The sequence below is a fragment of the Castanea sativa genome, chromosome 12 (assembly GCF_040712315.1).
Source record: "Castanea sativa cultivar Marrone di Chiusa Pesio chromosome 12, ASM4071231v1".
NCBI classification, from domain to species: domain Eukaryota; kingdom Viridiplantae; phylum Streptophyta; class Magnoliopsida; order Fagales; family Fagaceae; genus Castanea; species Castanea sativa.
The window spans coordinates 16334205-16474880 of record NC_134024.1 but is presented as its reverse complement, the minus strand read 5'-3'; the positions used below and the strand labels follow the sequence as shown (position 1 = coordinate 16474880).

General features: G+C 36.6%; 7 protein-coding genes across 10 annotated transcripts; 2 read left to right on the top strand and 5 right to left on the bottom strand.

The window, feature by feature from the left end:
- The first annotated feature begins 17057 nt into the window (after window positions 1-17057).
- Window positions 17058-21412, top strand: LOC142619357 (argininosuccinate lyase, chloroplastic). Its single transcript, XM_075792437.1, has 6 exons — window positions 17058-17469; window positions 18159-18539; window positions 19147-19295; window positions 19808-20099; window positions 20408-20572; window positions 20951-21412. Exons 1-6 carry the CDS (start codon window positions 17140-17142, stop codon window positions 21197-21199), a joined length of 1566 nt encoding a protein of 521 aa, XP_075648552.1. The 5' UTR covers window positions 17058-17139; the 3' UTR covers window positions 21200-21412.
- Window positions 21413-21906: 494 nt separating this feature from the next.
- Window positions 21907-28777, bottom strand: LOC142619358 (kinesin-like protein KIN-4C). 2 transcript variants are annotated; one of them, XM_075792439.1, is made up of 13 exons: window positions 28638-28777; window positions 28372-28512; window positions 27369-27488; window positions 27172-27288; window positions 27006-27086; window positions 25863-25934; window positions 25634-25727; window positions 25504-25535; window positions 24682-24764; window positions 23852-23914; window positions 23584-23728; window positions 22991-23443; window positions 21907-22587 (listed from the first exon to the last, which is right to left on the bottom strand). In XM_075792439.1, exons 2-13 carry the CDS (start codon window positions 28504-28506, stop codon window positions 22456-22458), a joined length of 1527 nt encoding a protein of 508 aa, XP_075648554.1. In that variant the 5' UTR covers window positions 28507-28512; window positions 28638-28777; the 3' UTR covers window positions 21907-22455. The 2 variants fall into 2 exon arrangements, with proteins under 2 accessions (XP_075648554.1, XP_075648555.1); XM_075792440.1 differs by having other exon boundaries at window positions 28372-28565; window positions 28638-28740.
- Window positions 28778-39860: 11083 nt separating this feature from the next.
- On the bottom strand, window positions 39861-51839 carry LOC142619958 (kinesin-like protein KIN-4C). Its single transcript, XM_075793365.1, has 28 exons — window positions 51596-51839; window positions 51188-51344; window positions 50927-51073; window positions 50637-50789; window positions 50288-50541; window positions 49853-50031; window positions 49519-49643; window positions 49085-49121; window positions 48895-48986; window positions 48691-48807; window positions 48486-48599; window positions 48301-48384; window positions 47988-48195; window positions 47578-47678; window positions 47108-47206; window positions 46905-47018; window positions 46711-46827; window positions 46543-46623; window positions 44106-44177; window positions 43932-44025; window positions 43804-43835; window positions 43541-43626; window positions 42688-42759; window positions 42323-42550; window positions 42070-42214; window positions 41468-41548; window positions 40581-41153; window positions 39861-40433 (listed from the first exon to the last, which is right to left on the bottom strand). Exons 2-28 carry the CDS (start codon window positions 51320-51322, stop codon window positions 40092-40094), a joined length of 3882 nt encoding a protein of 1293 aa, XP_075649480.1. The 5' UTR covers window positions 51323-51344; window positions 51596-51839; the 3' UTR covers window positions 39861-40091.
- Window positions 51840-77796: 25957 nt separating this feature from the next.
- LOC142620260 (uncharacterized) lies at window positions 77797-78596 on the bottom strand. Its single transcript, XM_075793659.1, has 2 exons — window positions 78467-78596; window positions 77797-78206 (listed from the first exon to the last, which is right to left on the bottom strand). The coding sequence occupies exons 1-2, from the start codon at window positions 78594-78596 to the stop codon at window positions 77797-77799; spliced, it is 540 nt and encodes a 179-aa protein (XP_075649774.1).
- A 2751-nt stretch (window positions 78597-81347) lies between these two features.
- On the top strand, window positions 81348-89621 carry LOC142619653 (mechanosensitive ion channel protein 3, chloroplastic). Of its 2 annotated transcripts, none has more exons than XM_075792859.1 (14): window positions 81348-81511; window positions 82147-82315; window positions 82426-82485; window positions 82979-83130; window positions 84099-84222; window positions 84318-84415; window positions 84515-84628; window positions 84856-84916; window positions 85309-85458; window positions 85647-85757; window positions 86029-86196; window positions 86307-86420; window positions 87983-88039; window positions 88289-89621. In XM_075792859.1, the coding sequence occupies exons 2-14, from the start codon at window positions 82235-82237 to the stop codon at window positions 89165-89167; spliced, it is 2169 nt and encodes a 722-aa protein (XP_075648974.1). In that variant the 5' UTR covers window positions 81348-81511; window positions 82147-82234; the 3' UTR covers window positions 89168-89621. The 2 variants fall into 2 exon arrangements, with proteins under 2 accessions (XP_075648974.1, XP_075648973.1); XM_075792858.1 differs by having other exon boundaries at window positions 81373-81511; window positions 82973-83130.
- Window positions 89622-91088: 1467 nt separating this feature from the next.
- Window positions 91089-96284, bottom strand: LOC142618612 (O-fucosyltransferase 31-like). The gene is made up of 10 exons (XM_075791556.1): window positions 95945-96284; window positions 95753-95815; window positions 95016-95097; window positions 94650-94717; window positions 94405-94493; window positions 94112-94315; window positions 92915-93185; window positions 92145-92372; window positions 91827-92024; window positions 91089-91479 (listed from the first exon to the last, which is right to left on the bottom strand). Exons 1-10 carry the CDS (start codon window positions 96071-96073, stop codon window positions 91270-91272), a joined length of 1542 nt encoding a protein of 513 aa, XP_075647671.1. The 5' UTR covers window positions 96074-96284; the 3' UTR covers window positions 91089-91269.
- Window positions 96285-102414: 6130 nt separating this feature from the next.
- On the bottom strand, window positions 102415-127261 carry LOC142619017 (putative ubiquitin-like-specific protease 2B). Of its 2 annotated transcripts, none has more exons than XM_075792090.1 (16): window positions 126817-127261; window positions 124676-125007; window positions 124508-124598; window positions 124360-124409; window positions 123392-123589; window positions 123225-123300; window positions 122468-122576; window positions 111215-111271; window positions 110112-110243; window positions 109537-109737; window positions 109389-109444; window positions 109222-109315; window positions 107210-107300; window positions 106114-106233; window positions 104992-105417; window positions 102415-103810 (listed from the first exon to the last, which is right to left on the bottom strand). In XM_075792090.1, the coding sequence occupies exons 1-16, from the start codon at window positions 126974-126976 to the stop codon at window positions 102620-102622; spliced, it is 3384 nt and encodes a 1127-aa protein (XP_075648205.1). In that variant the 5' UTR covers window positions 126977-127261; the 3' UTR covers window positions 102415-102619. The 2 variants fall into 2 exon arrangements, with proteins under 2 accessions (XP_075648205.1, XP_075648206.1); XM_075792091.1 differs by having other exon boundaries at window positions 124688-125007.
- Between the last annotated feature and the right edge of the window lie 13415 nt (window positions 127262-140676).

The window sequence follows — 140676 nt, the reverse complement described above, 5'->3', positions numbered from 1 at the left end:
CAGTGCATATCGGCTGCGGTACTTCGTCAATCGGAAATTGAGTCATCAACCTTGCCCATCCAGGAGTCATAGCAATTAACGGCTCCGGAGGCACCTGGAGCAATGACAGGAGACGAGGCTGTTTGTGAGGAGTTAGAGAAGTTTGTAATAACAGATGATCTAGAGAGGTTCTTCCAAATTGGCATACTTTTGCCACACCAAGAGAAGATGGAGTTGTTGAAATTTCTGAAGGATAATTTAGATGTTTTTGCGTGGGACCCCTATGAGGCTCCAGGCGTAGATCCGAACTTTATTTGTCATCGTTTAAACGTCAATCCTGCCATCGTTCCGAGAAGGCAGCCACCTCGGCGATCTTCCCGAGAACATTTTGAGGCTGTGAAGGAAGAGGTTCTTAAACTCAAAAGGGCGGGGGCTATCAAAGAAGTTTTCTACCCTGAATGGTTGGCTCATACTGTTGTTGTTAAAAAGAAGAACGGCAAGTGGAGAGTATGTGTGGACTTTACTGATCTGAACAAGGCCTGTCCTAAGGATTCGTTCCCAATGCCACAGATTGATCAACTGGTAGATGCTACTGTTGGACATCCTCGGATGAGTTTCTTGGACGTTTTCCAGGGTTACCATTAAATTCCCTTGGCGTTAGAGGATCAGGAGAAGACTGCTTTCATTACTCCAACCGAGAACTATCATTATAAGGTCATGCCATTTGGATTAAAAAATGCTGGGGCTACTTATCAAAGAATGATGACCCAAATGTTTGAACAGCAACTGGGGAAAACCATCGAAGTATACGTGGATGATATGGTGGTAAAGAGTAAGACAGTACCTTCACACATGACAGATCTGGCCGACACCTTCCAAATGCTAAGGAAGTATAAGTTGCGCCTTAACGCCTCAAAGTGTTTTTTTGGCGTGGGATCTGGAAAGTTCTTGGGATATATGATTACTCATAGGGGCATAGAGGTAAACCCAGTGCAAGTTAAGGCTATTCAGAATTTGCAGCCGCCTAGGAACCCAAAAGAGATTCAGAAATTTACTGGAATGATTGCTGCGTTGAATAGATTTATTTCTCGGTCAGCTGACCGGTGCCGTCCTTTCTTTCAGTTGTTGCATAGGTGGAAAGGGTTTCAATGGACCGAGGACTGCGAGTTAGCTTTCCAACAGCTTAAGCAATATCTTTCTCGGCCACCTATTCTATCTCGCCCTGAAGTGGACGAGATTTTATTCGCTTATCTGGCCGTGGCTATTCACGCGGTGAGCTTAGTCCTTATAAGGAATGAAAGCGGAGTACAGAGACCGATCTACTACGTTAGTAAGTCCTTGAATGAGGCCGAGGTGCGCTATCTGCCCTTGGAAAAAGCACTTCTGGCTGTAGTCCACGCCACGCGCAAACTTCCTCATTATTTCCAATCTCATACTGTGGTTGTTTTGACCCAGTTACCTCTTAAGGCTGTGTTACGTAGTGCTGATTATTCTGGCAAGGTGGCACAATGGGGAACCATTTTGGGAGCATTTGATGTTAAATACAAGCCTCGCACTTCGGTAAAGGGACAGGTCCTCGCTGATTTGGTGGCAGAGTTTACTGAACCATTGTTAGAAGAAACTTCAAAAGAAGCACACATGGGTGAAAAATTAGTTGGTGTGATCACAGACGTGTCGCCCTCGGTTTGGAGAGTTTATGTGGATGGGGCTGTTAATCAAAAAGGGTCTGGTGTTGGACTTGTTCTAATGTCCCCTGAAGGAATTGTCTTCGAAAAATCTTTGAGATTGGCCTTCTCGGCTACTAATAATGAGGCCGAGTATGAAGCAGTCTTGGTAGGCATGCAAATGGTGCATAAGATGGGTGGCAAGGAAATCCATGTGTTCTCGGACTCTCAGTTAGTGGTCGGCCAAGTCATGGGGACCATGGAGGCTAGAGACCCCCGAATGCAGGAATATTTGGCCCAGTCAAGCGTCGGCGAGGCTGAATTCGACTCCTTTGCCTTAGCTCACGTCTCTAGGAGTGGAAACACTCATGCAGATTCTTTGGCTACGTTGGCAACATCCTCGGCTCAAGGTCTACCAACGGTTATTCTCGTTGAGGATCTGGTAGAACATTTTCTTGTAACTGCTAACGCACCTCGCATCCATCTAATAAGGCCTGCTCCTAGTTGGATGGATTCGATCATATCTTTTCTTAAAAGTGACATTCTTCCCGAAGACAGGGTTGAAGCAGAAAAGGTACGTCGAAAGGCGCCGCGTTTCTGGTTGTCCGAGGATCAGAAGCTATACAAACGATCCTTTTCAGGACCGTATTTGTTGTGTGTGCACCCTGAATCAACAGAAACATTAATGGAGGAACTGCATGAGAGAATTTGTGGGAGCCACACCGGGGGAAGATCCTTAGCCCAAAGAGCCCTGACTCAGGGTTATTGGTGGCCTAATATGCAGAGGGAGGCTCAGGATTATGCCAAAAAATGTGATCAATGTCAGAGGTTCGCCCCTAATATTCACCAACCTGGAGGGGTTCTTAACCCTCTCTCCAGCCCTTGGCCTTTCGCACAGTGGGGCTTGGACATTGTAGGGCCATTTCCGAGGGCTGCTGGCAACAAGAGATGGCTGCTCGTGGGAACAGATTACTTCACTAAATGGGTTGAAGCTGAGCCCTTAGCCAATATCCGAGATGTTGATTCAAAGAAATTTATATGGAAAAATATTGTTACTAGATTTGGTATACCGCATACACTTATCTCAGATAATGGCGTTCAATTTGACAGCAACGCCTTTAGGCAATATTGTGGTCACATGGGTATCGTAAATAGATATTCTACCCCAGCTTATCCTCGAGGAAATGGGCAGGCCGAGGCCGTTAACAAGGTCATAGTCAACGGGCTCAAAAAGAGGCTGGATGATGTGAAAGGTAAATGGGTAGAAGAGCTCCTTCATGTCCTGTGGACGTATCAGACCACACCGCGCAGATCCACTGGAGAAACGCCATTCTCTATGACTTATGGAGCCGAGGCGGTGATACCATTGGAATCTGGTTTTCCTACTCTAAAGACAAGTTCTTTTAACCCAGAGAATAACCAGGGACTTCTAGAGAAAGATCTTGATTTACTTGAGGAACGGCGTGAGGCAGCTATGGTCCAAATGGCCTATTATCAGCAGAAGCTAAAATGAGGATATGATGCCCACGTGAAGCTAAGACCACTTGCGCCTGGTGATCTTGTGTTAAGGAAAGTTGTAGGCACTTCTAAGAACCCAGCTTGGGGTAAGCTCGGACCTAACTGGGAAGGCCCCTATCGCATTGTTTCAATAGCAGGCATAGGGTCGTATAGGCTAGCTGACCTAGACGAACGAATTGTACCACGTCCATGGAATGTAAATAATCTTAGAAGGTATTATTATTAATGAAAATGAGCTTTTGTCAATATATTTCAAAGTTATGAGTAGCTCTGATTCTTGAAGTTATCGTTTATAAGAATCAAACAGAAACTTGGTTAAGTGTAGTCCTCGGACCATAAACCTTGTGGAAATTGATGTCTTGTCATTTGTTAAACAGAACCTTAGTTATGCCGGGTCTTCGGACCTCCTACTTTGGGAAAATTAACATTTGAAGTTATCGTTTATAAGAATCAAACAGAAACTTGGTTAAGTGTAGTCCTCGGACCATAAACCTTGTGGAAATTGATGTCTTGTCATTTGTTAAACAGAACCTTAGTTATGCCGGGTCTTCGGACCTCCTACTTTGGGAAAATTAACATTTGAAGTTATCGTTTATAAGAATCAAATAGAAACTTGGTTAAGTGTAGTCCTCGGACCATAAACCTTGTGGAAATTGATGTCTTGTCATTTGTTAAACAGAACCTTAGTTATGCTGGGTCTTCGGACCTCCTACTTTGGGAAAATTAACATTTGAAATTATCATTTATATGAATCAAACAGAAACTTGGTTAAGTGTAGTCCTCGGACCATAAACCTTGTGGAAATTGATGTCTTGTCATTTGTTAAACAGAACCTTAGTTATGCCGGGTCTTCGGACCTCCTACTTTGGGAAAATTAACATTTGAAGTTATCGTTTATAAGAATCAAACAAAAACTTGGTTAAGTGTAGTTCTCGGACCATAAACCTTGTGGAAATTGATGTCTTGTCATTTGTTAAACAGAACCTTAGTTATGCCGGGTCTTCGGACCTCCTACTTTGGGAAAATTAACATTTGAAGTTATCATTTTTGAGAATCAAACAGAAACTTGGTTAAGTGCAGTCCTCGGACCATAAACCTTGTGGAAATTGATGTCTTGTCATTTGTTAAACAGAACATTAGTTATGCCGGGTCTTCGGACCTCCTACTTTGGGAAAATTAACATTTGAAGTTACCGTTTATAAGAATCAAACAGAAACTTGGTTAAGTGTAGTCCTCGGACCATAAACCTTGTGGAAATTGATGTCTTGTCATTTGTTAAACAGAACCTTAGTTATGCCGGGTCTTCGGACCTCCTACTTTGGGAAAATTAACATTTGAAGTTATCATTTTTAAGAATCAAACGGAAAATTGGTTAAGTCTCATTTTCGGACCACAACTTTGATCAAGGTTGTCTCCTTATTATGATTGGATGTTAATGCGTTACTGTTTATTAAATTCGTATCTTAAGTTTTATATCTTTGGTTGTTAAGCAATTTTGTGTAAGGAATGGTCCTCGGATCTTACATCCTACTAGAAACAGTGTTACGCATTATAAAGGTTTAATCGTTATATGAAGTCCTCTCTTCTTTTTAATCAAGGCATTGTTTAAATATATTAATCATGTCACCTTTTATTAAATCTTTAATAATATCAGTGTGATTATATGGAAGTTATGAATGTGCAATCCTTGGAGTTAGATTTGTGTACTTTGAGAAAATTTTGCTATGACTTAAGGGGAAACTTTTGTAATAAGTACAAAAAGAATAAAGTAAAAACAGGTATAACCCAAGTGAAAAGCAAACGAAGTTGTTCTTCATTAATCTGTTAAATATACATTACATATAGAATTCAAAAATGAAAAAAGAGAAGCCCTAAGCTAAGTCCTAAGCTTTTGGAGGAGGATCTTGCTGAGAGGTACTGGTGCCCTCGGTCTTTCTCAACTCCAGCTCAAAGGGAGTCAAGACTTGCTTTCCCTTATCCACTGTTTTCGTTGAAAGGACGTTGGGTTCCACTATCTGGCTCAAGTCCTTCTCTGCATTCTCTTCTCCTTCCTTCTCTTTGTTGGAACCAGAGGGTTCTGTAGGATTAGGAACTTGCTGTGGGACCACTGGAGGTAGAGCAGGAAGAATTGTCTCGGGGGTAGGAGTAGCAGTAGGAGCCTCTTCAATCTCTAGTATTTCTAAGGGAAGCCAAACGTTCTCGGACTTCCTCAAATCCGAAGATTGGGGAACTCCTGCTACGTTTAAAGCTTCCCCCCATACTTTTTGACAGTATTCGCGGCATAAAGCCGCGAACTCCTCTGTCAGCTGCTCCTCTGTGGTTGCTACCCTTTCATCGAAACTTGCCTGCTTGGCAGCGTGGAGAGAGAGTTGGAAGGAGCTGGCTTCTTTCTTCATCAACGCCAGTTCCTTCTTCAGATCCGAGCACTCCCTTTGAGCTTGGGAGAGTTCTTCATCTCTTTCATGAAGGAGCTTGCGCTGTCCTTCTATCTGGGTCTTCATGGTCTTCAAGTTTGACTCGACCCCATTTTTCTCTCTCCTCAGATCAGCCACCTCCGAGGTCAACTTCTCATTCTCAGCAAGGGCTGTGCCCAAGGACTTCTCAGTTTCCATCCTGATTTCGAGCTCAGTTCTGGCTACCTTCCGAGTGTCTTCTATAAACTTCTCGGCTACAAAGACCTCCTGGATAGCCTATAACAAAAGATGACGGAGTTAGGAATAGTAAAAAATAAACTTACTTATAAATATTGTTGAAAGTGGAATCTTCCTAAAAAAGGGAAAAACTTACCAGCGCTAGATCTCTTTTTAGTGACAGGAATAGTTGTGGCTGGCCCATTTTTTCCAAGGTCTCCATATCCTTGGGCAGCAGGAGGGGGCGTTCCAAAACCTCGGCCAAGTGGTGGGCATGGCCTTGTTGAACCACCCTTATGCGGGAGCGCGGGGAGATGGGTGCGCCGTCCAGTCTTAGATCGGGGGACCAGGTGGTCGGTGCTCGGCGCACTTCAGCCTCGTCCCTGTATTCCCCGATTTCGACCGAGCGGGCCCTACCCTTGCCCTTATCCACCTTCTGCTGCTGGGCCGGTGGGAGTTGTTGTCGTGGTTTCTTGGGGTCTTTATTAATCGTCCCCTCGTTATCCCCCTTCCTCTTCTTCTTTGGATCCTCGGCTGGAAGTTTTGGCTCAGCTGGAGGAGGGGGAGGTGGTAAGGATGGGGGAACTTGAGACGTCCCCCTCTTTTTCTCTGCAACCTTGGCAGCCCTATTGGTGAGGAGACCCTCCATTCTTCCCATGTCTTCCTCAAATTCGTCCTCGGGATGGGCAACCACAAACCCTGCAATTCCAGAGGCTTCGGTGGCTTCTTCCTCCTCGTCGGAAAGTACCACAAACTGGTTCCCGCGAGGTCTCTCGGTGTCTTCGAGATGGAATTGGTCTATCTCGTCGTCAAGTGTGTGTGAAGAAGACACCTGCTCTTCTGGAACGACAAGTTCTTGTGAGTGCACGGCGAGAGGGACTGCTGCTATCGGCCGGTTGTACAGAATGGTGTTAGGAGCGTCCGGGAGGTCACGGTCGTCCAAAAAGTGCGGTCGAGCTACGTTTATCCTCTTTCGTCTTCGGTCGCCCGCGATTATGGCGTTCTCTATCTCCTGGAAGTCCGAGGAAAGGGGAGTGTACCCTAGAATGAGGTGAGCAGCCCGGAGTTGTAAGTCTTCGCTAACGAACACCTCGGAGCGAAGTACTCGGTTTAAATCTGCGATGTTACAGTGGCTCAGACGAGGACGCACGTGCTGCTTATCTGCAAAAAAAGACGTCAAAGCAAACAAACCTGGTCAGATTCACACAGATATTTAACAAATTTAAGTAAGTACGAATACGCATTTCTGTGTGTGTTAGAAGAAGTTGTGTAGTGGGGAGATTAATCCTACGGCGTCGCACCTGGATCCCCCCGCGGGCGGGGCAGTGGAAGCCGTCGTGCCAGTTCCCGGACACGATCAAGTAGTCGTCCTTCATGCCTTTGTTTGATTTGGGCAGACAGGAGATTAGCCTAACGGTGCTGGACCGAGATTTAATATAATAACCTACCTTAGAAAGTTTATGGGACTCATATAGGAACATGACATCGTGCCATGTGAGGTTTAAACCCATCTGCTCATTTAGAGCATCTACACTACCTAGAACTCTAAAAACGTTTGGGAGGCATTGATCGGGACACAACCGGTGGTTGCGAAGGTACTCCCTAGTTACAGGTTTCATGGGAAGGGTCATCCCACCCTCTATAAAGGCTATCATTGGGATGATAACCTCTCTCTCTTTCCTGGAACCGGCCACGGCTTCTGCCGGGCAATATTCTAATCCTACGTCGCTGGGAATACAGTATTTGGCCCTAAAGCCTTCCATCCCAGCGGCGGTGTCTACTAGACACTTAAACTTACCCATTAGAAAAGAACGAAAGGCTAAACTCTAAGAGGGAGAATGTTTGTAGTGGTAGCCGAGGACAAATACCGAGGAGAAAGGGTTAAGAATAGAGAGAGCAAGAACTTACAAAGTTGAAGGTACGGGTTTCCACGGTTTTCTGCTGGTAAAGAATGATTGTTGGTGTTTTGATGGGATTGATCCCTGAGGAATTAAATGAAGGCACAGGTTCCCGAAGCGTCGCGACGTGCGAAAAGGCGGCCTCGAAATTATATTTGTCCCGCCTAAAATTTCGTGGAGTAACGAGGGCCGTTGGATGCCCATCTCACCGTTGAACGTGAGGGACAAAGTGTAACTGGCAGTAATAAATACGCGCGTTGTTGAAAATAAAACCGCCAAGTGGCATCTTCTGGGACGCGAAACGATTTCCACACGTGCCATCATTCACAAGGTGAGTGGAGTAGGTTCTCGTCGGATCAAAACCCTATTTTTCTCCTCGGACGTTGAAAATTAGAGTTTTGAGGGGCTATTGTGGGGGGTAAAAAGATCCTGATGGGAATGTGGGCCTTTTGGGCCGTGTTAAGGAAGGCCGACCTTCTCCTGGGTTTAGAATCTGTTAGTACTATGGGTCGGCCCATACGCCGAGGATCCGAGGATCCAGCCGAGGGTGAGCTTACCTTCGGATGAACATCGAAGAACTCGGGATTTCATGGTAAAGATTATGGGATGACACGGTTAAGGCCAATGGTTAAGAGGGGTGAACCCTAGAACGCTCCAGAAGCACCGGTGTTGAAGAAATGTCAAAGATAAAGGCTGCTGCCTCCACATTAAAGACCCTGCACCTACCACCCTGGCCGCATTTATGGGGAAGTGACACCTGAACAGTGGAAGGGAAACTTCTAGTTACTGTTCAAAGGCACTAAGAAAAGAAATATCTAGGCTAAGGGAGGAGTTGGGGCAACACGTGTACAAAGTATCAAAAAGAGGAGTATTTAAGGGGGAACCTGGAAGAGAAATGGGGACGGACTTTTTGTAATCTAAAAAAAAGAGAAACAGACAGGGAGAAAGATATAATATAAGAACAGCTCTCGGCTTACGTCCGAGGAGGCAGATTTATAATATTCCTTGTTGTTTCCAAGTGTTTGCAATCTTTAAGTCGTCATTTAATCCCCACACACTTCTAACCTGGGTTTCAAGTCCACTCTCTACAATTTCATATTGTTTAAGGCTCATTGGGCCTGAGTCCATAACTGTTCTTGGGACCAGGTGTAATTGTGCACTTACAGCTATAATAATTTAGTAATAATTTTATTATTAGTGAATTATAGTTAACTTATCTGGTAAAATTTTTTATGATTGAATTTTCGATTTGTGGTTCAATTCCTGCTTACATTTAATATTAATTAGTCAAAAATTAACACCATAAGTTAAAATTTTATGAATAAATAAATAGATAAAAATTGTATTGACATTATATTCTCAAAATATTAGAGATGTAGAATAATCCATTAATATATGCGATTCCACCTTAAAAAACAACAAGGCTCATGTGGCCAATTCTATGCATATCCTACCAATAAAAAGTTGCGGCTAATCTTGGTTAGTTCATCCACATCCAAGGCCTAAGATGGGGACAAAAACATGTTGGTACCACATTGCCAGTCCTCCACCTAACAAAGGCAGATCCACAAAGCTCTTATTTACACAACCCTATCTCACTATTGTGATTTAACAAGTTGTCCATGAATGATTCCATCAGCTTCTTTATTCAATCATTCATGGCTGACATGACAATGACAATTATTGCTTTCATCGACCAGACAATCTTGCACATGCCACGTGTCACTGCCACCATGGTCCTGTGACATATTAAGGCCATGAAAATTTCATGTTGGTGATATATCTCAACTTTATACAAATAATGATAATGCACAGCTATCCTAAAGGCCATGAAAATTTCATGTTGGTGATATATCTCAACTTTATACAAATAATGATAATGCACAAGCTATCCTAAACCAGTGTTAGGTATACAGCATTACATTGATTCGATAGATGGTGATTAGTATAATATTTTTTTGAGTGTTAAAAGCATGTAATATTCGGCCGATATGTAAGATTGTGATTAATATAATATTATTTTTATATGATAATTAAAAATAAAAGTTTTCAATGTAAATTTATTGACTATTCTGCACCATGTGACAATAGCAATAAAAATAATATCACGTGTAATAACATTATTTTTATATGATTTCATTGCAAACACATTTCTTATTATACATCAATCATGATACATATCAACTTAACAACAAAGGAGAATATTGCGATTTCTTTTAGCCCTTAATGAATTTTATATATAGCTATTTGGCAGAGGAATGATGGTAAGACACATCACACACCAAATACTGAACCTAGTAAATTTTAAAATCGATTATATATAAATTAAAACTTAAAAGATTGATTGGCCGGTTACACGTTGGTGTTGATCCTCCAGGAATTGGGGATCTGAGAGGCTGGGATTAACACTTATCAGCTTACCAAACGGTGAATAAAAAATAGTAACTAAAACTTAATACAATATCTAGGAAATTTAAATGTCATTATCTTATAAGAAGTCTAGGTCTAATAAAAATGTATTTTTAAGAAATCCCGTATTTCCAAAACCATGTTTGGGAGAGAGGTGGAAGAAAAAGTTTTTCAATCCAAAAAAAAAACTATATATATATATATATATATATATATATATAATAGCACACAGTTTATTTAAAAAGATGGGAATTATACATGAGACATGTACTTGAATTATATACGTTGGACGGTTGGAGGGAAACTAATTGAAAAAGGAAGGAGAATTAATACGCAAGCAAATGCCTAACAATTGTTTAAAGATGAATATTGATATATTGCTTCTAGTTTCTACTTTTTTTTTATTTTTTAAATCTACTCATTATCTCTTTCAAAATTCCTCCACTTCTATCAATATATGATTTTTTTTTTCACTTTTTTTTAATGATTTTAGAAGTCGCGTATCCTTTTTTTTTTTTTTTTGTATAATTGTATTTCATTAAAATTCATTTTAACTTTTCTAAAATTTTATAAATAATAATAATAAAAAAAGGTCATTTTAAATGTCTTGAGTTTCTATTTCTTCTTTAGTTAAGACTTAAGAGTCTTCAACGTTAGAGGTCGCTAAAAGTAAAATATCTTTGTAAGGCTTAGGATAGGAATAACATGTATGACTAAGTAATGGGATCAACCAATATTTCCTTGAAAACAAGAAAATCATTCGTTGATAAGTTATCCTTAACGTGGAACAAGCACCAACCTGAGTCAACACGGAGCTTTCCCTTTTCTTGAGAAATTATCATTTTCATCTTGTACCTTTTTTTCATCATTCTTCTTCTCCTTCTCTTTTTAATTAAAAACAAAAGAAGGATCGTGGAGCTACTTCCTACTTAACGGGATAATTCCTCTACATATATGACCAGAGAACCTAATTAAATATTAATAATGACTCAAATCCAAGCGCTAATGCCGAGAATGAAAGCATACAATGAGTGTCTATTTTATAGTGAAAAATTAATTTTTATCATGCATTTATTGTATTTGACAAGTGAAACAAATCAGCCTTTTTATATATATATATATATATAGAGGGCAAAACTTAGATACAGTTCTTTAGATGCAGTACCTTAGGTACCTTTCTAAAATTCAGCCACTTGTCAAGCTAAATAACTCAATTAACAGTGTTAACAGAGTCCGTTTATCTGTCTCTTTCTTTTCAATTTTGTTTTCAGTTTCCCAAGATGTTAGAGAACCCATGAGCAAAACCCAACCTCTTTAGCTTTTCAATCTCTCAGACTTCTAAATTTTTAAAGAAATCAAGATTTTAGAAGAACAAAAAGGCTGACCTTTTTTTTTTTTTTTTTTAATTTGATAAACTTCAATATATTAAGCTAAAAACAAAATACAAGATGCGCCAACTTCCATACAAACTTCAGCTAGCCAGGGAGGAAGATTGGCCGAATTAAAAAAACAAGAGCCTTTGGTAGTAAGAGCAAACTTTGCTGCAGAATGTGCAGCAGAGTTGCAAACTCTTCTTGCCCAAACAAAACAGCAAGACGAAAAGGAAAAAGCTATCCAGGCATTGCGTTGTCAACTAAAGGATTTTTGCTTCTTGTCTGCGGCTAGGGACATAGTTAGAGAAGCAGAGAACTTGAACGGACAATGAACAATTTCATGTAATCATAGATCTATGAACGACCATACCCAAAAACCCCATGTTTCAAATCCAACCAAAACCATCATGTCCTAACAACCAAAACAAACCCAACCCCCAAACCCACATAAAATCAAACGAGGAGAGGAGAAAAGATAAATTAAAGGAAAACTAAAGAACAAACAAAGAAAGAGAGGAGGAGGAGGAGGACGATCGGCGGCCACCGCATACTGGTGTGCTTCCAATGGTTGCAGAGCTCATGGGTTTCAGGCTTTTAGCCTTGGGGGCCTAGGCTAGACTTTAGCGAGAAGAGAAAACCCAAAAGAGACCATGAGAGTGGCTAACGGTGGTCTTTATACAAAATAAAAATTATACTCTAACCTAATTTAATTATATATGTTTATAAAATCTTCTCCTGAAAACTTGAACTATGGCTCTTGCCCCCCATATCCCACAAACACTTATATTTGTAGAGTGACCATTGCACGGTATGCGGTAGTAACCTTATATATATTATTCACACTATAAAAATGCATATAGTTGTACTCTAAACTATTGTGTTTTGTCCTTCTAAAAAAGAAAAACCTATTATGTTTTGAGGTTAAAATGATATTTTAGTGGTAATGATATCCTTTCTTGCTAATCTAAATATGTGGTTGGAACTTTTCATCTTTACTCCCTCATTATCTACTTATTTAAAAAGAACTATTAAGTTCCTTTTTTTTTTCTTTTGTTTAAATGAAAATGCATTAAGAACTAGAAAGAAAACAAAGTCTCGGGACAAATCCTATTCAAATACAACCCATTAAAATCAAAATCCAAAAAACTAGTGATGTCCACAGGCAGACTATCAAAGATAACAAAATCAGCGGCTTGACATCCTCCCTTACAAGCTAAAGCATCCGCACATCTATTGGCTTCACAATAACAATGCCTAAAATGAGTCCGGGGAATCTGGGGAACGAGGCACCTACAATCATCCATAAGAGAAGATACAAATAAGTTAGAATAATTCTAGTTACACAAAGCATCCACGATAGACTTAGCGTCTATCTCAACTTCTACAACTGGGAACTTGTGACTATGGCAAAGGCTCAATCCATCACGGAGGGCCCAAAGCTTGGCAAGGAAGCATGTTGTCACTCCTACTTTGCGAGCAAAACCCACTATCCAATTCCCATTTTCATCACGGATCAGTCCCCCTCCTCCTGTAAGGCCTGGATTACCAAGTGAAGAGCCATTTGTATTTAATTTTACCCAACCCAATTCTAGTCTTGTCCAACGAACAGGTCTTACAGATGGAAGCACTTATGACTGGGGTGGCGCAGAAAGTATACTCTAAAGCTCTTCGAATGATTTCTTTTGCTAGCTGGGGATTCAACCTTTGGTTCTTTAAAACAATCTGATTTCTATGCTTCCAAATTAGCCAAATAGGAAAAAGAAATGTCGTGCTCCAAGGGATATGATATTGACTGAGAACTCGATGCTTGGAGCCATTCTCTTCTAACCAATCAAGGATGTTGCTGGTATAGAATTGGTTATCTAGACCATTTATGCCCAATTGGGATCAATAAGGCTTCACCACTTCACAATCTCGGAGAGCATGTAGAATAGACTCACTATCTGAGTAGCAGAGAGGGCACCCGAGCTCAGTTATGAGCCTTCTCCTAGCCAAGCAATCCCTCACCCCGATGCTATTATGAAGACATAACAACACAAAATTTTGGATCCTAAGGAGCACCTTTGCATTCCAGATCCATATACCCCCAAAGGTGACAAGCCTTTCTTGATTTGTAGCTAACTTGTAAGCTGGCCCGAGATTAAACATACCATGCTCCGAATCCTTCCAGGCCAATTTATCTCTCCCTCGGGAAGCAACAACAAAAGGAGTGGCTTGAAGCTCAAGTTTTATAGATTCAAGGAGCTTAAAGGGGATAGCAGACCAATCCTACCCGTGTGCTGAGACAACATCCTTAACCTTTAGATCTACAGTTTCACAGCGAATAGGGCCTTGAATGACCTGCCTCAAGGGGCCAAACTTTGTCCAATTATCGTACCAAAAATTAAGACTACTCTCTCTACTGATAGTCCATCTCACCCCATTTTGAAATAGTTCTGATCCCTTCTTCATAGCTGACCAAATTCTAAAGTAAGGAAGCTTGTCTCTGTTTCTAGAGCTTACTCTTCGAGTGTTGCAGTACTTCCCCTTAAGCACTTTAACCCAAAGCGAGTCACCTTCAGTCTAAAATCTCCAATTTAGCATAGCTAGGAGAGCCAAATTTCTACCCCTTGCCGATTGAATCCCCAATCCCTCCTTCTTTGGTTAAGTATCTTTCTCCCATCCCACCTAGTGCATCTTCTTTGTCGTGTCCAATGAACCCCAAAGGAAATTCCTATTAACTCGATCAATACCCTTAATGATTTTACCCAGGAGTTGATTATACTACATGCATAGTTGGGGATGGTTGAAGAAACATGCTTGACAAGAACAGCTTTGCCAGCTAAGGACAGCAAATTTGCTTTCCAACCTAAAAGCTTTTGTTTCACTCAGTCCAAAATAAAATTGAAATCCTGTGACGATGACCCCGGGTGTTTTAAAGGAATACCAAGATATTTTTCAAGGTTGGGTGTGGAATGAAACCCCAATATATCACAAAGGGACTCCCTAGCTTTGATATCAACATTTGGAGAAAAATAGACCCTCGACTTTGCCCCAATAACTAATTGTTCGGATCTACTACAAAAGTCATGAAGCACCTCTCTAATCATCGAACAGTTTGCTTGGTCAGCTTTTGCAAAAAGAACTAGGTCATCTGCAAAAAAGAGGCGTGAGAAAGCCAAACCACTCTTGGATGATCTAACTAGTTTCCATCTCATCTTGTTACATTCCTCTTCAATAAGCTACCTTAGAAAGTCCATATAGAGGATAAAGATGTATGGAGATAGCAGGTCACCTTGCCTGATACCTTTAAAGGGATAAATAGGGTCTAAGGTCCCCCCATTCATTAGGATCGAGGTGGAAACTGATGAGATACAGCTCATAATCAACTTTATAAGACTCTGAGGGAGATTAATTCTATTAAGCATAACTCTGATGAAACTCCACTAAACCATATCATACACTTTTTCCAGATCGATTTTTATTGCCATGATAGCAACCTTCCCTTTCTTTCTACTGATCGTGTGAATGAGCTCTTGGGTAATAATAGCATTATCTGTGCCCCTTCTTCCTGGCACAAAAGCAGTTTGGAGCAACGAGATGAGATTGGCAAGGAGAGGTCTCAATTTGGAAACCAAATTTTTTGAGACTATCTTGTATATTGTATTGCACAAGCTAATCGAACGATAGTTATTAAGAGTTTTTGGTCCAAGGATCTTGGGGATAAGAGCAATGAGGGTCTTGTTCACTTCCTCAGGAACTTCTATAGTAGAAAAAATCTTCCTAACTTCCTCAATCACTGAATTACCCACGATAAGCCAAAAACTTTGAAAAAAACCTTCATGAAGCCTATCTAGACCATGGGCTTTGAAAGCTTTGAAGGACTAAAGCCCACTTTTTATCTCTTCTTCAGACACAACCTTATCAATACTATCTCGATCCCCATTAGAAAGACAAGCTTACCAGGCAGAAGCAACAAGAATCTCAAGGAAAGAACAGCTGAGAGAGGATTTATAAAGCTCAAAGAACCCATTCCTAATAACTTCCTTGACTACCATCTCATCATGCACCCATTCCCCTTCATTAGACATGATTGATTTGATGGAATTTCTCTTTCTTCTCACCAAAGTGGACACATGGTAGAATGAGGTATTTCGGTCACCAAACATCATCCAGTTCACCCTAGATTTGAGAGCCCATAACTCTTCCTCCTGACTAAGAACACAATTCAAATCTGCTTGGAGCTTCCTTTCCAACTCCACTAAAGAATCCGAAGGCCTGGTGGCTAAGGACCTTTGAATACCATCTAGTCTAGCCATTATCCTCCTCTTTTTAGCAAAAGTATTGCTAAAGTGAGACTTATTCTACTCTGAGGCATCTCGGGTAAACAACTTGATAGCTTCCTGAAGATGGGATGAATTGGTCCAAGCTTGCTGAACCACCCGAGGAAAAGAGGGATCCGATAGACAGAAGCTTTGAAACTTGAAAAGCTTATTTTGTCTAGCCTAGTCAGAGGGATTAGCTTGGAGCAGGACAGGGCAATGATTGAAATGACAGCTGGTAAGGTGGGAGATTCTGGCTTCAGGGTACAAGTTACACCATTCTGGATTCACAAAGAATCTATCAATTCTTTCTTGGACGAGAACATAAGCGTCCCTTCCAGGTAAATATTGAACCCGAGAATCCCAAATCAATCATGTTGCACTTATCCAAGCAATCTTTGAGGAAGAGGGACCTTCTGATGTTGACAACTCTACCACCTAGCTTATCAACACTAACAATAGGCTCATTAAAATCCCCTGCAATTATCCAGGGCATTCTATGCAAATCCGCAGTGTTCATCAAATTATTCCATAGAATAGACCTCCTAGCAAATCTAGGATTAGCATAAATTGCTGAAAATAACCAGGAAATTTCTTTTTTGTTATTGTTTTTTGTTGTTGTTATTGTTGTTTTAATAGCTAAAATGTACTTCTCATCTCTAAAATTAAGTGAAAATTTGATTTTTATCCATAAAAATTTATAAGTAATAATTTTGCACTAGAAACACTACGTTTGTAGATTGTAGCTAACTCAACTGGTAAAATTTCTGATAGTGAAATAAGAAATGTAGGATCCAAACTCTGCCTATATTAAAACATAACTGGTTTCTTGATCTGGTGATAATAACGAGCAATCATTATGGAGCAGACATAAAAGGTTGAAATTCTATTTTATCTATACAAAATTATAACAACACTTTGTTTGCTACACACGTAATCTATATAACAACAAACCAAAAAGATGAAATTCATATCTTATAAAAATTCAAATAATTAAAATTTGTAACTTTTTCAATGAAAACATTTTAAGAACGAAAAACTATATTCCATTTTCACCTCTTTTTTGTTTGTCCCAAACATGGCTTAGCACACATTCTCATAGACCAATCGATAACAGGCTGATTTCCCAGGCCTAATTTCCCCATAACAAATTGGACTCATCAAACCCAATCAGTTCTAAACAAAGCCCAATTTACCCACAGTTCAAACAAAAACCGGGTCACACCCATGACCCATTTACCCGACGACAAAACCCACTAAACCCTCCCTTGGCAAGTCCAAAAAAGCGAAAACGAAGCACATGCTGACACACAAGCACTCAGTTGCCACTAAAAACCCGAACCCACTGACAAATTCGCTTTTTTCATATGGAGTCTCTAACCTCTGCTTCCTCAACTTCCTTGCTATTGTCACTCCGATCCCAATTCTCAAAGCCCCGAACACCATCGGTCGGTTTAACCCATTGGGTCAAGCCCAAGCCCAAGCCCAAGTTGGAGGTCCGGTGTGTCTTGGAAGCCATGAACAACGCCAGCGCCGCCGCGGAGAATGACAAAGAGGTGAAGCTGTGGGGTGGAAGGTTCGAGGAGAGTGTGACTGACGCGGTGGAGCGGTTCACTGAGTCGATATCTTTCGATAAGGAGCTTTACAAGCAAGATATAATGGGGAGTCGAGCCCACGCTTCCATGCTCGCCAAACAGGTTTTCCTCTTTTTGCTTCTTTTTCTTTTTGGGTTTCTGTTTGTTTCCTGAGAAAATGTCTTGTGGAAATGAGGATTTATGATTTTTGGTTTAGTCTCAAAGTTGAGGTTTTTTTTATTTTATTTTTGGTTTTGGCAAGAATATTCTTCAAAGTTCTTGGAAGTATGTACAACTGTAGTGCATGTTCTATTATATGTGGAGTCTGTTTGTTTCCTAAGAAAATGTTTGATGGAAAAAAGGAAAAGAAGTGGAAATGAGGAATTGTGATTTTTGGAATGAGTGAGGTGATTTACATGTAGTACTGATACTTGGTTGAGTCTCAAAGTCAAGGTTTTTGGTTTTTGTACAAAGATAGTGCATGTTGTATTTTTGTTGTAAAAAATTTGAAATTCATAGACAATGGGTGGTGATATGTGTTATAATGTTGCATGTTCTATTATATTTGGAGTCTGTTTGTTTCCTGAGAAAATGTTTGATGGAAAAAGGGAAAAGAAGTGGAAATGAGGAATTGTGATTTTTGGAATGAGTGAGGTGATTTACATGTAGTACTGATACTTGGTTGAGTCTCAAAGTCAAGGTTTTTTATTTTATTTTATTTTTTGGGTACAAATATAGTGCATGTTCTATTTTTGTTGTAAAATTTTATAATTCATAGACAATGGGTGGTGATATGTGTTATCATGTTGTAGGGATTGATGAGTATGAGTGATAGGGATAGTATTCTTCAAGGTCTTGATGAGATTGAGAGGAGCATTGAGAATGGCGAATTTGTTTGGAGAACTGATAGGGAGGATGTGCACATGAACATTGAAGCAGCACTTACTGATAAGATTGGTGAACCTGCCAAGAAACTTCACACTGCTCGGAGCCGAAATGATCAAGCCTCGACAGACTTTCGCCTGTGGTGTCGTGATGCTATTGATAAGATTGTTGCACGCATCAGACATCTTCAGGTTTCAATGGTGATTTTGGCATTGAAGAACGAGGGACTTATCGTTCCCGGTTATACACATTTGCAGAGGGCGCAGCCTGTTTTGCTGCAACATCTTCTCTTAGCATATGTTGAGCAGGTTTAAATTTGATACATTTTTGCACTATCAAAGACAATATGGTTTACTGTTCATGTTCTAGTTGTGTTCATAGATGCTGGTTTTTCTGGACATTTTTCTAAAATTCTGTTTTTAATTAATAAGAATATAAAAGAAAAAGGTGAAAAGAATATAAGTGCACGAATGCTTGATACAAAATAATTTTGCTTAATTGGTACATAACACAATTTGGTGAATTTTGAACCCATGAACTCACCTCTTCCATGCTCTTACAAAAGGAGGAGGAGCCTTTTGAGTTAGAGTGCATTGGCATGCTTGATGCACAATTAAAGGATTCTATTCATTATGAAATAGCAAAACAGGCTGTTGGAAAAACAACCATAAGGATGGACTCTTAAGCCCCTCTAAACTTAATATTCTTTGATTGAAGCTCTTTGGTGTTTCTTATAATAATAATAATGCTAGGAACAACAATTTTCGCTACCTTTTTCATTTTGTTCTTTTAACCATGCATAAATTGCTGATAATGATATTACTGGCATAATCATGAGAGCTGAAACATTTACTAAGATGTACTTCTTCCTTATTTTTGAACTTGAAGAGACTTGGCCATAATGTTGTCTTGTAGCTTGAACGTGATGCTGGTCGGTTATTAGATTGCAGAGCTAGGCAGAATTTCTCCCCTTTAGGTGCCTGTGCATTGGCTGGCACTGGCCTTCCCATCGATCGATTCATGACTTCAGACGCTTTGGGATTCACTGCTCCCATGAGGAACAGGTATGCCCTTGATAGTTTACTCCTTAGGTGTCATAGGTGAGAATTTTGGTCCTGTGGCAACATGCAAAATGTTTTAACAGTTTGTGGTAGTATGTCTCTCACAGTCACCTGTTAATTCCAATCTCACATTATGTAATACAAATGCATATGCATGGTAATTGTTGTGTAATGATCTCAGCTTATCAATGTGGTAAACAGACTACAAGAAATTGCAGATATCTAACGTTGGATTTTGTCTTTGGAGATCTTCTTGTTTGGTTTAAAGATGAATTTCGATGCTAAAATACAAACATATACCATATGGACAAGAATTTGTTTTCAAATGGTGCCTTAGAATTTGTTTTAGAATATCTATGATCTGATTCTGCACCACATGATCAATTTGAAGAGCCTGGCAGTGATGGTCTCTTGTCCATTTGCATTCATCTGCTGGACGTTTTTGCTTTGTATGTTACTTACTTCTTGACCTCTGGCATCCACTAATAACTGGTGACATTTTATATTTTGAGTAGTATTGATGCAGTTTCAGATCGAGATTTTGTGTTGGAGTTTCTTTCTGCTAATTCCATCACAGCCGTTCATCTTTCTCGGCTTGGTGAAGAATGGGTACTGTGGGCTTCAGAGGAGTTTGGTTTTATTACACCAAGTGACTCTGTTTCTACTGGAAGTAGTATAATGCCTCAGAAGAAAAATCCAGATCCTATGGAACTTGTTCGTGGAAAATCTGCCAGAGTCATTGGAGACCTGGTTACTCTTCTCACAGTGTGCAAAGGGCTTCCTCTTGCTTACAATCGTGATTTGCAGGTAAAATGCTTTCATTTCTTCATTTGGTGAGTGAAAAGAAAAGGAGATGAGGGGGGGGGGGGGTCTATTTCAGCCTTCATGCATTGAAATTTGATAACCCACATCATGTCTACCTTACCTGCTTACTAGAATACATATGTATGCATGTAACAATGATTCATACACAAAGAATACTTGCATGCTTGTATTATGTGTTAAATCTTCTATAGAACGAAGTTTGAAAAGCTAGCTTACCTATATATAGACACTCTTCCATATTTCTTTTTTAATCCCATCAGTATTTTAAATATGTTTTTTCCTTGACACAGGAAGATAAGGAACCTGCATTTGACAGTGTAAAGACAATTTTGGGGATGCTTGAAGTGTCAGCAGAGTTTGCTCAGAACATTACCTTTAATCAGGAGAGAATACGAAAGTCTTTACCTGCTGGTCATCTTGATGCCACCACTCTTGCTGATTATCTTGTGAAAAAGGTAAGCCATATATTTTGATAAACTTTTTCACCAATGGCCATAGTTCTTTGATTTTCAAATTTCCAGCATGAATAGATATGCAGCACTGAAACTGCCATGAAAGAAGTTCCACAGTTGATCCTAGTATGTTTTTGACACCCTTGCATAAATTAGCCACCTAATTTATGCATCGTGCTGGGATGAAATATATTTCAACTTCAAGTTGGTTGACATTTTTAATATTCAAATGACCCATAAATTGCATGCAGATATTGAGAGGGGAATTGCAGTTTATACTTGCACCTCTAGATTTTTTAGATACCAAGCTTTCCTCTCTCTCTCTCTGGTTTCTCAAAAGTTGTTACTCATAGTTTATTTATTATTGTTATTTTCTTTCAGGGTGTTCCTTTCAGGACTTCTCATGACATAGTTGGAAGGTCTGTAGCCTTGTGCGTCTCAAAAGGCTGCCAGCTTCAGGACCTGCATCTAAAAGAACTGAGAACTATAAGCCCATTTTTCGACGAGGATGTATACGAGTTTCTTGGAGTGGAAAATGCAGTGAAGAAATTTAGCTCATATGGTTCCACAGGATCTGAGTGTGTTGCCAGTCAACTTGACTACTGGGTTACTAAACTTGAAATAAAATGAAGCTGACCCTGGGAGTAAGTAAGTGGTGCTAGAGATCACTTTGGGACTTAGAAATGGCGGTGCAGTGAGCATCAAAGACTTAGCAAAAGGGTTTGTGTTAGGCATCAAGATGGTGATATAAACACTATTTTTAGATCAACAATAGAGCAAACCCTTTGTTGTATGGAAAAAGTTTTTCATGAGTTATATGATAATTATTGTTTGTCTTTTAAATTAATCTACATTATCTAGTTCTGATGCTCATGCCATTTCCACCATCGTAAACGCTCATTTGGGGCAAATAAAAAACGACTGAAGTTGTCTCGCACTCTACACCTCACTGGGACAACCAAGTCTCTTCTCTGTAATATAGGGGTCCTGGAGGTCAGCAATTCAATCATATTAGCTACATCAGGGTTTCCTGATATGAAGCCCTCACAAATGGCACCAAGATCTCTATGTATGCTACAAGTTCAAAGTTTTAAGTACAAGACCTAGAGGGATGATTATACAATTCTCAATTCACATGTTTGGGGCTGTTTCAATGTCCCATGCAAACTGAATTAGTTGGTATGAAATCGTTTGACACGAATTCTATATTCAATTATGGAGGTAAATTTTGGGAAACCATCACTTTTATTTCCTTTGATGGAGTTTAAATATAAACTTTTTAACTTCATTTCATACTAGCCAATGCTGAGTTTGAGGGGCTTCTGACCAAACGATAATTTGAACTGAAATTTCTTAAGCTATAGCCATAAGCAATGGTCCACCTCAGTTACGAAGATGACTGCAGGCTGCAGAAGAAGATGAAAACCCAAATTTTCCTATAGAAAAAACGAATATTCAACAGCACTCAAGCAACCAAGGTTGAGTATCAAATTATTACACCATATCAAACACAACCCATTCTGTAAAAGATCATCAGTCTTCACTATAAAAAAATCCACTCCTTATATTAGATCCATGTACTCTCAAAATTCAAATAGAAATTTTCACTTCAAGCTGATGGCATACATTTCAAACTTCTGTATTGGTGCAAGTAATCTTACTAATGGGGGATTAAGGAATGATTGTCAAGTCAAAGGCAGCAGTTCTCTTTCTGATTCAATGCTCTAGCCTGCCGTACTAGATATTTTGAAGTAGGAACAACCAGTCACCTTACTAACAAACAAATTCATCAAGCTGATCAGAATTACTCTATATCAATGGTCTGTTATTTGAGGACTGCTTGCTGCACAGGCCCAGCTAATTTCAAAACGATATCTGCTTGCACTTCACTTTTTATCTGCTTTTCTTTGGCCTTTGATATTTTCAGGAAGTGAGGAAGGTGGGTCTACGGTTACAACTTGAATTTCTGGTTTTCGCCCTTTCTTCTTCCGGCCTGGTTTTAGATCATCTGATTCAATCTGTAGGGGTTCAAATTCTCTGTTAGCAAGCAAGGAGAAATACGAAGCACCTGATGGATCCCATCCAGTGCTAAAAGAAAAAAGAAAAACACCAGCAAGCATTAAGTTACGAATGTCAGTTGCAATAAGAGGATTGCAGCCCCTAGAGAGTTTCAAAAGTTCTTATGAGACAATGCAGATAGCCAGGTGCCAGAACATATAAGGTGAGTGTAGATATCATTTCCTAGTGTGTTTGCATGTGTTGAAAGCTAGGTAAAGTATAGTTGTAGCTAGAAAAAGTAGGACTTTAAAAAACTGTACATAGGCAAATTAGTTAAAAGGCTAAAGAAAAGGCTAGTGCCAAATAGACATGCATTTTTTAAGTACTAAATATGGGAATGGCTTGGTAAAAAACAAATCATACCAGCCTATTCCCAATGTCAGCTAATGGTTGCTTTCTTGTCCTATGATTGCCGTTCATCTCAACAGGCTTCTCGTCTAGTGCACGCTGAAGGAGCATTGCACCTTGCGAAGCAACTGTATTGGTCATCTCTGCCTCAACAATCTCTGAACAATTCAGAACGCTTTCAGCCATCTCTGATTGTGGGGTGCTACTCAACTTGACTTGAACAGCTTCTCTATTGGTGCACTTAGAAAGTGCACAGCCACATGATTTGCCACAGCCAGCACCAGTAGATCTGCATCTACATTTCGTAGTCTTGCACAAAGACTTCTTGCTGCATGAGCAGCAAATCGTGACTGCATTTTTCTCCTTTGTAGCATTAGTGTCCCCAAAATGTTCCGATTCACATGTATCCAGGCTCTGAAAGAAATCTTCGCTACTCCCAGCAGAAAAGGAGGGTTGGCCCAAATTATCCTGATCATCAGATGTTTAAATATTTAAATATCATAGTCTATTCAAATTCATACAAGTGAATTAATGTAGTATTTAATTTTGTACAATATGAATTTCTTGTACATCAAAGCTTTATATGTGTTACAGCCAAATAAACTAACCTGTGATTTATCCCTATGAACGAATTCAGCCTTTTGAATTTGTAGTTGTCTAACCAAACCACTTAGGCTGACTATTTGTTCCTTCAGATCTTTTATATCTTCATCCTGCTCTAAGCAATCAACTTCTTTCTCCTGTAATGGGCACCTTTAAAGTTCAAGAAGGAAAGGTTCATCAAAGGTTTTATAAGCATGGAATTGCCAAATAAACTGCCAGGGAAAAGAACACAGAACAATCCAGGAAGAAAAATTCAGCAACAAAGTTTCTCACCTAAGATTTTCTTGCTTCAGCAATTCTGATTCTTCCCTGAGCATTGCAACCTCCTCAGCCATCCTAGCCATCCCAGTCATGAATTGAATAAAACAGGCATACCAGAAAAATGGTTCCACATGCAGCTTGCGATTGTTAAAAATAGAAGCTTTGATTTTTTTTTTCAATTAACCTCTAGAAGTGCACTAGTACATAAAATTGCCCAGTTTTATCACCTCAGTCTCCATGATACCCTACCATAAAAATTCTGGATAGTGGTATGGGAGGGAGAAATAATACGCATATATATATACCTCAAACAAAATGCTAAAAAAAGCATATGCTGTGAGACATATTTGATACTTAGCTAGGGAAATACGTGACTAACAAAAGATGCTCAAGAGATATAACTTGTTTTCCTTCAAGGCAATCAGAAATGTGAAATACAGTATGCATCCACGCTCCTCTCTACATAGTTTCTTAATGGAAGAGTTAAATTTTCAATAATAAAACTTAGTGTCAACTACTTTTCCCTACAGTTATATAGAGCCTGTCAACATCTAGACCAAATCTAGTCATAACAACAGATTATATTACAAGAAATAGAAACTTTTTAAGTAACAAGCACATTTGGTGGGATGGCAGGTGTTGAACCCATGACTTCACTCTTTACTCTGTTCTTACAAGTTATAAGAGGTGCCAATGCGCCATTTGAGTTAGAACAAAACTAAAACTACTAAATTAGTGAAGTTCTGAGTTTATTCATACCAAGGACTGAACCTTTAACAAAGAGAACATATGAAAGCACTATATTGGTATTAGTTCAACGGGGTAAAGATACAAAGACTCACTCTTCCATTTGACGTTCATATTGAGAACATAACTCATGTAACCATGATGAGGCTTCAAACTCATGCTCAACACCCTGCAGGGCCTGCACCAACCATTTCAAGTGAGGTGAAATATAAGAACTCCCCTAAAAGAAACTAGAGACCACAAAGTCCCATGAACCAATCTAGGCTTGGATTAGACTCAAATACAGATGATCTCGTTCAGCACAGTCAGCAATTACACATGCATCCGTAGTATATAACTTTGGTCATTGTCTTTATGATTGAACTAAAAAATATGAGTTCCCAGTGTTATAAAGATACAGTTTGCACATTATTTGCAAGACTGGACTGTCCAAAATAGAAGCACCATTTCAGATTTTGGTCTTGAAATTCTCATATGAGGGGGAAAGGACTTCTTGGTCAATTGATGAAAAATGTCATGTAATCTTGAAGAATTTTAGTCTGTCAAATCAAACTAAAGACTATAGTATCAAACTCAAGTAGCCAGAAATTTTGAATAGGAGCGCATGGAAAAAAAACAGACCACATTCCAGCCATGATTTGTAATAATTTGTCTTAGGGAGTACATACCTATTTCATGGGGTTTTCTTCTAATAATATATAAAACATATTAAGGTATTAATATTCCAAATAATTTAACCAAATTAACTTGCAAGTAAACATCCATGAAATGAATCTATGCAAAAAATGTCATCCCATAAGAAGCACAGCCAAATGGCACTTTACATATATCACCAAATAATTAACTGATCAATGTAAATGCAGTGTGTAAATCAGCCACAAATTTTAAATAATCCTTCCAATTCCGTAACAAAATACCTGAACTCCATGAGTTTTGCCAACTCTGGCACCTACACATAAGATTTAACCAAGACAAAGATAAACAGATGTCAGATTGTAATATAATGGTGGAAAACAAACAAGAACAGAATGAAGCACTAGATCTAACCAGCTGATCTGCGTGACAAAGCCTTTCGAGATTCTATCAGCTCTCTTAGCCGTTTTGTGGCCGCAGATGCCTCTTCTGTCTTTCGTTGTAAGACCTGCACAAAAGGACCAAAGGTAGGAAAACAAATTTCCAGAAGGGACTCACATCCCCTCCCCCACCCCTCCACATCCCCCCCCCCTTCAAAAAAAAATAATAGGCGTATATCTTCATAAAGAAAACAAGGCTTTACCATCTTTAGTCTCTGATTCGAAGCTAATAGCTTTTGCATCTCATACGCATCCCTCCTTTTCTCCTTCCTAAGCTGTTGATGCAGATATTCCAAAGAAATCAAATATATTGACATAATGGAAATCCCAGATAAAATGCCCACAATCATCCAGAGGTTTCAACAGCAACCTTAAGAAAGCAAAGCAAGTTACTAGCATAAATCTCTGTAATGCCAAAGGTAATAAAAATTATTTGAGCGCATGTTCTCACACCATTGTAAAATTTGCTCTAGCTTCAAATTCAATGGCTGTGCATGACCAAGTTTACACTTTCTACCAAGACAACTTGAGCAATACGTATTTTGTCAACTAAGTCCAACACATGCCCCATACAAGGAAATATAATAAAAAGACCTAACTACATGGAGTGTTAGACACTACCATGACAAATCATGATATGTTGACACATACTCGAAACATGATCAAACAATGCATGCAAGCAATCTTTTTTCTATTGAGACTAAGTAGGGTTCTACTATGTAATGTCAGTTGAAAGGGACTTTGATGGAGAAGATCATTCAAATTGCGTTACAGGCACCTTGAACATATTTTCATGTATTAGATATCCAAATTCTATACAATATTATAATCAATCAACATGGTACTGCATTCAATGAATAATACTTGAAACACAAGGTCTCATAATAGATTAAAAGTTTAAAACTCAAACAATTGTGAGTAAAAAACCCAAAGGTTTGTTAGTAAAAATCAGAAAGCAAATAAATAAATAATCAAGAAATGGTGCTAGATAAAGATCAGCACATCATGCAAGGTAAAGATCATGATTAGAGCCTTTATTGGACTTCATAACAAAATATTTCCATATTTCAGTGAGGCTACATTTATAGAAAAATATATGAATAAGATGAAACCAAATATGTGCAGAAAGACTCCTGAACAACATAGACATAACAAACTAAAACATTATATCTTGGACAGTCTGAGGAGGGGAAGCCAAATTCAAAGCATAAATTTAAGACCAGTGCATAAGAATCAAACGAAGATCCCCAAAGATTTCTTTTTCAACTTAACTATGGTGCCAATCTTTGAAATTCAATTTTGAGAAAACAATTAAATGATGCTGAATCCTGTAGTGATGCATATACCTGAAGAACTTCTTTTTCCAGTGAAGCCTTGCTTACTCTAAACTGCACAGACTCTAGCTTGTTCTTACAATGTAGTTGAACCTAAATATTAAGAAAGTGTTAATGCTGTAAACCATGAAATGAACAACAGTTTATATAGACAAGCTCGTCTACAACAATACAGCACCTTCTGAGCCTTTAAACTTTGAATCTCAAACTGCAACCTTCTTGTTGCTTCGTCGCCTTTTGGCCTTTTAGTTGAGAGTTGAGACTGAACACGTTGTTTCTTCTTCAACTCTGTAACCTGCAAAAGAAAATATGGTTTCACAACATGCAATGATGTTGTTATCAAAACATGTTATCACTATGCAAATAAAAACAAACCTGTTCTTCAAGGACATTCAGCTTTTGCAGATAATCCTCTTTAAGCTTTTCAACACTACCATTAGAAGCAGGTGAAAGTGAACCATTCGCTACTTTTCCCCTTAGTTCCTCAATCTCCTTCTGCCAATTTTGATCAAAATTTCAGTAAGGAAGCAATACTGAAATACTCTTCCAAAATTTTTGTTAGAGTAACGGATAAAAATAATTTAACTCACCATTTTCTAAAGGTTTAAACTTTCAGCACATGTGGTAATTTGTCATGTTGTTAAAGTAGGCAGTCCTAAGTTCAGTCTTATACCCATTTTACCTCCCACTTAGAAAGTTAAAATATCCCGTGCGTTTGGTCCTATTTATTAAGAGGGAGTCTAGACTCACACATGGGGTAGTATTAGAATAATGGGTTCAAATTTCACCATTTCTTAACAACTTAAACTTTTAGGACAACTAGTAATTTATCAGTTTTCTCTGAAAATACAGTTGCATTGAAGGAAATTTCATCTTATCCTTCTTTATAACTTTCTCTCATCAAATAAACCCTTTTAGTTCTACACTTTAACAATAATGTAGAGCCTAAGATCCAAGTATCTGAAAAGCAGGATTTCAATCACTTCCGCTAACAATCTCAGCAACCAAAGCAATATCAGATTCAACCTAACAGAGCTTCTTTGTTAACTCAAAGTCCCTGTGAATGAAAAACTTTCAAGTGATACCTATAGCTCAATCAAGTTAAACTTCCAGATGAAAATAAAGTTCCTAGAAAAAAAAAGAGTCAAACACACTTTAGCAGCTACTCTTCGACATTTCCTACATTTTCTCATCATCCAAACAGACCCGTAACAAACACAAAACCAAAAATAGCACACGATCACATTCTCGGCAGCCAAACAGACACTACAGAACACAGCCGATGACCTTGAAAATCAGAAAATCACTCATCCAAACTAATAACAAAATATTAAAAAAGCAAAAAAAAAAAAAAACCAAATCTAAACACATAACGGACCTGAAACGCTTTGTTTTCTTGTTCGAGATGGCGAACTCTCTCCTCGTAATTCTGCTTTTGCTTATCATCAGAACCTGGCGACGATGAAGAAGCACCTGGACTCGCTTGCTTTGAGCGACGATTCGCCTTCTTCATCTCCTTCTGCAATTGAATTATGGCTAAGATTTTTCTTCAATCTCTCTCTCTCTCTCTCTCTGAAATGAAAGCTATAAGCGCAAGTGAAAATGGAAATGGAAATTTGAAAACCCTAATTAATACGGACTCACCTGTTTGTTTGAATCGGATTCGAATCCGATGGGAGGCTTTTAAAAAAGCTAAAAAAATATCGTTAATCGTAGAGAATAGAGATCCATGTTTCACTGCTCACTGCTCCTTTTAATTATTACAATGATTTTTCTCTTTCATTGTTCATTCATTCACTCCGCGACAACTCCTAGCTTGCCACGTGGGCAGTGGTATTACTACAATGGGAGCGAAAATTTTGAAATTCAAATTTGCAAACGAAAAGTTGTCGTTTTGACTTTTTTAGTTTGGGCCGAGAAACGACCCAGACTCTGTTGCTGTGGCCCATCTGGCCCATATATGGAACGTTGTCGTACGGGATCGATTTATAAAACAACGAGTCCTTTTTTTTTGTCTTCCTGATGTGAAGTGTGAACATTTTTCTTGAGATCCCATGTGCCCTTACATCCTCTTAATTTTAAAGAACACAAAGAGGGATAATTTGGGGGTGAAGATTCAGTTTTTTTATTAGCTATTGTTTGGATGAGCTTATTTTCAATGGATATTATTTTGTTTTTGGTAGAAACAGAATTGCATTAACAAAAATTAAATAGAGTTAGTGTGAAGAGGTCACAGCCTCTCATAATATAGATCAAAATTGTCATAAAATAACAGCATACATAGTTCCACAAGTGGACTTTCAAAAAGCATAAAATGTTAGCTTGAATTCAATCCCTTTTTAGTTCAAGTCAAAGCATCTGCACATTTGTTAGCTTCATGAAAGCAACGCTTAATCCTCACTTTAAAGATTTAGTTGGTAAAGGTCTTGCAATCTATAATAAGAAAAGTGTGATATAAATTACTATAAATTCTTCAATAACCCAGCCAAGCACGCTTTAGCATCAAGCTCTTTCTCGCCACAGGGTTTTTTTTTTTTTTTTTAATTTTATTTTATGAAATTAGCCAAAATGTTTAATCTAATACAAAGTATCAAACCAACCCTAAGAGCCCAAAGCTCAACATCAGCACTAGATGCCACCCCTATAGATTGAATGAACTCTTTAACACATCTCCCACTATAGACACGGATTAAACCCCCTCCACAAATAATGAGTCTTGAACCCCGTTATGTTGACATGATAATGTTGTCTATGTGGGGAGTTCAAGTTGAACTCGGTCTGGAGAGACAATTTCAATGTTGAAACTTGGAACTTGTCTATTAGACAAGTTTACAAGAAGGCTATTCCCTAAATAGCTTTAAAAACTGTTAATTTAGCAAATAATTTCTAAAAATTATTTATTTATAATAAAAAACATGTCCTGGTATACATGAACTCGCTTCTTCTTGCAGGTCATCTTAGATGGAAAACAACTTCGTACAACTTTATCATTTTGATGATTCGATAGTTATATAAGGAAGTAAGAATTTTTGAACTATGGACGTCTTTGTTGGACACACCAAGAGATGTCAATTGAGCTACAAGATTCTTGGCCACTTTGTTCAACTTTATTAAATGTCAAAATTGTGAATTTAATCCACTTCATCATAATTCCAAGGGCTATAAACTAAATATTCTGAATAACTAGCTTAACTTCAAAGGCAGTAGTAAGCATATGATGGTAGATATCACGTCTTTTGTATAAACCCACGAAAAACTTCTTCTGTGAAATCCTGATAATTGCATATATCTCGAAGTTCACTATGTTGGTACCACTTACCAAGTAGGGGCAAGGATATCAATTCAAAGGCCAGTGTTCTCTTTTCATCTGATGTTCTTTTCGGATGGAAAGGACCTGTAGGAGCAAGAATGCTTCTCCTCCATTGATTCATCCGATTGACCAACATTCTTCCCACCTCACTGAATAGATTGCTACTGTTTGATGCAGCCCACTGTCTAGGGTAACTCAATATGAATAATTCTAACCCATATTGTGAGGTATAGTTCTTCCACCTGGCCAGTCTCTTTTCATACTCTCTAGTTCCAATCTAGATATTTTAAGCCTTAAAAAAAGATCCCAATGGTAAACCCAAAAAAGTTATGGGAAAAGAGCTTACTTTACAACACAAAAACTTAGCTAATGCTTCCACATTCAGCACAATTCCTACTGGCACCATCTCACTTTTGTTTAGGTTCACTCTCAACCCCATGAATAACTCAAAAAAATACAAAATAAATTTCAAGTTTACAAGTTGCTCCCAGTCCACTTCACAGAAAATTATAGACTTATAGTATCCTTAGCAAACAACAAATAAGAAATAGTTAAAGCATCACCATTCCTTCCCTCGATTTTAAACCCCGTTGTCATTCCTTGCTTAATTGCTTTATCAATTATTGAACTGAGCACTTCCATGATAAGGATAAGCACGAGAGATGACAGTGGATCTCCTTGTCTCAGTCCTTTGGAACTTGAGAAAAAGCTTGAAGGACTACCATCAACAAATACAGAGAAACTGACAGAAGATATGCACATCTGTATCCATCTTCTCCAACTCTCTCCAAACCCATATCTCTAACAAATATAGGAGGCTCTCCCAACAAACATGGTCGTAAGCCTCAATATTAACTTTGAAAATTAGTCCTGGCAAGTTGCTCTGAACTCTACTTTCCAGGCATTCATTTGCTATTAGGACAGAATCTAAAATGTCTTCCCCTTGCGACTGCATTCTGTGGATCTGATACCAGCTTACCCAATACACTCCTCGATCTATTTGCCAAAACCTTCGTTAAGATTTTGTAAATACTTCCCACCAAACTAATTGGGCTGAAGTATTCAATATTAGTTGCACTTGGTTTCTTTGGAACATGGGCTATGAAAGAGGCATTTAAACTCTTTTCAAAGGTGCCTCCCATATGAAACTTGGGTAAGAATCTCATCACGTCTTCTTTGATCACTCCCCAACATTTTTGGAAAAAAGCTACGGTGAAACCATCGGGACCAGGAGTTTCATCCCCATTCATGGACTTCAGTGCTGAAAACAGTTCATCTTCTTCAAATACCCTCTCAACCCATTCTCTATCTTCCTCCCCAAGGGTAGAAAATTCAAAACCATCCATCCTCGGGTGTGTTTCAACAGTTTCTTTGTACGAGTTCTTATAAAAAGCAACAATCCCATCTTTAATTTCACTCTCTTCCATGAGCATTAAGCCATCCACTTCCAAACTCCCAATATACTTAGCTTGTCTATGGGAATTGGACAATCTATTAAAGGATTTTGTGTTACCATCCCCTTCCTTCAAACAATGTGTCCTGGAATTTTGTCTCCAGCTCATTTCTTCTACCTGAACAATTTTTTCTATCCCAATCTTCAATTCATCTCTACTCCTTATTTCTTCATCATTTAATCCACTCTCCTCCTTTAACTCTAGCCACGATAGCTCACACAAAGCTCTACTTTTCTGCATCCCAATCTCTCCAAAAATCTCCTTATTCCACGTTTTCAGATCACCTTTTAGCTGATTGAGTTTCATGAACAAGACAAAGCTGGATGAGCCCATAAACCTATACATTTCCCACCAACTCTGAACCTTATCCACAAACCCAGGTACTTGTAGCCACATATTTTCAAATCTGAATTCATATTTTCCTCTACTAGAAGCACCACAACCCAACAAAATGGGGTGATAGTCTGACACTAGTTGTGAAATCAACCTCTGCACTGCATCCAGAAAGTGTTTCTCCGACGCTATCACAGCCAAAAAACAATCAATGCGAGAGAGAGAAGGTTTGCCCATGTTATTATCCCATGTGAAAGGGTCACCTTTTAATGGAAAATCCAGTAACTGAAGCTCATTGATAAAGTCTGAGAAGCCATGCAAATGATGCAATGCTTGCGACAATTCCATCTTTCATTTGGAAATCTGAAATGAGGGAAAAGAGCTAAATTCTTATATTACTGCTAAAAGAAACTATTTAAGCAGGTTACACTTGCACCCAGCGGGTTTTAAATGCATGACTTTGCCCTCAACTCTGTTCTTACAAGGTAAGGAGTTGCCAATTGAACAAGATTTTACTGGCTACAACTAACAGAAACCTGAGTTGTAAAAAGCTTAAATTACTAAGGAAGTTCTGAACTGATTAAGGACAGAACCTTAGAGAGACTAGCCACGAGAACAGATGAAAGGACTATATTAGCCTTAATTCAAAAGGACACAGACCAAACAGTTACTAAAGAACACAACTGATGACCTTGAAAATTAGATCACTCGACCAAACTAATAAAAAAATATTTTAAAAATCAGAAAATCCAAATCTAAATACATAAGATGGATATAGCACAGACCTAAAACGCTTTGTTTTCTTGTTTGAGCTGACAAACTCTCTCTCCGTAATGTTGCTTTCCCTTATCATCATCATAAGCTGATGAGCCTTAAAAATAGATCCCAATGGTAAACCCAAAAAGGTTATGGGCTAATTCTTCCACATTCAGCACAATTCCTACTGGCACTATCTCACTTTTGTTTAGGTTCCCCCTCAACCCCATGACTGCCATAAAGCACATCAAAAGACATCTCAAGTTTGTAATATGCTCCAAGTCCACTCCACAGAAAATTATAGTATCACTAGTGAACAACAAATGCGAGATAGTCAAAGCGTCACCATTCTTTCCCTCCAGTTTAAACCCCGACATCATTCCTCCCATAACTGTCTAATCAATCATTTTACTGAGCACTTCCATAGAAAGGGTAATCAAGAGAAATGACAATGGATCTCCTTGTCTCAGTCCCTTTGAACTTGAAAAAAAGCTTGAAGGACCACCATAAACAAGTACAGAGAAACTGACAGAAGATATGCACATCTTAATCCATCTTCTCCATCTCTCTCCAAATTCATATCTCTCTAACAAATATAGAAGGCTATCCCAACTAACATGGTCATAAGCCTCAATGTTGACTTTGAAAATTAGTCCTGGCAGGTTGCTTACTCTACTTTCCAGGCATTCATTTGCTATTTGGACAGAATCTAAAATATGTCTTCCCCATGCAAATGCATTCTGTGAATCCGAGACCATCTTACCCACTACACTCCTCAATCTATTTGCTAAGATTTTGTAAAGACTTCCAACCACACTAATAGGACAAAAGTCTTCAATATTAGATGCACTCTGTTTCTTTGGAACAAGGGCTATGAAAGATGCATTTAAACTCTTTTCAAAGGAGCCTTCCATATGGAACTCATGTAAGAATCTCATCACATCTTCTTTGATCACTCCCCAACATTTTTGGAAAAAAGCTATGGTGAAGCCATCGGGATCAGGAGCCTTATCCCCATTCATGGAATTTATTGCTGAAAACACTTCATCTTCTTCAAACACCCTCTCAAGCCATTCTCTGTCATCCTCCCCAAGTGAAGAAAATTCCATACCATCCACTGTTGGGCGACTTAGGCCCCATTCCTCTGTTTCTTGGTACAAGCTCTCATAAAAAGCAACAATCCCATCTTTAATATCGCTCTCCTCCGTGAGCATTAAGCCATCCACTTCCAAACTCCCAATAAACCCAGCTTGTCTGTGGGAATTGGACAACCTATAAAATAATTTTTTGTTACCACTCCCTTCCTTCAAAAAATGTTTCTTGGAGTTTTGTCTCCAGCTCATTTCTTCTACCAGAGCAATCTTTTGTATCTCAGTCTCTAATACATCTCTACTCCTCATTTCTTCATCATTCAAACCACTCTCCTCCTCCTTTAATTCTAGCCACGATATCTCACACAAAGCTCTACTTTTCTGTATCCCAATATCTCCAAAGATCTCCTTATTCCAAGCTTTCAGATCATCTTTTAGCTGGTTGAGTTTCATGAACAATACAAAGCTGGATGAGCCCATAAACCTATACATTTCCCACCAACTCGGCACCTTATCCACAAACCCAGGTATTGTAGCCACGTGTTTTCAAATCTGAATTCACATTTAGTTCTACTTGAACCAGCATAATCCCACAAAATGGGGTGATGGTCTGACACTAGTCGTGAAATCAACCTCTGTACCGCATCCAGAAAGTGTTCCTCCCATTCTACCAAAGCCAAAAAGCAATCAATGTGAGACAGAGAAGGTTGATCATTGTTACTACTCCATGTGAAGGTTGAGTTCATAACTAAATTACTAAAGAAGGATGTTCTGAACTGATTCATGACAAAGACTGAACCTTTGGGAGAATACCAATGTGAACAGATGAAAGGACTACATTAGTAGTAATTCTAAAGGTAAAAAGATACAAGGATTCACTCTTCCATTCGACTTTCATATTCAGAACCTGATCCATTTAACGGTGTTGTGACTTCAAGTTCACGCTCAACAACCTGCACCAACCATTTCAAGTGAAGTGTAATATACAAGAAATATAAGAACTCACCCAAAAGAAAATATAGACCAACAAAATCCCATGAACCAATTTAGGCACAGATTAAACTCAAAGACAGAGGATTACCATCCAGCAGCCAGAAATTACACATGCACCCAGAGTATATAACTTTTGGTCCCTAGCCTTTATGATTGAACTAAAATAGTTAAGTTTAAGAAGTCCCAGTGTTCTAGATGTTCCGTGCACCCTTACTATGAAGGCTTTACTGTCCAAAATAAATATGATGGGTAAAAGACTACTTGCTTAATGGGTGTCATGCAAATCTTGAAGAATTCAAATCAAACTGTAGTACCGAAGGCAACTTGCTGCAATTTTGCAAAATTTGGCTTAAAGTGGATGGAAGAAAGTTGTCTGCAATCTAACCATGATTTTGTGGTTATTTGCACTTAATAAGCGTGCAAGTATTTCTTCTTCTTTTCTTCTTCTAAATTATGAAAACATAATAAGGTTTTAATAGCTTCAACAAATAATATAACCAAACCAAATCCCCATCCCAGACACACCAGGCAATTACAATGAGGAATCCCTAAATTCACTTGCTAGTAAATGTCCCCAAAATGAATATATAAAAAATGTCATCCTATAACAAAACAAGTACATCCAAAGTGCATTTACTACTAAATGTAGAAGCATGTGTAAATCACTGAGAGTTTAATGCTTCCAATTTAGTTATACCTGAACTCCAGGAATATTGCCAACTCTTGCACCTACATGAGATTTAACTGAAAATAAGAAAAACAAATGTCAATGTATTATAGTTGTGTTAAATAAAGACGTACTGCTTTGATGGTCAGTAGATCTCCTAACCAGTTGAACTGCACAACAAAGCCTTTCCAGAATCTAACAGAGCTCTTAGCCGTTTTGTAGCCACAGACACTTCTTCTGTCTTTCGTTGTAAAACCTGAAAAAGTCATAAAGGTAAGAAAAATAGTTGTCCAGAAGTGTCTCACTAAAAAAGAAAAGCTTCAATTAGCAGTAGGCTTATAGTGCCTTAAAGAAAACACAGATTCACCATCTTTAGTCTCTGGTTCGAAGCTAATAGCTTTTGCAACTCATACTCATTCCTCTTTCCTAAGCTGTTGATTCAGGTATTTCAAAGAAATAAATAGAAATCTAAGATTAAAAAAAAAAAACAACAACAATCATCCAGATGTATAAATAGCTATCTTAACATAGCAGAGCAAGTTACTAGCTTGTATCTCTTTACCGCTAGAGGATAACATAAAATATTTGAGCACATGTTCTATTTTACAATCCCCTCAAGCTACAAATTCAATGGCATCGAGCATGCACCACGTTACCACTTTAAACTAACATAACTTGAGCAATATATTTTTCCCTCAACTAAGTCCTATGCATACTTCAGACAAGGCAATATAATACAATGCCCCAACTGCATGAAGTGTTAGACAATACTATGAGATATCCTGACACACCAAAACATACTCAAAGCACAATCTGACAATGCATGCTAGCAACCTTTTTCTATATTAAGACTAAATAAGATTCTATTACGTAATTTTAGATAAGGGAAATTCTGATGAATAGGTTACATGTGAGTTACAGACACTTTGAACATTTTATGAAATGTTAGATATCCAAATTCTGAAGAGTATTATAATTTACCAATATGGCACCATATTCAATGAATATTAACTATACAAGATCTCATAAAAAATTGAAAATTGTATGTGTTTCAGCTTTTTGACATAAATATAAAAAAGTCAATCAAATAATGAGAACAGACCCAAGGAAAATCTAATAGAAAAAACTAAAACCTCAAGAAAAGAACTCAATCTACCCAAAGATTTGTCAATAAAAATCAGAAAACAAGAAAAAATTAAACAAGAATTGCTGCTAGAGAAAGATGGGAGCATTATAAAACACTAAGATCATCAGATTACCCCTTTTGTAATATTTTTTATGACAATAGTCACAATATAGTTCAATATTTCAAAACAGATATATTTAGATAAATAAATGAATATCTGAAGCATGCATCTCAGAGACCTCTGAGGAACCTGAACAATGATAACACAAAAAACTCAAACATGAAATCCTAGACAATTTGAAACCAATACATAAAAATCAAACAAATTGAACTCAACCCTCAAACATTTTATTTTTATTTTTCCAACTTAAACATGGGCTAATCTTTAAAATACAAGCTTATCCAAAAGATGGGATGATGTTGAATCCTGTAGTAATGCATATACCTGAAGAGATTCTTTTTCCAATGAAGCCTTGCATTCTCTAAATTGCACGGACTCTAGCTTGATCTTACATTGCAATTGAACCTAAATATTATGGAAGCATTAATGGTGTAAATGATAAATATGAACGATAATTTACATAGACATGCTCATCTTCAACAATAAGGCACCTTCTGAGCTTTCAAACATTGATTCTCAAACTGCAACCTGTTTGTTGCTTCGTCACCTTTTGGTCTTTGAGTTGATAGATGAGATTCAACATGATGTTTCTTTGTCATCTCTTTAACCTGCAAACACAGAAAAAGATTTCAGAACATGCAATAGTGTTATCAAAACATCTAGTTACAACGCAAACAATAAATTCACCTGTTCTTCAAGGACATTCAGCTTTAGCAGATAGTCTTCTCTGAACTTTTCTACACCGTCATTAGAGACAGACGAAACATTTGCAAGTTTTCCCCTTAGCTCATCAATCTCCCTCGGCCAATTTTGACAAAAACTATGATCAGTAAGCAATACCAATATCCTGGCTTTTAACTTTTAAGGTGATGTTTTATAAAACTGACTTTCAATGGGTAGGGGGGGAGGGTTCTCTCAAAAAGCAAATAATCTTTTTAAAAGTGCTTTTCTGTGCTTTCATTTTCATATCTGGATTGAGAAATAATAGCCTTACAACATCAATTCATGAAATAATTATTGGTAAGGCGGGGGCTGAAAATCCTTTCTAATTTAAATAAGCCAAATAGCTTTACAATGCCAATATATTTTAACCCATAATCTTAGCAACTAAACTGATATAAATAAATGCCCTACGGTCTTATAATGGAATTTCCATGTGTTCTTAAAGTCCCTAAAAACATTATTTTTAAAAAAAATGAGTACTTTCAAGATTCAAAAACATACGAGTTTCTAGTCTTCCTATTTTTCAACTTCCCAGGACTAGAAATTAAAAATCTTAAAGAGTCAAAATCACTTTGACACTTAGGCTTTGACTTTTACAGATTTTCTCACCAGCCAAACAGACTCGTAAACACAAAACCAAATATCTTGTATCAACTTCAAGTGGAAATCATCCTTTTCTCAAGTATCTTGGTCACTAAACTTTAGCCAATAACCCATTTTAGTCCTCAAGTTTAAAATGATCATTTTTAGTCCCTAACAAACTTAAAGCGATTACTTCTAGTCCCTAAAAAACTTAAAGCAAATTATTTCAGTTCCTAACAAAGTTAAAGTGGCCACTTCCACTTCCTAAAAAACTTAGAGCTATCAGTTTTAGTCCCTAACAAACTTAAAATGATAGTTTTTAGTCCCTAATGTGTCTAATAAAGCGATTGCTTCTAGTTCTTAAAAAACTCAAAAGCCAATAATTTTTATTTTAGTCCCTAACAAACTTAAAAGTGATCACTTCGGGTCTCTACAAAACTTAAAAGCGATCAATTTTAGTCTCTAACAAACTTAAAGTGATCGTTTTTAGTCCCTAAAGTGTCTAATATAGTGATAAATGTAGGGATAAACTTTAAGGACCAATAATTAGCACAGGATCACATTGCTTTCAATTGTTCTCCCACATTTTCTCGGCAACCACACAGATACTACTAATAGAACACAAAACAACAATGACTTGGACCTGAAACGCTTTGTTTTCTTGTTCGAGCTGACGAGCTCTCTCCTCGTAATGTTGAATTCGCTTATCATCAGAAGCTGACGATGACGAAGAAGCATCGACTGGGCTCACTTGCTTTGAACCGCGATTCTTCTTCTTCATCTTCTTCTTCTTCTTCTGCAATGCAATTAAGGCTGAGATTTTAAGCTAATAGAAACTCGAAAAAGGAATTTCGAAACCCTAAAAATCGATGAATCAACTGTGTGATTTTGTGAATAATAAAGGTCTCGACTTAATGGAGCGAAGAATTTGGAGTTCAATTCAGTGGCTTTGCCACGTCAGCACTATCCGCTACTCGTACAATGGAGCGGAAAGACGTTAAGTCTGAATTTGAATTTGAATTTGAAACGGTAAAGGAAAAGTGGTCGTTTGGATATGGGATCTCTGCCGTTTTTGGTGAGTATTTTGGGCCGAGAACAACCCGAGCTTCGGCCCATGTGTGGAACGTTGGTCTGGACCCAATACACAAAACGATCATTTCGGTCCATCGGTCTTTTTGTTTTTTTAAATAAAAATTTATAATAGTAATAAACAACAACTTAATATTCCAATTTCAATTGCTTAAAATACAGAGAAAAATCTACTTAACAAAATTGAAAACAATTCATCAGTTTTTTTGTCTTCAAAATAGACTTTCTCAGGATTATTAAGTCTAACAGCTTTTTTCAGTTTTTTTTTTTTTTTTTGAAGTCTTAACAGTTCTAATTCCATTAAGAAAGCTATGAACAACGTTGCAAAACAATCTACTTAATAGTAATAAACAACAACTTAATATTCCAATTTCAATTGCTTAAAATACAGAGAAAAATCTACTTAACAAAATTGAAAACAATTCATCAGTTTTTTTGTCTTCAAAATAGACTTTCTCAGGATTATTAAGTCTAACAGCTTTTTTCAGATTTTTTTTTTTTTTAAGCCTAACAGTTCTAATTCCATTAAGAAAGCTATGAACAACGTTGCAAAACAATCATGTACTTCATCACCCAAAACAATGGCAAACCCATTTCCCCAAACACCCAAAGATCAAAAGTAGAAAAATAAAAAATAAAAACTCATCTATTTAAAACTCGTACTACATTTCCCTACACAATTGAATATTGCACAAAGGCTTAGAGCGATAGCCACAGTAAAAAGATCAGCTGTTTGATATCATGTCTGCTCAACGAATCTGAAAAAAGCTTCATTCATGGAATCATGATAGCAAGTACATGTCACATTGTTGGTATAAATATCACCAATCAGGGACAAAGGAGAAATATTAGCTCAAAGGCCATTGTTGTTCTCTTTTTCTTCTGGCTTTTTTCTTCTATGCTGGACAGGACTTGTTGGAGGAAGAATTACAGACTCCTTATTCACAATTGATTCATCCAATTGACTAGCATTCCTATCTCTTAATGGGTTGCTACTATTGGATGCTGCCAAACGCATAGCCCTCGGTAACTTCAAAGGAATATCTGCTACTTCGTTAGCACTATTACTTTCGGGCTTCTGAGGGACGTCAGTGTTTTCTGGCTGTGAGGAAGGTGGAGGAGGATCAGAAACAAGCACAAGAGTAGATTTCCGCCATTTCTTTCTCTGAATAGGCTTTGGTGCATTTGGCTTGGCCTGTAGCAAGTTAAAAATTATGATCAACAAAACAAACAGATTTCTGTAAGTGGAATAAGCATGAGAAGTAGATCACAAGAATAATGAGATATACAAAGGAATAATACTTATAAGCTTATCAAAATTTGGCAAAGCTAGAATACATACCAATTTGTTTCCAATGTCAGCGAGAGCCTTCCTTCTAGGTCCGTTATCATCATTTTCCTCAACAGGCTTCTCAACCAATGCACTTTGTAGTAACAATGCTCCCTGAGAAGCAAGACTGTGACTCTTCTCAGTTTCCTCAGAACCTGAGCCACTCCCGTTCCCTTCAACACTCTCTGACTCTGGTGAGCCACTCAAGTCCTTCAAAACAGTTCCTTTGTTGGCACACTTACTAGGCAAACAACCACACAAAGTCCCACAACTACCTCCAGAAGCTCGGCATTGGCATTTCATAGTTTTGCAAGAAGAGAATTTACTACAAGAGCAGCAAACACCTGATACAGCAATAATTCCCTCACCTGAAGTGTCTAATTTCAAGCTTCCTGAATCTTTGGTATCTAATGTATTGGATGCTACACTTGTTCTAGAAATTCTTTTCTTAACAGGTTTTTCTTCTTCTTCTGACTCTACCGCTGAATCTACCACCCAATCATCATCATCATTATTTTTTTCAATATCCGAATGTTCTGATTCAGATGTATCCATGTCTTCCAATATCAAGGAGCTCCGGTAGCCCTAAAATCATGTATAGAATAATTCAGCCAGTAAAATACAAAAAAATAAAAAAGCAAACAATTTTTGGCTGATGGTAAAAAAAAAAAGAAAGAACAGAAATAGAAACAATTAACCAATAATATGTGACTGGAAATCATGTATAGAATAATTCAGCAAGTAAAATACACAAAAAAAAAAGCAAACTATTTTTGGCTGATTGTCAAAAAGAAGAAGAAAAGAAATAGAAACAAGTAACCAATAATATTTGATAGGAAATTTGGCAAACAGTGTTGTCTACAATTGTAATTAAGAGACCTACAAAAGGTTGCACCTACCTGCTTGCGCAAGTCATACTTATGCCCTCCATTGTTTAGGTCCCCATCCATTGCCATTCTCATTTTCTTCAATTCTGAATTCTATTGCAAAGTAAAATAGAAAGAAGGAAAAAAAATTGATAAGAATAATAACAGACAACCATGTCCAAGAAAGTCAAAAGGTTTGCATTTTTTTTATTATCAGATAGAATAGCGGGTAATGACATTTAGGCAATCTTTTAAAAATAGTGCATTTGTTTGTGCTGGATGCATAGCCAAGGAAAAAAGTTCTCTCTCAAAGTGCAAGCCAGGAATAACTCATCCATTCAATTACCAGGTAAAAATATTAAAATAAGTTTACAAATCAAAATGGCATAAAAAGCTATATAAAATTTTAGAACACCAAATGGACAGTTTAACAACGTATGATGTCACTTAAAGAGCATAGCTATATTGATCCAAATCCAATTTAATGAAATAGATGGCCCACCCAAATCCAATAGATGTTATGTATATATTTAGATTGTATCACTGTTTGTTTTTTCCCTCTCCCAAGATATATTACTCATGGCCAGATTCGAGGAACCATAAAAGGCATGGATCACACTGAGCCATGCACTTACCTGTGACTTCACTTGATGTATAAGTTCTGCTTTTTGCATCTCCAACTGCCTGACATAACTACTGAGTCTCACGATCTTTTCCTTCAAATCTCTTATTTCTGAGTCCTTTTCTCTATAGGCAACTTCTTTATCTCGTACCATGCACCTGGAGAATGGAGAAAAAAATCGGTTTAAATTGGTTAAACACGTGAAAAAGAAACCTCAAATTTTGGCAAAGTTAGCAGTACAAACTTTGACTTGAAAAAATTACTACCTGGAGGAGGATGCTAAATTGAACAAATAATTCATTATATTTTTTGCATCAGCAAGGGAACGGACTTGGTTCCAACGACCCCGGCCACTAAAACCCCGCTCACGCTCTTCTGCTTCTGACAACTGTGACGCCATTGAAACCAAGGTGCTAGATGAAGTTGCAAGCATGTTTTCAAGTGCAAATATCCTTGAATTTCTTGCACCAGGAGATATTGCTTCAGGGTAGTCACTACATCAAAAACAATTAAAGGTAAAAATAAATAAATAAATAAATAAGAGAGAACAATGTTATTTAAGCATTGGTTGCCATCTAATGATAATCTTAAGAAACCCAACAGAGAACATTCAATTAGGGAAAAAAATCACCTTAATTTTGATTGCCTGAGCAAGTCTGCTTCTTCTTTCAATCTTGCAACCTCCTTGGCCATCGTTGCCCTCCTATAATACCAACAAACATCACTTGGATCAACTCAGGCAGTAAAAGAACTGAGTAAAAGAGCCATTAAAGTCTCAACATTCCATGTGAAAATTTATAGTATACAAGCAAAAAAAAATTTCTGGAATTTCTATATCAAAGGATAATGAAATGTACTAAGCATGAAACCAACGCTAAATTAATATGGCTACGACAAAGAAATTTCAAGCATTAGAGACAACATTGAGTCAACATAAATTTAACCAAAGCTTGAAAGAGATTTATATCCAAATCTTCTCATCTAAGGAAAAATACCATCAAATTAAATAGAGTTCCATTTATAAAACATTAAAGTTGTATTTTAACCACTTACAGAATGTTGGTTTTTTATTATAAAAAAAAAAAAAAATTTCCAATGAATGGAAAAATAAAGCTTTGTGAAAATAACTTCTAAGTACTCCTTATACATTCTTCATCATTTTTCACAAATAAAATAGGCAAAAAAAAAAAAAAAAAAAACTTGTTAGAGATTAGACAGAAAATGCATGAAACTACAATACAAAACCGTTTAAAGATGCCTATCAGAATACACAAAAACCTGCAAATAGATTATATACACCCTGTAAATCTGACCAACAAATTTTTTATATAAAAAAAAAAATGAAGCCTTTTGATCAACATACCCAAGACAGTAAAAGACAAATCAAATGAAAACAGATCATCTTCAACCTTGTCAATTCCAGAAAGCACAAAGGTATCTAAGTGAATTCCTAAAGTGGAAGAATTGAAATAAGGACAACTCACTCTTCCATTTGACGCTCATACTCAGCACGTACTTCATGAACCCGCACAGTAACTTCAAGCTCGTGCTCAATTGCCTGCATCAAAGCCTTCTCAATAATAAAAATATGTTAGTAAAAGAGAGAGACATCCCAGATTCAACAAAAACATGAAATAATGAATGTCATCCCATTTATACATTTACACATCATTGTGTACACAAAGCAATCCTCCTAAGACAGTTTATTTTTTTCCTTCTTGAAGCACTCCTTATACATTATAAATACCTGAATTCCAGGACCACTGCCATTTCCAGCACCTGCACATAATAGTTTACTTGTTAACAAATTATAATCAACATGCAGCGGGGAGGGGGGAGGGGGAGTGAACTGCATGATGTAGTATATCTCCTAACCAGAAGTTTCGCGAGAGGAAGCCTTTCGAGATTCTAAAAGATCTTTTAGCCTTTTTGTAGCCATAGAAGCTTCTTCTGTTTTTCGTTGCAAAACCTGGCATGTAATAAAAAAAAGTATGAAATAAATCTCTTGAACTAGGAAAACCATATCATCCTAGGCAAACATCACCTTACCATTTTTTGTCTCTGATTCAAGGCTAATAGCTTATGCATCTCATACTCATTCCTTCTCCCCTCTTTCTTAAGCTGGCAATTGACAAAAATGAAATCCAAATGACTAGCTATCGTACGATAATAAACAATGTTAATAATAAAAGACACAATAGTCAAGCTATTCTAAGCATAGCATCTTAAAACTTAACAAATAAAAACTACATCTATTATTAAGCATCTAGCAAAAGCAGATATCTACTGTCTCATAAAAGTTCAAAAGTTCAAAATGGTTTAAGTTAAAATCTAGGATTCGAGAACAATTCTCCCACATTTAAAAATGATGTCACTTATTTTATTTTTGATAAAATGATGTCACTTATCTACACAAATTATTTTTAAAGAATGAAATTTCCAAAGACAAAGTTGAACAAGATTTTATATCAATATTTCATAATGAAGTACATCAAAAATTATTTCCTAGGCTACATGTACACAGTGAAAGCCCTACACGTAAGCACATTAAAGGTAACACACAATGATGATAAAAACAACAGCCAACTATATACACAGGCAACTTTGTTACACAAATATGTGCTTTTTTATTATATCTAATATCTTCAATTTACAATGTTTTGATTTTTTAAGTAATCAACTAGAGAGAAATTACCTGGTTTCAGTATACTGCGCTGAATGAAATAACAGCCTCAAAAAATGACTCACAAGTTGCATTCAATCATACGCTCTGTTTGTTTCAGCATCAACATTTTCTAGAAAATGGTTCATTTTTCAAAGAGCATTTTCTAGAAAACTATATCATTTTCCAGTGTTTGGTAACGACCTTGAAAATGAACTTGAGAATGTTTTTTGGTGTTTGGTATACAAATTTTTATTTTTATTTTTTATATTTCTTGTGTAATTTAAAATATGCGTATTATGTAAACTAACTAATGTAATCAATATTAAAAAAAAAAACCAAGGATGAATTTGGTTTTCATACTAAAATTTTGACAATAGATACAATAAAAATTAGTTGTCAAATTTTCATGATCTCTACCACTCATTTTATTTATATATATGGACAGAAACGTCCACACACACACACATTTATATATATTTGTCTATATACATAAAATTGACAAGAGAATACATCTTTAATAAGTACAAAATAATAATAATTTTTCATTGTCTACTCTTTTTGCTAGTACACTAATTGTCTACTATGGTCAACCAGAAGTCTTTAATATCACTCAAAATTATGTATTTATATAATGTATCTACATAATATATCATCACTACATAATATCTGCATAATATATCTATCAACAAAAAAGATTATACTATGTAAAAGTAATTTAGAGCCATATAGGCACTATGTTTAAAATTTTCGTCTTTTACTTCAATCATTCATTTTTTCTTCTTTTTTATTTTTTATATATATTTTTTAGCACTTTTATGAGCAAAAAAAAACTTATACATGGAATCCATCAAACCAAAAGTTTCTTAGAGAAAAAAATAAAATCAAGTTTGAAATTCAAAGTAAAAAATTGAGATTTTGGTAGAGAGGAATGAATAATTACCGCTGCATATATGTTCTCTTTTGCAAGTTGGTAGAGATGAATGAAATAATTACTGAGCAATGAGGGAAAAAAAATCTACTCAAAGAATTGTGTTAAGGGGAAGAGAAATATGGAGAGAGAGTGAGGGAGAGAGATCTATGGAAGAGGAGAGACCAGAGTGAGTGATAGTGAGGGTGTGAGGAAAGAAAAAGAAAAGGGTAAAGAGAAAGAGTGAGAGTGAGAGAGCGTACTATGAGATAGAGATTGTTTTCCAAAAAAAAATTTTGGAAAACAAGCTATAAAAAACAAGCCTTATTTTTTTTAGGATTTTCTATTGACTAAAGATAGTTTTCCGTTGACCAGTTTTTTTTTGTGCTACCAAACACTGAAAAATATGGAAAACTATCTTTACAGAAAGTTTTTCAGCAAAACAAACAGAGCGATAATTTCTTTTAGTTTGTAAAAAAATTTGAAATAAAGAAAAAGTTGTCATAATTTGATAAAAAGCCAATTAATACACACATAGAGAGGGAGAGAGATCGGTAGATACATAGGTTGATATATATGTATAGTTACACTCTACGATATCCATGACCAGACCCTAAGAAAGATGGGCCACAAACACAGTTCAACAGTAGATTCAACCAATAAAGTATGTTGAGCATCAAGCACTTGATTCTGAATCATGCAGATTAATTTTATATTCTTCATCCAATTGTTGTAACCTTAGTTTATATGCGTAAGAATATTTTATTTTTAAATCTTTCATAAGTGAACATTCATACCCAACTTTCATCATTAAGCTTATGCAATCTATATCCAGTATTAGCATTTAATCTCTAAAGTATTATAAAGCCATCAATTGAACATGCAAGAAAGGATCACTCTAGAATTTTGCATACCTGGAGAACTTCTTTTTCTCGCGATGCCTTCCATAACCTAAACTGCTCAGACTCTTGCTTAATCTTATGTTGCAGTTGAACCTATAAAACACAATATAATACTGATAATGAGAGAAATGATTATTTTATCTACTTATAATAAAAAATGATTATTGTATCTATTTGCACCTTTTGAGTCTTTATTCTGTGAATCTCATCTTGTAATCGTCTTGCTGCCTCATCACTCTTTTGTTTTTGTCTCAAAAGTTGAGCTTGAGCATCCTGTTTCTTCTTCAACTCTGAAACCTGCAACAAAAAGTAGATGAGTCCTGAAATTGTAAATGCCATTGAAAGGGCTAAAGTGATTCAATTTCAATATTCACCTGTGCCTCCAAGGCATTTAATTTTTGAAGATATACTTCCTTCAACTTTTGAGCACCATCATCAGAAGTAGACGAAATATTTGAAAGATTGTGTCTCAATTCCTCAATCTCTTTCTGCCAATAAACAGCATAGGTATTTTTAAAAAAGCCTTACTAACAGGACATTCAAATCACAAGCCAAGGCTTACAGAAAGAGCACTGACCTGCAACGATTTCTTCTCTTGTTCTAATTCCTGAACCTTCTTCTCATAATGATTTTTAAGAACCGAAGTATCAACACTTGCAAACCGCTTCATTTCGGCCTTCACAGAGTAAATTATGACAGATGTTAAGAGCCACAGCAACAGACAACAATGCAGATCCAAGATAGTAAGAAATGTAAATATTTAGCGCTAGATTCACAACCAAATATGTAAATGGCTGAGACTATATAGTTGTTATTTTTTGCCCTGATAAGTTAAAGATGCCCACAAATTTAAGCTAGTGATTTATTAGAAACTTTTTACAAAAGTCTGGTGATTCATGTGAAGTTTTTCAGAGGAAAACAAAAACATGACCCATTTTATGAATCAGAAAAAATCTATCAACAAAAATGCTTAAATCTCCTTAAATCAAACATACAAGTAAATCTAGATAGCCAAGATGGTGTAACTAAAAATGTGATATTTTTTACCTCTTTCTGTTCAAGTTTTTTGTCCAATTCTTTGAGCTCCATATCTAATTTTTCTTGGAGAGAGGAATGTTCTAGCTCCTTTTCTTCATCTACAGTCTCATCTGTACATCAGTTTTATATAATTAAATTTTGCTCATTGTCAAGTAGCCAACTCTTAGGATGGATAATAAAATGCAAAGATCACTACAACAAAAGGAACTGTTGAGCAAAAATGTCCTGTCAAATGCAGAATATTCCTAACTCCTGTGGTACCCTAATCACTAAATAAAAAATAAAATAAAAATGGCATGACACGGCTTTCATCCTGTGGACAACAACTAATAAGGGATTGGCATTAGTTGTAATAAAGAGCAATGTGTTCAACAAAATGAAAGACAGTAAAACAATAAAAAGAGCTTTACAAATGCTACCTGGAATATCCATGGCTTTTATGTCATAATCAGATGAAAACTCGTTAGTACATGGAAATAATACATTCTTTGAGTGTAGCCCATCATCATCTAAGTCAGCACATTCAACAAATCGACTGCGTTTTGAGTTATTCAAGTTTTTCAGATGCAATAATTCTCCTTCTAACTCTTGAATTTTTGAGGCATAATTGTTCAACACGTCAAAATCCTGAAATAGTTAATGATGTTGTGTCAGCAAAGTCTTTTCTTTCATCAAAAAATTGCAATAACTTGGAGCAACTGAAAAAAATAAAAAAAATCAATGCACTCAAACCTGATTTGAACTAGAATCAATCTCATCCCAAGATTTACCATTTCGAGCTAATTCCATTTTCATGATCAACTTGTCTTTTTCAACCTGAAGTGTTTAATGCAGGTGAGATCATATAGCTGGATTTTAAAGATTATAAGAAAATCATGACATCTTATATAACTAATAAAGAGAATTTTGAATAAAACCTGAGCATCAAGAGCACGTTTTGTTAAATGCTCAAAGGTAACTTTACGTTCTTGAAGCTCCCTGTGTAACTCTGCATTGCTTGCTTCAAGTAAAGATATTTTGTGTTTGAGAATCTGGAAAAGCCACTAAAGGTTAATAAACATCTAAAACCAGCAAATTAGGACCTCAGGAGCACAAACTGACTTTTCTTATTCAATGATATACCTGGAGTTCTTCAAATGGTGCATTCATTCCACCTTGATAAAATAGAAGCTCAGTCTGCAGTTGCTCAATTTGGCTCCGCATTCTCTGCATTTGGGCTGCCATTGGATCACGATTGATCTAAATTAAGAATGAGGGCAAGTTATCAGAAAGAGAAGCATAACATATGGAGGTGAAAAAAGATTATAATCATTAGAGAATACTTACAACTGCCTTGTTCTGAATGTTGCGAGCACGATTTGCATACTTCAATGTGTTCAGGGTTTCCTCAGCATTTGTGTCGGCAGGACTTACACAAGCTTCAATCAATACAAAACATTATAAACATTAAAAATAAAAAGGAGGAATTACAAGAAAGAAAGATCTAAGATGCTTGAATAAGTATATTGACACATACCAATCATAACCGTTTTGCTGTTTCCTCCAAGAGAATCCTACAGATTCAAATTTCAATAAACAATCATGAGAGAATTTTTTACAATAGTCAAATCTTCACTTTAAATACCAAAAAATGTTAATAGTAACCCTTATTCCATTATTTTGGTACTTATGGCAGTCTCCATATTACACCTTCTTTCTATGTGTTCTTGTGTTATGTAAAATATAATGTACTAATCCAATTTCCACAAATATTTGCATCTATCTGAGAGTAATCAAAAGCTAGGTCAATTTTCTTTATGTATACTTGTTTACTAGTAGATCATCTAGACTCAACAAACAAAAAGCATTCCCATTTAACTGACCATAGGTAAATGAAGTCCATTACTAACATGCGTCTACATAAAAAGTAAAGAGCTTTAAAAAATTTTCAATTTTCATTGGTTCACTTGCCTGTAACAAGCGTGTTAACTTGCTGTCACGATACGGAACGTGACCTCCTTCTTTCCTCTTCTTTTCATCTCCCAAGGCACTTATCACATTGCCAAGTGCCAATAAACCCTTATTGATATGAATTCCTACATCAAATAAACTGTTAAAACAAACATAAATGGGAAAAACTCCAATTTAAATGATGCAACATACTTATCATTCAATATATCACATTCACAACAAATGGCTATTTTAGAATTTAAAACTACAAAGCTATAGATGTTCATCTTGCCACTATCTTATTAACCATATTGTAACAGATTGAAACCCCAAGACCAAATCTCTACCCTACTACCTTCTTTAAAACGCATGCCATCTGCACCCGTTCGTTTTGCACGTTCAGAACCAGCGAGATCCACTAGATGCAGTTTTGCACATAAGATGTCATCACTAATGTCTTCATTAGTTACTCCGGCTACACAGTGTGCAACTTTCTTTTGCTCCATAGTAATTGTAAAGATAGCATGTGAGCGACTGGAAAACAGTACAAAAAGTTAACATGAAGTTCAACATTATAAATTATACAACTTTCAACATAATGAAGTGCATGGACACAATAAATCCTGAACCCAAGACTTCACCCTACACCTAGCACTTGCAAAGAGGGTGCCAGTTGAGATAGAGCTCATTGGCAACAGTTCAAATTATGAAATGTTCATTCAAAACTACAAAGCTATAGATGTTCATTCGCAACACTTTTCAAAAATATATATCATTATGAAACTTGCACCTTGATTGGCTATTCATATTAGTACTCCCAGTGGCACGAGAGTGGGAACCGCGAGATAGATATGTTGCCATCTCTTCTTTTGTCCTAACTTCTGCCTCGGTGACTCCAGCAAGTGTTATTCCTCCATTAACCGTTTCTCTAATTTGTATGGGAACCCTTGCAGGCCCTGCATGCTTTACTAGAGCTGCCCCTTCAACTTTAGAGAAGACGGGCGAATTTGGATCAAGCAAATCAAACACTTCTTCCTTGAATATCTGTCATCACACCATACCACATCAAGCAAACAAACATAAGTAGTGAGGCAAAGGAAAACAAAACGAAACAAGCTAACTAGAAGTATTTCTTTTACCTCAATAAATGAGACTCTAATCAAAAATTCTGTTGAATCTTTCATCACTTCGACTCTCTTGAATATGCTTTCCATCACTTTAGGTATGACTCCTACGTTACTTCCCTCCCCTGAATAGTTAGTCCCCATGGTGTACGTCTTCCCCGACCCCGTCTTATAAAGCCCAAACAGAGTAAACTCAGCAATGTATCAAAACATATATATATATATATATATATATATATATATATATATATATATATATATATATTCGAGTATTCTAATTCTATAAGATAAAATGAAAGTTATACCTGGCCATATGCAAGAACAGTGGCATTATAACCATGGAATAGTGCATCAACAAGAGGAGAAACACAATCATCGTATAATGCAGAACAGGGCGAGCCAGTACTACCATAAACATAATCAAAGGTGAAGGAATGCGAACCAATTTGCACCTAATTTTGAACACCAATATTCAACATGTTAGCAGCTCAATCATAGGCATTTCATGAAAATCCAAAATTTCAAATTCGATCAAACTAATTCAAAAAAAAAAAAAATTTAAGTACCTGAGGTTCACCATGAACCACTGAAATGCAATCTGTACAACCAAGTAGAAGCTCGGACGTAATCAAAGGCCTAACATTAACAGCAACTCGCACGCATTGTGAAGAATCTACACTCCTCACTTCCGAATTCTCCATCTCAAAACCCAAATCTCAAACCCTAAATAAACAAATCCCCCAAATCCAGAAAAACGAACAAACAAAACAATAGCAAAATTAGGGTTTACCTAACAAAAAACTCATCCATTTACCAAAAAGAAAACATCATTCAGCGATTGAAATTAGGCTTCAATGCGAAGAACAAGATTTGGAACGTAGAACATGTAAAAATGCTACAAAATCTGGATTCAAAGATTCAATAGCTTGAAGATGAGCTAATGGAAACTTGGATCTGAGAGTTTCTGAGAGTACCTGTAGGAAATGGAAGTGTTAGAAGTGAGCGAGTGATATAGAATTGGAGAGTGGAAATCGAAGAAAAAGTCTCTGAGAGAGAGAGAGAGAGAGATCGATGGGCTTTGTTTGGTTGCGTTTGTTTTGTTTGGTTTGGTTTTTTTTTTGAAACGAAACAGAGAGAGATACACAATGGGGGGTGGGGGGGCTTGACTGAGTTGTGAGAATTTGAAAGCGGACGAGAAGGGTTGAATTAAATTGAATTGGAGAAAAGGCGCTTAGGTCCGAATTCAAATATAGCATTGGTCACGTGCGCGTCATGTGCGTTGGGAAACGGTACTTATTTGCGGGCATATTTGGAATTTTATTGGAGCCGGCAGGACAGGCTGGCTGGGCCGCTTTCAATGGATGGTATATATTGGTATTGGATTGGATTGGATTAGATTATAAGGTATATTTAATAATCCAACTCAATTAGTAATTAATTTTTTAAAAAAAGAGCTACACTTAGCTAAAAAGTCCAAAAATTTTAGGTTAACCCAACTAGTTTGTACACGCATTTTCTTCTCAAAAAAAAAAAAATTGTACATACATTTCTTATCCCAAAAAATTAAAAAAAGAGGTTGTACATGTATAAATGTATTTGGATTAGTTTTTTACTTTTTTTCAATTTGTTTATCTTATTTAATTATGTACAATTTTTAAAAATCTTGATTTTTTAAATACGATTTTACCCTTTTTTTAATTGTAATAGGAAATAACATTAAATAGATTAAAAGTTTACCTATCAGGCATCAGCTATTTGCCAAGTCAAAACTTCAAAGAGACTCTCTGCATGGGTTTTCAAGTAAAACAAATTCTTTAATTTGCACGAATCCTTTCTATGCCAAGGCAATTACACACTATACTTTTGTCCAATTTTCTCGTAATTACACGTTAGTTCATTGTTAATAACGCGCAGGTGATAAGTTTAATTAATTTAAAAAATATACTATAAATTTAGAGGTTTTAAATTATATTTACCAGAATTTCAACCTCAGGGGTTTTTGACTTTTTGGGATGTCTTATGGATAGTGGAATAGTTTAGACACAACTTTTTTGTATTAGAAATAATCAAAAATAAAACCACCTTAGTTCCTTCTCAAGTGTTAAATGGTAAGTATAGAATGGTAGAGCTTGATCGTATTGGAGCTAAAGTAATCAAGTTATTTTGGTTCTTCTGAATACATTAATACATTGTAGTTTTTGCTAATTTATATTGTACACGTACACAATTTAGTTCCGTTTGTTTCATTGCAAAATGTTTTTCTAATTTAAAATGTTTTAACTCGCAAGTTATAACCAGATGAAGCCAACAACTTTTAGCAAGTTTCAAATGCGTATTTACGTGACTTTTTCTTCTTCTTTTTTCCTTCTATTCACTAAGGTATAGTCCTACGTTTTAATACCGAATTAGAAAACAGCAATGTTAACTAGTATTGCTTATCGTAAGTGTCAAAAAGTTTCTTTTTTATAACAAATTATAAATAATAATAAATAAAGTGTCAAGAGTTTTGCCCTACAGTAGCATTGCCAATTTCGTGTATTCCAATGATAAGTTCATTTAATATTTCTTATTCCAATAAAAACTTGTCAGTTTTTGACCATTTCTATAAAAAATAAAAATAAAAATAAAAATAATTGTTAGTTTTAATTGCTAATAGAAAACGACAATGTCTCTTATTATTGAATAGAAGATTTAGTCATTTAGGGTTCGATCCTTATTTACATCAAAAAATGATTGAGTGTTTTGGTCTGATGATAAATGACAATCTTCAAGGGTGGACGCCAAGAGAAAAAAGAGTAATGCTTATCTTAAGTGTAAAAGTTTTGCACTACATTCTACCGTAATATTGCCACTTTCATGTATTCCAATAATCAGTTCATAATATTTCTTATTAGAAGAAAAGTTTGTCAGTTTCAACTACTAATATAAAGAGGTATAGGAGGGGATTCAAGTTATTTATACTACACATGAAGCTCTAAAAAAATCCTCCAAGCATAATAAAGGATAAAATGTGTAAAATCTATATATTTTAAGGCTAAAATCATAGGTTGCAGAATCTCACTGGATTGGCCATGACACATAATTAGAGCAAATCCTCTTTCAAACAAAACATAAATTTACAGCAAAGCCCTTTTAAAATTTTAATCCGTCACAATTGTGATTTGTATAGAACAGGCGGGTTAGATTTTCAAATTGAACTCCTAATTGGTAATTACAACGGTAACCGACTAACCGTTAACTCTTTTCCACCTACTAGAACCTTTTTTTATTTCTTTTTGATTTAACAGCTATCATTACAAATGTGCACTAAGGAGAAGGTGAGGAAGAAAACACGTCACGTAGAGAATAGTGTCCAAAAAGGGTGAAAGGTGAAGAAGAATGAGAAAAAGCTTAAGAAAAAGGTATAGCAATGTCTACCATGATTGTCATTTTAGTTGAAAAGGTGTATTAATCATGGTGGAAGAAACTCAAAATTTGGGAATTGGTTTCATTGAATTAATTAATTAGAAAGATGTGATGTGAGAGACTATATTTACTCTGAGATTAAGTTTGTAATTAGTTCCTACACAATACTCTCATAAGTCTTTGAAATGACAATTTTAAACCATAAAAAATTTAAGAAATATATGTTCATGTGAATTGTTTAGATGAGTTTTTTTTTTTTTTTGCATTTTAATCATAATGTACAACTTTTTAAATATCATCTTTCTCACTGCACAGTTATATTTGTGCAAGACAAAAAATATAAATGAAACAAACTGATAAAAAATAACTCATTCAAACACGCAATAACTGTAAGGTGTTTGCAGCCTAGTTTATTGTTTTGTTTTGTGGAAGTAATATTGTATTTTTAATGGTTGAATAAATTTCCAATTCTTATGGGAGGTTTTTTAACCAGCAATTCACCATTGCAAAGACTTTATGAGTTAGGATAACATAATTAGAAAGCATTCATACTATAAAATGAGCTTTTCGCTATATAGTATTAATTATCTACGGGCGATGGATATACATCCATCACATTTAATATAGACAGCTAATTTAAGGGATCATGTCCCCTTTTAGAGGCTTCAACCTCTCCTCCTTCCTCCATATATACAGACTTAAGCTCTCACACATGGAAAAGTCTCTTGAAAAACATTGAGAAGAAAAAGAAATATATGTGTATTTTATATCAGTTTTAGAAATAATATTGTAAAGAGTAAAGACACGTTTTGCACCTAAGCCCAAAATAGGAAGGGGATAGGCCCAAAAAGCCTAATACAATGAATTTGTAGAGAGTGGGTTAGAAATCTAGATTCTAATGGGTTTAGATTAGATTGACAATGGGCCAAGATTATAGTATGATGAAGATGGAATAGTTTGTATAGTGAAAATTGTCCTCGAACTCAAGCCGATAGGTTAATTCCTCTATTTCCTTCTCTTAAGGTTAGATTATAGATATTTTTATGAAGTCTACAGTGTTTTTTCTTCCTTTTTTTCTCTGATCCTTTCTTTTAGGGGTTTCCTCTACCTTTTGTATCATTCTTCCTCCTCTATCTAACCTCCACGTATGGATCAATTTGTTTGTTTGGATACTTGTCTCATCAACCCCTTCCTGAAACCTTTGGAAACAGTTATAAAGCTGAGTCATGCTACTCAGACATCACTTCTTCATTAATGCGGCTAGAGACTTAGCTGTAGGGCATTTAATGCAGTGGTAGCAGATTTCCCTTCAGATATTTCATAGTTTTCTTTTGTCCTATACTCTAGTAGTGCATATCCTTACCAATAGAGTCTCATGGGATGTTGCCTCTAGACGACTGACAATCCATTCCAACCTTCGCTTAGCTGAGCCAATGAAGTATTTCTCCTCGGACCACCTTCTCGGATGATCATGATCAGACTTTACCTCCCTATATACCAACACAGACCCTTAGTAAGATATTTATTCATCATCGGACTGCTTAACATCCTCGAATTGCTTAAGCCCAATATGTATATAAATACGTACTCCTGGACCTATCTCCCCCACAAATATGTTATAATTGATAACCACTAGAAAATAAGCAATTCAAATATAATCTCATCCACATATTTCCTTTATCTTATCATTATATTTCCTTTATTTTACACCAAAAAAAAAAAAAAAAGCCATCACTTCTTGGGCTGGGAGAAGCGCAGATACCAACTAAGGTGAGTAGTGAGTACCCTAGAAACAGACTGAGAAATAGCATAGATGGTCAATGGCCCATCCCACTATAACTAAAAATAGTCCACTCTACCTAGCCCTAGGCAAAAAATTAAAAGATACATTCTCAAAGTTCCTACACAATACTTTCATATCTTCCAAAATATACACATAGACCCTTTTTGGTTTTTTAGAGTGGGGAATTAATGATTAATCACATTCAAGGAATCCAGTTCATCCTCGCCCAATCGCTTCACGCGGAACCAATTCGACCTGATATGGATATAAGAGTATACCACTTAATTCAACTTCCTTTGTGTGTAAAACTCCAATGAACCTAACACAAAATTTGGATTTTTTTTTTTGGATGAGTGTTAAGTATTCAAAATTTAGGATTATCCATTTATTTTTAATGTGAATCCGAGAGTTTTAGGCTTTTAGCTCATAAGCATATTAAATTACATATATAAATTTGGTTCGTTTTCATGTCAAATAAATTTGAACTTGTTCTTGACATATTTGATTAACTATTTTTTAATCTATATATAATAAATATCATGAACAATTTTTTTACCATTTCGCAAACATATGTTAATAATTTATAAGAAAATTATAGTTTTTTTTAGAAACAAACAAACTGCTACACACACATACACTTAATTACACTCTCTCACCAAGCTCAAACACATTACTTAGCCCAAAATACCATTACAAAATTGCCTAACTCTTATAGTAGTAGAGACATTGTATTATTTGAGTTAATTAGATGGGGTGATTTTTGTTTATGAACTTACAACAATTAAATTCACAAACATTTTATTGTTAAAAATTGTGTATCATTTCACTACAAGATAAACCACTAAGTATCAATAAACTAGAAATAATAATTTCATATATTATGAATATAATTATTAACTTATACAACATGATAAAAGTATATTTTTAGTACATAAATACATACAACATATAAAATTATATAGAGTTAAATCAAGTTTCATACTCACAATTTTATTCTCGAACACTTTATCATGTTTGAACTAAGTTCATTAATTATTAAAGTTACCTAAGTACTCAGATTTCTCATTAGCTTCAAAAATTTATCTACACACACCCTTTATAAATGACCAATAATATGTACCAAATATTTGAGGGTTCTTGTCCGACTTGATTAGTCACTTACCCTATGCAAACATTCATCTCTCCCAATACTCTCACTGTCACCCTCTCCCTTCTCTCTTATCTCTCTCACAAGCGACAAAGCTACATTCAAGGGTTCTTTAGATAAATAATTAAGATTTTTACTCTTTTGATTCCCCCCCTCCCCCAAAATATATGAATTATCTTTCAAAATAAACAAAAAAAAAGTGTTAATATTATTAACTCTTAATATTTAAGATGTTCCAACATTTAAGAAGGTAGAGGCGAATTTTTTTTTTTTTTTTGAGGAAGGCGAACTTATAAATGAGAATACAACTATAAATATTTCATAAAGACTGTATAAATGTATATTTTTATTCACTTTTAGTATAAAAGTTAAGTCTTTAAAATTATTAATTTTGTATGACGATATCTTGATGAACTTCTACAATCTTCACGGGCTCTTTGGATAAATAATTAAGATTTTTTACTCTTTTGATCCCCCCCCCCCCCTCCCAAAATATATGAATTATCTTTCAAAAAAAAAAACACGTGTTAATTTTATTAACTCTTAATATTTAAGATGTTCCAACATCTAAGAAGGTAAAGGTGAACTTATAAATGAGAATACAACTATAAATATTTCATAAAGACTATATAAATGTATATTTTTATTCACTTTTAGTATAAAAGTTAAGTCTTTAAAATTCTTAATTTTGTATGATAATATCTTGATGAACGTATACAATCTTTTTATGAAAGAGTGATATTTAATTAAAATTCAAAATTTTAAGACATTATATATATATAAATTAAGAAGTTCAAAAGAGTAATTGAATCAATAATTATGCAAGTGTTGGTTTGCTACTCTCTCATAAAAGATGAAATTTTCACTAACACTAAAACAAAACGTGTATAATATATATGCATATGTGTGTGGACATGAAAATTTGTCCTCCCTTCAAACAATAAATCATGGCTCTGGCCTTGTCTCTCACAATATCTCTCTCAAAAGTGTCAATGCCACACTTGATGAAGATGGGCATGGGTAATTTCTACCGATTCTAGGGCCAATGGTTTTGTCGTCTCTATTAAACGTACTCTATTTTGAAAAGAATACATTCACGATCTAACCTTGGTTTGCCCTACATTGATAACATCCATATTTTAGGTTATGATAAAGGTAGGTTGAGCAAAGTAGAATCTACTATGCTCAACATCAAGTAAAAACGTACTTATATAGCATCTAGCGTGGACTCATAATGCTTGATAGTTGATACACCAAACATATCCTATGTACATCATGGAAAAACATATGAAGATTTTAGACTTGTGGGCATTTACCATATAGAAATTAATGATCAATCTACTTCCACATGGAAAACACGGATTAAGCCCGTAGGACATTCATTTGGATATGCATTATAAATCATTAATGACCCTTAAAGAGAGAGTAATAACAATCTCAATAATTTTAAAAGGGAAAAGTTAATGGATGCCCTAAGGACATCAAGGGTGGCACTATGTATGATTCAAGATGGTCACAGGACCATCATGAGTTTGGAATTTTTTTTTATACCTTTAAAAAAATGAATTTTAAATTAATATGGATTGTTGACCACCCTAGAAAAAAAAAACTTGAACATCCTAAGTAAAAATTTGAGCCCATTAAAAATAAAATTTGACCTCTCCAAAATTTTAGTCTATTAAATATTGAACCAAATTTTTTTGAAAAATGTTATATTCACAACATTTTTACAACACTTTCATAACAAATTTTAAGTGGTAAGTTGTTACTGATAAAAAAAAAATAGTGATATGTAAATTAGAACCAATAACAATTGTCAACTAAAATTTGTTGTGAAAATTTTGTGGATATAGCATTTCTCAAATATTGTCCATACAAATAAATTAGACTAAAAGCCCAAATCAAATGTTCAATTGTGATATTTTAAATTATTTTTTTTTTCCAAATACATATTTTTAAATTGCTATTATATATATATATATATATATATATATATATATATATATATAAAGCATATTTTCAAATAACTAGTTGGTTAGTACTTGCTTTAGTCTTTAGCTGAACTTTTTGGATTTATATGATACATCTTGTACATACGCATATGCACTAAAATAATGTTTCAATACTTCATTAATGTTTTGACACAAGCACTGGATGGAACCTGCAGAACATCTCCTCTGTTCTATCTAATTAGATTGTGGATGGCATGAAAGCAACCTCATTCTCCTATGATCCCAATATTGAAGATTCTTTTATACGGGCATACTCCAAAAATGGTTCATTCTCTCTAAACTCAACTTACTTGCTGGCAATAGGCTTAAAGCACTCACAGTAGTGGTGCTATATTGGTATATTGGTATTTTTTTGCTCCTCCAACACCAAAAAGCATGCTCCAGCAGTGGAGCTAAATCTTTTTTTTTTTTTAGCTGATTGCTACAGTGCACATCTATAGATAGATGTGCACTGTTCATAAGAGCTAAACAAAAAAAAAATATTTTACTCCCGGCCTGACTAAAATAATAAAAATGGTGCCTCTCCCTCTGTCAGTCACTTCGTGCCTCTCTCTCTCTCAGTCCCTCCCACCGCTCTCTCTCTCAGTCCCTCCCACCTCTCTGTCTTAAAGTTTCCGACCCACGCCTTCGCCGGCCTCAACGTCACTGGCCCAAGCCGACCCAAGCCCCAAGCCGCCGGCCTCAACGTCACCGACCCAAGCCGACCCAAGCCCCAAGCCGCCGATCCATTGCTGTGGTTTTCCGCCGATCAGACCCACACCTCCGCCCAGTCCTCCATCTCAACGCTCACCCAACGCCAATCAGGCCGTTGCTTTGGTTTTCTGCCGATCAGACCCATCCACCTCAGACCCATATCTCTTCCGCTGATCAAACCCACGCCGACACTGTCCTCACCGAAGCCCAGCTCTGTGATTGGTGATTTTTTTATTTTTTTTGTGATTGGTGATTTTGTTTGGTCTAGGTTGAGGAAAAAGATTAGAGATTTCGGTTGGTTTTTTTTTTTCCTGCTGTGGACTGGTGGTGGTTGTGGCTGTGGCTGATGGTAAAGGTGGTTGTGGTTGGTGCTGTGAATATTTTTTTGGTAGAGGGATATATTATTTTATTGTAGTAGATATATTATTTTATTGTGATGTTTATATTATTTTCTTGTATTGAAAGCTAAAATAGATTCACTGCTACAACATGTTTTGTAAAGTGAGTAGGTAAAATAGATAAAGTAACTTTTTGTGGAGCTATATTGCTAAAATTTTAGCTCCACTGCTGTAGATGCTCTAAACCCTTTGAACCTAGATACTATACCTCTATCTTGGGTCTGGAAAATTGCTGCATCCCTTTGTATTCAATTCTTCCTCTGGTTGTGCATGCCTAATAGCCTACCCATTAGTGAAGTACTCGGTTCAAGAGGTTTAAACCTTAATCCAACCTATCTTTTGTGCTCAAAAGGGAATGAATCCATTGAACACTTGCTCCGGAGCTGTGAATTAGCCCAATCTTTTTAGCAGAAGCTAAACTACCCTCATTTCCTTAGGGAATCTTTTAATAAACCTCTGGGAGAATGGCTAGAAGCTAATTGCAAAACAAAAATTATATCTAATTGTATGGGAATCCCTTGGGGTATTGTCTTTCCTATAGGAGTTCAGCATTTTTGGCTACAGCAAAATACATGTGTGTTGAAGTCTGGCACTCCTGATACAAAGGATACTGAGAAATGCATTCAAAGTGCTGTAGAATTTTTTGTAGTGGGAACAAGAATCAAGTTCCAATATCTAGATTCATAAACCCAGTTGCATGGAGGAAGCCCCCTGAGGGATGGACTAAACTTAACACTGATGGCTCAGCCCTAGGTGGGATGGTTGGAGGAGTTGGACTCATTCCTCGGGTTGAATGAACTTATAGTTTACCCTTTATTCTTTTGTTAGCACTATTAACAAAATTCTTATAGGGAAATCACTTTTATAGCAAATTTTATCTTCTAAGTAAATTCATAATTACTTGAATAATTTTCTTTTAGATTCTAGGCTATGAGAAAATGTCTTACCTTTTCATCCTAATAATAAGGAGAAAATAAAATATATATATTTACGAAGATATTCTTGTCAACCTCTTAACCATGATTTCCCTAAAAAGGAAATTAGTGAAGCATTGCATTGAATACAGAATATTGGTTGGAACATGTCATAAAAAAGGACGATGCATTTTGTTTATATTGTTACTTATTTAGGCAAGATTTTGATAATTGAGTGGGAGATCAATATTTTAAAATTACTTAGTTGTGTGTATTGAAAAAGATATAACTGATAGCATTAATAGTGAAGCTATCATACAACAATTTCAAATATGAAAAAATCGTAAAAGGAAATTTTAAAACTGTATGTGTGGGTGCCCAAGGACCGAGGAAGGATAGCACAACTGTAGCCTTCAATCGTTCCTCATATAGAAGCATTTACAACCCGAGGAATGAGGTTGCTCGAGGAGAGGATGAGAAGAGACAAAATGTCTTCTAGAAGCATAAGAGGTGGGAAGGCATCTCACGGGAGAAATAAGATATTTTTGGAAAGTCCCCTATAAAGTTTCACCTACTACCTTCGCATTAAATGACTAGCAACAGCTTGATCAACCACATTGATGAGGAAGTGGCCTAAACAACAGATCCACAGCTAAGCAGCTCCTTTTACCACCTTCACCAAAAGTTTAATGAGACAAGTGTCCTAGTGAAATTTTGGAAGATTGTAGATGAAGGGCTAGGATGCAAGAAGCTTAAGAGTATATAAAGGAAAATAACTTCCAAAATAGGGGATCCGGAAAAATCAGGGGAAAAAGATTAGAGCTAAAATAGTGACTGAGAGAAAAGAGAGAGAACAGTGTATATATTTGCACCACAGTATTGTCCTCGGGCAAGCTTGTAAAGAGCTATCAATATACATAATCTTTGACTTTCGCTTATTCCTTCTTTTTCTGTATCCTCAAGCAAACCCCAACTTGTTTCATCCCACTTTCTTTACAAATATATATTGGCTGGGACTAGTTAGGTAACACCAATTTCACTATTCTAAGTCGGCTTGGGTCGCCAGATTTTGTGCTCTTACATTATGTATTTGAGATATTTTTTTATGGCAATATATTCAATTACTTTTTTTTTTTAGAATGATATATTCAATTACTTGGCAATATATTTGAAATTTTAAAATTACTTGGCAATATATTCAAGTTCTATTTTTATTAAAAAAAATTTTAATTTAAGTTTTTTAATGACCACCCCGAAAAAATTCTTAAAGCCACCACGGATGAACATTGATTTATGAAATATTTTTAAAAACTTTTTATAGAAAAAATATAAAAAATAATAATTTTGTTAACGGATTTTTATATTTCCTTTAAAATTACTATTAAATTTTTTAGTAAACTAGTTTATTAACAAATTTCTTTAAGTCATCCGCTAACTAATCGCATTTTAAAAAGGAACCAAACCAAAGGAATCAACCATTAATTCTGTTAGGACACAATTTGCACCCAAATCCAAAAGTAAGGGTGGGATAGGCCCAAAAAGCCCAATACAATAAATTTGTAGAGAGTGAGCTTGAAATCTAGGTTTTAGTGATTTTAAATAACAAAGATGATGGGCTAGACTACAATTTCATACAGATGGGATAGTTTATATAACAGAAATTCTCTTCGGATTCAAGCCGAGGAGGCTGGATCTTGTATTTCACTTCGGACTAAAACAGATTACAATTTTTTATCTTAATTTTTACAGTGTTTTCTCCTTTTTCTCTCTTTTTTTCTCCCTTCTTCTGAATGTCCCCCCTCCCTTTTATATCACATTTCTTCTTTTCCCCATCCTCCACGTATAGATCAGATTACTAGTTTAGATACTTGTCCCATCAGCCCATCCCTAAAGTCTTTAAAGGCAGCTGTAAGGCTGAACTCTGATGCCCAGGCATCACTTCCCCATTCATGCGGCCAGAGAAGTAGCTGCAGAGCATTCAATGTGGTGGTAACAACTTTATCTTAAATATTTCATAGCCCTTTTTCTTCTCCTGTACTTCCACCATGCCTACCCTTACTTATAGGATCTCCTAGAATATCGCTTTTAGACATTGGGCAACCCTTTCCTATCTCGGCCTTAACTAGCCGAGGACATACTATTCCTTGGACCACCTTTTTGGACAACCTTGATCAGACTTCGCCTCTTTATCCGTCAACATTGCCTCTTGGGTTGATATTCCCACATCCTTAGACCATTAGTGTCCTTGGATTGGGCCTCTAGCCCAACACATATTACTAGGCCCATTGACCCTACAATTGCCCCTCGAGATTCTCATTTCTGCCATCTCGGGAGGAAAAGAGGCTCTCGACATTTATCACCGTTATTTTGTATTCGCCACACATCTTCCCTGACAGTGATGGTGTCCCTTGAACTACCCAGTACACATTCTTGACGTTTCAGCATACGGGGCATTCCCTCATTAAATTCTGACAGCTTTTTGTCCCCCATGTTCGACAATGCAATGCACATCCAATGGTTGAGGATTGTATAGGAACATAGGCGGGAGTTTTCCCGCTTCCGAATTCTCATCGATATAAATATCATCAAATTAAATTATCTTTCTCACTTCAACACTCATACAACGAACCTGCAAACTCTTTCGGTCTACACATGCCCTCACAATTACCAAGAATTAGTCCAAGGTGGTTTTCCTTCTTAGCGTAAGTCTTCACCAACTTCTTGCATTCATTATCTTTTTGCATACTCTTCTTTTTTTTTTTGTCTTTTTCACCTCGGCTCACCCATCCCTTTCTCTACTCGTTAATACCTTCAATCTTTTCCTAGATATGGGTAGATTTGCATCCTTAGTTGATTCTGAGGAAAAAAATAGAACAATTTAAGGCTTTGTATAGGATTATACCGGGAGTATCCATTACATATTGTAAGGAAGGGGAGTGGCTCCTGAAAAGGCGAATGGGAGAAGTAATCTCAATGATCGCTTTTATAGAGGGAGGGATGAAAATCCCAATGAGGATGGTCACTAGAGATTACCTTAGGGCCTTTAGATTAGCTCCTACCCAGTGCACCCCAAATATGTTTAGGATTTTGGGTTTTTTAGATGCACTAAATGAAAAGATGGGTCTAGGGCTCACCCATCACGATGTTAACTGGATTTACAATCTCTACCACCTAAAGGGGCAGGGATATTACCTAAAATCTAGGTTTCCCGAGGTTAGATTGATCCAATGTCTCCCTGAATCCAACAAGGGTCTGAAAAAGTATTTCTTGATCATATCGGGGGCATGGCATGATGGCCTCCCTTATCCGACGAGAGAAGGGCAACCAGGTGAGGCTTTAGGTCTAGATGAACTACTTATAACCATCCTTTCTGGTTCTTTTTTGATTTGGGTCTTTACAAAAACTTTCTTTTGATTTGATCTTGTTTTTCTAGTCGGTTTTGTAGACAGACACGTTGCAATTCCCCATTTCGACCTTGTCAACGAGGCGAAATTAAATGAGATACTGAGGGTTGAAGTATTCATCCATACAGATAATCACCTTCGAGTAGCACATTTGATCCTCGGCTACAACCCTATCTCCCAATCTTTTCAAGCACCCAAATGCGTGATTAGAGCAAAAGACTCACGTCTACATCAGATAAGCGTTGCTGCTGAAGGCATCCTGTTACCTGAGGGCATTCCTACTCCCCAAGGCGCACTCGTCACACAACCCATACCTGACGGTATCCCTTTAATTCACATTCCATCCCAACATACAGCTGGTGAGGCAACCTCTTCTCAACCCGTCGTAAAGGAAGAAGAAGAAATTGTTGAAGTTTCAAATTCTGAGGACGAATTTGAAGTCTTCAACCAACCCCCTTCTCCGGAGAATCGAGCCGGTGACCTCGGCACGTCATTTTCAAGTCATCTGCAAGGAAAAATTAACAGCCCTGACACAATGGGAATTCAGCGTAAACCCAAGCAGAACCTCAGAGACTTAATGGAAGCCCAAGTAGGGAATCAAGAGCCTGAAAAGGCTACTCAGATTAAACATTCCCAGACCAAGGACAATGGGCTCGAGAAGTCTTCTCAGCTTAAACTCCCTCCTCCCCCACCTATTCAATCCCAACGTGTTGACTAGGCTGATCATAAGAGAAAGAAGGATCAGCCTAAGGGGAAAGACGTGACTGAGGGAGGGAAAAACCTCCTTCCCAAGGACGTGGAGCCCGAAAAGGGAGTTAAACAGGCTCGCATAACTCAAACGAGGCTAGAAAAAAGGACCGAGATCCAGGCGCCTATGTCTGCCCCAATTTCGACTCCACCAATGACCATGGATGATCACGCAGTTACCGCCGACGCCTTCATCAGGAGTTCTGATGCAGGAACAACTGCTTGTGTGGCAGAAACGTTAGAATAAGCTCTTCTACTACCTGAGGACATGATCGAGCTGAGGCAGATGAAGAGCAAGATGTCTTTATGACATTAAAAAAGGAGCTCGCTATGGTAAGAATCCCACTTAACTGTTACTCATTGCATTTTCTTTTGTACTTAGGTTTTTTGCTTTGACCATATCCCTTTTCTCCACTCTGTTATTGTGAATAGGCTGTCCAATCTGCTCATAGGGCTGAAGAAATTGTTATCAGTTCTTACAAAGCCCTTAAGGATGAGGAAATAAGGCGCAATAACGCCCAGAAGACCCTTAAGATAAAAGACAAAAAGCTACAAGAGGTCACTGCCCAATTGAACAAGACAGAAATTGATAAAATGAGCACCAAGGCGGCTTTAAAAGTAGCTGAGAGGCAGGCCGAGACCTAGCAGCTACAGCTTCGCCAAGCCAATGAGAATTATGCTGCAATGAAGAAGCTGATAGGGGACCTTCAAAAGGATCTAAGGGAATCTGAAAAGGTGAAGGAGGAGGCCAACAAAGCCAAGGAAGAAGCTACAAAAGCCAAAGAAGAAGCTGAGAAAGCAAGGGACCAAGCTGACCAAGATGGGTACGAGGTTAGGGTGGCTGAGACCGAGAAAAACCTTAGACTGCAGGTCTCCGAGGTATGTAGATGCTACTGCCTCCAAATGTGGAATGAAGATCTTACCCAGGCTGGGGTTGATGCTTCTTCTACCCTTTAGAAGACAGACAATATCTACTACCCCCAAGCCATCCGAGCCTCTGCTCCATCCATTACTAAGGCTGATGCTACCACCTAGGGAGCAGATGCTGAAAAGGACAGCTCAGCTGAGGCCTTTCCCTCTACCGGACGTGGGTCCGAGGAAGTTATGTAGTTTGAGGCCACCAAGCAACCCACTGAAACAGTAGAAGGGGCGGCCCATGATGCTACCCAACCTCCCAATGCCCCTAAGGAGTCTACAAAGGAGAAGGGAGCTACTGAGACAATGGAACTTGTCCTGGCGACCATTCCTTTCACCATTAAAGAGGATCCAAAAGGCAAAGGGTTTGCTTCTGACTCCACGACTCTAATAACGCCTTAAAATGTATACTTGTTATATATTTATGTGGGCGTTATTTCTTTATTACTATGCTTAAGTTGTATAATTAATCCATGATTTGCATTAGTCTCTATTATTTATCTTTACATAATTTCTTGAATAAGATGTCATTCATTGTGTGTAATTTTCCATTTTCAGGAAATCATGTGAGAAAGATGAGTTTACAGGAATTTGTGAGAGAATGGAGGTCAAACTAGAATTAAGTGGAGCTAAAGGACCATGCTTAAATGTCTAAGGAGGTGCAGCTAGAGTCATTGAATCGTCTACTCTGATTGGAAGCTTCAAATAAGGAAAGAAACCAAAGAGGCAGAATCTGAAAAGGAAAAATCTGATTTGAATACTGATCAGTATTTTGGGTATATCTTACTCGTTAAAAATTCAATTGATAGAAGGCTAGATGAGTTGGAACCGTGACTCAATTATCTACAATTTTCCAGTTTTGAGTTTTTCGAAATTCACAAGTTTTGAAGGCCGAAATTAACTCACAATTTACCACTGTAAACCTGAACGGAAATTAAAATAGTAAAAGTTTTATTTTCTTTGGACACTTTTATGTTAGGGCTTGGAAGGGAGGTTGGGAGAACAAATTTTGGGGCAGAGAAAACCTGTATTTTCCTTTGTCTAATGGCAGCCTAAACTCTTTTCTAGGGCTAAGGGTTATGTTTCTTCTATACGGTATGAATATTCAATGTGATTCTTTCTAAGATTTTATCAACAACATATTTGATTGTTCAATTAGATTTCTTTTGATGTATTAGTTCTTCCATACTTTCAATAAGTTCAATCATGTTTTTCTTATTGTTTAGATGAATTTCTAATAGTTTCAAATAGAAATAAGATTTTAAAGTGAATGAGTTTTTCTGAAAAACTTTTATAACCGCATTATTAATCGAGGTTATAATGCATTCTTGAATTGTCTCAATTCAACCGAATCATAAGTTTTTAATTGCATAAGAACAATCAATTATGAAATAGATATTTTCTTAGATCACAAAGAATCTCATATCGATATAGGGAAACACCCCGATGCCCTAGTATTTACATTATTGATTTGAATAAGTTTTTATTATTATTCTTGTTAACAATCACCAAGCAAAAATATATTTCTTCTTCACTAAAATTATCGTTTAATTGTATTGTCTTTGAATCTACCCTGTTCCTTGTGGTTCGACCTCGGTACTCCGAGAATTATATTGCTACGATCTCCTGCACTTGGGAGTGAGCAAGCAATTTTGGCGCCATTGCCAGGGAGCTGTTGCGTGTTCAGAGACAATTTTTTTGGGAGCAAAGCACAACCGATGGAAATTCTTCTATTGGTAACTTCGTTCCATTTTTTTTCCCTTATTTTGTTTTTATTTTTTTTTGTTTTATTGTGTATTCATTGTTGCATGAGCATTTGGGTTAGAAACAAGAGAGGCAAAATAGAAATTTTTGAAACATACTTTGTTAATCTTTTTGACACACCTTCACCTTCACATTCTTCATCAATCCTGGGTGATGAAACACGTAATAATCATGAGGAGAATAGAAGAACTATGTATGAATTGTTGCATCCCACACAAAATTTTGTTCCTTCATGCATCACGTTTCCACCTAATGCACCACATGTAGAATTGAAACAAGGTTTATTAGCAGTACTTCCTGACTTTAGGGAACAAGAAAATGAAAATCCTTATATCCATGTTAGAGCTTTTAAAGAGGTAATTAGTAGTTTCTATGCACAAAATGTTATTGAGAGTGCTAAGTTACGTTTTTTTCCTTTTTCACTTAAGGATAAGGCAAGAAGTTGGCTTTACACCTTGAAACCTAGGTCTATAGGTAGTTGGGGGAAGATGGCCAAAGAGTTTTTTAAGAAACATTTGCCTCCCCACAAAGTCCAGCAAGTAAAAAGAAGGATAGCTAGTTTTGTCCAAGGAGAGAATGAGACCTTATACCAAGCTTGGGAAAGGGACAAAGATCTTTTTAATATCTGCCCAACTCATGGGTATAAAGATTGGAGGTTGGTTGGCTATTTTTATGAAGGGCTTGCACCTAGGGATCGATAGTTTGTTCAACTCTCATGCGGAGGGGACTTTTTACAAAAAGAACCCGAAGATGCAATGGATTATCTTGATAAGATAGCTGAAAAATCTAACACATGGACTGGACCTAGCCCTATGGACTCCACTGATAGGACTATAACTAACACTACCACTTCTAGGGGAAGTGTTTTCAAGTTGAGGGAAGATGATAACATGAGTGCAAAAATCAGCATGTTAACTAAAGAAATTGAGGCACTCAAAATGAAAGGAAGTAAGAGTGTTAGTGCTACCTTTAGAGAGGACCCAATGGAGGTGTGTAAAATTTGTCATGAGATAAACTATGCTACAAATGAATGTGCATCACTTTCATCATTTTTAAACGTGACAGAAGAACAAGTACATGCAAATAATTCATATTGGCCAAGTAATTCTTCATATTCTAACAATTATAACCCAAATATGCGAAACCATCCATATTTAAGTTATAAGAGTGACAATGTGTTGAATCCTCCTGCTCCAAGGAATTTTAATTCACCACATGCATCATCATCATCTAGAACTTCCTTGGAGGATGCACTTAGTACTTTCATTCAAAAGCAAAGTGAGCAAAATCAAAAGTTTGAATCCATGCTCACTAGGCTAGATGAAGAGGTAAGAGAGACCAAGAGTCATATAACTAGGCTTACAAATTCATTGAGTGGGATAGAGAGAGGAAAGCTTCCTTCCCAAACTCAACCAAACCCCATCAATCAAAATCTAAAAATTGGCTCTAAGGATAAACATGAGGAAGTAAAAGTTGTGACCATTTTGAGGAGTGGTAAAGAGATTGATAAAAGTGCTCCTTTAATAACTAAGAAATCTAAGGAGACCCCAGTTGAAGAAGAGAATGTTGAAACTAAGTCACTTGGGCTTGATGACATTGAACAATGCCCAATCCCTCCACCATTTCCACAAGCCTTAAAATTACCTAGGAAATTGGACACTGCATTTGAGATATTAGAGCATTTGTAATAAGTCAAGATAAATTTGCCATTATTGCATGTTATCAAGCAAGTGCCTGCATATGCTAAGGTAATTAAAAACCTATGCACCATCAAGAGAAAGCATCATGTGAAGAAGACTGCATTCCTAACAGAACAGGTAAATGCAGTTATTCAACATAAGACCCCACCAAAGTATCAGGATCCAGGTTGTCCTACGATCTCTTGTACTATTGGAGATTACATCATGGAGCATGCATTGCTAGATCTTGAGGCGGATGTTAATTTGATACCTTTCAATGTATATCAAAAACTTGGACTTGGTGAGTTAAAACCTACTTCAGTGACTTTACAGTTGGCTAGTCACTCTGTAAGGGAGCCGAGAGGGATTGTTGAGGATGTGTTGGTGAAAATTGAACAATTTTATTATCCTGTTGATTTTATTGTTCTAGATTACCAACCTATTTTTACATCCTAATGTTCATACCCCTATTATTTTGGGTAGACCTTTTCTTGCCACAGCTAATGCTTTAATGAATTGCAGAAATAGAAGAATGCACCCCACTTTTGGTTCCATGACTTTGGAGCTAAACATATTTCATGTGGCTAAACAACCACATGAGAATGATGACTGTGCTTATGTGAACCTTATTGGGGTGGTGGTTCAAAAAGAGTTTAATAAGAATTGTTTTTCTGATCCTCTTGAAACTCTTCTTCATAATTCTGTTGGTTCTTATGATTTAGAATGTGATATTCATGTACTTGAAAATTTTTCTTTGTTGGATTCCTCACAGGTTTTGGAAGAACAACAGATGATGGCAATTAATAAAGGATGAAAGTCTTGCTTTGAGGAGCTACTAGAAAAAGAAAAAAAGCTCATGCATTCAAGTGAAGAGGCACCACAGCTAGAGCTTAAGCCACTACCCGGTGGTCTTAAATATGCATATTTAAGCCCAGGTAAGTTAAAACCTAGGTGGGATGGCCCTTTCATTGTAAGGGAAGTGTTTAAACATGGAGCTGTAGTAGTAGAGGACCCTAAGAATGGTAGGATTTTGAAAGTAAATGAACAAAGGTTAAAACCATACTTAGGGGACGTTATACCAGAGTAGGAGACTCTGTCACTTGAGATCCCTACCTATTGGGATGCTACGTGAAATCTGAAAGAGCCTTATCAAATTGTACCATATTTTTTTCTTTGTTTCCTCTTTCTTTTTGCCTTTTGTTTTTGTTTTTGTTTTATGTTTTTTTGTTTTGTTATTATTTTTCTTTTGTGAGCTAACATTTGCTGGTGTGAAAGAAATTTCAAAAAAAAAAAAGAAAAACAATTTAAATGCTAAAAGTAACTTCTTCCCTATATACTTAAACTTATTTTGGCTTTGATACATTGAGGACAATGCAATATTTTAGTTGGGGGGAGAGGTCTACACATTTTGCTACACCTTGCATGATTTTTTTTCTTTCTTTTTTTGTTGCAACTTTTCAATTCTAAAAAAAAAAAAAAAACCTTGAATTTGAATGCAGAAGAGTTATAAGCTTTATTTTTATATCATGTGATGAAATGAATAATGCTAAGTTGGTTATACTATTTGCTATATTAAGACTTTTTCATGAAGAGCACAATTGGAAACTTTTGAGCACAATAACCAGGTTAGTGGACGGTTGGATGTTGGATTTGCATGGATCATGAACAAGCTAGATAAAAGCTAAAACTCAACTCATATAGAGAGTTCTTGAGCCTTACTTTTCTTTGTGAGAGTATATCTTTGTTTAAACTCTTAAATTTCTTTCAAATGCTTCAATTTTTGTAAAAGATCTCTATATTTTTTTGGTTGACTACTGGAAACATTATGGGGAGATATACCATGATCCTGTTTATTTTTGTCCTTAGGCATGTTGGTTTATGTGAAATTTTAAGAGATGAGAGCCCGAGACCACCAATTTTTTTTTGTCACCAACTAAATAAATATTCAGCCTACCTTTACATTAACCATTGTCACTATCATTTAAGCCATGGGAAATACTTCTACAATACCACAAAACATTTTTATTTATGGGTATTCTCATGGGGGATCAGGTTTTGAGCAATTGATGTGTTTAAATACCACCATTGTCTCTCTTTTCTTCAAAAAAAAAAAATCAAAAAGAAGAAGAAAGAAAAAAAAAAGAGAAAAGAAAGATCAAAAAAAGAAAAAAAAGAAAGAGGAGACATACATAATCAATGAATAAATCATTGATGTCTTACACATCTTTCATGTATTTCAGAAGGGTTATATGGTTGAGTAAATGTTATTTTGATTCAAGTTGGTTGTCATCGCTATGAGTTGGGCTTGGCTTGAATTTTCTGTATTTGATTCATATACCTCATATTTCAAAGAGAGCAGTTTGCCTTCATAAGATTATACTACCACTGAGCTTAAAGTCCTACTTGATCCTAAAGGTGCATGGCTAGTATGTGTTTGGGATAAAAACTAGGGATGAGAATGATATTAACCTTATGTTTCCAGGAATTCAACATCCATTCCAAGAGATTTTTTTCCATTGTTTTAGCGGCTTTTTTTGTATACACATGTGATATTCTTAAAACTTCTTCTTTCCTTTTTGTTCACATGTGATTTGAAGAGAGAAACTATTACTTCTATGTGTGTTCTTTTAGAGTGTCGATGACTTAAGAGAGGTTTTGGAGTAGAGGCTCTAATCTAGATTATTCTTGGTCTATGCATATTTGGAAAAGCTGGTTTGATTGGATGGGCTATGCACACACACACTCCAAAAGTGAAGCTAGTGAAATCTCTTTAATATGATGAATAGTATCCCAACTCAAAAATTGAAAGTTCATTTGTATGCTATAATGATAAAGTAGACTAACATTTGTTGCAGGAATTTTTAAGAAACCTTTGACTTTTGTGGGTAGAGTCATTGCAAACCCTCACGAGAGTAAACTCGCCCACTAGGGTGACCTAGGGGTTCAAAGACTTGCTGCACATGGGAAGTGCAGTCGTGTAGCCTACGAAAGTGGCTTGTATTTTAGTTTTAATTTTTCACTTTTAGTAGACATGGGTGCTTTGTTGATTGCTAGGGACTAGCAAGATTTAAGTTGGGGGGTGTGATAACGCCTTAAAATGTATACTTGTTATATATTTATGTGGGCGTTATCTCCTTATTACTATGCTTAAGTTGTATAATTAAACCATGATTTGCGTTAGTCCCTATTATTTATCTTTACATAATTTCTTGAATAAGATGCCATTCATTGTGTGTAATTTTCTATTTTCAGGAAATCATGTGAGAAAGATGAGTTTACAGGAATTTGTGAGAGAATGGAGGCCAAATTAGAATTAAGTGGAGCTAAAGGACCATGCTTAAATGTCTAAGGAGGTGCGGCTGGAGTGCTTGAATCGTCTACTCTGATTGGAAGCTTCAAATAAGGAAAGTAACCAAAGAGGCAGAATCTGAAAAGGAAAAATCTGATTTGAATACTGATTAGTATTTTGGGCGTATCTCACTCATTAAAAATTCAATTAACACAAGGCTAGATGGGTTGGAACTGTGACTCAATTATCTACAACTTTCCAGTTTTGAGTTTTTCAAAATTCACAAGTTTTGAAGGCCACAATTAACTCACAAGTTACCGCTGTAAACCTGGACAAAAATTAGAATAGTAAAAGTTTTATTTTCTTTGGACACTTTTATGTTAGGGTTTGGAGGGGAGGCTGGGAGAACGAATTTTGGGGCAGAGAAAACCTGTATTTTTCCTTTCTCTAATGGCAGTCTAAATTCTTTTCTAGGACTAGGGGTTATGTTTCTTCTATATGGTATAAATATTCAATGTGATTCTTTCTAAGATTTTATCAACAACATATTTGATTGTTCAATTAGATTTCTTTTGATGTATTAGTTCTTCCATACTTTCAATAAGTTTAATCATGTTTTTATTTTTGTTTAGATGAATTTCTAATAGTTTCAAATAGAAATCAGATTTTAAAGTGAATGAGTTTTTCTGAAAAACTTTTCTAACCGCATTATTAATCGAGGTTATAATGTGTTCTTGAATTGTCTCAGTTCAACCGAATCATAAGTTTTTAATTGTATAAGAACAATCAATTATGAAATATATATTTTCTTAGATCACAAAGAATCTCATATCGATATAGGGAAACACCCCGATGCCCTAGTATCTACATTATTGATTTGAATCAATTTTTATTATTATTCTTGTTAACAATTACCAAGCAAAAGTATTTTTCTTCTTCACTAAAATTATTGTTTAATTGTATTGTCTTTGAATCTACCCTGTTCCTTATGGTTCGACCTCGGTACTCCGAGAATTATATTGCTACGATCTCCTGCACTTAGGAGTGAGCAAGCAGTCTCCTATCCAACCTCCAAAGAATCCTAAGGGCAATCTGACAATAAAACTGAAGCCGTGATTGATCATTGTCCATTCTTCCTTTCAGCTTTATTTTTCCTTTTACTTGATGTAATTTGATAGTCTGTAAGCCAATTGTCTTTTCAAAAGATTTTAAATCAATGAAAATATCAAGCCGTTTCTCTTATGCGTTTGACACTTATATTTTTTCTTTGTATCACCTCTACCTTACTTAAGGCTTAATTCATAAGACAATGGCATATGCCTAGATTTGTCATTTACATAAATGATAACTCTTTTCTGATGAATTCAGAGTTAGTTAGTCAACCAATTCCAGCAAAACAATCTTGTAACTGAAAAGTTTATATGCCACAACAGAACAATAATCTATATCATTTCCAATATAACTTAGTGATTCTAAGGAAACAATCAGGCACGAACCATACAATAAATATTTTTAATATACCTACAAATGCTTTAAGTGATGTTCATGAACTCTCATCTGTTCATCACTGTTTTGGGAGTTCTCAAGACAAGCGATCAGTATGGCAAAATATTGCTAAAATCAACTTTAGATATTAGCTGAGTTAAAAAAAGAAAAGAAAAAATGGATGGTCAAAGGAACCAGAGGGTTCTTCTTAGCACTTAGAAAAGAATAATTTGCAGTATTAATTTTATCCCAAATAGATGGTCCGAGAACCAGACATAACTAAGGTTATGGTCAACACTTAGTAAAAGAAATATCAATTTATACAAGGTATGTGGTCTGAGGAGCCAAGCATGACCAAGTTCCAGTTTAATATTTAGAAAAATGAACTGAAGTGTTAATTTCCCCAAAGTAGATGATCTGAGGACCAGACATAACTAAGGTTCTGTTCAACAATTAATAAAATATCAATTTATACAAGACATGTGGTCCGAGGAGCAAGGCATGACCAAGTTTCAGTTTGATATTTAGAAAAATGAACTGAAGTGTTAATTTCCCCAAAGTAGATGATCCGAAGACCAGACCTAACTAAGGTTTTGTTCAACACTTAATAAAATATCAATTTATACAAGGCATGTGGTCCGAGGAGCCAGACATGACAAAGTTTCAGTTTGTTACTTAGAAAAATGACATGAAGTGTTAATTTCCCCAAAATAGATGATGCAAGGACCCGACATAACTAAGGTTTTGTTTAATACTTAATAAAATATCAATTTATACAAGGTATGTGATCCGAGGAGCCAGGCATAACCAAGTTTCAGTTTGATACTTAGAAAAATGACCTGAAGTGTTAATTTTTTCAAGGCGTAAATGCATTTTTAGTCCCTACATTTTGACGTTTTTCCATTTTAGTCCCTACATTTTAATTTTACCACTTTTAGTTCCTAATCCAATTAATGCGTTCCATTTTGGTTCTTTCCGTCAATCAACCAAAGGAAATTACTGAGGTGGTAGCCGGAGGAATTAAAATATTATAAAAAATGCCACATCACCTTGACTCGTTAGCATATAAATTTAAAAAATTAATTTATTAATTTTAACTAAATAATAAAAATAAAAACAGAATTAAAAACTAAAATTACATTAATTAAGATTGTTCTTCATTTTACAACTTGTTCTTGGAATTCTTCCCATATCAAACCCAGCAACCAAAAACTCAAACCCATCACAAGAACACAAACCCAGCAACCCCAGAATTCAAGCCCGGATCAGTAGGACATAAATGAAAACAAGAAGAAAAAACCCAAATTCAACCCTTCAGAGATCACCAAACTCAGCATCATCAAACCCAGCACCATCAAATCTACCACAAATCAAGATCATCGAATTCTTCATGTTCTTCCCCAAATTCTAACACAATCAACACCAAATTCTCAGCAAATCAAACCCATAAACCCAGTTAACAAACCAACCCAAATTAAACCCAGATCAAGAAACCAATCACAACAAACCTAGATCAACACAACAAACCCAAATCAACACAATCAAGCCCAAACCAACACAATTAAACCCAGATCCCACCACCAATGACCGACACAATCAAGCCACCACCACCCCACCGATCAGTCAACAAACCCACGCCAAGATGGTGGTTGAGATCGGCGAGCCCCATTGTGGCCAAGACCAGGACAAAGGCTGAGACTGGCGAGCTCCATTGTTGTCTCCCCTACCAAACAAAACTCGATTATGAACGGACAGAGGCTGAGACCAGGATGGAGACTAAGATGGAGGCTGAAACCCATGCCGAGATGGAGGCTGAGACCCACGCCAAGATGGTGGCTGAGACCAGGACGGAGGCTGAGATCGAGTTCCATTCTCTCTAAACTACCGCCGGCCCCCTTCCTGTAGATCTGCTCCAAACCGCCGCCCCCTTCCTCTAGATCTACTCCAAACCTCATCTCATCTCATCTCATTCCCTCTCTCTCTCTTTCTCTCTCTCTCTCTAAACTCTTTTTTTTTTGGTAGAGCTCTCATTAGATCATAATTTTAGAGAGAGCTACCTTAAAGAAAAGTAAATACACTTTTTTGAAAGGTTTTTTTTTTCTTGAAAGGGAAAAAGTAAATACACTTAAAGCTAGGAAGTCAATACCGTACCGGAGGCTGTACCGGTTTGGCCACCGGTACGATATATTTCAGATACCGGTCAATACCGGTGTACCGTTTCGGATTTACCGCTATTTTTTATACACACACACACACACCAAAATCTCTAGAACCATGTTTATAAACATATAATATTTCACTTGTATTATAGTAAATATAAAAGTTTATTATAAAACATTACCTCAATTCAAAACAAATTATTCATAGTTTTAGACTTTAGTATCAAATAAAAGAAAAAAAAAACATAATATAAAAAATAGAAAGCTTAGTTGTTCATTGCATACTAAGAAAACAAATAATACTAAGAAGTTAATGTAAATAAGTTACCATTATGCCTTTACAAAAATTCAAAAATTACAAAACTAAAAATAAAAAATAAAAAAAAAGCCTTTTTTCTGTACCGGCCGGTATTGCCCGAAATTGGTCGGTATGGCCAATACGCGGCCGGTACGGCCGGTATTTTTTCCGGTACAATATAGAAGTGTACCGGTACCGGTGCACTGACCGGTACGGTATGTACCGGCCGGTATGGCCGGTACCGGTACGGTATCGGCCACACTGACTTAAAGTCAAAATGATCTGATGATAAATTTTTGTTTGGGTTGGTTGAGATTAGAGAACACAGTTTGAGTTTGAGATGATTTTTAAAATTTTATTTTAATTTTGTGAATTTTAGTTTTAATTCTGCTTTTATTTTTATTATTTAGTTTAAATTAATAAATTAATTTTTTAAATTTATATGTTGACGTATTAGGGTGATGTGGCATTTTTTATAATATTTTAATTCCTCCGGCGGCCATCTCAGCAATTTCCGTCAGTTGACTGACGGAAAGGACCAAAATGGAACGCATTAATTGGATTAGAGACTAAAAGTGGTAAAATTAAAATGTAAGGACTAAAATGGAAAAACTCCAAAATTTAGGGACTAAAAGTCCATTTACGCCTTTCCCCAAAGTAGATGATCCGAGAACCCGACATAACTAAGGTTCTGTTCAACACTTAATAAAATATCAATTTATACAAGGCATGTTGTCTGAGGAGCCAAGCATGACCTAGTTTTAGTTTGATACTTAGAAAAATAGTAATCAACGTAACATAGTGTCAACAGAAATAACATGGCAGAAGTGCCTTTCATTAATAATAATACCTTCGTAGGTTATTTACATTCCAGAGACGTGGTACAACATTTTCTTCTAGATCTTCAAGATAATATGCCCATATTCCAACTATCGAAGTGATGTGATAAGGTCCTTCCCAGTTAAGTCCCAATTTTCCCCATGCTAAGTTCTTCGTAATGCCTAAAACCTTCTTCAATACCAAATCGCCAAGTGCAAGTGGCCTTAGCTTTACATGGGAATCATACCCCTGTTTGAGCTTGTGCTAATAATAAGCTAGCTGAACCATGACGTTTTCTTGTCGCTCTTCAACTAAATCTAAGCTCTTTTCCAATAAACCGTCATTATTGCTAGGGATGAAAGAGCTCGTCCTTAATGTTGAAAACCCGATTTCTAGAGGGATTACAGCCTCGGCTCCATAAGTCATAGAGAATGACGTCTCTCCAGTAAACCTTCGAGGTGTAGTTTGATACGTCCATAAAACATGTGACAGTTCTTCCACCCACCTTCCCTTGGCATCATGTAGTCTTTTCTTGAGCCCATTGACTATAACCTTGTTGATAGCCTCGGCCTGCCCTTTCCCTTGCAGATAAGTTGGGATGGAATATCTATTCGTAATGCCCAGATCACAACAATATCTTCTGAAGGCCATACTATCAAATTGCAAACCATTATCTGAAATAAGAGTATGAGGAATTCCAATCTTGGTGATAATGTTTTTCCAGATAAATCTTTTTTCATCCAAATCCCTGATATTTGACAATAGTTCAGCTTCAACCCACTTAGTAAAATAATTTGTGCCAACGAGCAACCATCTCCTATTTCCCACTGCCTTTGGAAAAGGCCTTACAATATCCAAGCCCGACTGTGCAAAAGGCCAAGGGCTAGGTAGAGGATTTAGGACGCCCCCTAGTTGATGGATGTTGGGAGCAAACCTCTGACATTGGCCACACTTCCTCGCTTAATCTTGTGCTTCTCTCTGCATATTTGGCCACCAATACCCTTAAGTAAGAGCTCTATGAGATAAAGACCTTGCTCCCGTATGACTTCCATAAATTCCCTCATGTAACTCTTCCAGATGTACTTCCGTTGATTCAGGATGTACACATAACAAATATGGCCCAGAAAAAGAGCATTTGTACAATTTTTGTTTCTCGGATAGCCAAAACCGAGGTGCTTTTCTGCGTATATTATCTGCCTCAGACTTCTCCTCGGGCAAAATATCATCCTTAAGGAATAACACTATAGGATCCATCTAGCTAAGTCCGACCCTAATTTGATGAATTCAGATGGTGTCACCATTTGTCCCAGTAGGTTTACCCAGGTCTTCAATGAGGATGACCTGAGGAAGACCTTGAACCGAGGACGTTCCGAGGGTGGCTAAGGAGTCTGCATGGGTATTTTGGCTCCTAGGAATCCGTACCAAAGCAAAGGATTCAAATTTTGACTGTAAAAATCTCACTTGAGTCAGAGACTCTTGCATTCTCGGATCTCTGGACTCTAATTCTCCTTCCACTTGGCCTACCACCAATCGAGAGTCTGAGAACATTTGCACTGTTTTTCCACCCATCTTCTGAACTATAGTCATTCCAACCAGTAAAGCTTCATACTCAGCCTCATTGTTGGTGGCCGAGAATCCCAATCTTAAGGACTTCACAAAAGTAATTCCCTTAGGAGATACCAAAACTAGCCCCATTCCAGATCCTCTTTGATTCGTTGCTCCATCAACGTACACTTTCCATATCAAAGGTTCCTTGCGCGAAATCATGCTAACTGATTTTTCATCCATGTCAAACCTCTTAACATTCTCTTCTAACGAGGGCTCAGCAATTTCTGCCACCAAATCAACAAGGACTTGGCCCTTCATAGAGGTGTGAGGCATATACTTGACATCAAAAGCCCCCAAAATAGTACCCCATTTGGCAATCCTTCCCGTGTAGTCAGCACTTCGAAGTATAGACCTAAGAGGAAGTTAAATTAAAACAACAACTATATGAGATTGAAAGTAATGGGGAAACTTACGTGTAGCATGCATCACTGCTAAGATCACTTTTTCCAACGGTAAATAATGCACCTCAGCCTTATGTAGGGATTTGTTCACATAGTAAACTGGCCTCTATACACCATTGTCAACCCGTATCAGAACTAGACTAGCAACATGGTTAGCCACAGCAATGTATGCAAATAGGACTTCATCCACTTCTGGCCGAGACATAATAGGTGGTCATGAAAGGTATTCTTTAAGTTGCTGAAAGGCTAAAGCACACTCTTCAGTCCATTCAAATCCCTTTCACTTATTCAATAATTGGAAGAAAGGCCTGCATCTGTTTGCGTACTGAGAGATAAACCGGTTGAGGGCAGTAGTCATCCCTATCAACTTCTGAACATTTTTAGGATTCCGAGGTGGCTATAAACTGTTAATTGCCTTGACCTGCGCTGAATTAACTTCAATTCCACGATAGGTTACCATGTAACCTAGAAATTTATCTGATCCTACACCAAAAGAACACTTAGAAGCATTAAGGCATAACTTATATTTCCTCAGCGTCTGAAAGGTGTCATTTAAGTCTTCCACATGCATGGACACCACCTTACTCTTCACCACCATGTCGTCTACATATACTTCAATAGTCTTTCCTAATTGAGGCTCAAACATCCGGGCCATCATCCTCTGATAGGTGGCTCCTGCGTTCTTCAAACTAAAAGGCATTACCTTATAATGATGATTCCCTGTGGGAGTGATAAAGGCTGTCTTCTCCTGATCATCCACAGCCAAAGGTATCTGGTGATAGCCTTGAAAAGCATCCAAAAAACTCATCCGAGGGTACCCAACAGTAGCATCTACCAGTTGATCTATACGTGGCATGGGGAAAGAATCCTTGGGACAAGCCCTGTTCAAATCTGTAAAGTCTACACATACTCTCCACTTCCCATTCTTCTTCTTCGCTACCACCGTATGAGCTAACCATTCAGGGTAGAAAACTTTTTTTATCGCACCAGCCTTCTTGAGCTTGATTACCTCTTCCTTGATGGCTTCAGAATGCTCTCTAGATGAACACCAAGGTGGCTGTTTCCTCAGCATCGCAGTCGAATTGACGTTTAGATGATGACAAATGAAGCTCGGATCATCTACCCCAGGGGCTTTATAAGCATTCCATGCGAATACGTCAATATTTTTCCTTAAGAGCATAATCAGCTCCTCCCTTTCCAGAGGAGGCAACTGAGCTCCCACCTGAAAGAATCTTTCAAGGTCGTCATCTATAACAACTTCCTTTATCCCCTCACACGAGGGGTCTTCTACTGCTGCCATCATGGACGTGGCTAGAGTCATTGATTGTTATGAGCCCCCTCAGCAGTGTCTTTGGATTAGGCCTCTAGCTCAACACATATTCTTGGGCCCATTGACCCTACAAATTCAAATTCCATTATCCTTTAATTTTAGGTGAACCGAGGATAAAATTAAGAATTTCGAATTCAATTTAAACATAAATTTTTTATTTGATAACCCAAACCGCATGATAGCTCCACAATCAGTACACACCCAAACTAGAAACAATGAAATATCACCTACCAAACTGTCACGTTGGCGGCAGCGAAAACCATATTTTAAAAATTATATAATAAAAAAAAAAAAAAAACCGCACGCAACTCAAATAGTCTTTATCTCCAGTCGGGCGCCACATAAATTCATCACTAGTAACTATCCGGTCCCACCTAATAGGCTTAACACATCCAAACCTCGCAATTCCATTGGTACACGTGTCCTTCCTGAACTTTTACCCACCGGCGTATTTTAGCGTCACGCAAACTGTTGAATTGTATTCTCTCGGTAGTATCTAGTCTATTTTGCCTTTTGTTTCTTCGAAATTGCTCGGACTTTGTGTGTTTTTTTGTTCTTTGTGTTTGTTTCTCAGGAAAGTTTTTGGATATCTCTCGTTGCTGGAAAATTTTCTCGGTTACGTGAATTTGAAGTTAGTCTGGTATGTCTGGTATAATAATCTGATAATTTATTTATTTTTAGCTTTTGCTGTTAATTTAAGTTCAATAGTATGAAGTTTATTAACAGGACTGGGAAGTGTAAATTATTAGATTCTTTGAGATCTAGGTTTTTTGGTTTAGGTACTAAATCAATTTACTATTTTCTTTGGGAAGCTAAAAAAAAGAAAAAGAAAATTGAATATTGGTATCATATTATGGGTGTGTTTGGATAAGCGGTTTTAAAACGATATTTTGGGTTTAAAATTAGCGTTTGTAAAAAAACTGTGTACAGTTGGTGTTGTGAAAAAACACGGAGTTTTGGATTTTAAAAATGCGTTTTTAGACTCCCAAAATACCTAAACAAACCCTATACAGTAATCATTTTTTTACAAAAAATTAAAAATTAAAAAGGAAAATTATACTTAATTAAGTCATATAGTACTATTAAATGAGCTAAAAGGAACCAAACAGTACTAGTATTTAAATATTGGTACATTTAAATGAGTTAAAGAAACCAAACAGTACTACTATTTAGATGGAATTTTTTTTAAATTTTTTTTAAATTTTTTTTTGTGTTTGGGCCATTTCTTGTATTTGCTTTTCCTTGCACTGAATTTTGAATTCTTTACATTGGCAGGTGCTATATAACTTGATTTTAGAGTCTGGACTGCATAATGATATTTTGTTACTAGTGGCATTTGCACAAATTACACCTTGATCCAATAATGGCACCTGCTGCTGGTTCTATCCGATTGTCCCGTGAATTGGGGATATATGGTGGTCATAGATGTAGTAACCAACACGCAGTACGTGATTATTATCCTATTAATGTGTTTACTCGGGCTTAAGAATTTCTTTTTCCGGGACTACAATGCCAGGCTTTTGTTTTTGTTTTTTTTTTTTTTTTTGATCACAGGGTGTGACGGGAAAGGGTCGATTAAACTTACTTAGCACCAATCTTTCATCAAATGGTTTGGTATGGTTTCTGTGGATTCAGAATTTCAAGCGACTTTTTTGTTGTTTTGTGCATGACTGCAAGTTTACTTATGTTGCTTTCAACGTTGTTTCTCAAAGGACAGCATTTTCCTCCAAATTGGATTGGAAGAATATTCTTCAACCCATTACATGGCAGTTCAAAAGACCATCAATGTGTATTAAATCACATGACGGTTAAGTTGGTCATGTGACTTATTTAGTCCTTTCTCAAATGCTTGTTATTTGTCTTTGCATTCTTGTGTGTGGTTTAGTGTTGTAGTTATCTGTTCTTTATTCTGCATGCTAAGATCTCAACAGGTCCGTTCCTCCAAAAAAAAAAAGAAAAAAGAAAGATCTCAACAGGTCCATGCTTATAGTATAGTGGACGAAGCCTGCAAGTGCAAGCATGTCTTTGTGTGAGATGAAATTAAAAAGTTCTCATTTTTATAGAATCTGTACCTATGGAAAATTCTGTCTGTTGATGTCAGCGACAGGATGCCTGGAGTCTCCATCTTTTGAGCAATGTGCGAGGTCCAATATGTCCTGTATCCTCCAGATGTAATGTTTTCTTCTGCCGTTCTGTTCTAGTACCTGGTGGAGGAAATGAGATTCCTCTTCTGAAATCTGCAACTGTGGTTTTGACAAGGTATATCAATTTTTGGTGTTTTTATTTTATCAGTTTTTTTCTTTCTTTCTTTTTCATAGCTCAGGTAACATGCTAATGTAGTTCCTAATATTATTTTTACTCTCAGAATATTAGAATTACCTGCATTTTGTGATTGTCTGTTGGTGAATCTACTTTCACTGGAATCATGGAAAGGTTGTGATTTAATAGCATCTCGTGAATGTCATTGTGACTCTTTAAGTGGATCAGCATCCTATGATGTTGCTTATCATGTTGTAGCTTCATGCACTTACTTTTGGGGTATTCCTTTTGTAGCTTGTTAATTGTTTAATTAAGGAGCTCAATTAGTTTTGGGGTTCAATCTCTCTCTCTCTCCTCCTTCTAGCTCCTCCCTCCGTTTGGACTGGGTGAATGGGGATTATATAAAGGGCATTAAATACATTGTTTAAGTTCACAAAATTGTTGTCTAATATGCGAGTAAGAGCTCCATTTATGGCCTAGGTTGACATCCTACCTACACTTGCATCAGTAACATAGTGAACATATCTGAGTATGGTACTAAATGGGATCACTTCTGAGTTTTTTGTACCTTTACTTTCTATTTTGGGAGTTTTCAGGTAGCTAGGTGGGTGTGTGTGTGTTTTGATATATTTGAGAGACTGATGATTCTATTGGCCTTACATTACCGCTCAGTGGGGGAAAAAGAGGTTTTGAATTGTTTTCTCATTTCTAAACCATTTGGCTCTTCCATATAATTTGGCCTTATGGAAAGAATTCTTACTAAATATTCAGGAAAAAGATGTTTCAATCAGAAAATTTTCTTATCACTTTAAACCAATCATTATGCTATAGTCTCCCCCCCCCCAAAACTCCTTTCTCCACTTTAGAAAGGGCAATGTTCCTGTCCTGTGTTGCTAAAAATTAACCGCATTTTTTCCATGGTCTTGAACTTTTTTTTTTCCTCTACAATTTCCTAATTTATCTTGCAGGTCATATGATGTTTTACGTGGAAACCCTCATATACATAAATTAATTCCAGCAGTTGGTATCATTGCTTTTGCTGCTTGGGGTCTTGGACCACTCATGCGTCTGGGCAGGATTGTATTTCTTGATGTATTTATTCTACTTTCCTTCTATCATGCTTTTTCTTAAACGGTGGCCAAATCCCTTAATGGATTAATTCTCTCCTTTATGACAATTTGCTGCAGAGAACTGATAGTAGCTGGAAGAAAAGTAGCACGCACTATGTTACGACTTCTTATCTTCAGCCTTTGCTGCTATGGACTGGAGCAATACTCATCTGCAGGTGCATGAATATTTTGCAAGTAATTTGAGTTAAACTGTCTTTCCAGAGCATCAATATGCATTCACTCTATCTGTACTAATTACAGCCTTCTTGTTTCAGAGCATTGGATCCTGTAGTCCTACCTTCAGAAGCTAGCCAGGCTGTTAAACAACGACTTCTGAATTTTGTACGATCACTATCGACGGTGCTAGCATTTGCCTATTGTTTTTCAAGGTGAGTGTGGTGCTATGGTGTCTCTTAATGCACGCCTCTCTGTGTGTGTGGAGATTCACTGGTTTTCTAGAATATTCTACTTTGATCTGTTATCATTGTTTATAATCGCTTTGATCTATTGTCATTGTGGTTGATCTTTTCTGCTGATTATTCAGTTATTCCATATGTCGCGTCTGTTGTGTGGTTTAAATTATGATTCTATTTGGACATTATCTTTTCCTTTGCAGCTTGATTCAACAAGCACAAAAATTCTTTATGGAGACAAATGAATCCAGTGATGCAAGAAATGTATGCTTCTGTTAATTTTTCATCGTGTGAATTTCTTCATTTCCTTATCTTGTTTCCTTGATGCATATTGGTTTGCTGCAATAATTATTTTGGGAAAGTGAACGTATGGAGAAAAATGTGCAGTGAAATTAGGAATCACATAGGCTAGTAACCAACAAATGCATATTTAAAAGACACATTTGTTACATAGTATCTCATCTATTACACCTTTTAGCCTTTCTGAGAAAGCATCATGGCATACTCCACAACATTTTACTTTTTACTTATTTTGTCTGATTTTATTTTTTATTTTTTGGTTCAAGTGGTCAGGAAATGATTTAGCTCTTTTGAGAGAATAATTTGAGAGCAAAAACAAAGTCTCATTTTATAATATTTGATTCTTTCTTTGGCAGATGGGCTTCAATTTTGCCGGGAAAGCTGTTTATACTGCAGTTTGGGTTGCTGCTGTTTCTTTGTTCATGGAGTTGTTAGGTTTCTCTACCCAAAAGTGGCTAACTGCTGGTGGTCTTGGTACAGTATTGCTTACCCTTGCTGGCCGTGAGGTACTACCACATTTTCTTTTCACATAGTCTATTGAAGTCACTGCAGTTTTTATGTTTGTAGCGTGCCCTGCATCATCCTTGTATATATGTTCAAAAATTGCTACCAGTCAATGTTTTCCTTAAGCCTTTTGTTGTCAAGATAAACATCATTTAAAACAAAACTTAATTCATATTCTTTATGGGTTCAGATATTTACCAATTTCCTTTCAAGTGTAATGATTCATGCAACACGGCCATTTGTTGTAAATGAATGGATTCAAACAAAGATTGAAGGCTATGAAGTTTCTGGCACAGTTGAGGTTTGTATTAACTGTCTTTTTACTAAATTCTCTAAGAAAGGGAGTTTGCATGAGCGGCATATATATATATATATATATATATATATATATATATATATATATATATAACATGCATAGCTGTCCTCTGATTGCCACCACCAAAGCATTAGTAGAACTTTAAAGTTGATTCCTTTTGTAAAATGAATAACTCATTCACAATTTACAGCATTTTCTTCTATTTTATTTAACCTATAAATAAATATATATTTTATTTTTCCAACTATTTTTACAGCATGTGGGCTGGTGGTCTCCAACAATTATAAGAGGTGATGATCGTGAAGCAGTTCACATTCCAAACCACAAGTTCACTGTTAATGTTGTGAGGAACCTTAGCCAGAAGACGCATTGGCGCATCAAGAACTATCTAGCCATCAGTCACTTGGATGTCAATAAGATCAATGTTAGAAGCAATCTTGGTTTACCTGTGCCATTATACTTGTGTAACTAGGGACTTTCTGTTGGTTCTATCACCTGTTATGAGCAACTTGGTCGTCTCTTTTCTGTGTGCAGATTATTGTAGCTGATATGCGTAAGGTTTTGGCCAAAAATCCACAAGTAGAGCAGCAAAAGTTGCACAGAAGAGTTTTCCTGGAAAGCATCAATCCAGAAAATCAGGCTCTTATGGTAAGGGCCTTGTCTTGACCATTTAGTTTAGTTTTTGTTTTTGTTTTTTAAATTTCTTTTAAGCAATAAATTTTTTTAAAGTTTTTTATCATGTGATTTTTCATTTCTTGAGAACGTTTCAATGATGTATTCACAGGTTGTTTTTTTTTTTTTTTTTTTTTTTTTTTTTTTTTTTTTTTTTTAATAATTATAAATTTCATGGCTAGTAGAAAGAAGACTTAAAAAACACATTATGAGAATGAAGTGTTTTAATTGTGTCAACGAGTTCGACTTAAGTTTCAATTTAATCGTTTAAACTCCTTGAGAGTTACATTCCACCTTTGAAATTAGTGTTTGCTGACAGGCCAGTAAACATCCATGCAATTGCTTCATGTAAGAGCATTAGCATCAGTTAGTGCAAAATTTCCATCTATTTTGCAAGAAAAAACCTACTTTTTTTATTTTACACATTCACTTTTACAAAACTCTCACATTAGTTTATCTATTCTACACATTTATTCAATAAAATATTCATTTCTTTTAACATTGTCATCTCTCAACACAACCCCCACAACCACCATCATCAACCCAGCCTTCGGCCTCCCACTGAGCAACAAGATCGACATCAGCATCCAACAAAAAAAAAAAAAAAACCAGTAAAGAAAAACCCAAAGAACAGATCGGCGATCACCAGAAATAGCCCACCACAACCTAATCGGAACCCACACAACCCACCGACCCACACCTGCAATCACCGATACCATCAACCCACACCCGCAATCACTATCATGGCAGCCTCAAGCTCAACCAAAAACCCAGAAAAAACCCAAAGAACAAATCGACGATCAAGAGAAATAGCCCACCACAACCTAATCGGCGATCAAGAGAAAACCAGCAACCATGATCTGAGAGAGTTGATCTGATCCATAACAGATCGGCGATGGGGCTTGAGTTGGCTGCGTGGGTTGGCAAGAGTGAGGTGATATGATGAAATGAGAGAATTGATCTGATGGCATGTGAGAGAGTTGATCGGTGAGAGTGAGGTGAGAGAGGAAATGAGAAAAAGAGAGAGGTGAGAGTCAGAGGTACTGAGAGGAGAGAGAATAAAATACTAAATATTAAATAGAAAAGCTACAGTAACCGTGCATATATGCACGGTTACTGTAGTAGTTTTGCATATTTACACATTTTTACATGGACTGATGTGGGCATTTACATGCACGGTTACTATAGTAGTTGTGCATATTTATACACTTTTACATGGATTGATGTGGTCATTTTTTTGGTTAAAATGTGCAAAATGATGCACTTTTTGTATTATACACGATTTTACAACCGCTGATTCAGTTGCTCTAAGATAACTTTTTTTAGCTTACAAAGTTTTAAAAAAGGTTTATATCCTATATAGCATCCGGTGGGCCCTCTTCCCCACGATTTGAGTTCATCTTTTTCTTGCTTCTATCCCGGTTATATAATCAGAAGATATACACTCTGCTATAGTACCTTTCTTTGAGTGGATGGTTAATAATGACTTGGTTTTATTGCAAGTGTTAACACCTATCCATTGGGCAATGTTGTTGCAGATTTTGGTTTCTTGCTTTGTGAAATCCTCTCATTTTGAAGAGTACCTCTGTGTCAAGGTATGACTTACTACATGCTTCATGCAATTGTGGTGCATCTTGTGCAAAGTAATGTAATAATTATGATTATATCTCCAGAATTCTAGCTGGAAAATTGTATGGGAATATTTTTAAACCTCTCATTTTGGTTTTTTGATTATATCTCTAAACTCAATTAGCAGGAATATTTTTTCTAGTAATTTACCATGCTGTATTTTGTCATTAGCATGAAATTGACCTCATTAATGATTAATTAATGCAATTAAACAGGAAGCGGTAATCTTGGATCTTCTCAGAGTTATCAGTCATCATAGAGCTCGGCTTGCCACACCCATCCGCACAGTTCAGAAAATATATAGTGACGCTGACTTGGAAAATATTCCATTTGCTGACACAATATTTAGTCGTTCAAGAGCAGCTACTAACCGTCCCTTCCTACTCATTGAACCACCCTCTTATAGAATCAGTAGTGATGATAAAAGTAAGACTTCAGCTCGTCCCACACATAATGGTGAAAACAATGGCAAGTTTGAAGCAGAGTCAACACCTGACTCTAAAGCAGATACCAAGGCTGGATCAGTATCAAGTCTTGACCCCAAAACAGATCATAAGTCTCAGGCAATATCAGCCTCAGATGGAAGCTCAAACTTCAAGGCTTCAGCAATGCAGACATCTGACACCCAAACTGGGAATCCAGTGACTAAAAGTTTGGTCCAAAACAACTCTGAAATGCTGCAGTTCAAGAGTGAAAACAGAGGAGATGCAGGGAAGGAGACAACAGAATTGAATTCCAAAGATGCAAACCCACTTGAATCGATGGCTGAGAAATCATTAGCTACCTCCCAGGAAGCTGGCAGTGAGAAAATGGATATTTCTTCAGCCACTTCACAAGCAAAGCAAGATGGTGGGAGGGCTACTTCATCGCCATCAATTGCAAGGCCTCCCTTAGATGAGAATATTGTTCTTGGTGTGGCTTTGGAGGGGTCAAAACGAACGCTTCCAATTGAGGAAGAAGTGGCTCCATCTCCTTCGCTTGCTGAGTCAAAAGAATTGACTGCTTGCAGGAATGGGAGTGAACATCCTCTCGTTAGCAAGGATAAGAAAGACGGTCAAAGTACAGCATTTCCTAGTGGACCACAAAGTGATTAGCTGCATCAGAAAGGTGATAATTGCTGATGTGATCATCTATGCTCCTATTGATTCAAGTTGTACAAGTGTATGCGGCTGAGTTTTTAAAAGCTGCATTACATGATGCATGATTGTAAATAATTTTCAAGTCAATTAGGCACATTCTGTGGTGGTTCAGTAGGGTAAAGGATGGGGCAATTATCAGTTGCAGACATGAAGATTTGCCATTGCTGTAGATTGAATACTCGTAAAATAGTGTACGTACTGTTTTTCATCATTGAAAGTGTTTTTGCAAGTCTTATATTGCAATTCGTCAAGAGGGCTTTAGTACTGTCCTTGTAGAGGAATTACTTGCATAGTCTCCGGAGCAATCCATGGATAACGTACAACTGTACCTCATATTTATGTATTAATTTTATTATTATTTATTAGTTGCAAACTCATTCTATGAGGAAAATGTAATATACTTATATCTCATATTGTGTGTAGGTGCTCTTTCTATCATCATCTTTATCCTAAACGGTTAACTTAACTGACTGGAAGTATGGGGTCCTTCGTGGGAGCGATTAGGGAGCCACACTAGTCGCTCCCCTAACCATTTTTTTTAACCAAAAAAAATGCATGTATATATTTTATAAAAAGATTTAAATTATATGATTATAATATTGTTTTTATAAATGGAGAAAATGTTATTAAATAGATTTTTTTTTTTATAAGCCATGATTGATTGGCTAATTTGAACATATCCAAGATTTTTTTTTTTTTTTTTTAAATGTACACCCCCAAATCCAAGATTTTTTTTTTTAAAAAAAATGTACATTCCATGGAACACATGTTACATTAAGTTTAAATACTATATAAATTTAGAATTGTAGCATTTTTTTTCTTTCCAAATATAAGTATAGTGTCTATATTATTGAAACTTGAATTTTAAAGTAGTCTTGAGAATATTTATTATTTGGGTAAAATGCAAAATTGACCATCTAAATTTCTTCAGATTTCATTTCAGTCCTCTAATTTTGTTTTTGTTCATTTCAGTCCTCTAACTTTCAAGTTTATTCCATTAAGGCTTTTCTATCCACTTTTCCTATATGTTGTGGTTAATTTTTCAAATTTATAAATTTTTCTTCAAATTTGTAAAATTAAAAAAGCTCAATTAATGATTGAAAAATATTTTTCAGATTTTTTTTTTCAAAAAATTTAACAAAAGTTAACGGAAAGGCTTTAATTGAATAAATCTGAAACTTAGAGGACTGAAATGAATGAAAGTAAAGTTAGAGGACTGAAATGAAATCTCAAGAAAGTTAGAAGGTCAGTTTTGCATTTTAGTCTTATTAATTTTATTGCATTATTAGGCTCCTTGTCTCTAATTACTAATGCCTATTTTGTTTGTATAGAATATTGCCCAAATAAAATAAAATTTCATACTTTTCAGCCCAAAATTTAAAATGCAACTTACAAAAAAAATCAATGTAAGGCCTAGTGTTTCCTCCCAAAAAAAAAAATTAAGGCCTTGTCCAAAGTGGACCAATTAGACCGAAGTGGACAGCAATGGACTAAAATAGGCCAAATGGACCAAAGTGGCCCGGATAGACCTAAATGCAGCACTAATATGGTTTAACAGGAGCATAGCAACCATAGATGTTATGTTTCAAGTTTTAAATATTATATTATATAGATAATGTGTAGTTTTAAATATTATACAGATAAGTTACACATGCGCCTCAATCTCTAGCTTATTATTATGGGAAATAAAAGTGTTAGTTGAGCCCATTGGCAACAATATTCAATTGAATCAAGAAGCCTAACTTCTTTATGTAACAAATTTGCACCTCATACATTCCCTTTTATGTATGTTCGTGTCTTTCGATTTCGCAGCATAAGCAGAAAAGATGGAAGATTGGTTCACACAGAGAGAGAGAGAGAGAGAGAGAACACTCAGTTTATTGACTGGCAAGGAGAGGTGATACCTTAAATAGTATAAGCTCAAGTGAAATCCACGTCTATACATAATGAGAAAACCGATATCACAAATATTTTTGATACACAGGCCGCAAACAGATAAAAGTGCTTGGTAATCATAACACAGAAAATCGAATCAAAATCTGTGAGATTGGATTCAATTAAGCTTGACACATGCAATCAGGAGCAGGATAAGTATATATGGATTGCTTCTCCTTTCTTAACCTGATCTGCCCTTGTCTATTTTTATGTCCTTCAAGAACTGCCCGTTGGAACTCTGACCATTCCATGCTTTTATTCAGGAAGAGCTGGCCCAAGAGTGCCATGTTTGGTCTTATAGTCTTCAAGTTCATGTAAGCTCGATGTCCCACCTGTTGATAAAAGTAAAATTTCATTTGATCCAGAATTTTGATATGTGGACAGAAGAATTAAATGTTTCAATTTCATAGAACAAGAAATATTGTAAGTTTGTAACTATATATATATGAAATTACACTTTACCATCCTAAATTATATGACATGCTTAACTATATAGGTAACTTTACATTTATTTTATAACATATAACAGGCTTTTGTGCCATTACAAATAACCCTTTATCGTATTGGTCCTACCATGACATGCGGCCAACCAGCAAGTCATGATTTGATGATTTTGATAATCTTGTCTTACTACAGACTTTGTGAAGGCAATTTCACAAAAAATTTTGGAGATACTTACCAAAGCATTATGCATATTGCCAGGAGAAGCAGAAATGAAGATGTTGCTCTGCATGCTCACATAATAGTCAACTGCTGCTAATAAAGAAGCTTTGCCTTCAACCTTGTCCCTTTCCTCTACAGAGGCAAGGCTCTTCTTATCTTCCATTAGTGGAAATAATTTGCGCAAAGTTGAGATCCTTGCCTCTCCACCATAAACCTGATTTTTAAAATAAAAATAAAAATCACCTGTTACCACTATTGAATGAGAAATCTCTAACAGACATATAAACCACTTAGTTGTCAAATGATTGCACTCAATGAAAAAGTCATGAAAAACCTTGTGGGAAGCAAGATAAAGGCGGGTATTATTGTCAAAGCCCAATGCTGCTAGCAGCAATCCAATCTCTTCTGGAGTCAATGGGCAACGTCCCTGATTCCGCAACTCCTCATCAGTGAACTGAGAGTTTAGGACCCTTCCTTGCCAAAGCACCTGCCGGTATTTTGCAAGAGCCAGTTTCTCGGCTTTACCCCCACCAAAATCACAAGCTGAATGAGCAGCCATATCCTGCATGAGGACAAGTCAGCATTAAGAACACCAGGAATTACCTAATTCCTTAAACTGAATAACAAGTAAAAAGGTTATTCTTTTACCCTGCCCCAAAAAATTATAACATATTCATGTAATGCTAAAATAGTCATGTGAGATGGTCATAGAAAGATGGCTGTTGTTAGGAATCCATTCTGGGGGTTATTATTGGAATTGGATCTACTGCCACTTCCCAAGACTAAAAGCTAAATACTTTCTTTTGAAAAGTATATAATCCGTTAGAAGTGCGAGGGGGCACATACTGTATAGAAGGTAAGTATATAAGAGATACGCCATAAAATCTAAATATCTATCCCAGAAACTTTCATTGGTAAACCTGCTCCAGCACTAGCCTTTTATAATACATGGTATTTATGATCCACAGGAGAAGCATTAAGATTTCTACGAAACAAAATAAGGGAAGCCCCAAGTATCACCTTAAGATATTGGTCCATAAAATTATTTAAAAAAAAAAAAAAAAAACCATAAATGGTCCTTTATAAGAGCAGACAAGTATATACCTTATCAAAGCGAAGATGTAATACAACAAATTTCCCAGTGTTCGGTTTCCCAATCTGATCTCTTCCCAGCAGTAGGTACTTAATCTGTGCTGCTTGGTTTTTGTTGGGAGAGGAACGGAGGCGATTAACAAGGGTGTCTCCCAATGCTCTGATATGCGGAACAAAAGCTAGTGCTTGAAAGTTGACTTTACAACGTAGACGCTGAAGGTTTTCAGGCAGGTTTTCAAAGGTCAATCGATGAGAGAATGGAGCAATAGCAGCAATTCCATAACTGCATCAGTGAAAAACTTTCTATGTAACTTATCAAAAAAAAAAAAAATCTTTCTATGTAAACAATAGATATATTTTGAACATTCATAAGATTTTTGTTCCCTTCTCTTTGATAAGTAAAATTTGGCTAAATGCTACTAGATAACCATTATATCATCAAATTTTGGCATTAAGATTCCAAATCATTAACTATATTAAGAAACAGGTGGCTCCACAGGATAAGAAAGGAACACTTCATGTTTATCATAATTCACTACTTCAGTGTGACTACTCTACACATCTTATCTGAGTAGCTTGTTTTTCAAAACAACATTCCCAGAAACTTAGATCTTTCATGTCGTCCCCCTATTGCGACCACCTCTCCATTGCAAAGATGCTTTCCATGTTTCTTTAAAAATCACATCTATCATTGACCAATAGAAAAAGAAGTGACAGTCAAATGCCTACCCTAGAGACTACTAAGTCCCCAAACAATACCAGTGTTAAGGACCTGGACATAATTGTAGTATGGTGTAGCTAATTGAATAGCATTGGAAGTGAGTGTGACTGATTGTGCTAAGTGAGCTGTGAGTGCAGTTAGTGTGACAGTTAGTTAGTTATAGAGCAGTGGGTTGTAATTGGTTAGTTAGTTGTTAGTTTTGGCGAATCAGCTTGGAGGTAGTTACCCTCGAAGTAACTTTCAATTCCCAATTCAGTTTCCCTTTCCTTTCTCTGTTTTTCTTATTCTTTCCTTTCTAATTTTCTGATTTGCCAAACACCTAACAACCAGAAATCCAAACTAACTGCAAAAAAAGAAAGGACTCTAATGGACAAGAGCAACATAGAATCAACTGATCATAAAATCATCAACAACGAAAAAAGGATTTAGTCCAAAGTATCTAGCAAGAATTCTTCAGCCCAAAAAATAAGATCTAGTTATTCACTAACCTCTCCAATACAGGCAAGGCATTTTCCAGATACCAGTTAGCTGTAGCATGAACAGGCGCTGTTTTGATTCTAGTAGCTCGAATGCCTGTACCATAATACTCCCTTGTGCTCCAAGAATATTCACTAGGTAGATCTTTCACTATAGAAACTTCATCACGCAGTACATCAATAAAATGATCAACATCAAATATTTCTGTGAATGAACTGCCAAATCATACACAGATTTTATAAATAACGTATTTTCTGATTAAAAATAAAAATAAAATGCAGGTAATGTAACAAGTATAAACTACCTTGAATCTTGCCATACAGGATTCACCTCTAGATGTGGAATAACCAGGGTTGCATTCAAAATTTTAGCAACAGCAACTGCATCACATATCTTCAAAGAAACAAGGAAAACTCTGAAGTTAAATAGAAATATACTATACACGCAAACTGTTAGCTACAGTTGCTACAACAAATAACATTTAGTGTATAAATTTTCTTTCCTATTCTCTCCCAAATGCATTTTCACAGCATATTCTTGGTCACTTACCCCCATCTTCTGCTGGTTCAATCCTCCATCAAGGAACACCTGGATATAACCCCTAGATTTTTCCGGCACTGCCACATGACATTAAATGTGTGAGCTAACACAAGAAAACATTCTCAAAGACAATAACAAGCCTTAGTACCAAAACATTGGAGTCAGCTATGGATCCTTGACAAACTAATCAAGATTGGCCACATGTATTCTTTTCCGACATTCTATCCTACCTAAAATCATACTCAATGTAAGAAAACCTTCTTGTCACCACAAATATTGAAATCACATTATCTCCAAGATTACCTACCCAACACTTCCATCTCAAATACAAGAACTAGTAAACAAACCATTATATGCTCTAATTTCGGCACTCACATGGTACTTTTGTAGTCTCGGCACACGGCTTCCATCCTTGGTTAGCCAAGGGAGACCAGAGTCTGCTCTGCTGTTGAACTGACTGAAACAACAACAAGAAGAAGAAGAGAAACCTTAGAGGGAACAAAAAATTAAAAAAAAAAAAAAAGTTTAGACAAATTTTTTCATAACTATTGAGGTGGCATGTTGTGATTGATAGTATTAATAATGGATCCGTGAGAAAGTGGTATTGCTTTGATCACAACTTGTCACGTCAACAATTATGAAAAACATCGTAAGAATTAGTGTCCCTAGCATTACTAATAAAAAGACTAAAAAAAATAAGTCTGACACAAAAATTTAATACTACTTTCACAACTATTGAGGTTTCATGTCGTGATATGTATACAGTAAAAATGGTTGTCATTACTGAAACCCATGTTCATATGAAAATGACATTGCTCCGGTTACAATTTGTCACGTCAGTTATGGAAAAAACATAATTCACAGTCCCTAGCATTACTAATAAAAAATTAAAAGCAAAAAAAAACAAAGTGACAAATTTTACAAGTTTTTTTTTTTTTTTTCACAACTATTGATGTGGCATGTTATATATATATATATATAAAGTCATGTCAGTGATGTGCCATTATAAACGTAACATTACACCAACCACAATTTGCCAGCTCAACAAGTTATGAAATTATGTGGGACCCAAGTAAGAAGTGCTTAGTTAAGTAAAGTTAACACCTACTCACAGTTTGTCGCTGTAAAGCTCCGCGCAGTAAAGTCATGTGTCTAGGTTTTGGAGCATTCCATTCCTGCAATTCAATAACTCAAAGTTTAGCTTTATATGTTAGAAATATTTCAATTCCTACAACAATTTTTCTCCAAAACCAAAAATAAATTCTTCGTTAGAAATCATATAAACTAAATCACAGCGAAATTACAGAGAACATGGAAGGAGAGGCACGGCCCAGTGGGCCGAACAGGTTGGGGAGGAGAAGCGGCAAGAGGAGCAAGAAAAGCCCAGCAATAGTGTGGGTCTGGGAATGGGACCCACTGAAATTGAGCTTCATGGTTGAGAGAATTGAGAATTGAAACTCTTAAAACCCTAGAATTTCTTTGTATTCCCAAAACTGAGAGTGAAAAAGCTTGGGAGAAGAGAAAGCGAAGAAGCCATTTTCGTTTTTTGGATTTTTGATGAGGCGAGAGGAGGCGGTGGAAGCTGGAACTGAGTGACAAGTGTAAAATAGCAAATCTCGAGGTGTCTGTGTGTAATGGAATCCCAGCACGAATCGAGTGGACTCTGTAGTAATAAATTCTAATAAAGTGGGTAAATATGTAAAGGTATTTATTTTTATTTTTATACGCAATATAGAAATTCTAATTTTAACTTAGATGTACGTGAAATTCTATCGTGGAGACTTAAACTCAAACTTTGTCCTACACTTTCACAAATATTTATATTTGTAGAGTGACCATAACACCATGCGGTGGTGTAAATATGCAAAGGTTAAAAAAGGAGAAGGTCCTAGCTTGTTAATTTGCATTTAAGGTAAAGAATAGGAGAAATAACATGTACACAATATTTTCCCAATAAATTTTAAGTATAAGATTGTTACAAGTTCTTATTACTTGGCAAAAATGTAATTTTAGTGATAAGCTTAAATTAGAACCAATTGCAATTTACCACTTATGATTTTATTGTGAAAATGTTGTAAAAATATTTTGGCCATAGCACTTTTCAAATTGTATTTGTTCGATAATTTTCATAATTTTTTTTAAGTAATGGTACAAATGCAAATTATTTTACAACATTTTTACTAACCGTTGTTGTGACAAATTTGTATTAGCTTTTATTTGGACTCACCGCTAGCATTACCGTTTCACTTATTAATAATCGTTCAACACAGGAGTTAGGTTCTTTTGGATATAGACTACTTTCAGTTTTTTTTAAACCTTATCCTCACTCCCCGTGTGTGTGCACTAAAAGGCTTAGTATTCTAAAAAAATAATGATAATAATCATTTACCACATTAGCACTTTGTAAAAAAAAGTTTGTGGCTTTAGTATTTTTTTTTTTCCCCTTTTATCTTTGGAGGATGACCCCCCTCCATCGAGGAGTAAAATAGGCCAAAGATGTTGGGCCCAAATAACGCCCGAGGTAGGTCAAAGATGTTGGGCTTGGATAATGGCTCGAGGTATTGGGCTCGATCCACAATCCATGGAAGGTTCTCGTGATGAGAATAAAAGGAAAGACCCAGTCAGTTTGGATCCATATACCCGAGCAAAGATGGCAAAACCTGCTGAGTCGTAGAAAAGTTTCACTTGAAGATTCTTGACCTTGAAAACCACCGAGGGAGGAATTACCCAGCAATACAACTGATGAGCTAGGGAAAGTAGCACACAATCTAAAAAATAGTTACTTCCGCAATAATTAGGTGTTTCTACCTGATGTATGCTGCATTTAATGATGAATGACAAACCTAAACAGTGTTTGACACCCCAAAAGTCCATTTTCATCATGAAATTGAAGCAGGAAACACCTAATGGGACAAATGATTTGCTAACATCCAGTTGGATAATTCATTTAGAAGAAGGATGATTTGAGGATATAAATAACCTCTTCCCACTTACTAAGTGGGGGATTGAAAAAAATTAGGAGAGAGTGTTAAAGTCTTAAGAGTGTTATTGCTTATGAATGCTTGCTTGTAATCTCAGCATAGGTGTAGTTACATACTAGAACTAGAAGTATTTCATTTCAATCATTAATCTTGCATGTTCAATCTTCCCGTTGTGAATTACCTTTTTGTTTAACAAATTAATTGTGACAATTAGAACCTTAGGATTTTCATTGAGCTTCCAAGTGTTTTTGACTCCCAAAACTTTTATTTATTATTTATTTTTTTATAGATTCATTGGTTAAATTTTAAGTGATACTTCATTGGTAATGGTATATGTAGGGGGCACAATTTGTACCTAAGCCCAAAAGAGGAAGGGAATAGGCCTAAAGAGCCTAATACAATGAATTTATAGAGAGTGGGTTTGAAATTTAGGTTCTAATGAATTTGTATATCAATTGTAGTGGGCGAAGATGACCATAGAATAAAGATGAAGCAATTTTATATAAGGAAAATCGTCATCGGACTAAATCCGAGGAGGCTGGTTCTTCTATATATATCTCACTTAGTGACAGCTTACAAATATTATTCTTCAGTCTACAGTGTTTTTCTCTCCTTCTTCGATCCTGAGGGTCTCCTCTCTCTTTTATACCATCCTTCCTCCTTTCTCTACCCTCCACGTATGGATCAGATTGTTGGTTTGGATACTTGTCCCATCAACACCTTCCTGAAGCCTTTGGAATTAACTGTAAAGCTGAATATTGCTGGTCAGGCATCACTTCTTCATTAATGTGGCCAAAGAGTTAGCTGCAGAGCATTCAATGCGGTGGTAGCAGCTTTCCTTTAGATATTTCATAGCATTTCCTTGTCCTGTGCTCTCACGATGTATATCCATACCTACAGGATCTCCTAGAACGTTACTTCTGGGTGGCAGACTACACCTTCAAACCTCGGCTTTGCTCAGCCGAGGAAGTACTCCTCCTCGGAACACCTTCTTAGATGATCATGACCAGACTTTACCTTTTTATTTTCCAACATGGATTCTTAAGAAAATTTTTACCCGTCCTCGGACTACTTAATGTCCTCAGATTGGGCCTCTGGCCTAGTATATGCATAGATATGTACTCTGGACCTATCACTCTTGGACCTATCACCCCTACAAATAGCCCCTCGAGATTCTTCTTTCTGGCTCCTCGGGAAGAAAGGAGGATTTTGATGTCACTATAATTACTCCGTGCTTGTCATACATCATCTCTAACTGCGCAGGTGCCTTTTTAACTGCCCAAGGCACGCTCCTGACGCTTCGACACACGAGACTTGTCTTCATTAAATTTTTACGGCTCCATGTTCCCCACGTTCTACGGCGTGATGCAGATCCAACGGTTGAGAATTTTGCTGGAACTCGGGCGGGAATTTTTCAGCTTGTAACTTTCATTTGATATAAATACTGTTCAAATTAATCATTCCTCTCACTTTAGCACTCATACAACGAACCTGCAAACTTACCTAATCTACACGTGCCCTCACAATTACTAAGAGCCAGTCCGAGGAGAGTTTTCTTTTTCGTGTAAGTCTTCATAAATCTTTTCACTTATTTTTTCATTTACTTTTTGTTTCTTTGAGTCTTTTTCTCCTCGGCTCTTCTTAGTACCTCCAAACCTCTCTTAGGAATGGGTATATTCTCTTGTTTGGTAGACTCAGAAGAGGGAATAGAAGCTCTGTATAGGATCACGCCAGGAGTTTCCATTAAGTATTGTAAGGAAAGGGAATGGCACGAGAAAAGGCAGGAGGGAGAAGTAGTAATCCCGATGATTGCCTTCATAGAAGGAGGGATGAGAATCCCTATGGGCAAGGTCACTAGGGATTACCTTAGGGCTCATAAATTAGCTCCCACCCAGTGTGCCCTAAATATGTTTAGAATTTTAGGTTGCGTAGATGCCCTTAATGAAAGAATGGGTTTAGGGTTTACCCACCATGATGTCAATTGGATCTATAACCTCCATCACCTAAAAGGGTAGGGATACTACCTAAAGTCTAGGTTTCCCGAGGTTAGGCTTGTCCAATGCCTCTTCGATTCTAACAAAGGCCTCAACAAGGACTTCTTGATCGTATCAGGAGAGTGGCATGGTGGCCTCCCCTACCCGACGAGAGAGGGGAAACCAAGTGGGGCTCTAGGTCTAGGTTGATTATTTCAAAATCATCCCCTTTTCTTTTTCTTTTATTCGTGTCTATACATAAGTTTTCCTTTGATTGTCGCTATTTTTTGTTAATGATTTTTTTTTTTGTTTCTCTTGATGGTTTTGCAGATAAACACGCTGCTATTTCAAGCTTCAATCTTGTCAACCAGCCGAGTTTAGACGAGATATTGAAGGCCAAAGTGTTCGTCCACAATGACGGTCAGCTTAGAGCGGCACATCTAATCCTCAGCTACACCCCCATATCCAAGAGCTTCCAAGCATCGAAGTGCGTTATAAAAACCAAGGACCCCCCGCCTGCATCGGATAAGTGTTGTCGTTCTGGGTTTTCTCATCCCCGATTCTATCCCAGAAGGCACTCTCACCACCAATCCTATCTCAGAAGGCATTCCCAAAGTAGCCCCTTCACTTTAATACACAATCGGTGAAGCTACCTCCTCCCAACCTATTATCAAAGAAGAGGAGGAAATAGTTTATGTCTTAGACTCCGAAGACGATTTTGAGGTTTTCAACCTACCATCCTCTCCGAGAAGTCCAGCCGGTGACCTTAGCCTCACATCCCCAGCACAACCAAGCCACTCACAAGGAGATCCTGCCATCTCGGAAGCAATGTCAATCCAACGCAAACCAGACAAATTATATCTTCTTTTTATATCTTTCATACTTGCGAAATTTCTAGAAAATTAATTAATAACTATGTCATCAATAAATTTTTTAAATTGCAAGTTTTTGTAGTTTAAAATATAAGCTTATAGATCATATATTAAATAATATCTAATTGACACAAAATTTGACATGTGTACTAAGAGTATAAAGAACATGTAATTCAACGATTAGATTTTCAAAATATGTAGTAATATTTATTTTATTGAGTACGGTTGTAGCCATAGGCTACAACTAATTTTATAGCTAAACTTTATCCTAGATTTTATCCACCATTTATTTATCTTTCTTGCAGTCTTGTAGTATAATTTGAATGTTCTTTTGGAATATTAATATTATTAGATGGTTTAAATGGTACTAATGGTGATAGAAATTGGTAGACATAATCACCAAATGTTCCACAAAAATATTTATAGATTAATATTGTTCAATGTATGTCAAGCCTCAGGACTAAATATAGTGGCTTTAAAAGTTGAATATGATCTAATAGTGTTTTAGAATTTAAGAATAAGTAATGTTGTCTCCTTTGAGCAAAATAAAATAAATAAATATATGGGTTTGAAACGAATTTGGATTCATTAAACATATGTGGAACAAATTTGGGATTAAATTGCTCAAATTTAATAGAATCTGAAACGAGTTTGGCATTTATTTTTTTAATAAATTTAAGTTTAGAATAAGCACTTTTAACCAAAACCTGTATTTTTCAATTTTTAAGTAAATGCACCTAAATGGGCTGAATTGGAGCAAAGTGGACTGAAATGTACCACACACAAAAAAAAAAAAAAAAAAACCGAATTGGAGTGAATGTACATAAGCAATATGTCTTTTGCGACAATGATAACCTCTCTGTATTCTTATATATCTTGTTGTGTATTACTTTCTTTTTAAAGCAATATGTTTTTTTTTTTTCCTTTGATGGATCATTCAACGTCTTTGTACTCTTATATATCTTGTTGTACATTAGTTTCTAGCATACATGAGAGATAAATGAGTATTGCAATACTGGCATTTATTAGAGAAAAATACTAGAAGTACAATGAATGCATACTTCCTCCTCTCATATGAATGAATTCCATTAATTAAATCCATAATGAGACCCACTTTTCAAATGAAACAAGGAAAACTTTACTGCCAAAATATTCTACAAATTTTCATCCATCATATTAGCTTTAAGGTTTTCCTTTTCTCCACTTTAATGTTTGCAATTGGCACTACATGAGAAAAGAAAAAAAGAAAAAAAGAGAAGAATCCATTGAAATTTGAAAATTTATTACAATTTTTCCTTAAAATTGCAATTTATCGTTAACAAACTCAAACAAAGATTACAGTAACTTCATATAAAATCCAATGGAAGACTCCTTACCTTTAGAGAGTTATTACTAAAATTTAATAATGAAGGCCCTACTTGGACAAAAATTTTATCAATCCATTACATCATGATTCGTAAGTCCATCCACATATACTTTTAATCACAAAGCATTATTCATGTTATTTATGACACATGACGTAATAATTTGAAACAGTCCACCAATCTGGTTTGGAGGAAAGCTGTCATTTCTATAATTTGTGTTGTTTGAAAAAGAAGACGTGAAATTACATTTATTTCCCCTCCCTCTCTTCCCCCATTCTTTTTTCCCATGTAGTGGGCTGGCTAAACCCAATTAACATCACAACACGGCCCATGTGGCTCCAACACTCAAACACAATCATCACTAAAATGGGTGATGGATTTGGATTTGGGCCAGTATGGGGCATTCAAAAGAAGCCTAAAGAAGACCTCAAAATTAAAGCAAAACTAAGGAGACCCAATCTTATTTATTTTTTAGATAAGTAAACCAAGGAGACTACTCTAATACAAAGAAATTCAAATGCAAACTAGCATAATTTCCACAATAAATTTTGCCTATGACCAAAAAAAAAAAAAAAAAAAAACCATTGCAAGGCAAGGAAAATAATGAATTTTAACTTCAACTAAAAGGTGTACCTAAACATGTCCTATCAGTTCATCCATCCACCAACAGTACTATATATAGAGCCACAAACCTATTCACAGGTGGGAAAATCATTCCTAGAGTAGATAAAAGATAAACAAAAAAGTCATCCTCGGTCCTACTTACAGAGGGGAGACCTTTGATGGACTTTATATAATTGTAAGATTTCCTTCCCCTTCAAGGGGTGATATAAGACGCAGTTTTTTTGCAGGTGGTTGCTCATGCGTGTCTGCAATGTGATCGTCACCAATCATCTGCATATTAACACAAGCAACCTCCCCATTACCCATTATCGGCTCTTTTGCAGGTTGTTGCTCATGTGTCTCTGCAATCTGATCGTCACCAATCTCCTGCACGTTATCACAAGCAACCTCCCCGTTACCCATTATCAGCTCTTTTGCAGATTGTTGCTCATCTGTCTCCGCAATCTGATTGTCAGCAATCTCCTGCACGTTATCACAAGCAGCCTCCCTGTTACCCATTATCAGCTCTTTTGCAGGTTGTTGCTCATTTGTCTCTGCAATCTGATCGACACCAATCTCCTGCACGTTATCACAAGCAACCTCCCAATTACCCCCGTTATCCATTATCAGCTCTTTTGCAGGTTGTTGCTCATTTGTCTCTGCAATCTGATCTTCACCAATCTCCTGCACGCTATCACAAGCAACCTCCCCGTTACCCAGTATCAGCTCTTTTGCAGGTTGTTGCTCATGTGTCTCTGCAATCTGATCGTCACCAATCTCCTGCACGTTATCACAAGCAACCTCACCGTTACCCATTATCAGCTCTTTTGCAGGTTGTTGCTCATGTGTCTCTGCAATCTGATCGTCACCAATCTCCTGCACGTTATCACAAGCAACCTCACCATTACCCGTTATATCAGAATCTTGATGCAACAAGATATCTGAATTTTCTTGATGGGAGGGGAGGCCGTCATTATTCTCATTACCATCATACATCTTATCAGGGTCTTCAGAACCTTCAACAGCAAAAGCATCCAGCAAAACACTATCTGTCAAACATTCCATGTTTGCTGTTGATAGACGTCTTTGATCATCTGTTTCTTCCCTCTGACTTGTACTCACATTTTCCCTGACTGGGCAATTTTCAATGATCCCTACATCTGAATCATCAGATGCACAACTTAATGCCTCAGGAGATGAGTGAACATTGTCATGCTCTGTGTGCATGGAGATCCCTAAATTATAAGAAGTTTCCATTCCAAGATCTCTTGATGAATATGGAATGCTACTTTCTTGAGGTATGATGCCAACCATTTGCTGAAAACCAGTATCACCGGAAGGCAAAAACACAAAATGGTCACTGTTTTCTGCATCTTCCTATGATGACACAGAAAGATAAGGTATTAGACTTACAAATATGGCAGTTGGGTTTCACAAGAATTTAGAATCACATGGATCTTACAAAATGGATTCTGTTTTCCATGGGTTCTGAGGGCTTGCATGTGACTTAAATGTTATTTTATTGAACAGAAAAACACAACTTGTAAGCTGCATAAATATAATAAAACTTGTAATTACTAACAAAAAGCTTTTTATTTTATTTTTAAACAGTACACAATCTTATTTTTTCTTTCTTTTTATTTTTTATTTTTTTATAATTAAATAGTTGGGGGAGGGGTATTTGAACCTAGATGCCTCCTTTGGAAATACCAAGAAGTGTCAACAAGTTGAGCTACAAGCTCTTGGCTTTATACCAAACAGTTTTCAGTTATTGATTAGAAAAATAACTTGCTCTTTGATCTGTCCCTTTTTCCATTTTGGGAAGTTCCACTAATAGATGTTCAGTTATTCACTTTCCAAAATGGAAAAACATAATTATATTACTTCACTAAACTTTGTGTACGATATATAAAAAATTAAAAACCACATATATGAAAAACAATGGATTTTTATTTGCATGTGAAAGCAATAAATGTTGTTCCCTTAAATAGGTAAGATTTAAGGGTTTTTTATTTTTATTTTTATTTTTATAATTTATTTATTGAGAAAAGAGATTTGAAGGAATGAACAAACAAAATGAGACAGGAGTATCCGTTAGGTTTATTTCAAAGGTTAGTCGAACCCAGAAATTGGCAGGGAGAAATTATTTCCAATGCATTAACTAGCCAAAGGGAGAAAATAAAATTCTAAATCAGTTTCATGTTATCAGCAAACACTGCTCCTTTCAAACTCAATGATATGAGACGAAATTGGAAAATAATACAGAGACACAAGAAAAGTGTTAGAAAGCAACGTCCAGAAACACTGAAGCTGCTCAAAATTTAATAAACGTCTTCCTTGAAAAAGAACAGCTTGTAACACTCACACAAACAGTAAGTGTTAGCAAGCAACATCCAGAAACACTGAAGTAGCACAAAGTGGAATAAAAAACTTCCTTAAATAGAACCAGTTGTTTTGATCAATTGGCATCCTTAGTTAATATTCTTAATTTCTTATAACTGAAAAAATAAAAATAAAACTGAGAGATTCTTAATGCAAAAAGGAAGAAAAGTTAATACCTCTGTTGCTGACATAGGACCATTGAGATGGTAATAAGATGATGGATGGTCAAAAGATGGTAACCGTCCAAGTAATGATCCTGCAGTTGCTCCTGACTCAAGAAACTCTTTGAGAACCAAGCCTGTGTCATTGACACATTGAGAACTGATCGAAGATACTGATAAAACAGTCATTTCAATCCCCTGGCCAGCCTGGGAACTAGATAAATTGCACTGGGGAGCTATTGCAGGACTGCATCTCTGAGAAAAAAACTCCACACCAGTTTCACTCTTATTATTCACAGGAAATTCAGAGAGCTCATCTTCGTCACTGCAAGCAGCTGACGAGACTTCCGGAGAATGATTTTTTAGGAGTTCAGATATTAGCTTCTGGATAAGAGTACGCTTCAGCGAAGCCTCAGCAGGTGGAAACCAATTCACATCAAGCTGGGGAAAGACAAGGGTAATTATGCATGAATAAATGAAAGAGCATTATCAATAGGTTATAGTATTGTTAGACTTATGGTTAAGTGATTAAATTCATCATTTCCTAAGAGCTTAAGCTTTTGGGACAATCGGTAATTTAATATAGTATCAGAGCAAGAGATCTTAAGTTCGATCCCTGGTTTTACTCTACCTCCCATTTAAAATGTTAAATTCCCACTTGTTCGGCCCCCACTTATTAAGTGGAATTTTAAGCCCACAAGCGATGGGAAGTGTTAGACTTATGGTTCATCACATCCTACGAGCTTAAGCTTTTGGGACAATCGATAATTTAACAGGTGTAATACACAGTCCACACAGGACAAGCAAACAGCAGGGGACATGGAAAAAAAGGGGAGGGGGGCAAAAATAGAGAAGATTTAAATAGGGGGAAAAAAGAAAAAGAAACATCAAAACAGATTGGCTTACATTCAAATTGACGTGTAATATAAGCTAAAAATTGCAATTCAAACAAATTATAAAGCTTACACCACAATCAAAACACTTGTAATAAAGGGTTCCACTAAGTATGTCAGGATATCATGCCATCAATTTCAATACTTTACATGCCACAATCAAAATTCAAGGAACTAAAACATAAAAACATATTAAAATGTTCATGACGCTAGATGAAAAGTGACAATTAAGCAGTATACTTACAAACTTGGAGGACTTGATTATTTTGAATGGACTGAAATTAACAGGAGCTTCTGCTAGGAAGAGCTCCAGATAGTGGAGCAGAAATAGACCACAATCAAACGAATTCTCCTGCTGTGGCAGCTGACATGGAATGTGAATTAATGTCAGGATAACAAAAATTATACATAACCCATGATTGAGGGGGGGGGGGGGTGGGGTGGAAAAATTACGGCCAATTCCTAGCAAAAATAGGTCATAACAAATTATATGCTAGGGAAATGAAAATAACCAGATAAATTAAGCTAAAAAAGATTGCATATACTTCATAATTTTTCAACTGGCAACTATAACCCAAAAGGAGAGTTGATTATTTTTTATAGCAAAAGGGAGGAAAAATATGTTAAAATTAATCTTCTATTAAATTTTATTATCTTGTGTAACTTTACAGATTAGTTATCTATGCAACAAAACAAAGTAGAATGCATCTTCATGTAAATTTTATTATCTTGTGTAACTTTACAGATTAGCGATCAGCAAAAGAAAGTGTTAGGATACAACAAAATACATTAATGTATTTCATTCATATGAGATATCTATACCAGGCTCATTACATAGAGTGCGCATTCCATCCACCCGTTCACATAAGGAAAAAAACAAGAGGCGTCAATCATTCAATATTAAACCCATAAATGAGAAACTAAACTTTTTATAAAAGAAAACTTAAGAAACTATCATCTTCCAGGTATTGTGGCTAAGAATGGAATAATCATAAGAATGGAGGTTGTTTAGCCACATTTCATTGTAATTTCCATAGCATTGAAATTCCATAATGACAAAAAGAGACTCACTAACATGATTTTGATTGCATATAATGCTGAGAATAAAATCACAGGTGAAATATTTGCTCTGCTGTATTGAAAAACATTAAAATTTTATTCTGATGATCATCAAAACATTCAGTTGGGCCAATTCCCTTCCAACCCCACAGCTTACCCATAGTTGCTTGGCTGCTAAAAGCAACTTTACAAGCATTTTTTATTTTATTTTATTTTTATTAATATCCATGATTCCACTTTAAAGTAGAAAAAAGATTGTTAACTAAAAATAGAGGCAATACCTCAAGTGAGACAAACCGCAGGTTAAGAAATTTTGAAGAAAGATCTTCTGGTGCCTCCTTTTGCCTCTCTTTCCACTCTTCCCACAAATAACTGTCATTTCAAGATTGTAATGAGCATGTGCACAATTTGCTGGATGTAACTTTTGAAAAGGTTTTAACAAAAGAAGCTTAAAATGAAACAGATATAATTAATCAAGAATAAATTTAAAAATATTAGAGAGACGAATTCTGAAAGGGAAAATGGAGAGAGAAAAACAGAGAAATATTAAGAAACACAATGTGAAATTTTGAATCAAAAGCAATGTAGTTATTTCATTGACAAACCCCAAGAAAAAAAAATGCTAGCTAAAGAATGAAGTCCAATTTGGATGTTTACTCCATCTAAAAAAAAAAAATCACCCTGCTCATCAGTCATATATATAAAATTTTCAAAGTAACAAAAGAAAAAGGGTCCAAATTTACAAAGCAGTAGAGGATCAGAAGTGATGATTAACGAGCCTTAAAATGAGAAACAGAAAAAGGAAGCTAATACCTCTCATAAGCTCTTATCTACGTAAAGCTATTCACTAATCTAATCTACTTGTGAATGGAAAATGGCTACACATGACCTAGTGCAGATTTGGCTCAACTAACACAAGAAATGGATGTAATTGCCAATATAAATAATCATGCCTAAACTTAATAAATGGATAAAAGATATAGAGAACAACTTAAAAAGTACCTACTTTTATTAGATTTAGAAGGCAACAAAAAAAAAATGTATATATGACTTAGAAATGGTTCCTGTTGAATGAAAAGAAATGTTTATTACTGTCAGCAGTGCAATCAGAAAAGACTGCCCACGTAGATATAATATGCACACAAGTTATAACATGCTCTAATTTTTCAATTGGTATAAAAAGAAATAGCCAATCATTCAAGAGAAATGACATTAATAAAAAATAATAATAATAACCGATAAAAGCATACCTAAACACACATAAACACAAAAAGAGTCATGTACAGGACAAAAAAAGAAATGAAACTTAGGTCAAGTTTTATTTTTAACAAAACCTGATTTAAGCATAAAAAATCTTCTGCAGAAACTTGAAAGTAACTGTCACATAACAATTTATGTTGGGCAAGTCATACTTTTGGTCCCTGAAATTTGGTGTAGGTAAGGTTTTGGTCCCTCGATTAAAAAGTTCTAATTTGGTCATTGAAATGTTTAAAAGACAACAATTTTGGTCTCTCCATGCTATGGCAACCCATTTTTCAGAGGACCAAAATTGAACTAAACACATATTGGAGGGATCAAAATCAAATCCAACCCACAGACAAAGGGACAAAATTGCTCACTTTTCAAAATTTTATGGACCAAAATGGAACTTATTCTAAGTATCTAGGACCAAAAGTATAACTCACTCTTTATGTCAATAAGAAAATCTGTTATTGTAAAATGGACTCATAGAATACTTGGGGTTCTTTGGTTTGAGAATAAATGTATTACCGCCATCTTCCATTAGAATCAAATCCGAAGAAGAAAAAGAAAAATACCTAACCAACAGTTTAAGGGGACACAAAGCACTAATTATTTAAAATTATTAAATAGTACTAGTAAATGCGTTCTAATTATTTCATCAGTCAAAATCATTATAATTAATAGTCATACTATAAAAAAGCAATTTACCATGTAAAACAAACTCAAATACAAACTTTTTATAATTACCAAAAATAAGATGAAGAGAGAACTATCTCAGAAGCAAACACAATTATTGGTTGACCATTGATAACATGCAAATATCTTGAGACAAAGCGACACGTTTAAACAAAACATTGGGGCAACCATCATCCCTTTTTTTTTTGGGGGGGGGGGTTGTTGTGGAACTCTACATAAAGAGAAAGATATATAGGGCAATACAGGAAGACACAAAAGGGCACTGATAATTCCATATAATGTGGCACATTCTTAAAATAACATGCCGAATCTATCAGAAAACAGAAACATATGAACTTCAAAAGTTCAAGGATACCTTTGAATAAGAGTTTTGATACCCGTATGATTTCCTTTGATAGAATCCATATGCAATATGCATGGTACTTTAGGTGACTTGTCCAAATCTTCATCTGAAATACGACTAAATAATGAATGAAGGGGAGATTCAAAAAAAGAGGCAGCAAATTCCAAAAAAGAGCGTACCCTTTAATCTAGCCACTTCACCAGGATGACATATAACTATTAGGCTCCAATGTAGACTGTCATCAGAATGCAGACATAGTTCATATCAGTGCTCAAATTTAACTAGAGCCTACTGCAAGAAGAATAATGTTTGTTCAGACAATCTTACTTGAAGTTTATGGGAATGAAGATGAATTCTTTCTCAAATATATCAACTTTCCTTGTCCATTTACGGACACGTAGAAAAGCAGCCCTTCCGTCGGAAGCACTGTTTGGATCTTTGTCCATGTCAGCCAACTTCCGAAAGAAAAAACTATTAAAGAAGTGGAAACGGTTCCTTTCCTCAGGATGAATCTGATTCTTCAAATACCTGCCAATCAATTAAGATTTTAAATCAAGAACATTAACATAGGAACAAAAACTCATAATCAGAACAAATTCAAACTTTTCAAACAATGGTGAGTAAAAACTCCATTAGTAACTTAGCCAAGCTTAATTCCAGTCTAAAAGATAAGCCAATGGATATAGATCATAACTACAACCTGGGCAAATATTATGCCTCAATGAGAACAAACAATTTTTGACAAACATGGACTGAAAAATATGTTTTATTTGGAGAGAGGACTCAATTGTGTCCCAATATGAAGTAAGGACATAAATTAATCCAGTTGAAACTTAAGATCCACCAAAGAAATTAGGTAGGTCATAATTGAATGAAAACAATAATGTCTGCATATTACTTACTTGATATAGAAGTCGATGATTGTATCATTTACATAAGTGTCTGGCTGTAATAAATCAACATCTCTCTTACTAATGGAAACAGCATCAGGATCCCCTTTTGGATATATAACTTCTTCAAACGGCTCATCGAAACTGTATATAAACATCTCACAATTATTCGATAAACATGATACAGTGCATAACCACACCAATATCACCAAAGCATACCATCCTCTATAGCACAAGTTGAACATGAGCTATCATTAGGGGGTATCAACATGAATAGTTTGAAAAAAACACACCATTCTCTACAAAGACTGAAGGAATGAAAATCATGCTAAAATTCAGAAAATATGACCTATTATCTAACGTAAAGAAAATTCTAAATCTTCTGATGAGGATAATTCGACACCAAGTGATGCTTAAGCACCAAAATACAAAAGTCCCTTCCAGTTTACTAAGCACTAACAGCATAGCTATTTTAGAACGGAAAGGCTACCTTCAGTTCAGCATTTGTATTTTCTCTTTTATTAATAATTTAAGCAATCATTAGAAATTTTAAATAGGAATTTCATGCAAAATTGACTATTGATGCAACATGCAACATGCAACATGCAACATGCATGCTTCTACTTTTGACAGCTATGGACCACAAGTATTACTAATAAAAACATTACCAATAAAAGGGAAGAGATGGTATAATTTAGGTATAAATCCTAAACCATTCATCCTATGTTAATCACAGAAAACTTAACAAAAATCCACAAAATGCACGTCCAAAAAATGTAAGAAAACATTTTCAAGATACTATTAAGACCAAACTGATTTTGGAATCAAATAGAAGTTAATCATATGGAAAGAAATTTGCCTATATTTAAATTGATGAATTATCAGCACAATATGCCAGGACATGGAAAGTGCAAGGATCTCAGCACATTCCAAGCTTCAAAAGAGAGAGAACACAAGAAGGAAATAAAGAAAAAAGAGGTAATCCTCAAAGGCATATAACAGATGACATAATATAAGATGACCAAAGAACATTCTGACAAAGCCAGCCTAATGCATCAAAGTTAACATCTTCACAATTACATCAAACAAAGGAGCAAAAGATCACTTTCACTCACTTTGGAAAAAAGCTCCTCCTTCCGAGTAGATGATCCTCTTCCATTCCCATGTCCATACTACAAGAAAAATGAAGAAAGTTATATTCCAGCAGATTAAAGAGTTAATATGCAAGTGTTTTTTACAAGCACAGACAGAGTTGAGAAAATAACATCTGCAAAATTTTTGCACCCAGCCAGCATCTTCACAATTGTACACAAATCAAAGCAGATCAAGAGAAAAATATCCACACCACACGTCATTAATACAACAAAGCATGGTGTAACAGTTAATGACAGCATAAAATATAAGTTACTTAACATGCAGTTTCAAATTCTACCCTGATTGACAACTTCTTAAAAAAACAAAATGATACTGCAATCAGTACACACTACAACCCATAAGCAACTTCATATTGCTGTAAATGCAGTACATGGCTAAACCACAGACCTTAAAATAGTACTATTTTATATACAATTTACCTAATTTGTAAATCATTCTGAACCTTGGAAAATAAGAAAATTAAGCAGTAGGATACAGAAACCCAACATGGGTGCTTAATTGGGGTAGTCTTGCAAGGCAGTTTCAACATCAAAACCGGTTTAATGACACAAAAGAATGGCTTACTTGTGCCAAAACTAACACCCCCCCCCCCCACACACACACAGCATATTCATTACCAGAATCAAATATTTTTTATATCCAAGGCATATTCTTTGAGGAAGCTCCTATTTTGAGTTTTCACCTTATGTTACTTACCAAAAAAAATATTTATCCAATGCATATTCACTACTCAGTAATATTAGCATTACCAATGACTTCAAGCAAACCCAACCCCCCCCCCCCCCCCCCAAATGGCATGATGCAGCAATAGCAAGGTTAGAGAAGCAATATCCTCTTTGGAAGCCTAAGGTTTTCCAAAGGTTAAGGCAAAGCCCAAGAAAAGGTATCTATGGTAGTAATTAGTAAATTAGGTTTTTATATTTTAGCCAGAAATGCAAATAACACCCTCAAAGTTTGCTCAATTGTCACTTTGGTCCTATAAGTTTCATTTTGTCATTTTGGTCCCTTAAGTTCACATTTGTTGTCACCATTTATCCTTCCTCCATTCCGTTAAAAAAGTTGCCTTAAACTAGCCTTAAACGATGATAGAAGATGTTAACTTTACCAACCAAAATGACCAAACTTAAAGGATGTAATTTGTACTTCTTTTCTTAAAAGAGAGAGAGAGAGAGAGAGAGAGAGAGAGAGAGAGAGAGATTTTAATATGTTTTTAACATTTAACAAGACTTATGGATGGAAAGGATGATCAAATGCGATTTTAGAGGACCAGAATGACAAAATAAAACTTACAGCACCAAAATGACAATTGACCAAACTTAAAGGATGTTATTTGTATTTTTGCCTATATTTTATTTGGTTATTCAAGAGTCAAAAGTATTTTAGTAATTCTATAATTGTTGAGTATTGACCAAAGTAGCGGACCTTGGGTTTTATTTTATTAATAGTAAGTTTTTTCCTTAGTTTATGGGTCTTTATGTGTGGGCTTTGGTTTGATTCAATTGGGGGTAGGAGTCATAATTCTATTAGGCCCTCATGGGAAGTTAAGATTTAGGATCCATATAAGTACGGTAAATTCGAGAAGTCCTTGAATGCTTCTTTTATTGCTCTTATTCTAAGAAACATAGAGTATCTAATATAAGAGATTTTGAACCAATAAGTTTGGTGGGTAGTGTCTATAAGATCTTGGCTAAAGTGTTGGCATATCGATTGAGAGGAGCACCAGATAGTCTCATTTTTGAATCTCAAAATGCATTTGTGAGGGGTCGGCAGATTTTGGATTCAGTTCTGGTTGCGAATAAGTGTGTAGATGGTTATATTCGGAGTAACATATCAGGTGTAATATGTAAAGTGGACATAGAAAAAGCCTATGATCATGTAATTTAGGCAGCTTTGCTTTACTTGTTAGAGAGGATGGGTTTTGGAGTTAAATGGCGACAATGGATCCATACATGTATATCTTCTGTCCAGTTTTCAGTATTAGTTAATGGTTCTCTAGTCAGTTCTTTTCACAATTCAAGAGGCTTAAGACAAGGGGATCCTTTATCTCCCTATGCTATTTCTCTTGATGATGAAAGTGAACTAGGACGCTTAGGCGAATGGAGGGGGCTGGTATTATTAGGGGATTCAAGGTGCATGGAGTGGGAGGTGATGAGTTATGTATATCTCATTTGTGATTTGCAGATGATACTATTCTTTTTTTGTTATACCAATGTCGAGCATATTCTTCATATTAGGATGTTGCTGACTTGCTTCACAGCGGTTACAGGGCTAAGGATAAATGTTAGTAAAAGTGAGATAGTTCCGGTTGGTGATGTGGATAATGTAGACGCTCTAGCTGACATTTTGGGCTGCAAGGTTGGAGTTTTGCCTATGTCTTACTTGGTATGGCATTGCAAGGTTGGAGTTTTGCCTATGTCTTACTTGGTATGGCATTGGGAGCTTCCTAAAAGCCGTCCTCTATTTGAAATCCGATTTTGGAGAAACTGGAAAGATGATTGGCAAGATGGAAGAAAAGGTATCTATCTTTTTTTGGTAAGTAACGAAAATTTTATTAAAAAACGAAAAACAGCCAACCCGAGTACATTGGGAATGTACTATGGGGGCATAAATCAATAACCAAGATTACAACGATCAAGTAAAACAGGAAGGAAAGAACAAGAAAAATGACAAAATACCACACTCCAAACGAGGAGAGTGTGTAAGAAAAAAGACTTAATCCCTAACATAGAGCGTTCACATCCCTCAAAACTTCTAGCATTCCTTTCGCGCCAAATACACCATAACAAGCAATGAGGCACAATTCTCCACAACTCTATATTTCTATGCCGTCCAAACTTACCCTGCCAAGACTCAAACAACTCAATAACCTTCAGAGGCATAACCCAATGAATTCCAAACAAACAAAACACCAACAACCACAACTCACAAGCAATGGGGCAATGAAGAAGAAGATGATCTACTGACTCCCCACAGTTCTTACACATATAGCACCAATCGAGAACAAGCATGCGTTGTTTGCGAAGGTTATCTTTTGTTAAAATCTTACCTAAGGAAGCAGACCATGAAAAGAAAGCTACCCTTGGAGGAACCTTCGATTTCCAAATCTTCCAAGGGAAGGATAAGATGGTAGGAGGGTAGAAAGAAAGATAGAATCCTCTAACCTCAAAACCTCTACTCCTTGCTAGCTTCCAACACAACCGATCCGGACCCAATCCCCGTACCGTCAAAGAGTAGACCATATCCATAAACAAATCAAAGGATTCTTGTTCCCAATCTTGTGGAGGACAACGAAATTTAGCATCCCAATGAATCCTCCCACCAGACCAACACATAACCTCTGCTACTGAAGAATCCTTTGTTCTACTAATACAATAAAGTTACGGAAAAGCCTCTTGAAGAGTACGATCTCCACGCCACACATGCTTCCAAAACTTCACTCGAGAATCATCCCCCACATCATACAGAAGTAGTTTAGAAAAACTCATCCAACCACTCCTAATATGTCTCCACAAACCAACACCATAAGCACTGGTCACCTTTTTTGTGCACCAACCACCCCAATCATTCCCATATTTCACCTCAATAACCCTCCTCCATAGAGCATCGGTCTCCATGCCATACCTCCATAACCATTTTCCTAACAAGGCAGAATTAAAATTCCTCAATCGTCTAATACCCAACCCTCTAACCTGCAGCGGCTTACAAACCTGAGCCCAACTGACCAAGTGTAATTTAGATTCACCATTAATACCACTCCACAAAAAATCTCGTTGTAACTTTTCCATACAATTTGCCACCTTCCCAAGTAAAGGCAGAAGGGAAAGGAAGTATGTAGGTAAGGAGGAAAGAATACTTTTAATAAGAGTTACCTTACCCCCCTTAGATAGATACAACTTCTTCCATCCTGCTAATCTCCTTTCCATCTTCTCCAAAATAGGATTACAAATTGACAAATCCTTAAATTTAGCTCCTAACGGTAGCCCCAAATATCTCAATGGAAGAGAGGATTGCCTACAACCCAACATCCCCACCAGAACATCCATGTTGTAGACCGCCCCTATAGGAACTAACTCAGATTTCCCCAAGTTAATCCCTAAACCTGAGACCTCCTCAAATCTAGCCAGAACTGCTCTCAAACTAGCTATTTGCGTAGGATCAGCATCACAAAAAATAAAAGTGTCATCAACAAATAAAAGATGAGACACCATCACTGAGTTACCAGCCATATTATCTACAGAGCAGCCTGAGACCTGACTAGTAGTAGCAGCCACATCCAACATACGACTCAAACCCTCCATAACAATATCAAATAGCAACGGAGACAAGGGGTCCCCTTGCCGAATCCCCCTAGAACTACCAAAAAAATCAGAAGGACTACCATTGATCAGAATGGAGAATTTAACAGTAGAGATGCAACACATTATCCATTTTCTCCATTTCTCTAAAAACCCACAACGCTGAAGCATATACATTAAAAAACCCCAACTCACATGGTCATATGCCTTCTCCACATCCAACTTACACAACACTCCTGGAACACCTAACTTCAATCTACTATCAATACATTCTGAAGCAATTAAAAAAGAGTCCAATATCTGTCTACCTTTCACAAACGCGTTCTGAGAATTTGAAATAAGCCCATGTGCCACCCTTCTAAGACGATTGGCCAACACTTTAGAAATAATCTTATAAATCCCACCAACTAAGCTAATAGGCCGAAAATCCTTGATCTCCACAGCATCCACCTTTTTGGGAATAAGAGCAAGGAAAGAAGCATTAAGACTCTTCTCAAACACAGCCTGAGTATATAAATTTTGAAACATTGCCATAATTTCAGCCTTTAAAATACACCAGCAAGACTGAAATAATGCCATAGAAAAGCCATCCAGGCCAGGAGCCTTATCACCCATAAAATCACTAATCACCCCCAAACACCTCTTCCTCATCAAATGGCCTATCTAGCCAAAGTGCATCATCCTCCGAGATACAAGAGAACTCCACATCATCTAATAAAGGTCTATGAGTCACAATTTCAGCATATAGCTGCCTATAAAATTAGAAATACAACCTGCTATAGCCACCGGATTTGGACAATTCTCCATCCACCATAAGCCTATCAATGGAATTAAATCTTCTGTGAGAGTTAGCTATACGATGAAAGAATCTAGTATTCCTGTCTCCTTCTCTAATACAAAGGACTCTAGACTTCTGCCTCCAACAGATTTCCTCCATCAAAGTAACTTTTTCTAATTCACCTCGAACTCTCTCCAACTCCAGCGTTTCCTCCTCAAAAAAGCTCGACTATCCTCAATCATCTCTAAATCACTAAGCTCTTGCCACAATTTTCTCACCCGATCTTCAACATTTCCAAAAACCTCCACATTCGATTTCTTCAAATCATTTTTCAAGAGCTTCAATTTATTGGCTGAAACAAAACTCAGAGCTCCTAGGACATTATAAGATTCCCACCAAGATCGCACCCTTTCCACGAAACCCTCATCTTTAAGCCACATATTCTCAAATCTAAACGGCCTCCTACCTCTCTGAAAGGAACCACCCTCAAGAACAATCGGGAAGTGATCAGATAACAGCCTAGGCAAGCGGTGTTGAGAGACAGATGGAACCTTATCATCCCAGTCTGCAGAAAACAAAAATCTGTCCAGCCTAACCTTCGAAGCAACTTCACAAGTATTAGACCAAGTGAAAGATCCCCCTTGAAGCGGAATATCAATGAGGCCTTGCTCAGAAATAAAATTGGAAAACTCCCGCATAGTAGCAGTAAAAGAGGTCGAACCAGAACGCTCGGAAGGAAACCTTACCACATTAAAGTCACCACCCACACACCATGGAACATTCCACCAACTGTTCAAACCAAATAATTCTTCCCCTAAGAACCTTCTGTCTCTCACAGAATTAGGATCATAAATGCCAGTAAACGCCCAGACAAACTGATCTAACACACTTGTAAATCTACAAGAAACCGAAAATCGCCCCACAGCTTCCTCCACTTTACTCACAACCCGTGTATCCCACATCAGTAGCACCCCTCCAGAAGCTCCACAAGAGCCTAGATAAGACCAATCAACATGTTGACCCCTCCACAAACTGCAAATCACAGCTCTAGTTATCAACTCCATTTTAGTTTCTTGAAGAAAAATAATATCTGGCTTCCATCTCCTAACCATATTACGAACCCGAAGCCTTTTATCCCTATCATTCAGCCCTCTAACATTCCTAGAAATAACCTTCAAATTCATTGATGAACCACCACAGCCCTCTCCTTGCTTACATTCCTTGGTTTCGCTGAACCAACCTCAACATTCATAGAGGTCAATAAATTTTTCAACTCCCACTGACCTTTCTGCCCCGACTTGCCGTGCTTCATTTGATCATCTACTACCTTAAGCTTTTTATCCTTTTTCTTGGCCTCTATAGCTAGCAGCAATCCCATAATCTGCTCCTCAAAACCTTCCAAAGAAGTGCCCACTGATTTTCTAAAAGCCTTAATCCAATTTGTTACCCATTGTGATAAATTATTACCATCAACCGACTCCTTACACCTAACCCCCAGCTCAGAACTACACTCCAACTCCAAAGGAACTTATGTGGCCAAAGGTACCACAACTAAAGGCTTGCCACTACACTCCCAAGTCATCGACCTCTCATCAAAATCCCACATCTCCTCCTCTGCCTCATTAACAATAGACAAAGAATCAACTAACCCATCACAGTCCTCTGCCCAGCTAACCATTTGACCGTCATTGATAAAAGAATCATTACCTGTTACAGTCTCTACATCAGTGACTGAGCAATCCGAAACACTCTCTGGAGATCGATATAGAGATAGCGGAATCACTATTTGTTGACCATCCCGCAATTGTAGCATCCACTCTTTGGAATTACCCCATGATTTGTCCAGATCATTGACCAATTCCCTAATAGTGGGAGAAGAATTAAATACCACCTTACCATCAAAAGCCTCCTGCTCCGTCGCCCTTACCTCCGGACCCAATAATTCATCATCCTCATCCATCGTCACCGCCGGAGATGACGACTTCTCCACCAGTTTTTCAATCAGGTCCCCTGAAAACAACACCTTCGTCTCCGCCGGCTCTAACGAAGGACATATCAGAGCTAAGGGTGATGAACCCAACTCGCACACAGCCTGGACCACTTCCGCTGTCAATATCGGCAAGGTGGGGGATTGGGTAAGCCAGCTCGGGCTCACCTGGACGCTAGACCCACTCCCGCCAGGAACTTCCGGTGCCGATATGGAAGAATTCGAGCCCAAGGTGATCATCAGAGCCATCGCCGTCCTCCTTGGTGGTAGAGAATCAACCATCGAGCTCACGGGGAACACCTTAGCACTCGCACCATTCTAGATTGAGCTCGGGCCTGAGGTGGTTGGCTCTAACTTACCATCCTCAACAATTGGGCTCGTAATACCTAGGCTGGGTTTATTTTGGGAATGCTTGGAGCAAGCCCCTGCCTCACAAATAAAAGGGCGAGTCAACAATGGGCCTGAGCAACTCTTAGCATTACCCAACCAAAGTGCTTGGGTTTCAGAAGGCCCATTGTCCATTCCCTTATTAACAACCTGGGCAGAATTGTCCTCACGTGCCACCCACTTTACAGCTTGCTTATCACCCCTATAACGTTGCCAAGACACCCGCCTCTTACCAAATTCATTTACTTCCACAATCAAACCTTTCCCTAACCAGCCAGACCTCCTAATTTAACGCTCCCTACCAGAATCAACAACTTGTAAATTCAAATTATTCAATTTGAATTTATTTTGTTCCCGGATTTTCTCCTTAAACTAATCATCTCCATGAATACCACAGTGACTCCCCTCCACACCACCCACGGCAATCGGTATAGCATTATCAGTTGGAACTTCAAAAGCCACCACCTGAATCCCAGCTTCGTCTCTCGGAGGCGGCTTTATGTTCTCCACTACTTGAAACTTCTCTGTCTCTCTAATGGGCGGCTGGTGCGAATGCTTCCTTACTTGCACAGACGCTTTTACCGTTTCAGCAAAGGACCGAGAAGGGTGAATCTCTGAACCCAACTTAGACTTGTACGGTAAAGCTTTTGGACCACCCAACGCATAATGAGAAGGTTCCAACATTCTCCTTAATTCAATTCCCAAAGCCCTCCAACCATGTTGTGCCTTGCCTGCAGGAATAATGATCGATCTTCTCATCCCACCAACTTTTAACTCTATTACTAACATATATTGCCCAAACGAGTTAGAACCCCGTTGCACAGTGTATGCAATGTCTCCTTCCCCGAGCGTGAAGAAATGTTTGGGGTTGACCCCAATCACCATGTGTTCCAAGCTTTGCATTAACCAACGTGCTGCATTCCTACCCATAAAAACTGATTGCATGAAATACTTCCCTCGTTCAAACATCTTAAGGGAGAAAAAGCTCCCCCCTTCCTCAACCACCAATTGAAACAACTTCGATTCAATAAAAAAACTGCGAAATCCACCCATATTGATCCAAAACAAAAGTAAAAATTAACCGGGAACAATATTTCTGACTAATTTGAGGTAGCCGGGCCTCTTTGCTTAGGAACAATAAATTATCATCAACCCAAGGTATCTATCTATGGGGGGTCACCAAACCTTGCTTAAGAGTACGCTTTCGAGCATTCCCACTTATTATTTGTCTTTGTTTACAATTCCTGCTAGAGTGGCTAATAGGATTGAGAAGTTACAGAGGGATTTTCTGTGAGGTTTTAGGGGATGAGCATAAAATTCATTTGGTAGGGTGGGATACGGTGTGTTCTCCTATGGCTGGTGGTGGGTTGGAATTAGGAAAATCACCACCTTTAATAAAAACCTTTCGGGCAAGTGGTTGTGGCAATATGCGGTTGAGGAGACACGCATATGGAGGCGGGTGATAGCTTAGAAATTTGTGAGGAATGTGTTTTTTTTTGGGGGGGGGGGGTACTCGAAGTTGCGAAGGGGTTCGCATGGGTGTGGCTTATGGAGAGATATATGGAAGGGGTTGGGGAGCGTTAGTAAGTTCATTTATTTTGAGATTAGGTTGGGAAGTAGGGTCCGGTTTTGGCATGATTCTTGATGTGGGGATCAACTGTTGAAAATATCCTTCCCAATTTTATTTAAGATTGCTACTCATAGGGAGGCATTTGATTTTATTTGAGATTGCTACTCATAGGGAGGCATATGTGGCTAATATGTTGGTAAGTCACACAGCAGAGGAAGGGTGGAATTGGGATGTTTGGCTCCAACGTGGTTTCAACGATTGGGAAATGGAGTTGGTGGGGGCCTTTTCTCATGCCTTGGAGTCACAAAATCCTCCAGATGAGGACAGGGATAGGATGAGGTGGAGGTTGAAGTCAAAGGGGAATTTTGACGCGCAATCCTTTTATATTGGTTTGAGTGGATCTAGCTCCGCTACTTTTCCTTGGAACAGCATTTGGGGTATGAAGGCCCACATCAAGTGTCTGTCTTTGTTTGGATAACTGCATGGGGGAAGATTCTAATAGGTGACTATTTGAGGAGAAGGGGCATTCCAATTGTGGATTGGTGCTGCCTATGCCAGTGTAGTGAAGAGAGTGTTGATCATCTCCTGTTGCACTGTTAGAAAGTTCTTGGTTATGGACTTTTGCATTTAGATCGTTCAGTATTGCTTGGGTTTTATCCTAGAAGGTTTTTGATTTATTGGCAGGATGGAGAAACTGTCTAGGGAAGCACTCTTCTTATATTTGGAATTTGGTAATTGATATAGCGGATGCTACATTGTGTGATGTGGATTATTTGGAGGGAGCATAATAGTCGTACTTTTGAAGATATGGAGCTCACTGGGGATCAGCTGAGAAGCTTTATTTGCAGGGACCTTGTTTAATTGGTCTTGTACATGGGGATTTACTTCTAGGGAATCCATTCCGCTGTTTTTAGATTCCCTTTCTTCTTGTACATATATATTTTTTTTATGGTTACTTCATTTTTCTAATGAAAAATAATGAAGTAGTCTTCTCTAAATAGTAAATATACATTTTCTTACCTATAAAAAAAAAAGTATTTTATTGTACTAAAGCAAGAGGAAGTTGATTAAGAATATTAATCAGCGTTTTTCATGGTGAGGCACAGTTGGCCTTATCATTTATTTTCTCCCTTTGTCTTCTCTCATTTCTTGGGGTACTATTCACTTTTTTTTTTTATAGGTAATAAAACTTTTATTCAAAAATGCTGAACATCAAGTTCACAATGGTGAACATTCTGATCAAGAAAAAATACAAGTTCAAAAACTTAATCTAATAGAGCGTAAGAATTTAGAAATGGAAATACAATTCGTAAAACCCCAAACACGCCCACATATACTATTCATACAGCTCCAGGAAACCATAAAATTCTCTCTCTTCCTTTTTACAACCCCAAATTAAGCCCTTTCATTTACCTGTCAAAATTCAAAAGCCTAAAACCCCACATACTTCTACCAAATAGCCATCAAACAAGTCATCAAACTACCTTTTTAATTCCTACCATCAACCCCATAACACTTTTTTCAACAATTCTAAAGCCTAGACCCACAAATTCTCCTAACGCTAAACCCACCACAAGCACACAGAATTTGTCCTACGTCAATTACAAGAAAGGGAATTTGTGCTTGTACTGGGTTTAGGGTTAACATGAATCAAATAAGGATTAAACTGGAAAGACAAAAAATCATAAGAAAAATACTAGTCTCAATTCAAAAATCATCACAGATTGTGTTGTGGATGCTAAGTTTAAAGAAATAGAGCTTAGATCTGAACGTTCTACTCTAAAGATTAAGTTTTTTTTCTTGCAAACTCTCCTTAATTGGAGTGTGGCTTTATCCTATTTTTCTTGTTTTTCCCTTCCAGTTTTACTTGATCGTTGTAATTTTGGTTTTTGATTTGTGCCCCCATAGTACATCCCCAATATACTTGGGTTGGCCATTTTTTTTTTATAAAATTTTTACGTTACCTATAACAAAAAAAGTTTAAAGAAATAGCATTAGTAAATCTTTTTCTCTTGATTTGATAATTTAGCAAATTCCAATATTAAGCAACAGATTTATCTAGTTAGACGGCTCATATGACCATTCAGCTTTCACAAGAAACACGAAACATTATTTGAGCTATGAAGAAAAAACATAAGAAAAACTAGAAGAAAATATATATATATATGAATACATTAAGGAAAATTTAAAACTTACCCATCCACAATATCCCACACAGCCATGTATTTCACATTCATAGAGGTGATCATTTCCTGTTTGTGGGACCAATTAGGCTCAACTAGTGCAATCTTCAACTCCTCAATGCCTAGAAATCCAGGTATGTGGAGTAAATCAGCAAAGTTAGAACCTACTATTAGCTTAATAAAACAGCATACTGCAAAACAGATAAAAACTTTAAACCACATCCTATTCAAGAAAATGAAAGTTCATACATATCTATTCTTCTAGACCAAAAAAAAAAAAGCAAATGTTGTCTTACAATAAGGTATAACATATCTTTGCAAGAATATATCTATATACATATAATTTGAATAACAATAAACACCTCATCAATACTTACAATGAAGACTAACTATTAGTATTTACTAACCATAAAATTACATTCTAATAAAGTAACTTTATGTGATTGCAAAATGCCCAATTTATCCACCCCCATTTTTTTGATAATGTCACTGAATATATCACGTTGGCTGCTGCCCAATTTTGTGTCTTCACTCTTAGCCATAGGTTAAATGTCATTGAAAAGGAAATGACTGTTTGAACAAAAATTGTAGGAAGGACAAATAATAGCAAAAAATACAGGACTTTACATTAGTTTCTTTCACCTAACAAAATATTTGATAATTTACCCAATAAATCAGTGTCACTCAAAATTTGGAAAACAGAACATTTGACTAATTACGATATGAAGTGCTAATCGAACCAAATGGATGTGAATTTTAAGAGCACTGACCTGGAGTGCTACATTCATTATTTGTTTGAACTGCATCTTCTGTAATTACACGGAGCTTTATAATGACAGTCTGAACCTGAATGCAGCCCATATAAGAAAAAACAGAACTTCAAAACCAAACATATATGAATATCACCAAATATCCTAACAGGAGCATTTCAACTCACTCTTCGAGTCCACTGACAAGCAATATCAATAACATCATCAACTCCGCATTCAAAGTTAAAGGTTCCTTCATTTCCATGTGGATTTGAACCACTAATTTTGATGCAACTGTGTGAAAAAGTTAACTGGGGACCCGAACAATAAATATCCCGATATAAAACATAATCCGTATAAAGAACGACCTCCATATCTGTGTCATCCTGTGGATTGCAAAAAATGATAAATAGTCACAACTCAAGAGGCCTTCTGACCACTACAAATAGAGAAATTAGTAAAATGTACCAAATTTTAACAACAATGGTGCCAAAGAATTACCTAGAAATGTAAATGGCTATCTAGAGAATAAGTGTCCTATTTGCAAACACCATACACCCCAAACAATTATGGTCTATTTTAAAAGAATTCTCACACAGTCAGACAGAAGCTAGTGTCCTCAGTCCCGGCAAAACTATATGCTATTTCCAATTGGATGTAAAGCATTATCCCAAGCCAGTGTGAATGCAACCAAGGATGAACAAGAAATATGAGGTGACAACAGAACTGAGTAAGTTACAAAGCCATTTATTATAATCTTTAAATGCAATAAGCATTACTTGATGAGCATGGGGAACAAATAGTGGTCATTTTTCCCTTTACGATAAGCTGTAAATCACCACGTGCAATCATTGCAAGGAAAATGTGGACAAAAATACCATAAGTGCGAAGTGGCTCTCCAAAGCATTACATTATCCATCCAAAGTAGGTGGGAATAATTGCACAATAATGTTTTACATAGCCAATCAACAAATTATGCCCCAATAGATATGGAGAATTTAGGTGAAGGACTCCATAATCAAGAAATCCTGGACAGTGTAGTCTTTCAGATCTAAAGAACATCATTTTTGAAACCCTCAAAGGTCAGTAAATTCTGCTCAATCTCTACTTAAATAATCCTAATATTTTCAAAATTATAAAAAGAAAAGATAATTACCATTCCCATATCGCCAAAGGACTGATCTGTTGCATAACCATTCAATGAAACTGAAATTATACAACAGAAAATAGTAAGAAGATGGAGGTGGTCCACATAAATGTAAAACAGACAATGCAGTTAATAAGATCATAATCCTGAGAAATACCTCCATCTTCTGCAGTTTCAGAGGTAGGACTTGAGGGAGAATTCCCACTCATGCTCTCGTCAGCATCTGAGATCACATCAACCGGCTCATTCTGCACAAATTCCAGATAATGTAAACATGATTTTGAATATTCATATATAATTAGTAAACATATGAAAGTAAAAGTACTTTGGATGGAACCTCCAAAAGTGCAGAATCCATCTGCCCTTTTTCTGGAGTGGGAGCTTCAAGGATTGAATCTTTTCTCTCCAGTTCAGAAATGAAACATCTGGATCCATTACTATCTGGTTTTAAATAAGGTTGTTCATGACTAATAGAATCGGAATCCCGGGTAGCATCCAACCCAGAGAACTCCCTTTTGTCAGTAAAGCTCTCTCCCTCTATGCCCAGAGGTTTAAATGAATTAGCATTGTCACAACCACGTTTACAGTCAATTGCATCATTATCTACACAATGTATACTACCAACTTCCTTCGTTCCATGATTGGCTCCCTCAGTAACTACAAACAGTTATAAATGCATTAAGAATACATAGAAATGGATTATATTTAGATCCAACTTAATTAAAATAACAAATTAAACAAGTCTTAAAAATGTATAATAAGAAAAAAAAATTGGAGGCAAGAAAAACCAATTCAAACATAAGAACAGGTTTAACATAAACTCTTGGCAACAAGCATGACCACGACCACATGCTAATAATTTACCAAATTATGCAGGTAGAAAGACAGCTAAAGATTTTCAAATTCTTTACCATACTGATACAAAATTCTTGACCAGAAACCCTTCTTTCCCTTTTGTCAAGAAAGAATTTCAAACAACAATTTGGCTCAGCTACAAGCCTTGACACATACGATTGACAGGGATATCCACATGTCATTACCTAGTGCTTCTTAGGGCATCTTGGGTCATACTTTTTCTATTGTTCCATTCCTTTTTCTTCTCTTTTTTTTCTCTTGTGCAATTGGATGAGTGCAATTTAGAAGAGAATCCATTTAATATGAAAGTCTGTAAACTGACACAAACTTCTTAAACAAGCATTCAGTGTCACCTTTAAAAAATTAAAAAATAAAAATAAAAAAAGATGCTACTCAAATTTCGAGGACCAAAGCCCCAACTTAGAATTGGTACGGAAGCTCAATCTATGCTGTCTACAGTAACTTTAAACAGAACGTTTTAATATTATATATTTCACCAGATTAATGATTAATGGAACTCAAAAAGTGAGCTTGGTTAATACAATTCCCCCCCCCCCCAAAATATTATTAAAAAAAAAAAAAAAAACCAGCACACACAAGTGTGAAAACCATCAACACAATTATACAAGGTAGTTCCTTAAGCGTCTTGCTAAAACTTCCCTCTAATGTACTGTAGTGCATGTAACATATGAAATTACGTTGCCATGCAATTTATTTAAATATAAATTACTAAAGGGTCCCAGAATATATCCTCCTTCAGTCAAGACAAACTCAAGAAATGAGAGGTTCAGAATGTACAGGAAAGTGTATAGACCTCTGCTTGAAAAGTGAAAACACACTTCATTCAACTCAACAGTCCTTAACCCCAACTAATTAGAAAGGATTTCATGAAATTCAATCTTTTTTTTTTTGTTTTTCCAAATAATATAATAACTTACCAAACAAAGAAAAGGTCAACAACTGCATACATTAAGCCTAGTCTGGATCATTGACTTACAGTTTACTCATACACTATACTTCCAATTCCTCCTACATCTGTGTGTGTGAAAAACCTTTTGGTATCTTAAACCAAACGCACCAACACACACATACAGCTAGACAAGACTCGAGACGTCCATTAACTACTCCCGCACAAGTATAAAGCAAGTGAAAATCTAAACTCTAACCGGACAAACCCATTTTGTATCATAAGAAACCGCCTAGGTTTCACAAATCTTGCCAATGTGTAAGACACAATGGAACTTCCTTTACTCTGGACAATTGGTTCCAAAATCGACGAATCACAAGTCAACTGAACATGCCTAGCTCCAATTTGAGAGCTAAACTAATGGTGGAGTGTGAGATCGTGGCTCAAGTGCGTGTGTAAGTAACGATTAATAAGAAAAAACAAGTGGCGCATCAAATTCTCAATGAGAGATTCAAAATCAAACCTACATCGAAATCGAACACGTTCACAATCTGTAGCGTACATGCTCTACAAATTTAGCGCCAATTTATTCAAATATATATAAATAATCACGTAGAAAACAACAATTTCCGAATTCTCGGAAAATTGCCAGATAAAGCAAAAAAAAAAAAAAAACTTATGTTTGGTTCCCGGGAAAGCATTACCACATTCGAGAAAGTCGTCTTTCAAAGTGCAATGGTGATCGCCGCTAGAGTTTTTGAACTTCTCGAGGAATTTTTCGGAGGTCAAATCAGGGAGCTCATCTTCTTCCTTGAAATCGAACACGTCGAAACCACCAGCTCCTCTTCGCGGAGAGCTCTTCATCGCGATCGCGAAGAATTAGGGTTTTCAAACTCGGTTAAGCTCGACTCAGTGAGTGAGGAACATTTAGGGTTTAGGAGAATAGCTGAAATTGAGAGAGAGAGAGAGAGAGAGAGAAATTGGGGAATTTGGGGGGAGTTGAATCGAGCCCTAATTTTGTACAGAGAAAGAACGAATTAGAGCCGGTAACCCGTTTTCAATGAAAAATAATTAATAGTTGTGGAATTAGCAGGGTTTAGTGATGATTTTCCACTCGCAGTGACGGAGCGTGGAAAAGATTTTCCGCGGTTTGTAATGGGGAAAGTATTTTCTACTCGTTTTAACAGAGCGTGGGATTTGGAATTTGTGGATTTATAAAAAAAAGTGGATAGTAGCTGCTTTCCTTTACTTTTTTTACTTCTTTTTTATATTTTTTTTTTTTGGATAATGGAAGTAATCAAGTTCTTGCTTTCCTACTTCCTAGCAATTTACAATTTTTTCCCGGTGAAATTGTTGGTATATTTCTGTCTTTTTGACTCAAATTATGTAGGTCTATCCTAAAATTTCAGAGCACTTTCCCCTTTATTAGTAAATTCAATGACTTGGATTCAGCAAAAAAAAAAAATTCAATGACTTGGACTTTAGACCACTTTGGTCACCTTTTTGTTGATGCTCACACGCAAGGTGGAAGCAGAGTAAGTGCGGCTTAGAGTATTTTATATCATTTATAATGAGGTGATTTCAACGTAAATGAGATAAGATATTCGCGTGTGTTTGGTAAAAATTATTTTTGTCAACTTATTTTATTATTTAGTTTATTTTTCTACTATTTATAAGTCTCACTACACTTTTTGGTACTATCCATGAATTTCACTGTACTATTTCAATTAACTTTTACCTTTTATCTACAGTACTTTCAATAAAAAAATTTCAGTTTCAACAAAATAAGCGGATTCTAAACAAACCCTATGTTTGAAAAAAAAAATTAAATCCACATTCCCCTCTCAAGACAAGAAAAACCCATGCACAGCAAACAATTAAGTTTTTTTTTTTTTTTTTTCTTTATGAGAATGAAGATTGAACTTTTCAATTATGAAAAACCATTTAAATCGGCCTGAAGTACCTGAGTAATATCTGGTGGTACATCCTCCATCCAGACTTACATTTGAGATAAAAAACTTGCTTGTCTCGCTAGAGAGTGAGCTATAGTATTACAATACCTACAAACATGAGAATATTGTATTTTTGAAAAACAAGAGGTGAGTTACCAAATGTCTTTTACCATGTGGCCAAAGCTTGATAGAGATTGAGAGCTATTTTCCAAGGCTGGGATGAGTATCTATGAGTCTCCTTCCAATATTATTTGATGAAAACTAGTCTCCAGTGCCAGTTTTAAGGCCCTCCGTGCTGCCATGGCTTCGATTTCAATAGCTGTAAAAGGGAGCGTGTTTTTTTTTTTTTTTTGAGAGAGAGAGACCATGACCAGTCCCTCTTCATTGTGAATAACCACACCCAAACCAGCACTGTTTTCTACTGTAAATAGAGCACCATCAAAGTTCACTTTGTAAGTATTACGATCCGGAGCTTGCCAACTGGTAAGTGGTCGGCCCACTGGGGTTATGGAGGAGGAGTTGTAGAGTTTGAATTCACACAGCCTTTCTTTTGACTGAGACAGCAACTTGTCGAGTGGGACTGCAGGTTTTTTGAGGCGAAGATTATTTCTCCGATTCCAGATTGCCCACGCCACCATGGAGAAGAGCGCAGGGTCCCTATCATCGGCAAAAACACAACCCATTAGGTCAATAAACGATGTTGCTTGTTGGAGGCTATTGTGATTCCAGAGATTAAATTTTGTCCACAGGTCGAATAGCTTCGGACAGTGGTACAATGCATGAGCCACATCTTCCTTTTGGTTTCGACATTGTTCACAAAGGTCCTCATTGATAATTTTCCACTTTATCAGATTCGTCTTTGTAGGAAAAGAATTTTTTTACGCTCGCCAAACGAAATTTTTCACCTTACTCGGAACTTGTAAACTCCAAATAGCTTTCCATAACAACTTCAGGTACGCAGGTTCAAATTGGCCAAGTTGTGAGTTCTAGTATTTAGGAATGGCAACGGGTCGGGTTCGGGCCGGGTTTTTGCATACCCGGACCCGACCCGCGGGCCAAGACCCGAAACCCGGACCCGGCCCAATTATTAATCGGGTTTTTTTCCCGGGGCCCATACCCGCCTCGCCGGGCCCCGTTTATCTTCTTGGGCCCAAATCTAGCCTAACAATTTTTTTTTTAAGCCCATTAAATTTTTTCCCTAGATTCAAGCCTATTCAAGCCATTTAACATGGCCCAAATGCCAAATTTTGGCATTTAGGCCATATTATAGGGCAACCAAATCAAACCAAATTATAAGTTAATCATAAATCAATAAATCACAACTAAGATTTTAAATCAACAAATCACTTAAAAAGTTACAAAATAAATCCCACAAGTCTAGGAAATTACAAAATGTCTTATCCTCCAACTAACAAATGAAAAAGACTAAGAAATTCTTACAAAATGTCTTATCCTCCATAACCAGGTTTTTATCCGGGGCGGGTTTCGGATTTTTTTATAAAACCCGGACCCGACCCGAACCCGCTTCGGGTTTTTTTAAAAAAACCCATACCCGACCCTATTCTTTATCGGGCCGGGTAAAATCCGGCCCATTAGGGTCGGGTCGGGCCGGGCCGGGTATCCGTGGGCCGGATCTAAATTGCCATCCCTACTAGTATTCATGTTGCAAGAAATTGTATCCTGATTTTACTGTGTACTCCCCCGTGGGAGTGAAAGGCCAGGTGCGGGTGTCTGCTTGGTCTGTGTGGCATAAAGGAATTTTTTTAATCATGCCTACTTCAAAGCGTAGCAAGTTGGCATCCAAAACTTCATCCTTCCACGTGGTGTTCGTTGTCAATAAGAAAACTAACTTTAGTGCCAGCCAAAGCTCTTGTACAAGGTGATACAATTTTTGGGGAATGTTTCACCAGAAGCTAGCGCTCACCCCAGGTTGCAGTTGATCACCCATCCCAATCCTCCAAACCGCGCCTCTTTGTATAACTTCCCTACCTTTGATAATGCTTTTCCACGCATATGAGGCTGAACTCAGGTTTGTGGCTTCCATGATTGTACAATTTGGAAAAAACTTGGCCTTGAAAACTCTATAAAACGGTGAGGTTTTGTCATGTAAAAGGCGCCAAGTTTGTTTTGCCAAGAGGGCATCGTTGAACCTGGAAAGATCTTTGAACCCCATTCCACCTTGTGCCTTCGATTTGCATAGCTCTTCTCACTTAGTCTAGTGGACCTTTCGACCTTCCCCTCTTTGTCCCCAAATTTTTTTTCGAAGTAAGGCCTCAATATTATGGCACAATCCATTTGGCAGTTTGAAACACGACATTGCGTATGTGGGCAATGCTTGAGCCACTGCCTTAATTAAAATCTCCATTCCTGCTTGAGATAATAATTTTCCCTCCCATCCTTGCAGCCTTTTCCACACCCTTTGCTTTAATTTATCAAAGCTTTCTTTCTTTTTTCAACCAATGAAAGATGGTAGCCCTAAATATTTTTCATATTGTTGAACCACCTGTACCCCAAGAGCTACTTTGATTGTATTTTGTAAGGCTTGAGAGGTTGATTTGCTGAAGAAGAGAGTGGTTTTTTCTCTATTTATTTGCTGCCCTGACGCACTTTCATACTTGGCTAAGACCTCCAATATTTTTTGACACTCACCTTCCTTTGCCCTGAAAAAAATAAGACTATCGTCTACAAAAAGAAGATGTGTTAGTCTAGGACCATTCTGGCAAATAGAAACCCCCCTTATGTCCCCCATTGCTTCTACTTTTTTTAACAACCCATGAAAGCCCTTGGTATACAACAAAAATATATATGGGAAGAGGGGGTCGCCTTGCCGAAGACCTCTAGTTGGTGTAATATGTCCCTGTGGTTCACCGTTAATCAACACTGAATAGGTAGCAGTGGAAATACACATCATCATCAATTTAATCCATACGTCTACAAAACCTATTTTTCCCATCAATTTCTCGATGTATAGTCATTCCACCCTATCATAAGCCTTGCTCATGTCTAGTTTCAAAGCTATGTAGCCCGTATTACTCGAGGAGTGATTTCTCATATAGTGCAAAGTATTAATAGCCACCATAACATTGTCTGAGATTAAGGGGCTATTTGGTTTTTTTTTTCATCACTCATCACTCCTCACTCAATTTTCGTCACTCCTCACTTAAAATACCCCAATTTTCTAAACCCCACCCATTTGGCAACTGTTTTCACTTCACATCACTCAAATATTTCAACCTTTTTGTGGGTCCCATACCTGAGCTGAGTGTCAGACCCTTCTGTTGTGTCTGAGTTTGCTGGAGTTACTATAATTCAATGTTAAACCAAGAAAGGCCAAGACCCAGTTGAAAAGCCTTTCAAATCTTGTCTTACAAGCACCCATTTTTCCAAATCAATCACCACATGTGTCTGAGTTTGTTAGAATTACCATAATTCAGTGTTAAACTAAAAAAAGAAACAGTAATGTTATAATTTCTGGGCAAATCCAAACCCAAAAATGTGACCCATTTCCCCATTTTTTCACGGACAATCTCCTCCGACCCACACCAGACTGATCCGTGCTTCCTCCGTCCTCCAAGCCAAATCAACCTACCAGTAACTTTCGTGAAGACCCAAACTCGTCGATCCTATCGTCGCCGGAGTTCACGGTGTCCGAGGTTGAGAGGCGTTTGAGATCTTCTTCGTCGGATGGGTCACCATGGGAAGGGTGAAGGACAGATTGGAGAAGTAAGGCCGTGAATGGGGTGTGAGATTGGAGAAGAAGAAGTAAGGTGTTTCAATGTGAGCACAAATCATATTACAATACACAAATCATATTAGAACGAAACTAAGCACAATACCTAGTACCTACATAAAAATTGCAGAGCACTCTTTACTCCACAAAGACAAAAAAAAAAAAAAAAAAAAAAAAAAAAAAAAAAAAAAAAAAAAAGCTTACAATGAAGAAAAAAAAATTTCGTGATGATCTCAAAAAAGAAAGAGGAAAAGAGATGGTCTGAAGGATGGGCTGTGTTAATGGCAGATGGGTATAGAGAGAAGAGAATGGCTTGGGAAGAGAAGAGGAAAAGGAAAAAAAGAGAGATGGTCTGAAGGACGAGAGAGCCGTTGGTAGTCAATGAGTTGGCAAGGAAAAGACAAGACACAGAAAACAGGTGCCACCATGTAAATATATTTACAAAAATGCCATCATAACTCTGTTTTCATAACTTAAAAACACCTAAAATGTGTTTTCAGTTTCCATAACTCATCACTCAAAAATCAGAGAATTGAGTGATGGAAACAAAAATGGAAACAATGCCAAACACACTTCTCAGCCGTGAGACTCACATATTTTGAGTTATAGGTGATGAAAGCAGAGTTATGAGTGATAGAAACAGAGCTATGGGTGATGGAAACACAAAATCCAAACAGCCCCTAAGCGTTCCGTCATGAAAGCACTCTGATGATCGGAAATAAGATATGGCAAAATCTTTTTCAATTTATTTGCCAAAACCTTTAAAAAACTATAAATAGAACATTGCTAAGGCTAATAGGTAGATATTGAGAAACATATTTAGGATTTTTTACTTTAGGAATTAAAGTAATAAAGGAATGACAAAGTGCACTTGGCAGACTACCTGAATTTTAATACAACAATATTGCTTTAGTAACATCAGCACCTACCAAAGACCAGTAGCTTTGATAAAAAAGTGGCGGCATACCATCCGGTCCAAGTGACTTCAAGGGTGCCATCTGTTTTAATGTATCCTCAACCTCCTCTGCTGTAAATTTATCGAGTAATTGCTTATTCATGTCATCGGTAACCATTGTAGGGATTTGCTCCAAGATTTCATCAAAGTTCTTGGGTTCATTAGAAGTAAAGAGTTGTTGATGAAATTTTACCACTGTATCCACCACACAGCTTGGATGAGTGCACCATTGGCCCCCGTCATCGTATACGCATTTGATGTAATTTCATCGTCACCGCTTGATTATGCCTTAAAATGTATATTTATTATATATTTATGTGGGCGTTATCTCCTTATTACTATGCTTAATTTGTATAATTAAGTCATGATTTGTATTAGTCCCTATTATTTATCTTTACATAATTTCTTGAATAATATGTCATTCATTGTGTGTAATTTTCTATTTTCAGGAAATCATGAAAAAGATGAGTTTACAGGAATTTGTGAGAGAATGGAGGCCAAACTAGAATTAAAGTGGAGCTAAAGGACCATGCCTAAATGTCTAAGGTGGTGCAGCTGAAGTGCTTGGATCGTCTACCATGATTGGAAGCTTCAAATAAGGAAAGAAATCAAAGAGGCAGAATCTGAAAAGGAAAAATATGATTTGAGCACTGATCAATATTTTGGGCGTATCTCTCTCATAAAAAATCCAATTGATACAAGGCTAGATGGGTTGGAACCATGACTTAAATATATAAAAAATTCTCAATTTTTGAAGGCCGAAATTAACTCACAATTTACTATTGTAAACCTGGACGGAAATTAAAATAGTAAAAGTTTTATTTTCTTTGGACACTTTTACGTTAGGGTTTTGAAGGGAGGCTGTGTAGAACGAATTTTGGCAAAGAAAACATTGTATTTTTATTTCTCTAATGGCAGCCTAAACTCTTTGCTAGGGCCAGGGGTTATGTTTCTTCTATACGGTATGAATATTCAATGTGATTCTCTCTAAAATTTTAGACAATAACATATTTGATTATTCAATTAGATTTCTTTTGATGTATTAGTTCTTTCGTACTTCCAATAAGCTCAATCATGTTTTTCTTATTGTTTAGATGAATTTCTAATAGTTTCAAATAAAAATCACGTTTTAAAGTGAATGAGTTTTTCTGAAAACTATTCTAACCACATTATTAATCGAGGTTATCATGCGTTTTTGAATTGTCTCAGCTCAACTGAATCATAAGTTTTTAATTGTATAAGAACAATCAATTATGAAATATATATTTTCTTAGATCACAAAGAATCTCATATCGATACAGGGAAACACCCCGATACCCTGGTATTTACATTATTGATTTAAATCAGTTTTTATTATTATTCCTATTAGCAATCACCAAGCAAAAGTATTTTTCTTCTTCACCAAAATTATTATTTAATTATACTGTCTTTGATTTTACCCTGATCATTGTGGTTCGACCTCGATACTCCGAGAATTATATTGCTACGATATCCTGCACTTGAGAGTGAGCAAGCACCGTTGTGTTGCTTTACTGTGAAAGAACCGAGTGTTTTTGTCGCCATCTCGTAGCCATTGAATCTTTGATCTTTGTGCCCACATTTTTGTCACTCGGTCCAAAAGGGTAGTAATTTGTTTCTCCAGGTATTTCATTCGGCTATTGCTACCTCCATTCATGGCAATAAATTCTACCTTTGCCAATAACTTTCTCTCTTTTTTTCCCAGCTCCCTACTCACATTCCTAAAGCTGTGTTTACTCCATTTGATCAATTCCTTCCCACAGTCATCTTTTTTTTAACACCTTTAATTCCTCGATTTCCCCAATGTCCCGCTGCCAAACAGCTTGCATTGTGTCCGTACAACCCTGCTCTGTCATCCACATTTGTTCGAATCTAAATGGTCTCTGTTGTGAGCAATCCATCCCTCCCGGCACTATCAAAAGGGGTCTATGGTCTGATGTATCTACTTCTAAGTGATAAATCTTGGTATCCGAGAATAGAGACAACCAATCTGATGTTGCCACAGCTTTGTCTAGACGCTCCCAAACCGTATAACCTGCATAGTGTTTATGCCATGTGAATTCTGAACCCACAAAACCCAAGTCTAGAAAACCACATTCATCGAGTATATCTCTAAATGCCTACATCTTTACAAGTGGCCAAACTCTGCCCTTTAGCTTCTCCGATTACTTGGTTATTTCATTGAAATCTCCCGCACAAATCCAAGGTGCCAACCCCTTGACTTTAGATTTTTTAAATGAGCCCAAGCCTCATGTCTATTATGTGTGTTAGGTTTGCCGTAAAACTCTATAAACCTCCACTCCTCAGTCTTGTTTTTATTCACCGTAGTATCAATGTGATTTTTAGAGAAAGTTTCAATTGTTAAGTCAAAATCCTCTTTCCAAAAAACCACCAAACCCCCAGACTTGTTTCTTCTCGAGGCCACAAATTTGTGTTTAAACTTTTATCCAATCTTGTATGAGAACTAGTCTTGCTTCGTTCGTCCATGTTTCAGCTAAAAACACAACGGATGGATCTTTTGCCGCACCATATCCACGAGCTGATTTTTTGTTCGTTGGTTCCCAAGCCCCCAATAGTTCCAACATAAGAAACTCATTGGTCCTGGCAGGGTTGGGAACTAGCCTCCGCTAATATCCTTTTTATTGCTTCATCCACCTGAGAAACTATTTTTCTTCTTTTCAGTAACTCAAGCTAATCTTCATCTCTGCCACTTCTTTTTTCCCCCACTGCATCTTCCATAGTAATATCCGATCCCATGTCTGACTTGGCAATTCGTTTCCATCTCCATGTATTCAATTCTGAGTTGTTTGTAATTTCAGATAGCACCGATTGTGGACCACGGGTTGAAAAAGGGAAAGAGTGTGCACGTGAGTACACTTTAGTTAAGGAGGCTCCCTCATTAATTGTCAAATTTTCCAAAATATTTTCTTTGTTTTTCCCCCATTGATTTTCCAAAAAAGATTCCTTAATTGTATCAAATTTGCCTAAATCTCGATCCATTTCCTGAATTTTCTCTTCAAACAGCTCATCAAATTGCTTTCCTTCCTTAACATTCGGGATTGATGCCTTCAAGTTACTCAGAATTGATCCATGGGATTTGATTTGGGAAGCAACGGTTCTCTCCCCAGAAAATCTGGAGCAATATCCATTGTATGTGATTGCACCTTTTTTCCTTTTCTGGCCTTAAAATCTTAAGCAACGGACCCCCCTTACGGACCACCACTACTGGCGGTTTCCTACTTGGTTTTGGAGGTGCTACCTTGGCCAGGCTACTCTTCTTGGAATAAAATCCAGGGACCATGACCACGTTCTTCTAAGATGGTGTAAAAGGTGGTGCACGTATCCATAGACCGTACTGTCGGGACTCCGACTGCAAAGTACCTTCACTTTCAATCCGTAATTCGCAATCCCTATCGGCGTGTGTGAGGCAGCCACACCAATAGCATAGATTGGAAAGGCGTTCGTATTTGAAAGATACCCACAATTCTCTGCCATTTTCAAGTGAGATTACACGTCCACAGCACAACGGTTTGGATATATCCACCATGACACGAACCCATACAAAGCCATCCCCTTCCACCTCTGCGATCTCAGTAGGTCTACTCACTATGTCAATAGTTGCACAAATTTTTTCGGCTACGTTTCATGTTCTGAATCTAACTGGTATATCATGTACTTGAACTTAAAAATTAACCATGTTAAAACTCATGTCACATAAGTCAATATCCTTATCGTAACGTTGCAACACCATAAGGTGCATATCAAAACTCCAAGGCTCTGTCAATAATATTTTTTCCATCTCTTCCTTGTTATCAAAGGTGAATAAATCTACGTGGTCATCCTCCTTTTTGACCTTGAACCCGTTCCTTGACCTCCAAATCGGGTTGAAAGTGTTTGCAATAGCGTCAATGTTCAAAGCACGCTTGGTTAAAAATTTTGCTGCAAGAATAAATTCTGGTGTTGCTTCATCTTCGGTCAGGCGAAGATCAGATCCCTCCTGTTCTGAAAGAGTTAGGCAACTCTAGGATTTTGTAAGGTCATCCATCATTGATACCGTTTCCCAATCCCCAAAAAGAAAAAACTACAAAACCTAAGGTACCACTGTTACCAAAGGGACGAAAAAGCTCCTTCAAAGAAGGGACAACAAATTCTACAACCTAGGAGAAGAAGCAGCACCCTCTTTCGCTAGCGAGGAGAAACTAGTTCAGTGGTGAAACCAAATAGGTATGACAACAGACAATTAAGTAAGATAGGAAATATTTGTTATCCCTTATTGGCAAACCTCTTATAAGTTAAGAATATTGTTGTATATTGTATCTCTTCCTCTCTCTTTTTCTTTGTTTTTTTTTCCTTTTATTCCATGAAAACAATAAATTTAATTTTTTGGTTTAACTGCGTTAAAGATGAAGAATTTAAAAAAAAATGTTTATAAATGAATAAGAGATTCACAGGGTGTTTGGCATTGCGAGTAGGATGTAGCTATTTAGCATTTTAAGTGTTTAACAAAATACCATGAATAGTAAATTGTAAATCTTTGTCCTTAAAATTGTTTAAATTTCTAATGACTCCTTTAAAGTTATTTAGTGTGAAATTGTCAAATATTTACCAAATTCAGCTAAAAGAAATTTAACCCCTTAACACAATTTTCAACACATCTAAAAAAAGAACCAGATATCTTAAATAAAAATGAAAATAACCAACTAAAGATAGTATTTTTGGGTTGGATCAATGATGAATGTATATAATGAGGATGATAGAAACTGTTAGTCCATATTGTGTATGGTAATATCGTTAGATCGGGAATCACCAACATAGACAAAGAAGAAATTATGTAACATAACAATGAATGAAGAGTCCCAGTATTTATAGACTCCCAGTATTTATAGACTCCACGTGTCTCTTGGGAATAGATATGTTTATTTACCAAAAGTTGTATCTAATCTAAAAGACACTCCACTTCTATAAATAACTAACTCTAGCGCTAAATTAATTATCTATTGTTGGTTGGTGAAGCAACATCATCCACCAAGTGGGTGTTATTATATAGGTGAGGGTGCCCACTTTATGGTGTGATCATCTACTACTATAATATACTAACATCTCCCACTTGATCGCACCATAATAAATGGTGTTAACTACAATCAACATATACTATGTGGTCATTGTGATATTGCCCGATGTTGATTCTCATCTATGCTCTTCATAGATTGGTGCCTGTGTCTAACTCTAGCAAAACTATGTACACATCTTGTCACGCACCATTGACCACACCCTTCGTTATATAACACTCCTATAGTATACTTCGGATGTCTTATTATTCACTATTATTTCAAATGAATGGCATTGAACATGTGGAACGTTTGTTACCACACGCAACCAAGAATCTTAGTCCACACCCACACTGCCTGTCGACATCCTTCAGCCACACATATCAAACATGTGTTGACTTGCATGAATCACTTAATACTTCCTTTAAGCTGGTATTCTAAAGGTTTTCTCATACCACTTCAATGACTTTTCATTGTACAAGTTGTGTTATGTATGATGCATATTAGTGGACTTTACATTCATACACTAATTTATTATACAGTGTTATACTACCTAGTGCTAACCAATTGTGTCCCTAAAGCAAAAGCTTCATAGCCATGTTCTCCGGGCATCCCCAATCCTTCCATCTATGCAAATACATGTAGTATCCCACTTAGGTGTTTGGATCCACGAGTCTCATATTTCCTACATGCACTCTAAATCTATCTAGAGGCAATCCTTTGGTCATAGGATCAGCTACCATCTCATTTGAGGGGATAAAACTGAACTCATATTTCAACATTCTCCACTATATCTTGAATATAGTGATAATTTGTTTCGATATGTTTGCCTTTAGAGCTATTTGCTCCACTTTTTATTAATGAGATAGTGGATTTATAATCACAAAACACATCGATTGGTCTATTTGGTATACCTAATTTTAAATTGTTGACAAATCGCTTAATCCAGACTGCTTCATTTATCGTTGTGCTGCATGATATGTATTTTGCCTCAACAGTATGTTTTGCAACACAACCTTGTTTCTTACTTAACCAAGAAACAATTATTCCACGAAATAGAAATACATAACCACTAGTAGATTTTTTATCATCTACTTCTCCTGCAAAATCAACATCTATATATCCTATTACTTCTAAATCACTGATCCCAAAACATAATTTCATACTTTTAGTGCCTTGGAGATATCTAAAAATTCTTTTGATTGCCTACCAATGTGCCCTTCCAAGATTAGATTGATATCTACTTACTAATCCTACTGCATGACAAATGTCTGACCTTATGCTTATTATTGCGTACATTAAAATGCCCACAGCTTGGGCATAGGGGACATTTTCTATAAATATTTGTTCTTAATCTTTAGGGCGCATATTCTTACTTAATATAGTTCCTTTACTTACAAGCGCTCTCAAAGCTTTAGATTATATCATATTAAATTTCTTGAGTACTTTCTCCAAATAGTTCTCTTGATCCAAATATAATAATTTCATTTCTATCTCTAGCTATTTTAATTCCTAACACGTATGTAGCAAGGCCCATATCTTTCATTTCAAATCTTGATGCTAGGTAAGATTTTGTCTTTATCTTCATATCTGGACTATTTCTAGTTAGTAATATATCACCAACATATAATGATAATATTGTTAACTCATCATACCACCTCCTTATGTAAACACAATGATCTAGTGGACTCATCTCAAAACCAATCTCCAATATTGCTTGGTGGAACTTTAAATGCCATTGTCTAGAAGATTGTTTGAGTCCATACAGAGATCTTTTTAATTTGTAAACTTTATCTTCAAGTCCTTTTGTTTCAAAACCTTCTGGTTGTAACTTGAATACGTCTTCTTTTAATTCACCATTAAGAAAGTTGTTTTGACATCCAATTGATGCAATTCAAAATCCATTCTCGCCACAACAGACGTAATTATTCTATTTGAAGCAAATTTAGCTACTAGTGAATATGTATCAACAAAATCTACACCGGATTGTTAAGTAAACCCTTTAGCCGCCAATCTTGCCTTATTTATCTAAACTACTGAAAGCCTTAAATTTCTTTCTTAGAACTCATTTACAACCAATGGCCTTTCTTCCATCTGGTAAAGCTATTAATTACCAGACATCATTTTTCTTGATGGATTCCAGTTAATCCATCATAGCATCTTGCCATTGTTTTGAATCATTGCTTGTCTATAATTAGTTGGGTCCTCACTTAAATTATCCTCTATGTTAAACAAATGATAATCTTTAAGCATAGTTGACGATCGTCTAATCCTTTTACTCCCACTATTCTCAGGATCAAAGGTTTGTTGATTCGGTACCAATTTATTTGATTTTCTTTTGCTTCCACTTTCAAAAGCATCCTTATAGTGATCCTGAATTTCATTATCAAGGTCTTCTTGTAATCTTATCTCTTCAAGTGGTTTAATTTGATTGGTGCTCTCAAAGAAAATAGTATCCTTGCTTTCTATTAATCCCTTTTCTTGATTATGAAATCTATAGCCACTACCATTTTGAACATATCCAATAAATTTGCACTCCCACGCCTTCCCTTTTAATTTATCTCTTAATCGTTTTGGTATTAGTACATGGGCTTTGTATACCCAAACCCTTAAATTTGATAGATTAGGTTTGTGACTAGTCCAATATTCCTAAGGTGTAAGATCCTTGGATTTTGTATTAACTCTATTTAATAAATATTTGGCAGTTGACAAAGCTTCCTCCCCAAAAAGCGAGTGAAAATTGTGAATGAGCCATCATTGATCTTGACATCTCTATTAGAGTTCTATTGCGTCTTTCAACAATACCATTTTGTTGGGGTTTATAAGGCATAGTGTAAATATACCTAATTCCTTCCCCCTTA

Bases quoted from the DNA above. Each gene is read 5' to 3' on its own strand.
- LOC142618612 (XM_075791556.1), bottom strand. From the start codon at position 96,073: ATGAAGCTCAATTTCAGTGGGTCCCATTCCCAGACCCACACTATTGCT. The intron at 95,816-95,944 runs GTAATTTCGCTG...ATTGAATTGCAG, and splicing joins CCTCTCCTTCCATGTTCTCT to GAATGGAATGCTCCAAAACC. The intron at 93,186-94,111 runs GTTAGTGAATAA...TCACTGATGCAG, and splicing joins GCCTTGCCTGTATTGGAGAG to TTATGGAATTGCTGCTATTG.
- LOC142619358 (XM_075792439.1), bottom strand. From the start codon at position 28,506: ATGAAGAAGGCGAATCGTCGCTCAAAGCAAGCGAGTCCAGGTGCTTCT. The intron at 25,935-27,005 runs GTATATGCATCA...CTGCATCAACAG, and splicing joins TGGAAAAAGAAGTTCTTCAG to CTTAGGAAGGAGAAAAGGAG. The intron at 24,765-25,503 runs GTATTTTGTTAC...TGGTTGGTGCAG, and splicing joins GCAAAACTCATGGAGTTCAG to GCCCTGCAGGGTGTTGAGCA.
- LOC142619017 (XM_075792090.1), bottom strand. From the start codon at position 126,976: ATGAAGAGCTCTCCGCGAAGAGGAGCTGGTGGTTTCGACGTGTTCGAT. The intron at 122,577-123,224 runs GTCAGTGCTCTT...CTGGATTTCTAG, and splicing joins TAATGAATGTAGCACTCCAG to GCATTGAGGAGTTGAAGATT. The intron at 103,811-104,991 runs GTATTAACTTTT...GTGTCATCATAG, and splicing joins GTCCTATGTCAGCAACAGAG to GAAGATGCAGAAAACAGTGA.
- LOC142619653 (XM_075792858.1), top strand. From the start codon at position 82,235: ATGGCACCTGCTGCTGGTTCTATCCGATTGTCCCGTGAATTGGGGATA. The intron at 84,416-84,514 runs GTGCATGAATAT...TTCTTGTTTCAG, and splicing joins GGAGCAATACTCATCTGCAG to AGCATTGGATCCTGTAGTCC. The intron at 88,040-88,288 runs GTATGACTTACT...GCAATTAAACAG, and splicing joins AAGAGTACCTCTGTGTCAAG to GAAGCGGTAATCTTGGATCT.
- LOC142620260 (XM_075793659.1), bottom strand. From the start codon at position 78,596: ATGAGGGAATTTATGGAAGTCATACGGGAGCAAGGTCTTTATCTCATA. The intron at 78,207-78,466 runs GTTTGCTCCCAA...CTCTTATTTCAG, and splicing joins AAGTGTGGCCAATGTCAGAG to ATAATGGTTTGCAATTTGAT.
- LOC142619958 (XM_075793365.1), bottom strand. From the start codon at position 51,322: ATGGAGAATTCGGAAGTGAGGAGTGTAGATTCTTCACAATGCGTGCGA. The intron at 50,032-50,287 runs GTGCAAGTTTCA...ACTGTTTTCCAG, and splicing joins AATATGAATAGCCAATCAAG to TCGCTCACATGCTATCTTTA. The intron at 41,154-41,467 runs GTAGGTGCAACC...ACATGATTTTAG, and splicing joins AGTATGACTTGCGCAAGCAG to GGCTACCGGAGCTCCTTGAT.
- LOC142619357 (XM_075792437.1), top strand. From the start codon at position 17,140: ATGGAGTCTCTAACCTCTGCTTCCTCAACTTCCTTGCTATTGTCACTC. The intron at 17,470-18,158 runs GTTTTCCTCTTT...ATCATGTTGTAG, and splicing joins CTTCCATGCTCGCCAAACAG to GGATTGATGAGTATGAGTGA. The intron at 18,540-19,146 runs GTTTAAATTTGA...GTTGTCTTGTAG, and splicing joins TCTTAGCATATGTTGAGCAG to CTTGAACGTGATGCTGGTCG.